This window comes from Thunnus thynnus, chromosome 19 (assembly GCF_963924715.1).
Source record: "Thunnus thynnus chromosome 19, fThuThy2.1, whole genome shotgun sequence".
Classification (NCBI taxonomy): Eukaryota; Metazoa; Chordata; class Actinopteri; order Scombriformes; family Scombridae; genus Thunnus; species Thunnus thynnus.
The window spans coordinates 5,866,934-6,011,112 of record NC_089535.1 but is presented as its reverse complement, the minus strand read 5'-3'; the positions used below and the strand labels follow the sequence as shown (position 1 = coordinate 6,011,112).

Here is a 144,179-nt window from a genome sequence, read left to right as displayed (position 1 = left end):
AGTGGGTCTTTAAAACTGTGATGGATCTTTATATCAGACAGTTCTGGCAAATATTGTACTGTTCATCTTTGTTTTCACTTCAAAATACATTTGGCTAACCATCACTTGACGTCTTTTCAAAAATTGTTCCCAAATTTCAATAATTATCTCGGTGAGTACAATGTTACTCGGCCAAAACTAAGAAAATAAGACCCAAGTTGTGATAATAAACTGTAATTTCCCTCTAAGAGTTGGTTGTTTACGGCTGGTGCAAAAATGCAGAAAAGGACAGAAAGATAGATGTTTGTGAAGAAAGTTCAATGGTGATCTATAAAGTATTCATTGAGCTGACTGTGCAGGATAAAAGAGGTGCGGAGTCATTTATTGTTCATTTGTTTGTTGTTCTTTCGGAAATTCATTCTGTGCCTGCGGCGACCATCAGACAAACGCAGCCATGTATCTGTCCACGTGTCATCCATCCGCTTTTTCTTATTTCAAGCTGAGCCGGGAAGCCATGTTGTCTCTGTGACTGCCATATCTGGCGTGCAATCAACACATCTGTGGGAGTGAAACAAACTATTTCTTCCCATGTTTTGTTGGTTATTTTGTATATTTAAAACACATGAAAAATGGTGGCATAATGTCATTCCTTCCACGCCTTTATTCTTTTCATTTTGGTCTTTTTTTTTTTTTTTTTTTTCTTCCTAGCAATAGACTCCTTTTTCAGCCTCACCTATTTCCTCATCAGATTCCCTCCCTCCATAATTACCACTTATTAATTTTAAATGAGAGCCCTAACACGTTGCATGGTTTTAATACAGCCTGTTAATATGAGAGGTAATTTATGGGGTGTGGGTGGGATGGAGGGATGATGGAATGAGTGTCGTCCATCACAGATATCATTAGAGACTGGGAGCTCTCGTTTACTCTCGGTCTATCGGAGAGAGAGAGAGTCACTTACTGAATCCTTCTCAACACAAGCTGAGTGTCAGGTAACAAATATCTAGACAACAAATCCTCCAAATGAAACAAATACAGAGTTTGATCATGTGTGCTCCAGAATGACACATAGGAGCGTTTTCTAATCTGGCGCCACTATCAGCTGGACATCATCAGTTGTGCTTTAAAAATAATGATGTTTTATGATGTGACAACGCTGTGATTAAGGTCTGGTTAGGTTTAACCACTAAAAACACTGAGGGGGAAAACATCATGGTTTGTGTTAAAATGATCACTTAGAAAAACATGTGGTGTGGGTTAAAGTTACCACTTCTTTAAAGTTAAGTGACCTTCGTCGTCATGGCTACAATAATAAACTGTCCCGACTCACGGTTGAAAATGTACAGAGCCGGGGAGAGGCCACGGAGAAAAGATTTGTCCTTTTGATTTAATGGAATTACCTTCTTTCCATTCTCTCATCCAGCGTACACCCTCACTGTGGATTTCATAAGGTTTTATTTTGATCTTAGAGATATGTGGATATACTTTAAGTACAACACTGTATTATCCCTGAGATCCCTTATATAACATTCATAAATGCCGTAATAAACTTTCATGCTTCTGCAGATGTCATCCAGTTCATAAAAACTCAGCTTCAGTGTTGCCATCGTGGAGCGCTTCCTGGCTGCCTCGGATCCAGCTTGGATCAGTAAATGATGTTAGAGGGGAAAAGTCTTCTTCTTTGCTTTCTTCGGAGCACAAATTAGTTTTATTTTTCTCTGTGGTCCCTCCCAGGCACTCACAGCGGTCTCCTGTGGCAACATATACAGTACCAGTCAAATGCTTGGACACTCATTCAAGGGTTTTTCTTTATTTTTACTATTCTCTACATGGTAGAACTAAATATCTTTCATATTGTAGATGCTGTTTGCCTTGATGACAGCTTTGTACACTGTTGGCAATGTCTTAACCAGCTTCATGTCACCTGGGATGGTTTTCAGTGAACAGGTGTGTCTTGTCAAAAGTTAATTGGTGGAAAGTGTTTGAAACCATCAGTTGTGTTGTGCTGAGGTAGTGTTGGTACACAGCAAATAGCCCCATTCAACCGCTGTAGTAATCCAAAGTATGACAAGAACCGCTGGACTAGGTAATGAAAAACGACAGTCCGTCACTTCTTTAAGACGTGATGGACGGTCAATCCGGGAAATTTCAAGAATTTTGACAGTAAAAAGTCAAAAATAAAGGAAAACGTTTGAATAAGAAGGTGTGTCCGGACGTCTGACTGGTGCTGTGTGTATACATCATCTGGACTGTGCCTCTTCTCAGGGTCATAATCACTACGGCCGATAGATGGCATCTGTCACTCAAACATAACTACATGCTGACGTTACGACCTTTTCTGTCGTTTTTCTCTGGAGGACAAGTCAGTTTGAGCTTTAAGATATATGAGAAGGAAAAGATGCTAAATGTAAAACTTTTATAAGTATATACAGTAACAGCATGTTCAAGTGTAAGAAGGAAACTGAAGCAACTATATTCCTCCGTCTCCACTCACACTCTTTCTCTCCTTCTCTTCCCCCGATTTCCTTTCTTCTCCTCTCCACTCCTGTCTTTGTGTTGTGTGCCCCATTTCAGAGGCTTTTCAGGGGCTGAAGTGGCGCTTGGCTATGCTGAAGTGTCTGCACTGCTGTGCCTGAGCCTGCAATTCACTGACTGTGTGTGTGTGTGTTGGTAGTGGGGGGGTTGTATGTGTGGGTGTGTGTGTGTGCCCGAGCCTGCAATTCACCAATTTCACTGCTAATTAGCCCACAAAGGCTACCGGCAGGGAGGAGCAGAGGAGGAGGAGGGAGAAGAGGGTGGAAAGGGGTGGCATACGCGGGAGGTCCAGGCCTGAGGGGGGGGCGCTGATGCTGGCACAGCTGAGACACATGGCACGGGACCAGACAGACGCCTTTATGTGTGTGTGTGTGTGTGTGTGTGTGTGTGTGTGTGTGTAGGATCTTTCTGGGTTGTGTAGCAGTGTGTCAGAGCATGTATCCCATGGACACTCTCTCTCGCTCTGGCGGCGGCTGGGTTGGTTGCAGCTGTAGTTCAGCGAGTCTTAACTCCTGAGGCTGGTCCTAGCATGCCCAGTAGTCCCACTACGCCTACTGGCATAGACTGCTGGTCCTCTGCCATCACTGCCTCTCCGTGTGTGTGTGTGTGTGCAAGAGAGAGAGAGAGACAGAGAGAAGTAGAGAGAACAAGGAGAGAGAGATTCACATCCCTCTTGCCAATTGTTTGACTGTGTATCAGACAGGGGCCTTCCAGGGAGGCAGGCTTCCTGGCATCCAGCCATCCAGAGTTGTGGAGTTTGTCCAATGTTTTGTTTTTATTTTTCTGTTTTTGTTATTTGTTTGTTTGTTTGTTTTAGAGTAGTAGTAGTAGAGTTCTGTTTATTTATATATTCAGTATATACATGTGATGGTTTATACAGTAGGTGTATATGTAGGCTATATTTACAGATGTATACACAAATACACACACACACACACACACACATATATATATATATATATATATATATATATATATATATATATATATATATATATATATATATGCATATATATATATGCATATATGTATGTGCACATGTACATGCATTTGCATATATGTAGAGTATATACAATATCATTGCATATACATATACTTTCATATACCGTACATACAGACAATTTCATAAGCAAATACTAAAAAGATGTTATATACTGTAAATATACACATACATATACGGTATACACACACATATACATATACTGTATATATAAATATATGTATGCATACGCAGATACACATGTACATGCATATATGTATGGAAGATGTTATTGCTTATACGCTGTACACATATTTTCATACATCACACATATGGACGATTTCAAAAGCATTTACCAAACATAAATAAATGCTAAAAAAAAAAGGTTATATACATGCAGTATACTGTGCATATGCATATAATTTTAGTCTTTTTTTTTTAAGTAAAATGACCTGTTTTCAGCCTCTCAAATGTGATGATTTCATGCTTTTCTTTGTCATACGTGACAGTAAACTGAATATCTTTGCATTTTGTACCGTTGATCGGACAAACGTAAATACGTCACTTTTGACTCTGGGACATTCTCATTTTTCACCATTTTCTGACATTTTATAGACCAACAAACAAACAATCAATATAATTTAAAAAATCCATGATGAAAATCATTTTTAGTTGCAGCGCTTACATCAATGCATATACATATACTGTATGTTCACACATATCATACATAGACGATTTCACAAGCAAATACTAAACAACAATAAATACTAAAAAGTTATATACATATACTGGAGCTTTACATGTACATATGTGGCATATACACACATATATACATATATAAATACATAATATACACAATCATACAGTATACAGTGCATATACAGATACACATGCATGTTTAAACAATGTCAACGCCCATACATAAACTGTACATATACAAATACTTTCATAATATATAATGCATGTACATGTGATGTAGCATATATGCACATAAACATATATATAAATACATGATATACACAATCATACAGTATACAGTGCATATACAGATACACATGCATGTCTGTATACAGTATATTCTATACATATATTGTATATACATCAATATATATCTTTATATGTACTGTGTACATAAATATTATGTGTAGACAATGTCAGTCAGTGCACAAAGGTATTCTGTATGTATGCTGTACATACAGGTCTACATACCATCATATGGTATGTACTGGTATGTACAATGTACTGAACACGTTGAATGAATGTGAGAAAGACAAACAAAGACAAAGAGAAAGAACCTTGACTCTAGAAATGTATCTCACTCTTTGATGTTTGTCTTTGAGGTTGAAAGAAAGAAGCGTACAGAAAAAAAAATACTGAGAATTAGATAGATAGATAGATAGATAGATAGATAGATAGATAGATAGATAGATAGTCAGCACACAGACACATTTGATTGAATCAAAGGAACTTTTGCTGATTGACAATATTCTCCAGATGCTCATTTAGCAGGCTGAAGTGGAGAAGGACTGGGCTCCTGGTGTGTGTGTGTGTGTGTGTGAGTGATGGCTTCCTTGCCCTGTCTCTTCTCCCGGCTCACCATTGATGGATTAAAGCTTTGGACAGGTTTCAGCCCTATTGATCTCACCTGCCATTGCTGCTCACATCAGGTTGGTGTGAGGGGGGATAAGACGGGATAGAGAGCATGTGTGTGTGTGTTTGTGTGTGTTTGTGGAGGGACGGGGGGGACGTCACACTTGGATAGTTGAACTTTTTAAGCAAACTCATGGTGATTAATCAGCATTTTTTGTCATCATTAACTGTTCAACTCAGAACCCTCTAAACAATGAAAATTAAACTAAAATAAGGGAAATTGACGCTAATCACTACAAGGTGTGTAGAGGGAGTGGGTGGAAGCTATTTACTAATTGAATGAGTCAACCTATTATTAGGCTAAATGTAAAACATCTTGTTTGCTAGTGTTTTAAACAAGCTTAGGAGGACTAAATATGAACCTAATGAGACTGTTTATCAGCATGATTATCTATTATGTTTTAATTTGAATGAAAAGACAAACAGAACGTTGCTATCTGCAATGCTGGTTTTACCTTGAATTAAGAAAAAAGAAACCTATAAAAGAAATGTCAACTGAATTTTCTCTTCCTTCACTTTTTTTTTTTGGCACACTTAAAGATAACCGAGCACATGTGAAAACACACCCGGGGCTGTGTTTTTGTCGCTGTAGATTCAGTATCGAGACTCATTTTCACGCGGTGGGCTATCACCATCCACCATGTCGCCTTATCTAACTAACTGATAAATAACACAGTCTGTCACAATGATAACAAGGTCACAAAAAAAACAAAACAAAATTCAATAGGCTGACCGACAGCAATGTTTTCCCCAAAGCGTTGAGCAGTCACATGCGATGCCTGCGCTGACCTCCATGCTAATGAACAAAACAGAGAGAGAGAGAGAGAAAATGAATATGAATGAAAAGCAAATCTATCAGAAACACGCCTCCTTTAAATAACCCCCTCCCTCATTCCCCTCCTCCACTCCTTTCCTTATGCTGCCACCCCCCCCACCCCCCTCTACCCCGTTATATTTTATTCTCCAACACGTGGTGAATTTAATAAATATATGCAAATGTGTGCTGTGGAACATGACGAGTGTAAATCAGGCGAGGATGTTCTTTGAGCGCTGCTGAGATTGAGGCTGAGAGCTGACCCCGGGTTAATCATTTTTCACTTCCCTATCGCATTCAATTCTGCTGCCTCTGTGTGTGCGTGTGTCTGTCCGTGTGCATGTATGTGTGTGTGTGTGTATGTGTGTGTACATACAGTATGTGTACTACAATGTGGCAAGCATATGTGCCCCGTGCTGGTGCAGGCAACACACGATTCATTATAAACTTTGTACACATGGTTAGGATAATATTTACTTTCAAATTTATGCAAAATGTAACGTCAGCGCTTTAAAAAAATAATATGAAGTTGGGTTTTTTTTTTAGCGGTTTATTTGCACGTTTTAATTGAAGTGACAGCAGGTCTCCTTTAGCTGCACTTTGACTGTGATTTTTAAAGGGTTTCAATGCTGCGATCAAAGGTTAGGAGATCCAACAGCGTGCTCTCTCTCTCTCTCTCTCCCGAAGGCTGAAGTAGAGGAGCGCTTTGGCGTTGCCTTTCTCTACAGGAAATGATCTCATCTTCATCCAGGTAGAGTCAGGATTCTGTGACATGTTGCACAGACTCTAATTGTCATACAGCTCCTAATGTTTATTCAGACCCTTCCTTCTTTTGTTTCCCCTGTGATTGTCGATTTTGAAGTAAACAACACAATGCTAACACGCTATCAGCGCTCTAAATGGACCAGGTGCGTAATGATGTCGGCTTCCTGCACCGATGCATAATTACTCGTCTTACGGTGCAAGCCAGCGAAATGTTCACACATCCGATTGCCAATTTAACAATGCAGCGTGTCTGTCACACGTCGAGATGGATTTGTCACTGCCATGTGTTCCAACGGGACATGCAGGTTAGAAATTTTAAGGGCAATTTTAAACCTGCGTTGATTAGTCCAGTTGAAACAGACTCTGGTCCGTTATCCTCTTTGGTGTGATTCGTTTGGGCAGGTATGAACACAGTTTAGAGGATGTAGATTCAGTAAAGTCTAGGGGTGTGCCTGAATACGAATACATTATTCGGCAAAGCACAAATAGTGGGTTTTATACAAATATTTGTTTCATACAGATATTTTAAAAATTATTTGTTTTGGGGAAGAAAAAAAAAACATGTAAAATACCAGTTTGCAGGTAGGTTACATCATTATCTCAGTCTCTCTGTAAATCCCAAGGGACTCTCCATAACCTGATGTCCCCCTTCTCCTTTCCACAAAGTTAGGTTGTAAAAAAATAGGCAATAAATGAAATGAGACTCCAGTTCAAGACCCGATGTGGGGACCTCCTTCGTAAGGTATTTAATTCATGAACACTTATTGTAACACTTTAATTTCCTAAAATTAAAAGCGTAATAAATTCAAAAACAGGATTTTTAAGCCAATTTCCACTTTTATTTGAATACAAATACAAATAATTTTGCTGCCTCAACAAATACAGATACAAATACAAATACTGGGCTCTCTGCACATCCCTAGTATAGTCACAATTAAGTTCTGGAGCAGTTGGTTTGTGGTTGGAACTTGATCCAACCTCAATCCGACCAGCTACAAAGCTTATTCTGCAAATTTAAGCCAAACAGCCGACCTGGACTAGCAACGAAGTACGCTGCCTTCTTGATATTTATACAGCTAGGACCTTCCTCAGGACCTTCTTCCTGTGTTTATGTTCTCGCTAGATACATCTTCTTTTTTGAAAAGAAACAGAGCCAAGGGAAAAACGCATTGAGTTTACCAGCTCATCCACTGATTCAGACCAGAGAAAACTAATTATAGGTTTGAAAACACACTAATGTTGCCAGTAGCAGCAGTACAGGAGTACAGCAGCTAAGCTAGTAGGCTAATCATTTATCTTTCTAAATGTAACAATGCTGAGTGTAAGCGGAGCTACGTGACCGTGAACTTTCAGGAGAAAAATTTACCCCTTGACTGTTATAATGTCATAATAATGTCATAATGTTGCTGCTGTGTGTCAGAGTGCACCAGGGTGATCAGTGTTTAGGTTCTGCTTGTGAGGAGGGCTGACAGCGTGGTCACCTGACTGAATGAGGAAGGTGACAAGAAGAAAGAAGGAACAATCTAACCTCTTCAACCCAAGCTTTCCCTTAAAGCCGCATTAACTGATTTTTGGGCACTTGCTGTGAACACAACACTGACATATAATTATCTACAGGTTGATATGGCAAAAAAGTTGCCTGTTTACACATCCAGCAGCAACTGCAGGGCACAGCTGCCTGTTTTGTCTGAAATAAAAGCCTGTGAGAGCAGTGAGTGAACCAAAACGGTAAAGTTGAGGGCCATAAAACCAAAACACTGATCTGAAATACCTGCAGCTCCACAGAGCTGAGGGGAACAGCAGAGGCAGGTGATAAGAATCTATGGGTTCACAGTGACCTCTTTCACATACACGGACTGCATTCATATAGCGCCTTTCCAGTCTTCCGATCACTCAAAGCGTTTTACACAACATGCCACATTCACCCATTCACACACACATAGTGCTGGCACAGCCTTCAAGTTCAGTATCTTGCTCAAGGACACTTGGACACGCAGGCTGGAGGAGCCGGGAACTGAACCGCTGATCTTCAGATTAGTGGACAACCTGCTCTACCTCCTGAGCCACAGTCACCCCAATGACATGTAGTCATTTGATCCATTGTTAATTTCCTCTTAAGTAGCTATACAGCAAGAATGGACAGACCAGTAACTGAACTGTAGATACGAATACTAAGTCTTCAAAACCAAACTAATGTTCCTTCTCTTGTAAGATCAAGTTCTTTGCTTCTGTGCTGCTGTCGTGTTCACTTATCACCTTGTTTTGTTCAGAGGAGACATAGTAAAACATTTATCTTTATTTATCATTAGAAACTGCTGAGTTTTAACATACATGTGATGAAGTTAATTAACAGGGAACAGTAATAATAAATCCTCGTGTTTGGCAAATCATTTTGGCTGTAATGAGAATATAATCAGAATTAATCTATATGATGCATTCACCTCATAAATCACAACACTTATAATTAATTAATAATTAAAAGTATCTGTATCTATATTTCTGGTATCAAATCTACTATAAAGTGTAAGTGTAAGTTTCCGAGTAATTCAGCTTCATATTTTTTTGGTATTTTTAAAACTTTGAGATCGTGACTGAGATAAATATATAAAGTTCTGTTGGTTTGAATCATGCAAACACAGTCTACATGCGTTTGTAATAATAAACTGAGCTCCGGTGGCATCAGAGAAGTTTAAAAACAGGCTGAGATTAGGTGTCAGTAGTCAGTTTAGAGGTTGCTGCCATTCTGGGTTTTTTTGCTGCTAATAAATTCCTCTCCTAACTTTTCAAGTCAGATGAATATATCATCTAATATCTAACAGATAGGAGCCTCACTGTTTTCTGATCTCTGTCTTTTACAAGCTTTTTTTTTTATAGACATGAAACTCCATTCAAAGAGAGGCTTCACAGGTTTTTGATTTGCTCCCATCTCCTGTGCTCAGTCTGAGCCCCAAAAGTCCAGTCCTCCTCCTCCTCTGTGATGTTTCAAACTGATCTGTTAACACAAAAAAATAGTACAAATCTACACTTGGACACATTTTTTATTCGGCATCACGTTATCTGTCGGTGGGTAACCTTTGGTGCCGTCTTGTAAGTATCGTAAACTCGTGAGATGCCGGAATACATTTGCACATAATCAGAATAATATACAGTCCAGACAAATGTTCCACTGTAAATCCTTATTTTGCATAGACAGCAACTAACATGACAGGACGGGAATAAACAATGAGCCGTTTCTGTTCATCCTTTATAAAAAAAAGACTAGAGACTAAATCGACTGGCTACTCGTTGTGTTTGATTTGTGTTGCATAAAGCTGAAAAACTGATGACAACAGCATCGTTTCATGGCGCCTCAAAAGTAGTACACACTGTCTAAATTACAAAAATGTCAAACACTCGTGCCACATATCACATGTGCGACATCGCGTGGTTGTTTAAAATGAACATATTTAAGATTGTGTAATAGCATTACTGCTTGCTGACGTGCAGAAACGTGTCTGCGGCCTCACAGCGTCTGCAGCTCACTTATTCTCTAACTGTGGTCCTTCGATATCACTGCTCAACATTTCATCACATCACTGTAGCACGACTGGAATAGTTGGAAGACGAGAGAAGACCCAGTTTAGAGGAGAAGTCTGGTGATATTTGATATTTTTTTATCGTCAATAAAACTCCTGTATCTAAAACTCTGTGCCATAGAGGTCCATTGTTGCCAAAAAAAATGGAAAATCAATGACATAATCCTTCATTATGGTGAACATGTGCACTAGTTTGTTTTGAATCAATCCTACATATATATTATTATATACATATACTGTATACTACTATATATTTGTTACGTCTTCAGTAGGAATAAATGGCTTCGGAGCTGAGTGCCACAGACATACAGTACCAATCAAAAGTTTAGACACACTTTCTTGCACAAGGGAATGGGAAGAGGTGTCAGACTTTTGACTGGTACTGTAGTAAGAAAGTCAGGAAGTATTGAGAGATGAACGAACACATTGTTGGTTTCGGTCTTTTCATGAGTTTACCTAAAGGATAAGGCTGGTGATTTTCTATATTTTTCTTATTGTCCACAAATCTCACGCGCAGAGCCGAACCAACAATGAACTGATACACTTACAAGTATTGTGTGTGTGAATACAAAGCCTTATACATCTTATTCCTCTGTGCCGTAGTCCTACGTTGTTGTACAAAAACTATTAAAAACACATTATTGAGTCACACGTCTGCACTGGGTGACATGTTCCTTCACCACAAAGAGTTTGGTCACATTAGTCTTTTTTTTTAGAAACAGCTCCAAAGACTAATAACAGTGATCACATGTTCAGTCTCAGGTGGGTCCGTGTAAGGTAGATGCTACTGAGCATGTGCAGGAACGTGGTTTTGTTTACAGTGTTTCACTAACTAGTAGCAGGTTGTGATTTATAGCACAACACATTAGCAAAGAACTGTAAATGGAGCTGTGTTCCCGCACATGCTCAGTGGCGTCTGCCCTACACAGAACTAAACACACAGTTATTAGTCTATGGAGCCGTTTTTAAACAAACTACTGTGGCCATAATGAAGGAACATGTCATCCAGTGCAGCTGTGTGGCTCAATGACGTATTTTTAATAGTTTTTTTGGCAACAACGGAGGTCTACGGCACAGAGGAATAAGATATATCAGGCTTTGGATACACACACAATACTTTTAAATAGGATCCGTTCGTTTGGCTCTGAACATTAGATCTGCTGACAATAACCCCCCCCCCCCCCCGCTTTATAGGCAGTATATAAACAGTTAATAAATTGTTTATAACACATTATAATGTAGTTATAAGCAGATAAAAATGCTTATTAATGTATTTCTCAACAACTATAACTCCTCTTGTGGACACTCATGAGTAGAAGCTGCTGTATTAACAGATAATGAATGACAACATAGTGAAATTGTAATAATATAAAATACGTCTTACTGCAAACACTTTAAAATGCCCTTATATCCGCTTATAATTACATTAAAGTGTGTTATGAAGCATTTAATATTTCTGCTTATAAATGTTAAAAAGGGGAGTTTAAAGTAATATTTATATCCTACGGAGTATATCATGTGACGAGCTTTATCTCTCCACTCACTACATATTTGAACAAAGTCGCCTTCATCATCTGAGCTACTATCAGTGAAGAAAGTAAACACTAATGTACTGAGCAGCGCAGTAATGTCATACCGCTAACACTTAGCAGCACAATTAAACCAAAGACTGTTTGTTTTCCGTGGCCCGGAACAAGCTCTAAAGCTTCTTAAGGTAAACATCACCAGTGAAAACACTTGAGAACACCCTTAAGAGCATCTGTCCGTTCAGAGCTGATTCATATATAGGAGCATTCCTGCCGTCTCCACATAAGGCACATTCCTGTCCTTTCGCTGATTGCCGGATGCGTCACCACGGCCGAAGGCTTTTCTCTGCTCTTTTCAAATGATTGCGCTTCTAATCAAACATAATTTACTCACTATCTCGGCCCTCTCCGCAGCCCCTCTCACCCGCGCTCGCTCACCCTCACCCATCCTCACCCCTTCCCCGGTAGCCACTAGCCCAGGGCCTGTTGCCAAGGCAACCGGCATCTCATTTCTAAAGTGTCAGTTTGCATTATTGTCTTCACGCTTTCCAGCAATAACCTCTCTCTCTCTCTATTTCTCTCTCTCTCCCTCTATCTTTCTCTCCTCCTCTCTCCTTCTGTCTGACTCTGGTCTGTTTGTCCCTCTTCCTTCACAAATAAACACAAATAGCCATAAATATATACATCTCTCTCTCTCTTTCTCTCTTTGGTTTCATTGTGTGCTGTGTCTCCCACTTCCTTCACAATTTCCCCTTCTCTCACACATGCATAATGCAAAGAAAAGCAAAACATCATGCATGAGTATGTAACTGTGTAAAACACATTACCTTTCCTGCTGAAGAAAGAAACATACTGAATATTATTAAAAATCACTTCTTTGTGCCATAATTCGTATTTAAGATGCAGCTGATGACTGAAGTGTGTTTTGTTGGAAAAAAAGGTGGAAAACCACATTTTAAATTTGAATAAAGCTATAAGATATTCTTACATTCGTCGTCTTAATGGTAATAATAGAAAACATACACACATTAAGAAGAAATGAACTGTGGTTTTAAAAGGTTTAATGCTTGTATAACTTCTGAATTTACAGATTCAACAGTTCCAGCTGTGAATGGTCAGCGTTCTTTTGATTTTATTTGATTACTTACAGGGACAGGAGGCCTTGAAAGATAATCAAAAACACCTTTCACTTCACTGTACTGTATATTGGAGCCTTGAACTAACTCTGTAAGCCGATTCTTAAATATGCTGCAAGCCAAAACAACAATTACTATCAAATTGGTAGTAACAGACAATCTCTTCTCAATTAGTTTTTGCATTAATTATTTCATACATGCTTTAAATGAGATAAAGATTTAGAGATAATTGAGTTACAAATGTTAGGTTTATAAGTGGGACAAAATATTAGTTATATATCACAATACGGCGCAGTCCAAAATAACAGAGTTGATTCAACACAGCTGTTATTTGGTCACAACAAAAACTGAAAACTGAAATTGAACTGTAATTTGAAATAATAACAGATACTCATTGTGAGTTAAAAATATTCATGTTCTTTCTGTTTTGGTTCACTCTCACTGCTCTCATTAGTGACATTTTTGGCTGCAGCAGGCAGCTGTTTTCAGAGAAAAAGCTTTAAACAGCCTCTGTGCACTACCTGCCCAACACCAAACAGCAAACACAGTTAGCTGTAGACTAGCTGGTGAACATAGTGGAGCATTTAGCAGCTAAAGAGCCAGATATTTCCCTTAGGAGTTGGTGGAGACCAAAATCAGAGCTAAAAGAGAGTGAATATTGGACTTTATATTCACCAGGTGGACAGAAACACGACTCTGAATGATCACGTGCTCCGTAACTGCTGGATGTGGAAATAAGCAACTGTTTGGGAACACTTATTGTTTTTTTAAGATAGAAGAAATATGTCAATGTTGTGTTTACAGCTTGTTGTGCTGCCCCAAAGTTGCCAGAAAATCAATTAATGGAAGTTTAAGCCTCAGTATTTCCCTTTTTTTTAATGCTGCCCCAAAAGAACATATTAAATAAGTAAGTAAGTAAATAAGCTTTACAACACACAGTTACAAAGCGCTAATACAGACACATACACATGCAAAATTGAACAAAGAGATTAATAAAATAGACAAATGCGGCACAGAGAGAAAAACTGGAATAAAACAGGAAATGGGAACAAGAAAGGAGGTCTATAGAAAGGCTTGCCGATATAAATGGGTTATTAGGCGTTGTTTAAAACAGTCCAAGGATCTAACAGATTGTGGAATGATTCCACAGAGTTGGGGCTAAGAATGCAAATGCGCGGTCACCTTTTGATCTGCGGTTTGTGCGGGGGATAGATAGAAGGCCGAGATTTGAGGATCGAAGAGGTCGTGAAGTGGAATGGGGAACAAGGAGCTCAGAAATGTAGCTGGGGGCGAGGTCATGGAGTGCTTTATATGTAATCAGCAGGATCTTGTAGTTTATTCTGAATTTTACCAGAAACCAAAGGAGGGACGCAAGAACAGGGTTAATGTGGGACCTACGGCTAGTTCTGGTTAGAAGTCTAGCTGCTGTATTTTAGCGTTTTGGAGAAGACTGACTGAGGCAGTGTAGAGGGAGTTACAGTAGTCTAACTGGGAGAAAATGAACATGTGGATTAATTGTTCAAGAACAGTAGGGGACAATATAGGTCTTAACTGAAGGAAACAAGACTGGACAAGCTTATCAACATGATGGTCGAATGTCATATAGTGCTCAAAGAAGTCAAACTCTTTTTTTGAGGACATATTTAATGATTTTGAATTTCAGGACAAAAGTTCAGGGTGTTCCCACAGTGTTTTTAGAGCCAACATCTAGTGAGGAACCCTGGAAGGAACCTTGTGGGAACTATAGATATATCTATGGTGGGAACTTCCAGCTTAAACAACTGTTGTTTCCACATCACAGACAAAACAGTTTGCTTGAGATTCCATTGTAAAGTTGTGTATATTTTCAAAACTCATCATGAGATTCTCATAAAGATCCGTTCATTCCTCCCATTAAATCTTTAGTAAATTGTGATTTTATCTCCCACATGATGGAGATCTTAATTGAAATCCTGCATAATTCACGTGGGACACTATTTGCTGTAGGCTTAGTAAGATTATTTTCGGTCACAATATGATAACTACACAAACTCTGAATATCGCACACAAAAATTTGCTACATTTGAAGGGGAAATACAGTTTATTCCAGTTAACTTAGAGAGACTCTTTGCTGGCCTACTTTAAACCTAATGTTCTGTTTGTTCCTAGAAAGCCTGGGACTTCTTTTACAGCTCAAAACACTACATAAAAGATTGTTTTATCAGCTTGATATATCATGATTTTAAATTATTTTATGAGAGTTATATTATATATATTATTATATTATATGAGACTTATAAATATGATTTTCAACTGATGACATGTTCCAGGAGCAACAACAGAAAATGATGTATTACTTCTGTTTGGGTTCTCAGAGAGCTCAAATGGCTAAATACAATGGACATCCATGCACTATATATGTGAGATAGGTGTGGATGGTCCCTTTTATTTAGCAATATCACTCCTAAATCCTAAATAAGTATGTACACACACACACACACACACACTTGCACACATATATGTGTGTGTGAGATTCCCTGTGTGTCAGGTCTAACAGTTAGAGGTATAATTCATTCTTTTTTTAAAATTCAAACTGATATATGTGGTCATGTATAGCCCACATAACATATCAAATGTGAAACATTTCCTCATTTGAAACGCTTTGTGGTAATTTTACATATAAATAGAAGATGTAAAAGATGAGATTAACACACAAAAAAAGAAACAATGAAATGGGCAGTTATTTCTTCAGTGCCTCATCGTATGAACACCACAGGATTGAGACTGTAACACACAAGTGTTAGCTTTAGCGTTAGCTTTTCAACTCGCTACTTCAGGCTGTGGCCGACAGTACACATGGCCATCATTTATTCGTGAAAAATTGATCTGGGGACAGTGACTTAGCTGGACGGCTAGCTAGTCTTGTTGTTAAACATAGTGTGAAATGATATTTACTGTTTGTCAACCGTGCACATTGTTACTGACTTTGAATCTTGCTAGCATAACGTTAGCTTTCTGGCTCATAGCTGAGCCAAAGGCTTCTATCAGCTGAGCAGACGAAAAGTATCTCCCGTCGCTAAGTTGTATCAAAGGTTCATCCTATTTACTGGAGTAGTGAACAACATTTCCATTGCTTAAGAGCTTTATGAGATGGTAATGATTGTTCCAGGTATTAGTCAAACCCTCAGGTGTTACCAAGGAAACTGAGTTATGGTTTGTGAAAAACTTTAGATTTTGATTGTAAAATGCATGAAAATATAAATGAATGGTCTTATTTGTTTTTCTTTGGCAAGTGACCATGGTATAAGCAGGGTAATGCCCTTCAGGAATTAAAGGACTCCATGTTCTGGCCTCCCCATTGTCCATTAATTTCTGATAATGGACACCTCATCAGGCATTATCCCTTCCCAATACTATCAACTATTCTCCCGTTGGCTCTTTTAAAGCTGCAGTGGCAGGTAAGTGTCTAGCTATAGTAGTTGAAGATTGTTGACCTCGTAGTGGAAGGAAAATATGCCAAAAACAAAAAGTTGCATTACTATCTGCTGTCCTTGTTGGAAAAAATACTTAAAACTGCATTAACTGATTTTTGGCTGCTTGAAGGCAAAAGAAACAAGCTGTGGAAACAACTCTGAGAAGGTCTCTTCACACTGTATGACTTTGGGCTGAAAAGATTTTTGATCAAGTTTAAGGGAAACAAAACCAGAAAATAGATTTGTGGAACAGCTGCACTCATATCATTTTTTCCATTTATATTGTAGCTCCACGATTCACCACACAAGACCAAGATTTTATTAGAGACATTTTGCGCAGCATGATATGCAATAAGCTTATACGATCGTTGTTGTCACACAGTCTAAAGTTGTCTTTAAGATGATGAGTTGAACTTGTTAGCAGACAGTTGCCTATTTACACATCCAGCTGCAACATTATCATTCATTTGGAGTCGTGTTTCTGAATTAAAAAATTAAAGCACAATATTCACTCACCTTTTAGCTCTGTTTTGGTCTCCAACAGCTCCTGAGGGAAATATCTGGTTCTTTAGCCGTTAAATGCTACATTAAGTTCACCAGCTATGACTTGACACATAAATAGACTTGTCTGTCTGTCTATCTGTGTTTGTCTTCTCTGTCGGGCTGGGCGGGTTGCATACAGGGCTTTTATTTTAGATCTTTCTCGCTGGTTGTGGGCTATAAAACCAATAGCAGACTTTTATATTTACAAAAGGAGTACCTTTCATGCACATAAGTGCTAGAATAAAACACTACATTAAGTGGCTCATTCCTCACTACTTTTAAAATGTTGACAATTTCAAACTGATGAATCACTGATGAGTTCAAAGCAGAAAAATGCCAAACATGTTGGTATGAGCCAAAGTAATACAGGGATTATGTGTAAGTATCACCGACCGTAATGAACAAGCGCTCCCCAGGTGGGTGCTTGAACGTAGCGAGGTGCTTCCACAAAATGAGCATCGGTTCATGAAACAGTCATGTAAAGTTGAGTGTTTTTGAAGGTCTTAAGTGAACATTACCTGTGATCTCATTCTCATTAGAAACTGAGAACACTGTGAAGTGTCAATAGTCTCCGCAGTCTGAAGATGTGTGTGAATGTGAGAACGCGTCTGATGTCGGAGAGCAGAAATCCGTTCCTACACTTGATGTCAGCTCCAAACATCAGACAGGAGATTTATATCGGATGTGTGAACCACGTAGCCACAGGTGAGAACACGGAGGAAACGTTTGTTGAGTATTGTTTAAGTGTTCACCAGCTGACTCTTAAAGCTGGAGTCACAGGTGAGTGTCTGAATATGGTGGTTGAATATATTGTTAGTGTTCACCTCTTAGTGGAAGTAAAATATGGAAGTAAAAGAAAAAAATAATGACACATTGTACTCGCCACTTGATATCTGAGACCAGTATTGTAAAGTAAATTTACTCAAGTATTGTACATAACTGCACATACTTTAACTTTATCTCTACTCCACTACATTTCACAGGAAAATATTGTACTTTTTACTGCAATATTTATTTATTTCACAGCCAGAGTTGCTAATTAGTTTTTAGATCAATATTTTATATGTAAACCATATGATCCGTTTATAAGTTTTGCATTGCTTTAGATTAGCTGTAAGTTTTTAAAATTAGCTCTACCTTGACAACATTAAAATTATGCTTACATGTACATATCAATGAATCAATAATAATATTCCAATAACATTTAAAGCATTTTTTATATGATGTTATTTTACTTTTGATACTTTAAGTACATTTTGTGGCTACTATGTGTGTACTTTTACATAAAGGGGGACGTAAGATGCTTTTTTTGTGATTTTCTGTCATTTATATACTGTAATAATGTCAGATGTTGATGTTAAACATAATCAAAGTTACAAAACTAGAGTTACAAACTAGAGTTTGACAGACGTGGTCATTTAGGCAGGATGGGTCTGACACAAAGATGCTATTGGATGCATTATGGTAAGTATGTAGGAGCTAGTGTTTTCAGAACTTGACCCTTATGAAAGTCTAAAGTCAAGTAATTTTATCAAACAACAATGCCAAACATTCTCTCTCTCTATTCGTTCCAGCTTCTCAGATGAAAGGATTTGCTGTTTTTCTCTGTTTAATGGTTGTAAATGGAAAATCTTTGAGTTTTAGACTGTTGATCAGAAAAAACTCTATTTGAAGATGTCATGTTGAGTCCAGAGAACTTGATGGTTATTTCTCACTATTTTCTGATTTCTACTCTTTAATCTTAATTTAACCAAGAAGTCTCTTGACAAACATTGTCTCTTTTACAAGGGAGACGTGGCCAAAACGGGCAGCTTACAATAGGTGTCACAAAGTTACATAAAAGCACATTAATTTACAACAGTCACATCCAATAAAACAAAACAAAACTTGACTATTTTCCTCATGAAACCTTTTTAATGTGATGCTTGAATGCCATGAAAATACAGTTTTACCAAGTTCAGATTAGACTCCAGGGACACTGAAGATGATCTGGTTTGAAACAGGAGAAACAGGAGAAAGCATTTAATAAAGGTAATGAGGAATTTTACCAATGATGGCTTTAAAAATAAAAGGTACATATGAATCAATATCAATATAAAACACAGAGATTAATGATAGACAGTAGAGCTGCAACTACCGATTATTTTCAATATTGATTTATCTGTTGATTATATTATCTTATTTATTGAACAGGAACAAAACCGATTAACCAATAATGAAAATACTTGTTAGTTGCAGCCCAAATAGTAGACTTTATATACAAAACACATAAAAAACATTGTATAAAATATGATATAATGTTACTAACTTAATTACCCAACTCCATATAAAGTAATTAAAACACTACCTACATGTGACATCTGTATTGATAATTCAATAATATACATAATAATTTACTTTTGATACTTTAAGTATATGTAAGATTTTGAATGGAGGACTTTTACTTGTAATGAGAGTATTTTTACTACTTTCTAAGGATCTGAATACAACTGTCTTAGACTAATCTTCTCCTGCGTACTGACAATGTGACATATTTAATGTTACAGTAAATAAATGGGAATCTGATAGTGGTGTCTCCATGTGATCGGCTTACTCTACTTCCTCTACGAGCTCTATTGCTCCGTCCAGGCCGGCCCTCAGTGCTGGGCTGAGTCGTCCGTGGCCTCCCAGGACTCGGAAGGTTAATATTTGAAGGAAGGATGGCCCATAAATATGAGCAAAGGGACTTTTAATTAAATAAGCACTTCTTAAATATTCTCCTGGGCCTGCTGCTTTTGTTTAAAGATGATTGATTGACTACTATCTCTCCAGGCAGGACCATTAGTTTCACCACTCCCCTCCCGCATACTCCATCCCTCCCCACCTTCTCTCTATTTTTCCAGCTCTGCCAACATCTCTCCTCCCTTTCTCTCTCAATTACCCTCCTTCTCTTACCTCTCCTTTTCCCTCACTCCTTTTTTTCCTCTCATTCATCCCACCTCCTCCCTCCCTTCTTTTCGCGTTCTCTGCATGCGTCTGCTGTCAGCTCCCCTTTCTCTTCTCTTTTCATCAGTCCACGTCCCTGAGACTCTCTCAGGAGGCCCATATTTCTCCAAACTCATGACAAGGTAATGAGGCCATGCTAAATCCTACCACGCCCTGGAGCTACATCAGAAGGTGGAGGGGCAGGTCGGCCCCTGCCTGGCCTGGCTGCCTCTACGTCTGTTTCAGCCACACTGTGAGGAGGCATCTGTCATCCAAACCCAGTATCAAGCTAAAGTGTGTAATACACTCGCCGATCCACTAGAGGATACCATTTATGTGTCACGTTTTGTCTCACCTAGTCGTGAAAGTACTCATGCACACCAAGCCTGGAAGAGCGCCGGGCTTTGAAGCCAATTTGACATAGTGGCCAAACTGTAGAATTACAATTTACAGGTCCAACAGGGGCCCAAACAGCATTTTTCCTGCACGCAGTCATGGGAAAAGCAGCAGCTTTAAAACGATGGATACATTTTTTATGAGTATCACAACCCCCATGAAATGACTCGTTTCACTATCAATATTTGCTCCATTTGGTCTGATAACATTTGGAAAGTCTAGAAGAGCCACACGATCGAATTATTTTAACCCCGTTCAAGTTAGCCGGAGCGCTAACTTGCTAGCTGATAGCTGTCTCGGCCAGCGGATGTCTTTGGCTTCATGCACCACTGAGCAACTTTCATAGGAATGAACAGGGCCTCCGACGCCGTATCCAGTTCTACATTCATGGCGTGTACGACTTTCAAAGAGCCTGTCAAGTGGCGCGGTTCAGATGATGGTGGCGGGTTGAGTGGATGGATAGATCCTAACTTGCAAAAAGTGGATTTAGAGGACCTTGCTGCAGGAAACCAACTGCGAATCGGGACAATTTTTTTAAAAACTGTAACTATGATTGTTGTGGTGTTATCTGTTGCCACGACAGCAAAGGTTGCCTAACTTTAAGGATGTAGCAACTTTAACCCACATGACATTTCAAGTGATCATTTTAACCCAAACCATGATCTTCCCCTAACCAAGTGGTTTTTGTGCCTAAACCTAACTGGACCTTAATCACAGCGTTGTCACACCATGAAACATAATTATTTTTTAGCAGTGATTTGTAACAGATGTTGTCCTACTAGTTACTGACGCCATATTAGAAAAACGTACACAAATTTATAGATTAAATTTCGTGACTAGTTCATGAACTGCTGTCGCCCCCTGCTGGTACTGCACCTTCATACACATGTATGTTTTTCACGCCAAGCCAAGGCAAAACGTGACACTGACACGGTATCCTGTAGTGGGTCAGCGGGTGTGTTACATGCTTTGGCGTGATACTGGTCATCCCCTGTACTCTAAATAAAACTTTCTGATCCGCAGAACGAAGCAACCAAAGACAAAAAAAAAAAACCCTCTCTACCTCTTTAACCATCCCGTTCCTCCCTTTCTCTTTATCTCCTTTTCTGCCGTTTCTCTTTCTCTCTCTCTCTCTCTCTCTCTCTCTCTCTCTCTCTCTCTCTGCCTTCCCTCCTTCCTCTGGAGCTGTGCTGTAGCAGCAGTCTGCCATGCTCTGCTGATTTCTAGCTGGAAGATGGGGATCGGCGGGGGAGCTCAGTCTGGCTGTGGGCAGCTGAGCCATGGACAACACACACACACACATATACACACACACACTCGCACGAGCACAAAGAAACAGGTAGAAACTCTTATGTGAGGCTCAGGTATGAGAGGAATAGTGGGCACCATGTCATGCTGCAATCATTACAACTTACAGTGTGTAGGTTCACCGCATGTTTGCTGTGTGTGCATGAAAAAACTCTTTATCTGTGTCTATAGGTGACACTACGTGCCTGCGGGAGGAAACACGGCACATCACAGCACTGAATGCTGTATAATTCTTTATGCCACATGATAGTTTTTAATAACTTTATGCATTTTTTTTAATCAAAGAAAGAGTCAATCAAGATGTCACAGTGTCCTTATATTTGTCACTCGAATTCATGATATTCTGAGCATTTTTCATTCAACAGAATTTCAAATTTATTACATATTTTCTATAAAAATCAAATACAACCACTAGCATTACAAGCAGACATTAATCATGCCAAATTGGAAACTGTGCATTGTGCAGAAATTAATTAGGATGAAATAGCCTAAAGTGTGTTTTTTTTAAATTTCTGACTATAGCTGCATTAACAAGAAAGTGTGGAGAACAGTAAAAAAAAACCCAAAAGAAAACAAATAATGAACTACAATTAACTATACAATAATAAATGCCACTCAATGCAAAGACAAAAATTGAAAATATAATAATTTTGAGTTAAAAAAACATATCAAGTAGGAAGAGAAAATCCTGCAGCAGCTCTGAAACTACACACTGCGCCTTCATTAGAGCGTATCGATCATGTGAACTGAACAACATGTTTACCAAACACTTTAATGATACTGCTGAAAACTGAAATGCAAATAGAAAGATTGACACGGATCGGTCCGTGTGTGGGATGGAGTGACACTCCACAGAGAGAGAGAGAGGGGGAGAGCGGGGATAGAGAGAGAGAGAGAGAGAGGAGAGGTGATGGTGTGATAATGGAGGCGGTGGAGAGAAAACACTCGGAGGGTGCACGGGAGGATATAGAGACGATGGTTGCACTCCAAGTATTGGAAAGAGAAGCAGGTAAAGTAGGCTGCAGGTGAACGGTAGAGGAGGAGGGGGGGGGGGATTGTGTGTGTGTGTGTGTGAGAGAGAGAGAGAGAGTGAGAGGGGGGGTGGGATGGGGTGGGCAGGCATATTAAAAATGCAGCAGTGGGGAGCAGGCCGGGGATTCACAGTAATTAGATGACAAAACGGCATCGGGCTGGAGATGAGAGAGAGGGGTCACACACAATGCCACTGCCGCCGGGTAATTTGTAAGTGTCAATCACTAGCCTGCCAGGGGAAAAGAGAGGGAGAGAGGGGAGTGGGAGGGTGAGGAGGGGGAGGGGGGGTTGGGGATAGTGTATAAAGGAGGAGGGGGGGGAGATAGAGGGAGTGAGACAGAATATGAGGGTGCTAGCGGGCTGCAGGAGACAGGAGAGAAGGAGGCTTTAACAAAATGGAAAGTCAGGGGAGACAGGAAGAGAAAGTGAAAATTTAAAGATAGAGAAAACAGCGTGAGAGCGGAGGAGGAGACGAGGAGAATAGGTGACATTTTTGTTTCTAATAGCTAAGATTTGGTTAAAATTAAAAAAAGAAGGGGAGGAGGCTGATCATAAGATGTGATCGGTTACAGACTATTTTCAGTATAAAATATGCAATTTTTTTGCAACAATATCAACATGAGCTGTGTGTTATTCTATACACTTACACACATAAGCACAATCAAACCAAGTATATACACTTTAAAGGGCCAGATCAACCAAATTACATAAAAAATAATTAAAATGAAGAATTCTCATTTACTGTTACTGGCCCTGCATGGTGTTATCTTCCTCCACCCCGATACACTGTAGAAGAATTGAATCTCATTTTTAGTGCACACAGCATTAAAAAAAACATTTTTAAAAATTCAACAGCAGCATCTCTCTCCTATAAACAGTGTCCCAGTTACTCTGAATAATCCACAGAACACACTGTCAGCACTTTTCATTTACTGCCTTTCTCTGGCGTAAAGTAGTTCCATTGAAAACTGTTCACACTGAGGTCTGTTCATTCTCTAGAGTAACCAGGATTTCTGGGGAAAAAAAAGTCAGTTGAATATGTGTTAATGACATTTTTTAATGCTTTAACCAGCAAACATAAGAGTCAGTTCAGCTCTCTTGATTGGAGTTGAGACAGAAACATAGAGAGATGTATATCCCATAAAACAAAAACTATCTGCATGGCTACATGGAAGTAAAGGTAAGTGAGAAAATGTGGTTTATTGGGGGGAGGGTCATTTGTGTGAACATTAAAGGGGACATATTATGCACCTTCCCAGGTCTATATTTATATTCTGGAGCTTTACTGGAATGTCTTTGCGTGATTTACAGCTCAAAAGTCTCCTTATTTATCTTCTACAGGCCCTTTATGCAGCCCCTCAGTTCAGCCTCTGTCTGAAACAGGCAGTTTTAGCTCCTGTCTCTTTAAGGCCCCGCCTCCTGAGGAGCCCACTCTGTTCTGATTGGCCAGCTTCTGGAAACTGTGTCTCGGCTGACTTCCAGTGGCTCTGAGAGCAACATTAACAAACTATGAAACAAACTATAGAAGTAGGATTTCACTACTTTTTCTTCTTCTTTACTCGAAATGTCACCTTCTCAAATATTGAAGCCCAAATCCCATCCACAATTTGTGAGTAAACAACACAAACAACACATGGAAAAACTTTAGCAACAAAGACCATGGAACGGACGGCCATTTATGGGCATATGACACAAGTTGACGTCAGCTCGTCGGCAAGGTAGAACAAAAACGAAGGGAAAGGAAGCATCGGAAGGCTGAAGCCCTGAATTTTGACTTGCAGGGAGCATTTCTACATACGTTAACTTAAAAGTTTAGGAACTTTGACCACGTTTAGCATAAATATCCAACATAATAACAGTTTACAAATAACAGAAAATCAGAAAAAGCACAACATATCCCCTTTAATGATATTTTAAAGAAGTAGTAGATAGAGCCAGGAGATATTAGACGATGACTTGCATCCCAGTCCCCGGGTTTAAAACCATAACCCTGCAATAGTCACATGGTTCATCCTACAGCCCACTGAGACACCAGAACGTCCCAACCTTCATTAATAAACTGTCAAGTCTCAAATTAATGGCAAACTTTTAAATTCAAGCGCAACGACAGCGACACGTTCGGATCTCTGAGGCACAAAAGGACAAAAGGAGCTGGATGAAAATGGCATTAACCTTAACAGGATCAGCAATGTATGTAAATATTCATCATGTTATAGGGTAATTGTGTGGCTTTTGCCATGTGGTTTGACAGACAGGTGAATCTGTGTGTGTGTGTGCATGTGTATGTCTGAGAGAGAGAGCCCTTTCATTCTTTTCAGAGTGGGTACAATGGGGGGTAGTTGTTGGCATATTTCCAGCACGGCAGTGTGTGTGTGTGTGTGTGAGGAGCCAACACAATGGGCAAGCAGCACAGCAGACTGATGGGGTGGACAGACAACACATGCACACATCGTGCACTAGACAGTATAACCCTGCGTGTGTGCATGCACACGCGCATGCATGCACGCATAAAAAAACCACAGCAGAAAAAAAAACATACATACATAATCTGTCTTTACACATGCAAAATACTCATGCTGGTATTGTGTCAGCGAGTCAGGGCAGTGACATGACATGACATAACACCGCTGACATATAACGGTTTCCTCAGGGGTTAGGGTTGGGGGGGATACTGTCTTGCATGACCACTGCTTTCTTTATCTGCACACACCTGGTGAAGCACGCCTGCATACGTGCATCCACACAGCGCTGCACAAGGTTAAAATACAGAGAAAGGAAACACGAAGAACAAAACTTTCAGAGATACCGTCCTTCTAAATCAACTAAACAATTAAAAACAAAAAAAAAGAGAATATTTCAAAAGAGAAAACTTATACATAGCTTCTAATTGCTGTTCTTCTGCTCCTGTTGATCTGCATCCCACAAGTAAACAAAAATGCGTCACAAAAATAAAAGAAAAACGATTCAAACTCAACAGGTTTGAAAACTGTAAACTGAAGGTGTGTTAATTAAATATGCATAATTAAAGGCAATTAAAATCTTCACAGTTGAAATAAACAGAATATAAAATTAATGAAATACAACTGAGACAAAGGTAGACTGGTAACCTCTGTCTCTGCCTTAATTAAAAAGGAATTTGGAGAATTGTAACACACATGCACACAAAACACCTCTGGAAGTGTCTTAATTGGGAAATGATTAAACTCCACTTTTCTTCCTTGTTTATTCTTTAGTCGACAATTAGCAGCTCGTAATCTACCGCACGGTGATTGTTACCTTTCCTCCTCCTGACAGCGCTCACACTTGTTCTTCTTAGAGTAACAATATACTTCAAATGGACTTTATCTAGTCTGACGCAAACTCCTCAAAATATCCATCGCCATGGATATTTGAGATACTGAGAAAACAGTCGCAGGAAACCAAAAAAAGACATTTCCCATATTTTATGTATTCTGGTCACTGTTACACTTTCCCATCCTAATTAACCTTTCTGTCAATTTTATTTGTTGTAAAAAAAAAATTAAAAATCAACTAAAAGAAAGTTTTAACTCCTTGAAAGTTCTTACAACCCCCCAAAATCACTAAATAATAATGATAATGAAGTAAAAATGTCAAGTCATGACCTTCATTGTCCTCAGTGGTGAGTACGACCCTGATCAGGCCTGCAGCTGAAGATTATTTTCATTATCAATTAACAACTAGAGCTGCAACGATCAGTCGATTAACAGAAAGTTCTTTGCCAACTATCTTGATAATTGATTGTTTTGGGTCATTTTGGTGGATATCTTCTGGTTTCTTTAGTCCTCTATAACAGTAAAATTAATATCTTTGGGTTATGGACTGTTGGTTGAGATAGAAGAAGGTATTTTAGGTTGCATCATGTGTCATTTTTCACCATTTTCTGACATTTTATAGCCCAAACAACTGATTGATTAATCGAGAAAATAACCGGCAGGTTAATCAATCGATTGATTAAAGAATGTCGATGTGAGAAAATAGTGAAACCACAAGCTCCGAGAGCTTTGGGAGCATCTTCACATCTCTTGTTTTGTCCAACAAATTACAATTATATAGAAGAGAGAAAAACAGAAATTGAAAAGAAAAGAAATTGTCACATTTGAGAAGCTGGGACAGGCTCGTTTTTGGCTTGATGATGGACATAAAAGATTGTTTGATTGTTGTCGAACTATTTGACCCACAGTTATGGGCTGCATTATTTCTCATAGATGAACTATTTTGTGCTAGAAAGTGGAAAAAAAGGTGCTTCCAATCAGGTACGAATGAAACAAACACATAATAGTTGATATAAGTCACCCAGTTAAAGATCCATGTGGCAGCTTTCATAATCCTACTAACAAGAGTTCACTGTTGACACAGCTTAGAGGCACCTTAACGCAGTAACGCTGAACTACAGTGAGCTCTGTGATTCCAGAAAACAATTAATATAAGACACAACTCGCGGGAAGCTGTGCAGAGTGTCTCTCCTTTTTGTGTATGAGTGTTTACATGTGTGTGTGTGGCTCTATGTGTGTGTGTGTAACCTGACAGCCTGCCACACAATAGGGGTCCAAGTGAGTGTGAACTCTATTCGTTCCCACAGCTGCCATTAACAGACGGAATGAACAGCCTCTCGCTAATAAAGTGAATAAATAAATAACGCTTAAGAGGCCGTGTTTACCTCTTCAGTCTCTGTCGATTAGTGCTACTTAACAAAAAAAAAAAAAAAAACAGGAGGAGCTTTTTGCTTTCTGATTCTTGATGTATGTGTGTGTGTTAACTCTTTGTCAGCACGGTTAATACATTACCTTGCTGTTCGGTGGATCGCTAGTCAGATTATAGTCTGATGTGAAACACAATTACTGCACTGGAGTAACTGACTGTAGGGTCAAAGCAGCAGCAAAGAAAGCGTGATAAGCCCTAATTAAAGGGTCAGTCCACCCGAATTATGGGGAGAAAAAATCACTTACCTCTCACGCACTTCTACTACAACTAAGTACTTAATTACTAAACCGCATTAGTGTGTTGTTCAAGCTGTATTTTGCAGTGTTGTTAAGCTAATATCTTGTTAGGTGTCTGTCAGTCAGTCAGAGCAGTTGATGGTTTAATTGTCAAGACTGATTAGAGAGCTGCTTTTGCTCACGTACACTAGTTTCACCGTACGTGCTGGCGTGATTTTTTGAGGCTTTTGCACAAGTGAAACAACAAGTCAATCAAGAGAAAATCATCTTTCAACTATTTTGATGATCAATTCTTTGTTGAAGTCATTTTTCAAGAAGAAACGTCTGACATCCCCCACAGATCCAGACTCTTAGTGATGAGGATTTGCTGCTGCTGTTTGTCTTATGTAATAGTACATTAACAGTAGTACTTTAACAATCGTACCAGTGTGGTATGAACAGTGTTAAAGTGTGTCTTATGACTTTGTGTTGCATGGCTTTTGTGTTTAATGTGTGCTATTACCATTTTACCAACTTTCGAACTATCTCTAATCACATTTTATGAAGACTGTCGGTTGTTAACATTCAACTTTATCTACGTCTTCTCGCTTGTAATGAACAGTATTGGTCATTTGGCTTCATATACCGAAAGGTGATTATCAGTTTATTACTGCGTCAATGTTTCGCTGCTTCCTGCTGCTCTGCTCTGATTTGGCCATGAGAAAGCTGATTTTGTTTCCTATTGTTGTCATTTCAGTGTCTTATTGTTCTATGTTTGTGTCTGCAGTTGAAAATTAGCCAGCTGGCTAACGCTGGCACGCTTACACACACACGTCAATAATGTGCCTCCTTGTAAACAAAGTGAACATTTTAGGGTTTGGACTGTTTGTCAGGATAGATTTTACACTATTCTATGGTGTTTTATAGACTAAGTAATTAATCAGTTAATTGAGATAATAATAGGCAGATGAAACAATAATGAAAATATGTGCATTTATGTGTTTTTGATACTTTATATCATGTGCAGCACCTTTGTAACGGTGAGTTTTCATGTTGCTGTTGGATTTTTGTCCGACCACCAGAGCTGCAACTAAAAATTACTTTCATTAAAGGTTTAAAGTAAATGAAATGATAAGAAATTATGACAAAAACGGCACTCATAATTTCTCAGAGCACACAGAGATGTCTTCGGTTTGCCTCGTCTAACAGTCCAAAACCAAAAGATGTTCAAGTTCTTGACCTAAATGACAAAGAAAAACTGCAGATCATCTCATTTGAGAAGCAAATATTTGGCATTCTCGCTTGAAAAAAAAGTGACAAAAATGATTAACTGATTATAAAAATAGTTGCCAATTCATTTTCTGTTGATCGACTCTTTGTTGCAGCTCTACTTACCGCTATAAATAGTTAGAAACAGCAGCAGCTCAACAGAGCCTTTAAAAAGAGGCTTCAGCCAAATAACAAAACATTACTTCGCTGTTCTCTGACGTTATCTAGCCTTGCTAAACAGTTTTGTATTTATTTATCCAGGTTTTGAGAATATCCTTCACTGAGGTCAATTTGTTTGTGCTTTTCACGTTCAGGGTCGTTGCCATGAAGGCACTGAGGTCATGGTGTCCTTTGTATTTCTTCTGCGGATTTGAGGGCTCCCAAAAAGTTTCTGCATCTAAAAACATACATATTTTTAGGCAGATTCCAGTACTTTTAGACTCTAAGTATTAAAATTTGACAACTTTTTGGCTAAAAACACAAGAAAATAAATAAATAAAGGGTAAAGAATTTCAGTATATTCAGATTTTTTCCCTTTGAAACAGCATTAGACCCGTATGTTGGGAAATTAAGTAACTTAAACTGCATCATACATCTTTTTATATTGCACTTAATTTACAGTTATGCCATTTCCTTATAATTTCCTAGGAAGTTTCCTTGTAAGAAGTATGAAATCTGGTACTGACAGCAAGGAAAACAGAGACTATTTGCTGTTTAAGTTTAAGTGTTTTAAGTTTAAGCTCGAAGAAAATAGAACTGAACACCTTACTGAATAAATAACATGAAAAAATCAAGTAATTAAAACATTTCAGAGACTTTCTTGGCCTCAGTATTTCTAAAATCCTGGCCCTGCTCATAGCATTTCAACTTATATTTTAAAAAATTAAACAGCAACATCTCTTTCCAGAAAAGACAAAGAGATGTTTTCCTTTTCATCGGGCCTTTTTCTTCAGTAGAAAGTTTCTCTCCCGATTCAAACTGTTTACAGCAGCGTCTGTTGGATTATCACCAATAACCGAGACCATTGTTTCTGGAGAGGATGTTTTCAAGGTGAGAAAGAGAAATTCCATTCAATTCTTATTATATTGAATCGGCAGCAGAAATCTCAGAGGCAGATATTTCAAAACCTGAGAAGATAAAAAAAAAATATATATATATATATATACACCATACATGGCTAGATAGCGCTATCGGTACGTGGGAAGATCTGTCTTTTTTGTCGGACCCCCTTTTAAACGATGTTAGTTTCTGCTTTTGGATGAAACAACAAACAAGAAATAAAGTAAGACGTTTATGGCGTTGAAGATGCTGATCCAGCTCCGAAGGGAAAGAAATGATGGAAGAAGGAGGATCAGCGGGGAGGGGGGGGAGGGGAGGGGGGATGTTGAGAAAGTGTGTAGCAGAGAGTATAGAGAGTGAACGGAGATAGAGACAGAGGATGGAGGGAGGTGGTGGAGGTGGAGGTGGTGGTGGTGGGTGGGGGGGTTGCAACAAGATGGAGAGAGACTGCCTGCACATACTGTCAAGGCAGTTAATATAAGGTGTGGAGATAAGGCCCCACAGACAAACATTGACCAAATCAGGCATTTCAGCAGCGCAGCCCGAACTGTCAGTCAGCCTGAGAGACAGACCAACAATCAGCACTCTACCTCTGATAAGGGCCTCTACTGGGCGCGTGCAGGAAATAGCCAATCTGCAGCCAGCCTGGCAAGGAGGGTGATGGGGAGGGGAAGGGGGAAGGAGGGCGGGTGTGATGATGGAGAGTGAAGGGGGTTATAGAGGAGGGAGTGAATGTAGAGAGACAACAAGTGAGGGGAAAGTGGCCTATAAATTCAGGGAGAAATGTGGACCAAGAGTTCACAGGAAAAGGATAATACCCGAGAGAAAGGAGAAGAGACAGCGAGAAGAGAAAGAAAACAGGATGATATTCCTACCCCACCCCTGCGCTCTCACAGAGAAAGAGATTCAGGAGGGAATATGAAGTGATGGGAGTAAAAAAAAAAAAAATAGAGAGAGGTGTTATATCAGCTCTTAAAATAGTGTCTCTCCCTAGTTTTTTGTCACCTGGGAACAGCTTGCACGGAGCGAGTGTGAGAACTTGGTTTAGACCAACACCTTACATTAATGATTTGCCAAAGGCTTTGACTAGCTCGTTCTTCAACGTTTGCCTTGCCTCGCACACAATAGCATCATTTCATCGTCTCTGTTGATTAATGGTGCATATAGTGTGTGCACACGCGCATGCATGCAACACAAAGTGTGTGTGTGTGTGTGTGTGTGTGTGTGTGTGTGTGTGTGTGTGTGTGTGTGTGTGCGGTACGCCTGAGTGAAGAATAACACTCCCTATTTAATAGAAGAGTCTGTGCCGGCTATGAAATTCCCTCATAACAATATAAACACATCCGAAAAAAAAAAAAAATGCTAGGAGCGGATGCCTTTGGAAATCTAAAAGTAAGGTAAAGAGAAGGCCGACAGCCGTGGAGCTCAGATCCACACTGACCCCTGTAGGTCACATGAGGAAGCTGCAGTCCGGGGCGGCAAGTTGGGAGAGGAAATAAATTCCCAGCCGTTTACCTTTGTCAAACACATTTAGGTTCCTCCAAGCAAAACAGTGGAGAGCGACCAACAGCTGGCGAGTATTTATTTTTGGAAGTGGAGTCAGAGGGGTGTCTGGGCTTCCTTGATCATGAACCAAACTGCCATTACCCATGACCACTGATAACAGTAGGAATCGTAAACAAGCTAATCACTGAGGGCCTATTTGTATTCTCATTTGTGTTTGCATGTGCTGATGTGCAAAAGGGGGGAGGGAGGAGGAGGAGGGGAGCAAAGAGCAGAAAAACAGGCGAGGGTGGTGGCGGCGGGCGGGCGGGTGGGAGGGTGCGGTGGAGGGTTTTTTTTAGGGGGGGGGGGGGGGGGAGGAGGAGGGACAGGGAACGAGAAGGTGGGGTGTGTGCGAAAGGGTTAAGTTCCCTCCCTGGTTGCATGCTGCTTTCCCTTGCTCTGTCAAGCCCCATTAAACCTGCTACACCACAGCAATATGGTGCCATCAATTACAGGCATGCTGCCATCAATGCAGAGCGCAGAGGAGAGGAGAGGAGAGGCAGGAACACATAAACAGGACAAACGGCCACATAAAAGACCCGCAGCTACATAAAGCCCCTGCAGCCCGCCTCATGGACACACACATACACACACACTTCTCTCTGCTGTATCACCTATGAGGTATACCATCATTCTGTCTGTGAATGAGTGGGTGCTTTGTTTCAAATACACAGAGGAGAAGGGGGAAAAAAAATACAAAATGCATGCACATTCACTTTCATTCATGATACCGAGCCGATTTGCTGAAAAACATTCGGGGCGCACGTGGCGACGACCTTAATTGCTGTGTGCTTCTACTGCCCCCGTGTGATGGAAGTAAAACAATTCATAACAATAGAAAGCTATGATAAGCATCCACTTCCAAACTTTTCCACACCGTATACCTGACCTACATTCCTTCTCACAGTCACATGACAGATTTTTTTTTTTTTTTTTTTTTAAATGGGGAAAAAAAAAAAAAAAAAAAAAAATCAATAAGACCACGACAGAGTAAGATCAATATCTGCAAGCATTCTTGAAAGTGACACTTGCAAAATCTATGATGCATCTCCGTCACAGAGTAACACGCATTCATCAAGGTTCTGTGCTGTATTGTATTATCAGCCATTCACCGCGCTCATTCAGCGCCGCACAATGAAGAAGGGCAAAACCGACACTATACAAACACAGAAGGAAGATAATCTGACTTTTACTGTTGTATGACTGTAAAGATTCGTGTGTGTGTGTGTGTGTGTGTGTGTAATATCGAATGAAACGGCTTGACTGAGATTCTTTGTGCGAGTCAGAAAATAACAGAAATATTTTTTAAAAGAAAAATACAAATATTAGGATGTTGACTTTGTTATCAAGCAGATCCAGTATCTGCCGTGATGTGACTGATCCACGTTAAATACCGTTTACTGTGTCACAGCAGGACAGCAGCTGAGTCAGAGCTGAAACGACTAGTTGATTAATCAGTCAGTCAATAGAAAGATAAATAATTGGCAATGATTTTAATAATCTATTGATCGTGTCTGTGATTTTTCAAGCACAAAAACACAAAAAATTCTCTGGTTCCAGCTTTTAAGATGGGAGGATTTTCTGTTTTATATCATTATAAACTGAATATTTTGGGGGTTTGGACTGTTGGTCGGATAAAACAAAGTATCTGAAGACTTATTATCTACGGCTCTGGGAAAGTTGGGACTTTTTGACATTTTTTTAGACTTAATTAATTGGTTAATTGAAAAAAATAATCAGTAGAGTAATCGATAATGAAAAAAATCGTTAGTTGCAGCCCTACTATCAGTTTTTAGATACATTTTAGCGTAAAATGATTCCAGTGACTTCTATGGAGTGAGGTGAACAAAGTTTAAACTGGGAAAACACACTGGAACCAGTTTCAGCAGAAACTCTGAGTTCAGAGCCAAGATATTGGAATCAATATCTGGAGAGAAAAAGTTGGATTAAAAAAATATGCAGCAAAAACCCCCCAAAAAACAGACAAATTTGTAAGTATGTCGATTTATTAAAGATGAATCGTTATATAAAAAGTTGCAGGTTGGACACAGACATTTAAATTCTTCAGTAGAAAATAAAAAAAAAATCTTTTCTGTCATTCTCAATTGTCTGAATATCACACGACAACTTACTAACAGTAACAACCGTCACAATGAGAATGAGGAGACACTTACTTACATTATGTTGGATATTTTAAAGGACAGGTTTACCCACATTACAAAAGAAATATTTCCTCACTTACACTTGCAGGTGTTTTATTTTATAAGGGTTTAAGATATCTGTTTCCTCTCTCAGCCTTCAGTGCAAACTGTAGATCGTTGCTGGAAAGACAAGTTGAATTTTTCACACTAAAACATTTGTAATTTAGGTGAACCGACCCTTTAAAAACAGGTAAGACATTAAAGCGTACACATAAATTAACAAAAACTACATATTTACAGACGGTCTCGCGCTGACTCGGGTCTTATGTGGAGTTGATCTGTGAGGAGGAACTGCTGCTGCCGGAGCTCTTGGTCTTCTGCCCTCTGGTGGCGCTGGACTGCCGCTGCACTCGCTGGCTGGAAGCTTCTCTGCTCTTGTCGGCGTGACTCCCTCCGGCTTTACTGCGCACTGCCGACACACACACACACACATAAGAAAACACACGTTAACGCGAAGACGTCAGAGTTATTATAATTAGTTGCTTCACATGTTCCAAGCAGCATGATAAAGATGGAAAAGGGCGATGCATGACGAGGAAAAGATCAAAAATGAAAAGTTGCATTTCACACAGAATAGAGAGAAAGTTCCTATTTCTTACCTTCTTTTAATTACAGTTAATAACAATGAACATTAACACTGCACACTTGATTATCACAAGAACCAGAAATGGATCAGAAAATACTTTTAGCAGCTTTGAATGGTGATGATTCTTTGTCTTTCCGAAGATTTAAAGCGTGACTGTCACTTCTAGAGGAAGACATAAATTCTTCCTCTTACAAATAAAACCTTTGATTCATAACATCATCAGATCAATAATCGATATTGCTGTGTAACTGATGTTATTCTGCCTATAGCAACGATTAGTTGATTAGTCGATTGATGAAAATTAATAAGCAACTATGTTGATAACAGAATAATCGTTTCAGTAATTTTTTCAAGCGAAACACCAAAGATTCTCTGGTTCCTGCTTCTTAATTGTGAAGATTTGCTGCTTTTCTTTGACATATTTAATACCTTAAGATTCTGGACTGTTGTTCGGACAAAACAAGCAAATTGAAGGCATGAACGTGAGCTCTATGCAGTGGTAGCAGCTAAACTTACACATCTACACATAATATGTAAAGTCAAGCAGGTTTGGTATCTTATTACCATTGAGAATAATGTTTTTCTATGTGAATAAAAGCTCCAATGCATGAAAATATTATAGCGTCATGTAATAAAAACTCAAACATTATTATTAAGAGCTGATGGGACACATGTTAGGGTTCAATCCTGTCTCACACAAACTCTGGACTGAAACAACCAATCATTAACGAGTACTAGTGAGAATCTTCAATTAAGATGCTGCCAGTTTTACCAGTATTCATGTTTTTAGTTATGTATGACAAAATGTTATCTGACATCATTGCTGAGTGGCTGCATGTATCAAATCATTTCAGTTGTTAGCTTAACTTTTTGTAAAAACTGCTCCCACACTTTTCTCTGCTTTATTTGTCAATGTTTCACTAAAAGCAAAGACTTTGACCAGTTAGCTTACCTTCCAGTTATGTTTTATACCGCAGCAGAACGAAAACACGACTATTAATCCTCAATACTGTATGTTAATGTGCAGCAATAAGATCCTGAAAATAGCACCTAAACAGTGCATATTATATTAGCTTTGTCAACTACTTCCCCAGCAGGTTATTACATCTAACGTGTCAAAACTCCTGCTTACATTGAAAATTAAACAGTAGAAATTACATTTTGCACGTTCACAGCTCACAATTGTCTGTTTTCTGTTCTGTCTGCGATGAGGAACCACGATAAACTATTTTAGGAATTTGTGAATCGATTCAGAATATTAGAAAATAATAAAAAAAATCAATTGTGCAGTGAACATGTCCACTTGATTATGACAACATTCAAGGGCAGGCTCCGTCTTTCTATGGTTCTACACGCATGCATGTACACACACACATGCATACACACACACACACACTACCAATCGGCATAATCGTGAAATGAGGAAAGCATGTCGTTTTAGCACAATCCCGCTCCGTCTTACGAGTAAACACACACACCATTATTATAAGAAAAGCAAGCTAGAGGACAGATGGAGGTGTAGGACAAAGTGCACCACAGGGAACCTTGAGAGTGAGGAGAGCTAGCGTCTTGGGGGCCGTAGACAACAATCTTAGTGTTGACCCTTGTAGCTCTGGGGCCAGACGCTGCAGGGGGAGCTGCGGGAAGCTTAGGGCTCTTTCCAGAAACCAAAGAGTCCTCTTCTTCAGGAAACAAGAGGCACAGAAAAGTAGATTTCAAGGAGGAGGGGAGGAGGGTGGAGGGGAGGGGGAGGTAGAAAAGAAATTAGAAAGCACCAGGACATGCACAGAGTGACGTTTTTTTTTTTTACTGTATATCCTTGCTCTTCAGTTCACCTCCATTTAAGCAGTAAAACCTGGCTACGGGGTGGAGTGAAGAAGGGATTTGGTTAGTGAGGTACCTCTGCTACAGTATGGACGCCGCTTAAATGGAGGAATGTTAAATATTTCGCATGCTCGAAAAAGAGGAAGTTAGAAGCCGAGGGCACGGGAAGAATAACCGGAGCGAAGTGAAAGGCGAAGTCAGTCAAAGAAAACGTTTCTGAAAGTTGTGGCCTTTTTCCACACTTTTGTTAAGTAAAAGCTGGGAGTTTGTGCTGCGCAGACCTTGAGCTCTTTACACTTTCCCTCAGGAGACACACACACATACATACACACACACACACTCTCTCCAGCACAAATCTAGTGGTGGTCTCATCAGATACGCACCTTCATAAAACAGTGTTTCTGTTTGACATGGTTTGTGTTATTTCAGCAGCACTTTAACTCTCAACAGTTAATGGTTTATAAGACTGTAATGTGGTTGTAAGCAGATACAAGTCCAGTATGATGGAAGTGATGATGGTCCAACTATCCAACTGAGGTAAATAACTGGATGCTGGTATATGAACAGATACTGAAAACAATTAGTCGATTAATCGATTAGTCGATCGACAGAAAAATAATATAATTATTTTGATAATCGATAATTTGTTTCAGTCGTTTAAAAAAAAAGTCCAAAATTACTATTTTCAGGTGTTTTATACGACAAATGATTCACATATTAATTGAGAATATAATCTGTAGATTAAATTCTAAATGAATGACAATGTAGTAAATAAATATTGTTGTAATAATGTAAAATATGTCTTCATAGTGTCTTTATATCTGCTTATAACTACATTATAATGTGTTAAAATCCCTTTATTACATCATAAGGAAATGTGTCTGCTTATAAAAGCTAAATAGGGGAACTTAAAGTTAAGTGTTACAGTTATTTCTACTGTTTCCCACGGCATTTGACCTTTGACCTTTGAGATAACAGGAGGAATATTCACTGGGGTGTTAAATAATAAAGGTTGAACATAGAGAGACGAGGTTCTCCAGGTAAGTAAAGTTCTTTTACCATATTAATGCAAATGTTACATGTCAAATAAAATAAAATACAATATAAAAGACACAAAAAAAACTTTAAAGTTACTACATCAACTATATTGGTGTTAATGCTGGATTTTGTTCTCATGCTTTTTGAAACTTATTTAATTCATTAGAGCCGCAACAATTAGTTGATTAATCAATTGGATTTTTTTTAAAGCAAAGATAAAGCAAAAAATAGCTGGTTTCAGCTGCTCAGATGTGAAAATGTAAAACTTTCCTTTGTTGTACATGATGCTTGACTGAATATCTTTGGGTTTTGGATGAAACAAGACATCATGTAGGGAACATTAACAGAACAATATGACGTGAACATGACATCTGACATGTCACAGCAGAGGAAGCACAGGTGTAATCAATAACATTAACGATGATGACGTTCCACTTGGTTTTCCTTGTTCTGTGCTCCAGTACCGAGCAGAATGTCTCATTGGGAACTGAGTTATCGTTAATGTTATTGATTCCACCTTTGCTTTCTTGAAATCTGTTGTACACAGATACAAAAAGTCTAAAGACACTTAACCCCCCCGAGCTTTAAAATGATCCAGAGATGATAAATCCTGCTTCTTTGTATCTCTCTTCAGATGTGATATTAGCAGGTTATGTGAAACAATCCAAAACCCAAAAGTATTCAATTTATATATATAAAAACACAGAAAAGCAGCAAATCTTTGCATTCGAGAAGCTGGAACCAGCAAATTTTGGGCATTTTTTGCCCATCAAAATTGTTGCAGATTTCTGTCAATTGACAAACTGATGAATCGTTGCAGCTCTGCAGTCATAGACCCCATAGCGCCTGTGACATCATAACATTGAGAGCTGTGATTTTTTTTCACGGGTTTCCACCTGGTTTCCACTTATAGATCTACAAAAAGGCTCCGCCGACGCGTCCTCGTCTTTATAATGTTATAGAAGCCATAAGATTGTGTTGTGACAGAGATCCTGAACCAGCGTGCATTGTGTGGCGAGTGACAAAGGCATTGTGAGACCAAGGTTTTTGCCAGTGAATAACAGAACCTTCCCATTTTCCGGGGGTCTGACTGACTGGGTTGCAGCGACTTTTCCACATAATTTTTGCTCATATAAGTTTGACGACTGTTGTTTGTTCTTATAATGTTGCTGTGTTGGTTGAAGTGTGGCGCATTTTCTCTTGTGTTGTGAAAGCTTAGTATTATCCAGTGAAGGTTCTGTTTTGTTGTCAGACTCAACAATGTTGAATGTTGAATGTTGACTCAAGAAGTAAACGGAGAGAAATGTTTTCAATCACATTCTTTATCAAACTGACCTTAACTTACTTCCTCTTCTTTCAGGTAGACTGAGATGTATTTCTCAATGAATGTTTTGATTGTGTGGCATAATTACTTATAAATTTCATTTACACCTGAGTAAAAATGTGATTATACGTTATGATCTGTTAACGCTAGGTTGTGGGTCACATTCTCATTATAAAATTGATTTTGAGTTACTTCCTCTTCTTTTAGAGTGTATTCTACATCTTACATTTGGCATTATTACAGTTATTCATTTCATATTATGTACAAATAAGTAAAAGAACAGGGAGAGAGAGGGAGAGCAGCTGTGGTCGAGCGAGCTAAAGAGTGAATGAAGAGATGGAGCGCTGGTAGTGAGAAAGCCAGTGAATCAGATCAATAAAATGTTATTTTCTGATTGTTTCACAGCGGTTACGTTCTAGAGCACAAATAAACACGCCCATATCCCCCCGCGCACACCTCCGCTCAACCCTGCAGCTCAACACCGCATCGCCTGATTTGGTCTGAATACAGCCTTACTTGAAGAGGAAGTTCTGTTTTTTAAAATGAAAACAACTTGTCAGTTTCCTTCTGTTTTTGAGATAGAGCTGTTTCTTCAGATCGAGTAGGAAAATGCTCATTTCAGCGAAGGGTTTCTCAGTGAACCGCAGCAACTTTCTAGAAATCTACCGGGGTCTACAGAGTTCACCGTTATTGTTCATGTCGCCATCTTCAGACACTAACCTCTGGCTTCTGTTGGCGCTGTGGTGATGCTAGTTGTGTGGGAGACGGTTGAAGACTCCCCGCCGCCGCTTTCGACAACCCTCTGGCCTGCACACATCGCCTTCAGAGTCTGGAAGACGGCTTGAGGAGCCACGTTCATCTTCAACAGGTCCACTATGATCCTGGGAGGACAATAAGAGGAGCGAGAGATCTTTAAAAATCAGAGTTTCCTTTACTACAGTCACGTGTCTGCTGGTTATCATTAGTTGGATCTTTTTATTTATTTATTTTTTATCGGTGCAATATAACATAACAAAAGACATGATGACATAAGACAAGACATTTGGACAGTGTCAGAACAGTTTAGGACATGCAGCTGCCTGTATCTTAACTAGACTGCAGTTCTTAAACAGCTTCACTGGCTCTCTTCTCATTATAGAACAGATTTCAAAAATGTACTTCTGGTCTACAAAGCACTAAATGACCTGGCTCCTGTAAAAAAAAAAAAAAATATATATATATATATATATATATGACATGCTTCCACTTTATCAACCATGCAGAGCTCTCAGGTCCCAGGACGGCCTTCTTCTCCAAGTTCCCAGAGTTAATTCCAAAACAGGCGACAGAGCATTTAGTGCTTAATCTGTTCACAAAGTATGAAACAAGCTGCCAGCTGATCTGTGATTTGCATGAACACTGTCCTGTTTTAAGAAGAAACTTATTTTTATTTTGTTTAGCTTTTAATAAGTCTGTGTGTGTATGTGTGCCTTTTGTGTGCGTGTGTATCTATGTCCTAACCAGATTTTTACTGTTTTATTGTTTGTATCACTCTGTAGAGGACTTTGAATTGCTTCTGTGTGATATTGTGCTCTACAAATATGATTGCAATTATACTCATCATCGCCATTTATTTATTAATTTGGATCCCCATTAGCCACTGCAAACTACTCTTCCTGGGATCCACACATTACTGGTTACACATTAGTAAAATGTGTAAAAAAAAAAAAAAAACAACAACAAACAAGCAAACTACAAATAGGGCCTGACCGATACTGGATTTTTGGGACTGATGCTGATACCGATATTAGAGACTAAAAAAAACTCTGATATCGATATATCGGCTGATAATCTTATATATACAGAATATTTACATAAACACATTTTTTGAGGTGATTCCTCAAACGTGCACTAAGACAGTAAAAACAAAAACACATGTATGCATATATTAAATTTGCATTAAGAAAAAGGACCAAATCTACATAAAATGCTGCCTATATAACGTTAAAAAATATATTGTTGCATATCAGACAACATATACACTGATACCGATATATCTGTGATAGGCCAATATCGGCCGATAATATCAGCTGACCAATATATCGGTCAGGCTCTAAATACAAATATAAAAAAAACAATGAATCAACAACAATAGAATTACTAATAATGATAATAACCACAATGACAAGTATCCATATTACATCTTAAATAGTCAGTAAAACATTTGATTCAGCCTAAAAATGATAGCAGCAGAAAATTAAATCCCACCATTGATAGCTGTCTTTATGCCGATCATAAATAACTATGATCAGCATAATAATAATAATGATTACACTTACTTGAAGACCTCCTGGTCCACAGTGATGCCTGCAGCCTGAGTGAGCTCAAACAGCTCACTTTCTTCAGCACTGAGGACCTTTTTCTTCTTTATAGCATATTTCTGCACGTTACCGGAGACCACCAGGGCTGGTGAGTCAGGGGCGGAGGGCAGAGTCTGTTGTGCTTGTTGAGACATCACTGATGGGAAGGATTAATAAAGACGAATAAGGAGAAAAATAAAACAAACAAACCAGTGAATCTGCAGAAATAAGGCTGTATAAGGTTCCAACAGTGAGCTGCCTCCCGCCGCTTAGAATGAAAATATGAGGTCATTTTTTTCGCTTCGTCTACAAATATTAGCGACAAACATGTGACCAACAGACTCAAAACTGGCGGACACACCAAACAACTGTTTAATTAAAGTGGAAAAAAATACCTACCGACCGTTATATTAGCGGTAATGAGCGCGTAGAGTGGCTACAGTTTACCACCACAACAGTCGCTCTCGCTTTAGGCAGGCGAGGCGCGCAAAAAATACGTCATCACCTTCAGACAAACCGTGCCGCCTTATGGGGCTTGTAGTCATCACGTATTTGTACACTCGAAACAGGATCAGAAACAGGTTTAATACCAAGAAGGTTTGCACCAGTGGTGGAAGAAAAACTCAGATCCTTTGTAATGAAATGAAATCATGAAAATATATCTGCATGTCTAAATGTATTCAAGTATTTATTGAAACTTCATATTTTAAAGAATTTTTAAAGCATACAAATGTAAATGTCCTTTGAAGGTTTTCTTTTTGTTGCATTTTGTTTCCTATCGTGACATTGCTTTCTGTTTTCTATATTCCAGTTATATATAAAATAAAAATTGAAATTCTAATAGGTGTTTTGAAATCAGTCTTGTCTTATCATTTAAAGTCAAACTCTAAATATTTAACTGGAGTTATGCTAATTTAGATTCACTCAGGCCAAGCTTGTTGTATAGAAAATACTAGGGAACTCTGTGTTCTTTTGCAACTGTGTGACAACCCAAAATGGGTGGTAGACATGTTAGGGTTAGGGGAAATATTTGTTTGCAATACTGCGTGTTATCACACTGATCATTTTTACCTTCAAAAGCTCCCTTGCTACAATATTATGACTTTATTGTTGTTTGAAAAACACTAACTCAAGTAAAGTACAAGTACCTTAAAATTGTACTTAAGTACAGTACCTGAGTAAACGTACTTAGTTACTTTTCACCACTGGTTATGATGTATTTATAAGATAAGGTAAATTGTTGTGCCTGTTGTTTTTGTACAAATTTGGCTAAGTAGAAAAAATATATATAAATATATATCGACTTTGTGGCACTACGCATGCGCCTCAGAGAAGGAAGTAGTTGAAACCGCAATGTTTCTTGTTAACGGTGATAAGCGGCGCCTTAAAATTGTGTTATGTTGTGAGTATCGTATCAAGACACTAAAACTTTTAGCACGATAATGAAATTCAGTCTATTGACGCGACAATGAAACGAAAGAGCGGCGTTGCTATCGTTTGCTAACAGGTCTGACAGAGCGAAACCGGAAGTGCGTGCGGGATTTCTCTCTCGCGCCTGCGCAGTCTTCTACGGCTCCGCTGTCGTCTGGAGAATGGCCGCAGGAATAAACAAGCAGGGCGCCGTAGCGACGATGGAGCCCTGTATCCGACACGGGAGAGGGGCCAGCGGAAACACGGTTAAGGTTGTAATATTGTCTCTAAAATCAACAGCTATACTTTGCTCCCGGTGATTGTCCTGTTTGGTTAGTTTGCACGAAGCATCGACAGCAGGCTTTGCCTTCGTGGCTTCTGATTTTGGTTGAAAGCTGCTGCGTTGGCGTCAGTGGCGGTGGATGCCAGTCATCTAGATCCGATAAGAGCTATGTTTAAAAGTTGATTATCGTGTGCTTATTTCTGTAAGCCCTTCGCTAGATATATGCAAAAATCGCACGGCTGGTGTTTACCTGCAGCGTGCTAACAGCGCCGGATGGTTCACCCTCGGTATTTGGCGTCTGCACAGGCTGTCGATGCCATTTAGGTTCAGTCTGCAGCTCCCTTCGCTTATAACATGATCATTTTCAAAAGTGGCTGCGCACTTTGCATGCACGTTTGAACCCACTTCTCTTCACTAATGTTAAATAAACATATTTCTTAAAAGAGCACAGTCAGGATCATAAACTAAGCAGTGTTAACCATCTGTGAGTCAAGGTCAGAATAACAATCTGTTTTGTTAGGATGCAGCATAGAAAGAATGTGTCTTGCTCCCACAACATAGAACAAAAGTAAGGCAACAATAAATAATGAGATAAACAAAATAATATTAAAATTAAATTAAACATTTAAAATTTATATACAGAATAGTATCATAATAGTTGTGAAACGGGATATAAAACTTGCAATGAAATATTGACTGTACAAAGCAAATATGGACAAAGAAATGAAGTGTGTGCAATATATGAAGGTGACAAGTGCAAAATTTAAATATGGCGTGTGCAATAACTAATTAGAATTATGTAACAGTGGAGGTTGAATGCATTATACAATGTTAAGTCCAGTTTGATGAAATATATGAAAGAGACCAGTGCAGGGATGTGAGATGTAAAGTCCAGGTTGACAATAGCTTTTTAGTAGGTTGCTGTGTCTGCTGCTGGTGGAGGTTTTTATGGATCTCGGTCTCTTTCCTGAGGGAAGAAGTTAAAAGAGTCTGTGTCCAGGATGGGATGGGTTGGAGCTGTGATAACGCTTGCACGCCTCAAGCCCTGAAGGAGTGCAGCTGGGTTTGCAGCCGATGGTGTCGTCAGCTGAGGGAATGATGTGCTGCAGCCTCTGAATGTCCTGTTTGGTTGCAAACACTGAAGGATGATGTGAGGATGGACTGGACGATGGTAGTGTAGAACTGGGTCGAGCATCTTCAGCTGCCTCAGGGGGAACATCCTCTGTTGGGTCTTCTCGGTTATGCGGTTTATGTTGATGTCCCGTTTAAGATCCTTGTAGATGATGGTGAAGAGGAACTTAAATGACTCACCTCTCCTGACGTCTGTTGTCAACTCCACTGTCTTAATGGTGTTTAGCTGCAGGCTGTTATGGTTGCACCAGGATGTTAGCCATGCCACTTCCTGTCTGTACGCAGACTCGCCCCCATCCTGAATCAGACCAGTGACGGCTGTGTCATCTGCAAACTTGAGGAGCTTTATGGAGGGAGCTTGTGGAGGTCATTCGTGTACAGACAGTAGAGGAGGAGGGAGAGCTCGCAGTCCTGTGGTGCTCCGGTGTTGATGGTCAGAGGGGTGGCGGTGTGCTTTCCCAGTGTCGCATGCTGCTCCCTGTCTGTCAGGAAGTTACCGATCCACAGACAGAGAGGCTCGAGAGCTCGATGTGGAGGAGCTCTGGCACAATCGTGTTAAATGCCAAGTTGAAGTCAACAAACAGGATCTTGGCACAGGATCCCCGGCTGTGCAGATGCTGGAGGATGAAGTGCAGGCCTACGTTGACTGTGTCATCCACAGACCTGCTAGCCCAGTATGCAAACTGCATGGGGTCCATCAGGAGGTCATTGGTTGATTTTACGTGGCACAGGATGAGTCTTTCAAAAACCTTCACCGCCACAGGGGTCAGAGCGGCGGGCCTGTAGTCGTTGAGCTCTGTAATCCTCTGCTTTTTGGGGTCAGGGACTGTGCTGGAGGATTTGAAGCAGGCAGGGACCGTGCAGAGTTGTAGTGACTGGTTGAAGATGTGACAGCTTAGGTCTCTGACCTGACTTAACAGCCAAGATATTAATGAATTCCCTCACAGTAAACTGTTTGAATAAAGCTGATTATCTCACACTGAGATACACAGTGACTCTTAATCTAATTGACCCTTCATTATTCTCTCTGGGCTCTTCCAGACCAGAAACCACACAGAGATGTGGTCTAGCAGTTAATCATGTTGTACATTCATTCACAGGTACTGGAGTGTGGTGTGTGCGAGGACGTCTTCTCTCTCCAAGGGGACAAGGTCCCTCGTCTTTTGCTCTGTGGTCACACGGTGTGCCACGACTGTCTTACCCGGTTGCCCCTACATGGCCGAGCGGTCCGCTGCCCCTTCGACAGACAGGTCACTGAGCTGGGTGAGTAAAGGGGCAACTGTTATTACGGTAGCATACAAAAATATTAATTTCCTGTCTTATTTGCATGGGGTTTTTTTTTTGCATTTTTAGACATCTTTCTTTATGAATGGGGTTATCTAAGCCAACTGTTTGGTTAAAAGTCAAGTCTGATTTTGATAAGCTTTGTTAAGTATAAATCAGACAAGCTATGAGCACGACAGTGATACAGCAGATAAACAGGCACATCTTACCATTATGACATTTCTTTTTAGGACTACAGACTGACGCATGTCTGTCTACGATGAACAAGTATTTGTAGCACATCCTCCAATGACTCATCATACCAAATATCTCAGGTCAAACTGACGAGGCAGAAAAATATCCTAGAACCAACAAAGAACTTTACAACAACATCCAGAGAACGTTGAGTGTCTCTTTCTTTGGATTCATGGCAGAGTAGCAAAAGCAGAAATTGCAGCTCCCCTATAAAAACATGAACACAAAGTTGATTAAAAGGCAGCTACAGTAGATGATCCTGGCTTGTTTAACAGTCGAGGCAGTTGGTATTTTTCTGCATCAGGAGCTGAATGATTTGTCATCACTAACTGAAGCATGAAGCTGTTTAAATTCCTCTCTGAATGAAGGAATTTCACAGAGAAATGTCAGGTAATCCTCACAAGGCAGAAACTTACTGTATTATCAGTGTATCGCAGGTTTGATGAGACTGTGTTGGAAAGGTATTGATTGTTCTTTTTTAGACTGTAGTGTGTGGTGTCATTGTATTGCATTGTGTGTTTCTTTTGTTCACAGTGAACAAATTAACAGCTCTGCATGGTAGAGAATAGCAAAATTATAAAATTCTTACAGAAAACATTCTTATGTTCCGTAATTGGTGATCCAGTCGACTCTGAGGAAGTGATTTTTCTTTTTATCTGGTAGTTTTCTGTTTTTTTTCTCTATTTTTCCCTGTCATTGTGTCTTAAAGTGTTATCTTTTCTATTTCAAATGTCTTTAGGAGACTCTGGAGTTTGGGGTCTAAAGAAAAACTTTGCTCTGCTTGAACTTTTGGAGCGACTCCAGAATGGAGCCACCAACCAGTCGGGAATGGCGGAGGATGCCCTGAAAGGCATGGGAGAAGTAAGGCGACTGCTTTTTAAGATCTAAAGGATGTATAACCCTCCTGCTTCCTGCACTTTTTTTATTCATATTTCCTCTTTTCAACTAGTGTATAATCCGGTGCGACGAGGACGAGAGCCACACAGCCTCCATGTACTGTACCGTGTGTGCCACCCACCTGTGCAGCGAGTGCTCCCAGCTCACCCACTCCACCCGCACGCTGGCCAAACACCGTCGGGTGCCGCTGGCTGACAAGCCTCATGAGAAGACCCTGTGCCCGCAACACCAGGTCCACGCCATCGAGTTCGTCTGCCTGGAGGAGGCCTGTCAGTCCGGGCCTCTCATGTGTTGCGTGTGTAAGGAGTACGGCAAGCACCAGGGACATAAGGTAGCTGGAAACAAAGTTATTGATATCAACTTCTAAAAAACAACAGAGACATGCTCATGTAATTCCCCAACTTCCTTTTCAGCATGCAGTTCTTGAGACCGAAGCTAATCAGATCCGTGCGTCTATTCTGGACATGGCCCACTGCATCCGCACCTTCACAGACGAAGTATCCGAGTACTCGAGGAAGCTGGTGGGCATCGTGCAGCAAATCGAAGGCGGAGAGCAGATAGTAGAGGACGGGGTTGGCATGGCGCACACTGAACATGTGAGATTTGTTTTAGATGAGACTTCTTCTCATCTAAAACATGAAGCTTTTCGTCAACAACTTCTCCTCTCCGTGTCTTCTCTCTCTCTCTCCGTCAGGTCCCCGGCACGGCGGAGAGCGCTCGCTCCTGCGTCCGAGCTTACTTCGCAGACCTCCACGAGACTCTGTGTCGGCAGGAGGAGATGGCGTTGAGCGTGGTGGACGCTCACGTCAGGGAGAGGCTGATCTGGCTGAGGCAGCAGCAGGAGGACATGACCATCCTGCTGTCTCAAGTCTCCACCGCCTGCCTGCACTGTGAGAAGACACTTCAACAGGTAGGAGATAAAAACGCACGCTAGCCATGTCCCGAATCCACACTACAGACTTAATTATAAGCAGGTTTTGAGTATTTATTGCGTCCCCTCTCCACTCAAAAATGTGTTTATTGTTACTGCACTTGGATATTTGAGCTTCACTGCGCAGAATGATGTATGTGCAGACTTTGAAACAAGTAGGCTGTTTACACATTTTGAGTTTATGGCATGATATCACAGCTAGTATGAAGACCATCGTGATCCAATATTCAACTTATACGAGTGTAATGTAGAGACTCGAAGCCTTATTATTCAAAGCAGAGTGTTTGATATATGTTTTAAACATATCCGGCGGGGATCTCTAACTGTTTTTCCTGCTGCAGGATGACTGCAGAGTCGTGTTGGCAAAGCAGGAGATCAACTGTTTGCTGGAGACGCTTCAGAAGCAGCAGCACCAGTTCACCGAGCTGGCAGATCACATTCAGCTGGACGCCGGCATCCCCGTCACCTTCACTAAAGTACACAATGTCCCTCATAGTCGTACCCAGAGATTTGCATTTATCAGCCAATAAACCCACGTTCAGTTCGAGTTTCCATTATGTAATAATCCCGTGAAAATGTGTTTCCAGGATAACCGGGTCCACATTGGCCCAAAGATGGAGATCCGAGTTGTGACTCTTGGGCTTGATGGAGCTGGAAAAACCACCATCCTCTTCAAGCTGAAGCAAGATGAGTTCATGCAGCCCATCCCAACTATTGGTGTGTTAACTTATCACATGATGACAAGTGATTTTCATCCACAAGAATACAAATCTCTTTAGTATAAATCTTTGTTTCAAACTTTTTTTTTTTTTTTTTCAAGGTTTCAATGTGGAGACGGTTGAATATAAGAATCTGAAATTCACTATCTGGGACGTGGGAGGAAAACATAAGCTCAGACCTCTTTGGAAACACTATTATCTCAACACCCAAGGTAAAGTCTGAGCTTTTCATGCTTTGAATATATTGTTTGAGATTGTTTAGATTTTGCATTGATATTTTAAACACACCGTGCAGCGTTTTAGCATTTAAAAAGATTCCTGTTGACTTTTGATATTTCGTTGCTGCTGCTTTGTACGGCGCAGTTATTTTAAATGTGCTGCAGAACAGGCAGTTTCACCTTGAACTTGCTGGTGAGATCATTTGTAGTCTAGTACGAGACTTCTGTTGCCATGAGAGAGTTACTGAGCTTACAAAGCACAAAAATACAACAGCAACTGTATTCAATTAGATAAATGTGCTGTTAATAACTGCAACACTGGAAAGATACAATATAAAGATGCAATATCACGTAATAACTTTGAAAAGTTTACTGACTGACACATTAACACCTTTCAGTGAATGATACTTTCAGGTTCCTTTTCATTATAGAGCCGCTATACTTACTGAGAACAACTTGTTTTGCTTTGAGCTCTCTGAGGCAAACATGTTGTGTATGATGCAACTCAGCTGCTGCAGCTTTAGTCATAATAAAAATCATCAGAGTCACTGTGTAAACACAGAAACATTTCCTGTTGACAGACAAACCTTCTCTAATGGTAACAAGGCAGTTCTGTTTTTTTTTTTGTTTGTTTTTCTCACACAAAAATATATTTTTCAGTAATTTTGTGAATTAGGTGAGGTGAATTAATAATTACAGTTTACAGCTTGTTTTTTTATTTTAAAATTCTCATTTGACACAATTTAACACAATTATTTGAAGATTTTGCAGCACTACAGTACACATCTATCACTGACTGGTGGCTTTACTGTACATGTTTTAAGGTATTTCAGAATCTACATGTGTTAATTTGGTGTTAATCACAGACTGTATATAGTCTATGGTGTTAGTGTATTGTTTATAAATGTATTACTTGTTAATTTATTGATAGAAATTAGATTGGTTTTACTTAATTTTATGGTTTTAGACAACTCTTTATGATTCTTATTAGCAATTCTAGTCATGTTTTTATGTATATTTATATACATATACATATTTTGTGGTATTTGCTTTATTTTGTTAGTCTGCAAGTCAAACCCCAAAGCACCAAAGAGATTTTTAATCTCAGTGGAGCTTTCGCCATTAAATACAGATTAAATATGATAGAATATATTAAAATAAAAAGACTCTACAGCCGTGCTAGCAGTGGTGAGGCTGTACTGAGGAAGCGCTTTGCATTGAGCTAAATGCTAACTTCAGCATGCTAACACGCTCTAAATGACAATGCTAACATGCTGATGATTAGCAGGTGTTATGTTTACCATGTTACCTTAGCCTGTTAGCATGCTAATTTGCTAAGTAGCACTAAGCATAAAGAACAGCTGAAGCTGATGGGAATGTCATTAGCTTTGCTTGTGTTTGGTTATAAAAGAAAGTATCGAACAAATGAAAAAGGGACCTTCAATATTTGTGGCAAATGTCACAGAAAACTATCAAATAGTTGTCAAGATATTTCATTTTTGAAGCACAAACGTCACCTCATGATGGCGCTAGAGGTAAAGTCACAGGATCACCAAACTCTGCAGGATTCATCCTCTGAGGACCATGAATAACCAAATTCTGTCACCATCCATAAAGCTACACCGCTAGCATGACTAAAGCTAAAGCTCTCTTCTCTAACTCTTCCTGCAGCGGTGGTGTTTGTGATTGACAGCTGCCACAGGGACAGACTCATGGAGGCGCACAGCGAGCTGGCAAAACTACTGACGGAGAAGGAGCTGAGAGATGCCTTGTTGCTCATCTTTGCAAACAAACAGGTACTAGAATAATGTCCTATAACTGCAATGAGTGGTCGATTATTTGATTGACAGAAAATTAATCAACTATTTTCATAATGAAATAATAGTTTTTTGTAATTTTTTCAAGCAAATATGGCAAAAAATTGTTGGATTTAGCTTCTCAAATGTCAGGATTTAAAGGTCAGGTTCACAATTTTCCAAATCTGTCTTAAAACAACAGTCAGGAGCACAAATTAAACATTAAAACAGCCTTTTCTTGCTATAATCATTCCTCCTGTTCATACTGACCATTAGAAAATCCCCTGAAATCCCCTATAATGCATTTACAAAAATGTATTGAAAAGCTTCAGTGTTAATACATTAACGCGTTGTTACTATACTTCCACCTGCAGCTCAACAGGGAAACACTGTACGAGGAAACACAAAGAGGAAATTTGATGCTAAAAAGACTGTAAATGTGGCAGATATCCACTTGATATGACTAACTCAGACTGCTGAAGCCTCATATAAACTTCACATCAACTTTAAATGTATTTTTGCACAAAATGACACAGGAATTTTCACTATTTTCTGACATTTTATAGACAAAATGATAAATCGACGAATCAAGAAAATAATTGTCAGACTAATCATTAGTTCCAGCCCTAAACTGCAGACTCACACACACAATATCACATCATCTCACTCTGAATTCCTGTAAAATATAAACTCGTTTTAGCTCAGACACAGATGAGCATCAGTTTGCATGTTTTGTTTTTTTTTTGCTGTGCAGGACGTCCCCGGTGTCGTGTCTGTGGAGGAGATGACGGAGCTGCTGAGTCTACACAAGCTGTGCTGCGGGAGGAGCTGGCACATTCAGGGCTGTGACGCCCGCAGCGGTATGGGCCTCCACGAGGGGCTGGACTGGCTCTCCAGACAGCTGGTGGCTGCCGGCGTCCTGGACGTAGCCTAAATATCTCTCCCCCACCCGGCTACACCATCGCTATTTTGGTTCACATTGACTCTCTGTCCCCCTAGCGGCTGACCTGAACCCCGGCCTCTGAGTCTTGTTCATCTGCTGTGACTTCCAAACTTTCCAGACTGCGGCTTTAAGCCAGCTCTCCTCATTTTTCCTTCCTTCTTTGTGCACCATTGTGGGCGAAAAGCAAAGAAACAAAGGTATAAATACTTCCTCTAGCTTCACTAAGTGAGAACATGGAAACTTAAAAAAAAAACAACCTTTTTGAGTCTGTCGTAACAGTCACATTAACCTCCTAAGAAATAAACTCTTCACCTTAAACTTCAGTTAAGACTACATGCTCCCATGCTGCTTCACTCCTACAGCAGCTTACACTGTCTAACATGTCGCTTACTTTAGTTTTTCTTTGTTTTAACCCTTTCAGGAGATAAGCTGTGTATCTGGCACCTGTAGCTAGTTGATTTAGGTGCAGTCACATGTTAAAACTGCTCCCTGACAAGAGTGAACTCTTATCTTGGACCTTCTATCTCACCTGCTACTCAATCATAACCACCACCGTATGTGACTAATCTTAACTGAATACAAGGTAGTCTTTATGTAATAACAGCATCATTTATTTACCCTTTTGTTGATTCAGTAGACTCGGGACGACACATCTGATAATCCAGAGAAATAACTACAGTTTCCTTTTTTTTTTAGCTAAATCCAGTATATTTACAGCTAAGTGAGACCGGAACAGAAACTATACAGTTACAAGGAACCCAGACAGATTCTCTCACTTTGCCTTGACATGTAATGTAAGCAATAGCAGTCGATGTTTCATGTGATCTTTTAAAAGTTACATGTGCAAGTTTTTTCCCTTTTTATTTTTATGTGTTTAAAAAAAAAAACAACCTATTTAATGCCACAGCTGGTCTTGAAATGGCGCACCGGTTTAAAGGTTATTTTGGTTTGAATGTGTTTTCTGTTACAGAACAAAGTGTTTACTGAATTTATTTATGAGCGGGAACGTGGACGTTACCTTTTTTTGATACGAGGCTGAGAAATTCGGAGAGTTTTGATGCGTGTGTGTGGAGTGTCTTGCACGCAGAATTCATCAAACGCCCTCGTCTGCTGCCTCACTACCAGTTTTCATTTGGAAGCAAATGAACTGAATCTGCTGTTTCTTAGTATTAACCTCACTGCAAAAAAAATAAATAAATAAATATTTAAAAAAAAATAAATCTTGTGACAATATTCCTATTTAAAACATCTCACAAGTCCTGTTTATCTTGTCTGGAGCGCTTATGAGATGGTACACCTTTAATCCACAGCCTTCAGTAATGATGTAATGTGAAACTTTAGTGAAACATTAAACCTAACACTGACACTCTTCATATGGAGGAACCATCGTTTTGATTTCTTTATTCATTGCTATGTAATGTTTACTACTTGTATCTATGTATAAAAAATACAAATTTAAAAAAAAAAAAAAAAAAAATGCACGTGTGAAAAGCCTTTCCGTATAGTTTGTGAGAACATTTCCATCCGTTTTTTGAAAACGTAGAAGCACAAAGCTCCTCAAAACCTTTGTTACCAGTGGACTTGATAATGGCTTTTGTAAATTATTCATAATGTGATGCTGTAAAATAAACTAATTGACCTTATTTGTCTTGTTTGTAGCGTTTTTTTTTAAAGTTATCAACAACATAACATTGGATTTCTCTGTCGCTCAAATCTTTCTTTAATATCTTCAGGTAGAAAAAAAAATTCATCACTGTACAGGACATGATAAAAGACAAACAGATCACTTTATGGTGATGTTGATGATGCTGATGTCTTCGTACGGTTTGTCAGTCTTGGGGTTAACTTTGACGTTGGAGATCCTCTGGACGACCTCCATGCCTTTCGCGCACCTTCCGAATACGGTGTGTTTGTTGTCGAGCCAAGGCTGGAGGAGAGTAAATAAATAAATAAATAAAACAGCACAGAAATTAAAATCATAAAAAGATGTTTCAAGCATGAGTCATGTTGTGTTGGCGTTGAAATATGACAGGACTATTAAAGAGAGATCTGCTGAGTTATGTAATGTGGAACTTAGTGTTTTTCCTGTTTTACCAGATTTGCAACATGCAAGCTGCGACTTCATTTCCCTTCGATTGTGTCATATTTAACTTGTCAAAACAGACGCTATGAGTGAGCGTGCAGAATGAGAGGACTGTATGACTTGCAAATTTATCTACAAATGACAAATCATTTGAGAACTGCGTGTCAGCAGTGATCACAGCTGTTTTTGTGAAATAGGCCACTGCTGCACGAGAGAGAGGCTTCAGTAAAAAAAATAAGAGGGAAGTGCTTTCTGATCTCTTACAGAAAAAACAGTTAAACAGTTAAATCTGAGCTCTTCACTGTGTTTCATGGTTTACTGAAAAGATTAGGAGGCATAAGAGATGATAATTTTGTGACCAATGTATTATAAAAAGGTATTAATAAATCAGAACAGGGGGTGCATTTAGTTTCTCTGTGTGCATACAGTATGTAAACCTGCATGCACTGCTGTTTTTTGGCCACTTGGGGGCAGAAGCGAGCTGTAAACACAACACTGACGTCACCTTTTCCGTTTAATATGATGAATTTGTTAGCAAACAGCAGCTTATTTACACATCCAGATTTAGAGCGACATTATCATTCATTTGGAGTTGTTTTTTCTGTCCACCTGGTGAATTCAAGTCCAATAATCACCTTCCTTTTAGCTCTATTTTTGCTCTCTAACGACTCCTGAGGGAAATGTCTGGCTCTTTAGCTGCTAAATGCTCCACTATGTTCACCAGCTAGATGATATATTTGTCTGGGTGCTGTTTGGCTTTGGGCAGGTGAGTTAATCAGACCTTTAATGTGAAAACAGCAGCCTGTTGTGGCTGTAAATGACGCTATGAGAGCAGTGAGAGAAATGTTGCCAGGTCAGATTGGCGTTGTGACTATTTTAACTTATTCAGACGTGAGAGTGACACGTAAAATTCCCAGCACATTAATGAAGCTCGTGTCTGAAAGGAAAATTGGGGAAAATCTAATTAAAACAACTTACAGTGGGCACAACAGTCATAAAAAACTGCGAGCCGTTGGTTCCGGCGCCGGCGTTCGCCATACTGAGCGTGTACGGACGGTCGTGTCTCAGCGTGGCGTGGAACTCGTCCTCAAACTCTCCTCCCCAGATGCTCTCTCCTCCCATGCCTGTGCCTGTAGGATCTCCTGTCTGAATCATAAAACCCTGAACACAACGGACACAAAGATTAGCTTAGCAACGAGTCATCTGATTATTTATCGACAGGATACACTTCAATATGCAGATGAGAAGATTTACCTTAATGACTCTGTGGAATATGTGGCCGTTGTAGTAGCCGTTCCTGCTGTGAACGCAGAAGTTCTCCACTGTTTTTGGGCATCTGGAAAAACAAAAAGAGCAAAGAGCTGTTTAGTCTTTGTAAAGTGTAAAGGGTTCTTCCAATCAAAACCGTGGTGTTCACGCTGGAAACTTACTCTACAGGGAAGAGCTTGATGTGGATATCTCCCATGGTGGTGTGGATGATTGCGCTGTCAGACACTCTCTTGGGTCCCTCGGCCTGCGTGGCGGCCATCACCTCCTCCTTCGATGGCTTCTCGTTAAAGATATCTCTGTCCGAGTCTGCGCTCTTCGTATCCTCCGGTTCCCTCTTCGAGAACTACAGAAAGAAAAAAAAAGCCTTAAAAGACAGAAGTAGAGCAAATGCAGCGACGTCCTCTTGAACCGAACGTCGGGTTGTTGTCTCACCATGTAGAAGCGGTTCTTCTTAAACGCCGTGCAGAATATGGTGGGGTCCGCCTCTACGTTCTGTAAGGCGGGGTTGTCGGATGCCTTCATCTCCACAGTGGGTGCCACTTGCATGGCCTTCGCGACTCCCTGGAACAGACCCAGCTGGACCACACGGATGTTCTCCAGCTTCCCGAGGATCCGCACACATCTGGGAAAGAAGAGCCGGAAAAGTTTTAATTTATATTTCATGTCCCAATGATGCACTGACAGTTTGGGAATCCTGCGGAGAGTTTTTATTGTCTGACAGGAACTTGCAGAGTTTCACAAAAGAATACAACAGCTCAAATGAACTGCGTCCAACAATTTCTGTAATTATCTGAAATGGACAATCCAACATTCACGCCCACTTCACACATTGGGTTTGAGCTTCTCTCAAGTTCTCTATTTTGTAAGTTATACAAATATTTCTGTCATCTTTTGTGTGAAATATCGAGTGCAAGACTATGAATTCCAGGAGAGACTGTCTGAAAATGTGAATTATTATCCCCATATTTAAACAATCTTGCTCCTCTCTACGACAGCCTGATTTTCACCCGCATTCAAGTGTGTCGGTTTGGAACAATTTTGCTTTCAAACATGGGCAGATGACACATCATACAAACTAATTCTTTTTAACATAACTTGGCCCTAAGTTGCATACTGGACCACAAAAAAAAAAAGAAGGCCTTCTAGTCCCCGTCCACTCAAAAATATGTTTTTCTCCTTGTTCCTTCAGTTGGATGTTGTTCTCTTCTCAGTGCAGAATGATGCATGTGCAGATTTTGTTTTCACATTAATCTGCTGATAGATTAAAGTTTCTCTGAGCTCACCTTAAATCTCAGTTTAAGATGTGGACGTATGAGCATGATTTTTGGTATAAAACTGTATTAGACACACAGTCGAACACCCTCATCTGCACATACATCATTCTATACAATGAGGCTCAAACATCTAAGTGAAGAAACAAAAAGCAAAACATATTTCAGGAGGGTTTGAATAAAGTTTAAGTTTGCCATTTCACACAGAAAATGTCATATATTTAATGAGTGTGACTGTTTAAACTGTCATCTACTAATTAAACTGATCATGAGACGAGATGTATCACGATCTGGATCAGCTCAGTTAGACTAAATCTGGGAAACACCTTCATCTAACATACCTGTTGGTCTCTACATTGATGACCTTGATGCCCAGCATGGTCCCATACAGGACAAAATGTCCAGTCTCATCAAAGATGATGTTAGTCAAACGGATACCGTCCACCTTCTCCAGTTCTCTCTCCACAGCCATCCGCCTCCCAAACTCCATGTCGGGCAGCTGCTGCCTCATCTGCTGCAACTCTGTGAACATCTAACACACGAAGCGGGTGCGATGAGCGTGTGAATCAGCGATATCAGTAAAGATCAAGGCTGCAAGACGTGTGAGAACTTACTGTTAACGATTCATCGAACACCCTCATCAGTTTTCCCGTTAAGAAGCGGAAGATCCTGACTTTCCTGTCGGAGGCGATGGTAGCCATTTTCTTCCCATCTGGTGAAAACGCCAGGCTGGTAGGATAGGTTTTGTGTTTTGCAAATTCATACAAGTCTGTGTCTGTTTTGTATTCCCATTGCACTTGTTTTGGGAATCTGAATTCACTTGGGAGGCCAGTCCAGTATTCCAGCATTCCCGCTTTGTCAGCGGAGACGATGACTCTGAATTTGGGATTCAGGCGGATTTGGGACAGCGGCGAGGAGTGCATCTTGTCGAAGACGTGGAGGGGCTCGTTGCTCCCTCGTCCATCGTAGACGAAGATCTTCCCTGTGGATTTTTCTGAGCAGGCCACTGTGGAAATAGCATCGCCGGGATTGTAGATCCACTCGCTCTGACCCGGGTGGAAGCTACACAGAGAAATCATGTTACAGTATGAAAGAGAATGAAACTGTACAAACGTTTCTGTCCTTCATTTTTAATTATTTAGACTCACCCCAACTTCAGCATATTGATCATGTCAAAGTTGACGACATCAAATACTTTCATGGCTTGATCATCACCAACAGAACACAAAAGGGCCCCTTCAGCGCTGACGGCAATGCTTTCTATCACACCTGCAGAAAATGTAAGAACGTCAGTACTCATTGTACCATAAAAACATATTATAATGAGTATAGAATCCAATGTACAAACACAAAATTAAATGCAGGGATATCATTCCTTCTTGTTCCTTTCCATGTAATATAAATAATTTAATATATTTTTAAGTGATAACTTTTAAGAGATAAATTCAACGCGTACCGAGGTGACTTCGAAAGTGTTTGACAAACTCTATTCCCTCATCCTCCTTCTTCTTCCAAAACTTGACATGTCCGTCTTGGCTGGCTGTAAGAATGAAGTCTGTCCTGAAAAGGGCAATAGAAACAAAGCCAGAGGTAAAAGAAGAAATAAAGTAATTCTATTTGCTTCATTGTGTTAAGATGCATTTGTCAAGTCCGCCTTAAAGCAATGTTCAGGTGACCAAATGCAATGTGCAAAATGTATTTAAAATGTATCTGAAGCTTATATGAGGCTTCAGCAGTCTGAGTTAGTCATATCAAGTGGATATCTGACACATTTACCGTCTTTTTAGCATCAAATTCCCTCTTTGTGTTTCCTTAAACAGTTTCCCTGTTGAGCTGTGGTGGAATATAGTAACAAAAACAGGGACTTTGGCACTAAAAAGACTATAACGTTGAAAGATATCTACTTGGTTTGACTCATTTAGACCCTGTAGCTTCATATTAGCTTCAAATTAACTTTTAAAAACATTTTTGGACATTGTAAGTGCATTATGAAGGGATCTTTTAATGGTCAGTATGAAAAGTACGAATGATTGTGGCAAGAAAACCCTATCTATATGTTCATTTGGGCACCTGACTGTTGTTTAAGTACACTTAGCTGTCCTACAGGGAGTCACATTACACTTTACATTATCACTTACTTTGAACAAACTAAATGTGTGATAACATCTCTGTGCATGTAGCTCCGTTCATACATGGCAGCTGAAGGGAGGTTGTCCAGATAAACACGTTCAAACTCCAAAACTGAGAAACAAAACAAAAACATACACTTAGCGGGAACTTTGGTTAGCATTAGTTAGCATTGTTTAGCAAGAAGAGTCGTACATAAACGAAATGTGTCGAAATTAATAACTACCAGACACCAACCTTTCCTCTTCTTGGTCTTTGTAGCCTCGCTTGGCATGGGTCCGACCCATTCATCCTCTTCTCCGTTTCCATCTTCAGCCTGGTCATCCTCTGCTTTTCGCTTTAGCTCCACATTGTTTTCAGCCGCCGCCATTTTTTCACCGAACTTCCGTGTTGTCCTTTCTCGTTTACGGCACTTCCGATCGGCGCCCGGACGTTTGAAATGTTTTTTTTTTTTTTTCGGGTTGAGAGAGTCAATTTAAACGCAATTCTTCAACTATTATTATTTTGAGACGTTAGTTGATATAATTCTAACATATTATTTATTTTAGGGCATTAAACGAGCTGGCGAATAGTTATAAACACAGCCGCAAGAACTTTCACCACTTAAAATTTTCTTTTTTCCGCCTGCAGGATAATTATAAGTCTCTACATTGTGACAGCAGATTAGTTTACGTTTTTGATAACGTCCGTATGATGTTTAAACCATTGAGGTTGAATTATTCACCCCAAGTTATCTGTAATGGATGAAACATAGATTTTTGTTTTTGACGGTTGGTTATCTTGGGACACTCGGGTCAAACCAAAAGTCAACTTTAGGGGAGTCTACGATTTTGATGGATATTGCTGTCTTCACCAGCACACTTTCACGTTGAATAAATTATTACATAAATTTAATTTCATCACCAAGTAATTGTTTTAGATGATAATCTTCGAATAAATAAGAAAAATTGTTTTTTTTAATAAAATAGTTTTTATTGAGAACCCCCCAGCGTACTCGGAAGTAAACAATAAGCCCATGCAGCATCAATATGGCTGTGGACAGAAAAGTATGAAATTTATCACAAGATAACAAACATTATCTACCGTTATATATTTTTTTAAGGACTGTAAGTGGCAGAAAGTGTGAAAACCACAATTGTCTCGCATTGACGACAAACACACAACTTTGGCGGCAGAATGAGTAATATTTACATTCAAGAACCACCATCAAATGGAAAGGTGAGCGCGACTTTTTGCAATTTTTAACTGACACGTTATCATTTTTATGCGTATTTCCAACAATAGCTTTCAATAAAATACGTTATTTGTAGAGGTTATAACATTAAATGTTGTTTAGCTACCTTGCTACGTTTCGCTGAACACTATTGTAGTGCAGCAAATGTGGTATTTCACAGTTATAAAAGTTTAAATTACACCAAGTTTACTGAAACCTTTAAAGGATAAGCTCACAAATTTTCAAGTCTGTCTTAGTCAGGTGTCCAAATGAACAGTGAAACTTGTTTTTTTCTTGCTGTAATCATTCCTCCTGTTCATACTGACCATTAGAAGATCCCTTCATAATGCACTTACAATCTAAGTGGTGGAGGACAAAATCCACAGTCCTCTTTCTGTGCAAAAAATGTATTTAAAAGTTTATCTGAAGCTAATATGAAGCTTCATTGTCCAAATGAGTCAAATCAAGTAGATATCTTTCAACGTTACAGTCTTTTTAGTGCCAAAGTCCCTCTTTTTGTTACTATACTTCCACCTGCAGCTCAACAGGGAAACACTGTCCGAGGAAACATAAAGAGGGAATTGATGCTGAAAAGACTGTAAATGTGTCAGATATCCACTTGATATGACTAACTCAGACTGCTGAAACCTAATATAAGGTTCACATCAACTTTTAAATGCATTTTTGCACAAACTGTGGATTTTGGCCTCAATCACTTCCATTTAAAGCACATTTGAAAGGGACCTTTTAATAGCCAGTATGAACAGGAGTAACTATTACAGTGAGGAAAACCTCTTTCACTGTTCATATAGACACCTGACTGTTGTTTTAAGACACACTTGAAAGAAAAAAATGTAAATCTCTCCTTTAAGCTGCAGCTGTTTGTGTCTAATCAATTGTTTGACAACATTAAACTTGCTTTGCTGGCAAGAGGCAATTATGGAAAAAAGAGGTTGTATAATTTCTTATTTTCATGACCCGCCCTATAATCCTCTCTTAGGTCCTGTTGAAGACCTCAGCAGGAGACATCGATATTGAGTTGTGGTCCAAGGAGGCTCCAAAAGCATGTAGGAACTTTGTGCAACTGTGCATGGAAGGTAAAAGTTAAATCACTTCTTGTTGGAAATACTTTTTTTAACACACTGCAGATCATCTAAAAACAAACCTACTGAAGAAAAGTCACTACAGCAGAATCAGTCACCCAAACCTAGTCTATTAATCCTGAGAGGACTGCTTTTCTGCTTTCAAAATACATGCAAAAAAAGAACATTTCTGCCTATTTATTTAGATTTATAGCTCTTCATATTAATTGTCAAAGAGCTACATCAGGAATTTTATTAAACCTAAATAAATTATATTGGAAAGTTTATTCTCCATATATGGTGACTTTTATGCTTTCCTGCAGTCAAATTGCACATTTTCCAAGTTCAGCTGACATTCTGTGTACTTTAAGACTCTCTAGGTTACCCCAGTATAACAGTTGAATATTTTAGTTTCTATTTTCCCTATAATTACGACTAAATTACATTTTTTTTCCAGGAAATATGTTGGAAATTATTAGGAAATTATACAGAAATTACAAGCCTGTAGAATAAAGCAACACCTGTCTTATTGTCTTTTATTTTTCTGTCCTTTAGGCTACTATGACGGCACAATATTCCACAGAGTGGTGCGTGACTTCATTATTCAGGGTGGAGATCCCACTGGAACAGGGACAGGTGGAGAGTCCATCTACGGCCGGACATTCAAGGTCAGACTGCTTCTCCTTTTATAATTCTACATAATAAATGTTCAGCTGACATTGAAATAATCTTTTTTTAGAAACTTACAGTGGAATACCTGCGTCTTTTTTTTCACTTCCATAGGATGAATTTCACTCCAGATTGCGTTTCAATCGGAGAGGTTTGGTCGCCATGGCAAATGCTGGACCACATGATAACGGCAGTCAGTTTTTCTTCACTTTGGGACGGGCGGATGAGCTCAACAACAAACACACCATATTTGGAAAGGTAAATCTGAAGAACTGAACCTTAATATTTCATGTGTTGGATCAGATATCTGACGTATGTGTGAAATACCTCCTACATGGATGGAGCCAGATCAGCGTGGTTTGCTGATTTGCATGTGTAGAAGAGTAGTGAAGGTGATCATTTGTGCTTTTTTTTTCAATTCCCAATGCAGGTCACCGGAGACACAGTTTATAATATGCTCAGATTAGCAGAAGTTGAATGTGACGACGATGAAAGACCTCTGAACCCCCACAAGATAAAAACTGCTGAGGTACTTTCTTGTTTTTTTTAACTTACTCGTCAACTTTTAAGTATTTAGTGTTTGCAATATAAATACTGACGTTAAGACGTTTTGTCTCTTTTAGGTGCTGCATTCTCCTTTTGATGACATTATACCTCGTGAAATAAAGAAAGCCAAAAAGGACAAAGATAAAGAGGAGGGAAAGAAATCACAGTCAAAAGCCACAAAGTGAGTGTTCAGATTTTTATCTGTCTTTGTGATGATTCTTTGTCTCTCTTGTTTTCTTCTGCCTCATCTTTTTACTGCTTCATTTCCCCCACAAGTATGTGGATCTCAGAAACCTTATAACCATCAACAACCTCTCTTAGCGGCCACATGCGGTATAACAACAAGCAACAGTGTCTTTTGGACAAAATGTTGTTATACCCCTGGCACTTGGCACATGGCTGAATTTATTTTTAGTGTTGCTGTTATTGTTGCTTTAGTGCCAATGTTTTTCTTTGTAGGAACTTCAGTCTGTTATCATTTGGAGAGGAAGCCGAAGAGGAAGAAGAGATGGTGAATCAAGTCAGCCAGGTACTGAATTACAAAACTAGTCTTGTCTGACAAACTATTAAAACCGACCTCCTCTGCTCTTCGCCCTCACAACAGTCAGTCACACCTCACAACTATGGGGAGAATCTGAGTATCATTACTGAGTGACTGTAAAGGAAGGTTTGGAAATGCGATGCTGCAGTCTAGACCTTCTTTATGACATGAAATATCTAAAAATCTCTGTCTGTCTTGTTTAACTTATTTAAACATATTTGGGGGTTTTTTTTTTCTTGGATTTGGTGCAGACCATGAGGCATTAAAAGTCAGTGCAGTCAAAGCAAACAGGCTTTTATTTAGTTGTAATAAAAGTTAGATGAAATTCTGGCATCGCTTTACCGTTTTCCACCAAGTCATAAGATGCTATATAAAGTTAAATCTGAGATATTGGCAAGTGATGGTGATGGGTTACAACCAGAGTCCAAAATTAACACCTGCCAAGTGCCAAATACGGGCAGATTTTCTGTTTGGTGAGTAAATCTTGGAAGGCCGTCCGCCACACTGGTGGGTAAATGTTTGTACCAAAATAGTCATGTCATAAAATATCTGGCATGACGGTTCGGAAGAAATTACTCATGTTGGTCTCCGTACAGTGTAGACAAGCAAGCACCATATGTGTTTTTTACACACGTCTTAACGGTGTTGTGAAACTGTAGGAGCCCTCGAGAAGGTCTGACACCGTGTCTGCACAGAAAGCGTAAAGCGAGCAGCACATTTAGCCGATCAACAGCAGCAGCGGGGAGCGCTCCATCTGTGTGTGTGTGTGTGTGTCTACACCGGAGGCGTTCAGGTACGGCGGTGAGCGTAGGTCACCCGTGTTTTGGAAGCGCTCAGAGCCAAGTCACAATGACTGTAGTTACGCATGTAAAACTCTGTACAACACTTTGGTGAACGACCAAAGTGTTTTTAAATGTGCTCTACAAATAAACTTGATTTGATTAACCACTGATCAATATATGAAAATAATTTCTGGCCTCTTTTTTAAGTTTGTATTCAACATAATACCTTATTATCTCAATGAAATGTACTGAAATGAATGTATATGTGACACAAAAAGGCAATTTATTTTTTTGGCCATTAAAAAAATATGCTTGTCTGGTGGATTTTTTTATCTACTGGTCCTCCTGGTAGGTGAAATTTGGACACTGGTTATACCTACAAGTCTGAAAATCTTGTATGCAAGAAGAAACATGAAACAGCTCCATTTAATGGTTCTAGTTGGGCATTTACACCGTATATGCTGCACTTATGGTACAGCATACACAGTGTCAGTGTTTGTTGGTTAATTAAAGATATGTGCAAAATTGCTGATTTTTTTTTTATATATGGTTTTCTATTAAAAAGAAATGGATTCATTAGAAATTTAAAACCAAAATCAGTTGCTCATCGTTGTTTGTTTCTTCAGACACTAAAGGGAAAAAGCAAAAGCAGTCACGACCTTCTTAAAGATGATCCCAGACTGAGCTCCGTTCCAGCAGTTGATAAGTACACTGACTGAATTAATTCATAATTATATAATAAGTGCTTCTTCATACATCCTTGATTTGTCCTTTTCCAACATTAACCTGTATTCCTTCTACCTTTTTATAAGAAAAAAAAAGAAGGAGACATCTGGAGATGCAGATGAGGTAAGTCAGAGAAAATGTGCAGATGAAGAACTGCACTTTTCACGGCGTTTGCTCTCAGACGAAGTTCCCAGAGCCTCTTGTCTCTGATTGTAAATGTCAACGTGTTCTTCCAGACGGACGACGAGGCCGACGATGACGTCGAAGATGACATGGACGCAGATGAAGAGTACGACTCGGATAAGAAAGAGAAGATGAGGGAGCTCATCAGTAAAAAGCTAAAGAAGGAAAAAGGCACGGAGAGAGCGACAGAGGCCAGTGAGGAGGAACGAGGGAAAAAGAAAAGCCGCAGGTACGACCGCATGTTTCGTGGTCTGACAAAGTCTCTTTATATCCAACAGATGGCAGGTTTGTTTAATAAATAGTCTACCTGCTCGTTGATTTAGTCACTAACAGCTTTAGCAGTGTCATAAAATGTTGATGTTCCACTTGTAATACAGTGTAACATCCTTGTGGGGGCGCTGTTGATCTGCATAGTACAGAGAAGAAGCACTTTAAATAAACCTCTCCTGTTTTATTAATACAATGAGATGAACAGACCATCCAAACTTTTTCTGACAAGCACAAAGTACATTTACTAAGCCCAAAGAAAGAAGACTTTTTATTTACAACACTCGGTTAGAGCTGCAACTAATGAGTATTATCGTCGTCAATTAATCTGCTGTTTATTTTCTTGCTGAATTGATTAATCGTTTAGTCTATAAAATGTCAAGAAATAGTGGAAAAAAGCACAAGGTGACATCTGTAAATGTCTTTTGTGTGACCAACTAACCGTTTAAAAGCCCAAAATATTCCATTTACTATCATATATAACGAAGAAAAGCAGCAGATCATCACATTTTAGCGCCTGGAACCAGTAAATATTTAGCATTTTTGCTTGAAAAATCACTTTTTTTATGAATCAATTATCAAAATAATTGCCGCCAGTTAATTTTCTGTTGAATGACTGATTATTTCAGCTCTATGCTGAGTTGATCCTGGAATTTCAAGACCACAAGAACAGACCCAGAAGAGATGAGAACTGCTAATATGATGTACAGTCACCCCTAGGGCCCAGACGCACTAAAAACAGTCATTAACGTATATTAATTACTGCTTTTCTGCAGCAGAAAATCCTCTCAAAACAGTTTTGTTTGCTGGTTTCTCTGATGAGGTTGTATTGGTTGAATTTCCAAAGAAGTTTGACGCATAAATTGTTGTATATTTTACCCTCAAAATTACCGGAAAGTGTTATTCAAAACATATGCGTCACACAAATCTAGCATATTTTACGGTTTACTAACAACAAAAATAGTCGGCTTTAGAAATCTTTGTGACAGATTAAAGGATCTTGATGACACATGTTGGTTGGCTAAATAGGAGCATATTGGAAAAACTGAGGTGCACAATGATTTGTGGTGAAAATATGTCTTTATCAGCCATAAGTTCATTTAGCATATCAATATGATTTCTGATACATTTCTATGAATAAGATGAATACAAAAATATAAATGTTAAGTCATGTGTGAAGATGTTTTTAATCCTTCTGTCTGTCAGCAGCAGACATGTGTGTGCTGTCAAGTTAATGTGCTACTCAACAATTTAGCGTTACACTTCCATAAAGTTTCAGGACTCACAAGAGACAGATTTTTAAAAAGAAAAGGTAAAAATCGAAGCAGCCGAGGCAGAGATATCCTGACTTTTAGGTCCTCTGGATCCCACAATTCCCATAATGCAACTCAGTTTGCATCTTTAGGGTTAATTTCTCAGACTTTACAAAGCTCCTGCAGAGCCCACAGAAGATATTATACAACCGTTTTCACACACTGAGTCGTACTTCGCTTGGCGAGTAAACTAAACTTCATGTGTAAAATCGGTGGGGTGACCCTTTAACCCTTACATACTGTTCATGTCAAATTTGACCCATTTTTACATTTGAGAAAAGACTAAACAAGATTCTTTTCACCTTAAATTCCTAAAGTGACTCAAAAATGGAAATATTTAAACTTCTTTACATTTTTTGTGCAGTTGATACTTATTTTTGTACATACAGTAGAGGGTGTGCTGGGTTAAATTTGATCAGTATTTATGAAAAACTTCAAAAATGTTGTTGCATTCTTCACATTCAATAACATTCATTGAAATCATTATGGCTGTAATGTTCTCCTGTTTTAGGTAACATAGGACGGTAATATGATGTGATTGTGAAGTTTTTCCATAAACAAATAGTGTAAAACCTAAAGAATATACCCTATCTGCTCTCTGAAAGGTTAATTAAGGTTTAATAATGAGGTATTCATGAATGAAAAATAGATTTGTAGTTCAGAAGTTTGATATAGAGACTAATTATGAGAAGATATTGTGAGGAGTCAGAATATTAACAGTATTTAAGGGTAATGAATGACCCCAAAAAAAGTCCTCATATCCAATTTTCCTACAACTACCCAAAAGTTATAAGCATTTAATGATATTTCAAACTATTTCATAACTGTAATGTGAATGTTTTATTGATATTGAAAAAGAATAATTTCACTAATATGATGCTCTTGTATGTATCTCCATCGTCTCCTCGGTTCCCGTCTGTCGAAGCCTAGCGTCATTGTCATCCACATATCTTCCAGCTCTGTTTCTACAGTCATCCACTCGCTTCACATGTGCACACACACACACCCAAACTAAACACACACACACACACACACACACACACACATACTGTATCTCAGTTGTAGCTCACTGGACCAACATCAGTGGACGTTCTCTGTGAAACAGGAATGTTGGCACGCAACGCAAATTACTTGCTGCGCTGCTGAAGTAGAAGCAAACAGCACATGTGTCTGAGCCAACAGTGTGAGTGAAATGAAGGCGAGAGTCGAAGGCAAGAGTGGCGAAGCGTTCTGCACGGGCCTAAAACCGAGACCGGAACCTGGCCCGTACCTGCGCCTTTCATATCCGAACCTGACACGAGACCCGAAGCCATAGTTTTGGTATCATTAATGTTATTTCTCCTTCAAAGACAAAGTTATATGATTAGTTTGACGTGACAGCTCACCAGAACAAAACATACAGTGTTATAACCTCTACCAGATGATTAGTTGTATGTAACACTGCAGCATCTCAAAATAATAAATTATCTGCCAATTGAAGATCAACTCAGCCTTTTCTGAATATCGACCAGATGAACACTGATAAACATCTTTCCTGAACAGCTGAACAGTTACCGGCGATTGCGATGCTATTTAAGAGTTGTGGAGGAAGATTGGAGGTTTTTATCCGTTAATCACATCAAGGTCAGAATGTTTCCACAACACAGCAGCTTTCCCTGAATCATTTGGGATTTTAAGAAGCTCCTCTTCTGCAAGTTTTTTGCTTTATTTCATCCATTAGCGACTGCTAGCTCACCAGGCTAATGCTAATGCATTGGCTACGCTCTGTTTATCTTCCCGCTTCCCATGACACGTCGACGCAGACGATTGCCAGAGAGTCTGTGAGAGAAATAGAGAGAGAGAGAGATTTTTTCTTGTTAAATAACATTTGAAAATACTTAAGCCCGACTCGAGCCTGAGGCTTTACGCAAAAAAAAAAAAAAAAAGTCACGACCTGTTGTGGGGACTCAGTGGGTCGGGTCAGGATACCGAACTCTACTGTATGTGTGAGACAACATAAGACTGAAAATGACCTGAGGAGAAAGGAGAGAGTGATTTATCTCTCATCTCTCTTTGATGCTGCTGGTTGCATAACCGGCCAGTTATCTCTCCTCCATATCCTCCTAACAGGTAGCCCTCAACACACATAATCAACATACCCTTCTCTCATTAGCGCTAATGGGATAAGGAGCAGGGATAAGGAGCCGGCCCCCAGTTAGTTGTGTGTGTGTGTGTGTGCCCTGACTGACAGCCAGCCCAATGCAGGCAGACTGTAGTATATTAAACACAAGCGCAGATTGTTTTGCTACAAGAACTGTAACCCAACACAGTGGTTTGTCTTGGCAGGGAATCAAAGAGCAGGCTGGTAGGTACAGTGTTAGTCTGGGACAAAGGGGGCATTGTTGCAGGGTGAGCTCTGCTCTCCCACCGTTGCTTTGCTTTGGGCTTTCAGCTACTCTGTGCGCAAGGAGGAACACCAACCGCTATCTAGTCACCTGGGGAAAAAAAAAAAAAAGAGAGAGAGAGGATGTTAAAGCAGCCTCTTTTCTCAGTTCTGTCTGATGGACTTTACTTATGCAAGACTTTTAGATTTTTCATTTCATTCCTTTTACACTCATGTACTGTATGTGATGTGTGTGAAGGACAGTGCTCCGCTGTCTGCAGTGCACTCAGGCCTCAGTTGGGGGAAAATTTATAATGTTGACTGTGTCTTTTCTTCTCAAAGTCAAGGCTGCTGAGACAACCTTGAAATTAGGAGTCTCCCTGAAACCAAAATAGTTTTTACATCAGGTCAAAACTATCTTACACTGCTATCCAGCAGCCAGATGATATTCCACTGCAGTATTCCATGATTGCAAAATGCTTGGACTTGTTCATATTCACGAGGAAGTTGCCAAATAATGGTGTACTGTACCTGCACCAAGAAAATGTTTGACTTTAAAGCTTTAAAGTCACAATCGATCAAGAGAATCTGTCAAAACAGATCCTCTTTTCACTAAGTTTGTCTCAACTTACTGTGATGTTTGATGTTGTTGGTAATTCTTGTTAAGCTTGTATGCTCACAGTTTGACACTTCTTTTATGTTACTATTGATCAAGTCTGGTTTGCTGTGTTTGAAGTAGGCCTCTTTAGGGGGGTTGCTTTATAAAAGACACTACTGAATGAAGTCCCAAAAGCAGTGTATGTGGTAGTCGCCACTTTTGTTAAACCCGACGGGGCATGACTGGGGAAGCAAAACGCTTCCATATGGCTGTGGGACACAGTGTGAGCTGCTTCTGCCAGCAGGGCCTGGCTCCCTCTGCTGTCTCTGGTAATCGCTTTTCAGTTACTGCAGGCTGAAGATAATGACAGAACTGCACTTCCTGTTGTTTATATCACTTGTTAAATGTTGTGTGTACACAGCATATGGCAGCAGACATGAATTATACAGGTGGAATTACTTTTATAGAGTCTTTAAAAACCAAGGTGTTTGATAGCACCTTGATTATCACATCATCCACATGAACTCCCTTTACAGTATGTCATGAAATGAATAAGAAAATAACCGTGGCGAAGGGTTTTGGGTCTGTGTGTGTAAGGCTGATTAATGGGGATATTTTCCAATACCAATAAAAATCACTATATGGAAAATGTATGCAAAGGCCCTAAAGATATAATGAAAACAATCAAAGCAATGATGGTCCATAGCTTTGCATCACATGAGACAAAAACTTTTAATAACTGATGATTATTTCCATTATGGATTAATCTGCCAATTGTTTTCCCAAAGAATCTTTTTGTGTGTAAAAGGTCAAGAAGTCTCATTTCTCAGAGCCCACATTGACCTTTTCATCGTCATGTATTAAATTGCTTATTATGTCCAAACAAACAGTCACAAACTTAAAGATTAGATATCATATTAGACTAAGAAAACCTTAGAAGTAAGTCTCGTTTGGTCTCACCAAGAGTCCAAAAAACCAAAGAGATTCAGTTTACATTGATATGAAACAGATAAAAGATATTAATCCTCATATTGGAGAGGCTGCAACCAGAGAATGTTTTGTGTTTTTGCTTTAAACAAATGGTTGCAGCTCTAGTCTTAATCTTATTTTTCTGGAGTTGGTCCTCTGCAGCCTTGGTCACATATGTCTTTCCGACTATCATACGTCTTTTTAGTTTTCATAGCACTTTAAGAAAGCATTCTTTTAGCCTTGTGGATAGTGTAACTCGTACTTAAATGGGACATCAGACATTAATTATCCTGACCAAGTGGCCATACCCCATACCCCCGTGTCACTGTGTATTAATTGGCTGCACCTGTCTCTTGTCATCGGTCATAACCCAACGCGTTCTCAGGGAAAGGTTGCAGAGATCAAGAAAGCATTCGGCACTGTTTTTGTGCAGAAAACTGCTTGAGATAATCCAGTTCTTGGCAGCGGGATTGTGTATGTTTTGGAACTGCCAGGTTTACACATCTCTGGCCCACTGTAGCATGTCTGCCCCATATGGGGCACTTGCTCACTGGAAACTGTTCCAGACAGCAATGCATGTCTAGGACGGGGGAGGGTTAGACTCTTTGAAAATGAATTTTAAAAAAGCAGAACGCCGCTTGGACTGTGATCAATGTCAACATTTCAGTGTCCTCGTTTACTGTGTCTTTTACTCTCAAGCAAGAAAAATATTTACAAAGAATAGAAAATTCACAACTAAATATAACTGCTACAAACAAGAAGAGATGCACTTGTTGTTCTAAAAGATTAATTACGTTCTTGCGTCATAACTAAGAGAATTCCAAACAATCTAGTAAATAATTGCGAGGCAGATGAGCCATTCTAAAAGAGGAACCTTGGTCCACTGCGTGGGTAATGTATTGGTCTAGATCACTCTGCAAAGTCATGCAAATTCCTGTGTTGAGGTTGGATTCCTCCACTCCAGCTCACAGTTCTCCTTGGCTTTTGACCAAGCCATGGAGTGCCCCCTGAGGGGAGTTCACCCAGCCATCTTGTTATTCTAGCACATTCATCCACATCACTTGCTCAGTCATTAGAGTGGTTTGAGTCCACCGTGGCAGGGAGAAGCTGCTGTTGCCATCCTTGTGGTGAACTAACTCAGAGTAAGACTATAGTGTTAAATTTTACTTTTTAATATACATTTGACTCATTGCAATCATACTCCGGCTATATTTGAACTCGCAACAGTTTGATTTTATCAATAATTACATTTCTTACGGTCACTTGAAAGCTGGAAAATAAGAATGCAGAGAAATCCAAAAAAGGCAAGTACGCCTGCTTGTACATTTTGGAAAACGATTGAATTTTTGATGAACCATACAGTCATCGCTGTACTATTTTAAGGTTGTCGAATTCCTGTGTCAGCCTCAGTCTCCTGCCAGACACCGGAGTATTAAATGCAAGGTTCTGAATCATGAGAGTTCCTGGTCTACTGCCAATCACTTCATATGCTTTCTTTATGAAAAGTTAATCATCCACAGCTCTTTGGGTTTTTTGAATTTTCTGAAAGAGTGACAGTAGCTGGCAGGCCCCAAGTAAAAGCGAGCCATAGGGACTGGTGGGGAGTCACTAAAAAGGATTCATAATGTATCTATCTGTGCCCATTATAGTTTATTTTTATGACTTCTAATGACAACATGAGTGTTTTTTCTATTGCTGCTTGGCCTTCAATATTTTAAACGACCATCGCAGCCTCGTCTTCTGTTGGCAGGTGGAGAGACCTATTGAAGGTAGGGATGGATGGTCTCTTCTGTAGTTGTTGCAGAAAAGAGGCAGATGGTAGGACACACTCCATGAACTCCTCCAAATCCACCTCTTTCATCCTTCAGCTGTTCACCTGCACTGAATAAAATCTCAGTGTTTATTGAACCTTAGTCATGAATGCTTACTGCACCTGGACTACGTTACACTGGCTATTAGTAGCTCCATTACCATTATAAAGTTTGTGTGTAAAGTCCTCCCCAGGATCTTCGTAACCACTCGCTAGTTTGAAACTAGTAATTTTCTAAATCAGGTTACACCATTAAAACTTGAGGAATGTCTTAGCTAGTAAACTATGTAAACAGGAAGTCACTGTTGTGTCACATGCTGTAACGTTCAAAAATAACAGTTTTTAGGGCCAATCTGTCTCTCATTCTCTCATTATTTTTCTCTCTCTCTATATGTATCCTATCTATCTATCTATATACTGTTAATATATATTTTTATATGTATAACATTGCCTTACTTATATATGCACATGTGGAGAAAAATGCTTCTCAGACTAGGTAATATTCAGGCAATTTAAAGAGAGTGGAAAATGTCCAGTTATGCTAATCTAACCGGTGCTATTAGCTAGTCATTAAGTCTGTCTTTATTAGCAGCACAACTTCTAATTTTAAGTATTAATATTGTTTTACTCTTGTGTAATGTAATTTAAAATCTTCAGATCCCATGTGTTGACCATATCTCATATTACTTTCACTCTTCAGTCTAAACAGATCATATAGGCTATTACACAGATAACATTAGTTTTGTCAGTTAGCTCAATTAGCTAAGCAACATTTATACCTGACAGTTAGTAGGTGTTAGTAGTATAGCGTAATATTTAGTGACATTATAAGTTTCCAGAATGGGGAACTCATTGGTGCAGTCTGTTGATTTTTAAATATAACTCACTTCTTGGTAGCATAAATCAAGCTTTGTGATTTGAAAATGAGCATTAGCATCAGACTTATATCTGACAACATTTAGAGCAGCAACTACTGTAACAATTTTTTTTCATTATCGATTAATCTAATGACCATTTTCTCAATTCATCAACTAATCATTTGGTCTATAAATGTCAGGAAATAGTGAAAAATCTTGCAGTCAAGGTGCTTTTTTCAAACACTTCAGAACACAGATATCCAGTTTACAATAATAAAAACAGAACAAAGCGACAAAAACTTACATCTGAGGAACAAGAGAATAAATTCAGTTTTTACTTGAAAAATTACTTAAATGATTGATTGATTATCTGAGTATCTGCCAGATAATTTTCTGTTCATCAACTCATCAATTTATCAACTAATCATTTCAACTCTAACAACATAAGGCCAAAGCGGACATATGAGCACATTCTGAACAGTCAAATTCTGGTCTTTGAACTAGACCCAATGTTAGGTTAGTACACATATATTAGCATTGGCATATATGTAGGTCTGATAAGTAACAAGAATTTGCAACACAGAGGTGCCAAAGATATGTTTGAGGAAATTTAGAAACAGTGTCACCATTACAGTTTTTCCACCAGAAGGTACTGACAACCATTACATAACTTCATCACAATTCTTTAATAACCACATTTAAGGGATCCTTATCAAAAATGTTCATTTTTAGAAAGTGATTATTGGCCAGCATATTGTAAAATCTCAAATATTGATATTGATATCGGCCTCAAAAATCCAGTATTGCTCAGGCTGTACTTTGAATAATTGTTACTGTCGGAAAAAATGTAAATATATTCTCTGGATTTAGATCAACAGAATGTGATCCATCCAGCCAAGTGAAAAATCGGTTCTTCTTCTGGTTGTAGAAACAAAATAATTTGTAGTGTTGTGATGTGAGGGTCTTGAGAGGAATTTGCTGAGCCCCAAGGTGTGTCACAACAGGTGTTGTTGGGGCTTTTCCTGTCCTTTCTGGCCTCTTTCTCTTTATTGGCACCGGGGCTGTGGAGCCGATTGTTTGGCTGTTGCCTTGGATACGTCTCTTGTTTTCCGAATGGCAGCATGTCAAGGCAGGCAGAAATGATCACTCAGTCCAAAGTGTTCCTCACTGTAGAATATATATGTATAAAACCTCAGCTCTCAGTCCTAGAGAAGAGGCTGGACTGTGTTTATTTAACAGCAGAGCCACGACTCATACTTTACTTTACTAAAATAAACTTGAGTCATGTCAGGAAAGGCCCCTCTGAAGTGGACAAGTAGAGGACAAAATGATCAAACAGTGATCGTTATTTTTGTTGAGACTGTCAAGGTGTTGTTTTTGAGGTCATAGTTTGTGGTGTTCTTAAGCAACTGTCCAACTCGGTGTCTACTTGTGACCCCTGTTTATCTTACCTAAAGCAGTTTTGGGCCCCCCATTTGGCACGTTTTCCCCTTGTCACAATATATAATTTCACAGCATCTATTAGAGATACAACAGTAATTCTGGCAGCAGGTATCTGGTCTAATTGTACATCTGTAAGTTTCTTTCCTTGAAAGTTCCCTTGAAAGAGAACTCCACTGATCGGTTCATCAGGAGTGCTAAACATCCTGTGAAAACAGTTGAGTTGAGAAATGAAGATATCATCAGAGTTATCCCTGTTTGGGCTTGGAGATTTTTACCAATCAGTCTGCTGTCTAAACTGTGGAGTTTTAAAGACATGGCCTTTACAAGGGAGGGAGGGTCTAACAAAAAGATGCTATCAGTTTTGATCCGTGGTGTACGAAGGACTAAAAGTGAGGATGTCTTGGCCTGTTGGTAAAGGTTACTTTGACCATTCTTTATAGCCATGATAGCGGCTGTCAGTCAGTCCTAGCTGAAATATCTCAACAACTACTGGATGGATTGCCATGAGATTGTGTACAGATATTCATCTGAGGATAAATCCTACTGACTTTGTTGACGCCTTTACTTTTCCTCTAAACCCACCATCAAGTGGATATTTTTGTTTTTTAGCGACATGTATTGAAAACTATTGGATGCATTGATATGAAACATTTTTCACTTCTCCTGAGAAATAAGTCAACATCTACTTTGCAGACATTCATGGTTCCCAGATGATGAATCTGAATGACTTTGGTGATCCCCTGATATTTTCCTTAGCATCACCATCGGTTGACAGTAGTTGCTTTGAGTGAAATGTCTCGACAACTCTTGGATGGATTGAAGACTTTTGGTACAGACATTCATGCCCCCGATAGAATGAATTGTAATAACTCTGGTGATGCCTTTACCTTTCCTCTAGCACCATCATTACAACAAAATTTCAATGTTAGCAGCAGTGTTAGCATGCAAAACTACAGTAACTTCAACATGCTAAACTCAGATAATAACATTAGCATGTTAGCATGCGGACATTAGCATTTAGCTGAAAACACAGCCTCACAGACCTCCTAACATGGCTATAGACTCTTAGTGGTAGCCAGTCATATTTAACTGTGTCTCATATGAGTCCCCTAAACCTTATAGCAGTGCAATACTAAATTGCTGGAAGACCCCTTTAAAAAAATGGCAATTTGTAAGACCTTTTAAATTTTACAACTACAGCTAATTGGTTTTCACCTTAATGACAAATCTGTGTAGCTGCTGTTTCCATTGTCATTCATAGAGGTAGACAAAATAACACACAATAATTTTTTTTTAAAGGACCTGAAAGCAGTTACAAAGGTGGCTACAGGAAAAAGTTGTATTGAGTTCACAAAAAAGTCTCAAAAATCAGGATGACATTCCTATGAGAGTAAAACTACCGTAGTACCAAGTTAGTAATTAAATGCAGAGCATCACTGACTGGCAAACTTCCTGTTCACATTATTTTGCCCATACATTTAAAAACAGCATAATTTTACAAAATGTACCTCTTTAATCACCATGCAAGATGTGAAAAATTGTAATTGACAGCTGTAGTCTTTGAACAGTTGTTATTTTGCTCACCTTTGGTTTGTCACATCTGAGTCACATTACCCTACTGTATGTAAAATGCGTGTCTCAGAAAAGAGGTTTGTTGTCCTTGCTCCTAGAGAGCTGAGCAGGCGACGTTCTCACACAGGCCAAGTCTGACTCTGCCAACCAGTACTGCTCTTGGCAACTTAGTCTGGATTCAGCTTTTTTTTTCTTGAGGAAAATAGAGGACTAACAACTGTATGTCTGACTGATTCCTCATGTGTATCATCAGCAGCAGCAGGGAGGCTAACAAGGAAGAGACATGACATCAAGTCAGCCACAGCTGTTAATATTTGCCAGGGCACTTACGGTTAAAATATCACTCAGTTTGATGCCTCGGTGCTTTGCCACAGACAATGTTAGTGAATTAAACAAAGGTAACATGAGTGTTGGAAAGCTACAAACAGAAGAATGAAAGTTCCAGATAAAGGGAAAGATAATGATATAAATGAATGTCAGTCCAGAGAAGCAGATGTAAGAAACAAAGGCAGCCATTGTTTGGTCTGGAGATGCCTCACATGTTTCTAGGCCAGGGGCCCAGACTGTGCAGCTTACCTGTGCTTTGTGGCTCCGCAAGAGAATGGGACAAAAACAGAGCTGTCAGGCAGTACAAAAATATTATCATTTCCTAACATAACATATCTGCTCTGCAACTGGCAGTAGTCTCAATCGTGTGAAAGGGAACAATAATCAGCATTACTGGCCTCGGTTCAGACTTATAGCATTTAGCCTTGCATGAGCTGGGCTTTGGGCCACTTGCCAAAAGGGACGGTACCATGAGTCAAAAAAGCAAGGATGTGCCTTGGCCTGCCTCTGTCATCCAGTTAAAGGTTTTATAAGGGTAGCTGGACATGAACACCGCCTGTAATACTTAATGTAATGCCACTTAAGGGAAGGAAGTATAAAGTTTTTAATTACTTCTGCCACTAATAGCATTTGTCAGTTATGTATTTCATGTATCACAGGACATTTATGTAGTTTATTGCACATAATAATATCACATGGCCTCCATCCAAAGTGTTGTGCATGTGTTTTTCCTTATCCGAATCAAGGGTAACCTAAGGATAAGGGTTGTTCTATGCTGTTCAGATTGTAAATCTCCTTTAGGCAAATTTGTGGTTTGTGATATTGGGCTATATAGATAAAACCAACTTGACTAATGCAAAGGTGCAGACCGAAGTCACATGAATTGGACCCATTAGATTTTAGGCATGAATCTTGCCTGTACTGACTTGGGATTTGACTTTGGACAGGTTGGTCTTGACTTGGAACTTGTCTTGAGACTTGCCTGTATTGACCTGGGACTTGAGTTTTGGCTTGTTCGTCTTGACTTTGGACTTGGTTTGGGACTTGTTGGTTTTGACTTGAGACTTCAATTTGGACTTGTTGGTCTTGACTTTGGACTTGATTTGGGACTTGTTGATCTTGACTTCAGACTTTACTTGACTTGGCGCTTGTTGGTCTTGACTTTGGACTTGATTTGGGACTTGCCTCTCCTTTGGTCTTGTCTTGGGAGTTGTTGGTCTTTACTTGGGACTTGTCTGTATTGATTTTGGTCTTGACTTCAGACTTGTTGGTCTTAATGTGGGAGTTGACTTGGAACTTATCTCTGGACTTCATAGCCAAGACTTTAGACTGACTTGTGACTTGCAAAACAATGACTTTGTTCCACCTCAGTGTTAATGTACAACCAATTAAAATCATTCATATACAGGAAATGTTTAACCAGTTTAAAAGCCTCACACAAAAGCATACAGTGGATTGTGCAATACAGATTATTATCATTATTATTAATATTGATAATATTAATATTAATATTATCATTATATGCATTCTGTCACATAAATGTATTTTAAAAATATTTTGCACCATGTCTTTAAGCGATAGTAACATCTGGAGTAATTGTATTCATTACCACTGCTGAGTGACAGCATTTTAATGGTTTAGAAATTACATCTTTCAGTCATTTTGGTTTCTCTAACACTTTAATGAGTACTTCTACAATGACAATTACTCATCTCAAAACAAGAAACACATTGACATTTTTCCCATGCGTCTGCTAAACTTTAATACCCCATGTAGTGCTTCATAGCGCTTTCCAGGAGCCTGGAGCGGGGAACAATTATTTTATTAAGGCTCCATCAAATTTATTGGAGTAACACAAGCTTTTAACGTACATTCTTCATTCTGACACTTGCAGAGAGTGTTTTATGTTGGTTTTATGTGGCCACATTATTGGCCATGAATAAAACATTTTGAGAAGCTTAATGTTTCAGAACAATTCATGTTTTTCAGTAACAATCAGAGTGCTGATGTTACAAAAATTAGTTTAAACTGTTAAAGGGTTCGAACTTTTGTCTTTGAACCTGTTGCTCTGTTATTGTTCCTGTCTGCTGTCTGCAGGTGCAGATATGTTGAGTTTAATTTCTTAAAAATCATTTCTCCCGTCACAGCGATGAATTACGGAAAGAGGCGCGGCAGTTGAAGAAGGAACTACAAGCCATAAAGCAAAGGAAAGAAGAAAGTTCGAAACCTGCAGTAGAAGAAGTCAAAGAGGGTATGTGGGCAGCTTTTATTCCCCTACAGCTACAGTTATTTATAATATACTATATTTATAGCATACTGTGCATGTGTCTTACCACAATTAGGTACCTTTTTGTTGACGTTTGAAAATGTATTCTTTCACCACACAGCTCTAAGTGTGAACAAAGTCTCTAAGAGGGTGGTCCGTGCTACATTCTCTACTAATGGACACTAAGACAGGCAACCCTCTGATTTTGTCAATTAGTTGCAGACGTCTATTTTTCCCCCCCCAAAGGGTCTGCATTTTTGTGTTAAAGCTTGCAGAAAATTGCGTGGGTGAAAATTGTTGAGTGGCCGCCATAGTTGCACATCAAACCCTTTTTTGTGTTTGTTAGTTGTAGCTTTGTGATTCTGTGAAAAAAAAAAAAATTCTGCCCCCAGATCTCCTCGGGTCTTCACCACACAGCAGTCTGTCATAATGTGCTGTCAATCTTTGGGATTGTTGCTGATGCTGAAACACATTTTTGAAAATTACAAAAACCGCCTCAGCACAGGGGTTAGCTTGAGGTTGTGCATATATCGTTGTGCAACAGAAGAAAATAGTTCACGGGGGGTTCTGCAGGGACCAGTCTTATTGTGGGATTGCCACCAGCCAAAATTTACTGAAGACCATGATGGGATTTTGTTGCTCAAACACTGATGGTTTTATGTTTTTTAACACAGACACTGAGTTCATTCTTGACTTGTTGCTGATTTATTCAAGATTTTAGGTGAAAGAGCACAAAATACAATCATTACATTGTACTTTAAAGGAAAGGTTCACAATTTTTAAAGTCTGTCCTAAATCAACAGCCATATGAACACTGAGACATGTTTTTCTTGCCATACTAATTTTTCTTGTTCATACTGATGGAAACTTCGGGATTTTTCAACCTGGACCCTATTTTCCCATCATTTTGTGTCTTATTGGCCTTTTCCATACACATGTGCTGACTCGGTTTGACTCAGTTTGACTCGGTTTGACTCCAGCATAGCAGGGATTTGCATCCCCATTACAACAGGGCTACCCGCTTGAAGGTGTGTCTTTAACTGATGACGCGCTTGTCTTGAGTCAAAAAGCAGCGGGCTGTATACATCACAGCTGTCACTAGTGGTCAAACTCGCGGCTGTAAAACGATGGATAAACACATTTAATTTCCTATATATTCTTCACAATAAAAGTCGTCCATTAGTTTGTCATTGGAAAGCTTTTAATATGAAGAAGCAGCAGCAGGAAATGTTTTCATCAGCGGTAACTTAACACAGCTCTGAGACGGCTGAAAGCGATCAGGAATGAAATAGTAAAATAAAGCAGATATCTGAAAGTACAAACAGAAACACAGGAGAGACACTAAACTTCAAACCACAGAGATTCAGTTAGAAACTACAAAAGTCCAGAGAGCTGAACACAGAGACCTTTTCTCTCTGGTCTCCAGCACAGACATAAGTTGAGTCACCGCAACCCGCTTGGAGGCAGGTCAGACACGTTTTGCGTCACTTGGCACAACTCGGCGCGTTTAAACTGGTAATGGAAATGCAAATCAGCATGGCAAAATGCCAATGGGAAAATCCTGACTAAAAGTGACTAATGGGGACAACAATTTTTCAAACTTGTCCAGTATTGAGCGAGAGCTCTTTAGCTGGCAGCCGCAAAACGGGCTGCAATGTAATCAGACAAATAACAAACAGACCGGATCAAGTGAAAGTTAAAGAAAAACATTTCATTTCTCTGTATGGTTCTTTCCATAATGTTGTCAATCACTTATATTAACAATCTGAGCCTGTCAGTGGCAAAAACAAGCACTTTTAATGGACATACATTGACGCAATTGCCTCGTCGGATTACATTGCAGCCCGTTTTGCTGCTGCTGGCTGCAGCAAAACGGTTGTTCAATACTGGACCAGTTTCAAAAATTGTTGTCCCCATTAGTCACTTAGACACAAATGATGGGAAAACAGAGTACAGGTTGAAAAATTCTGAACTTTCCCATTAAGAGATCCCATCATAATGTGCTTTCAATGTAAGTGATGGGGCTAAAATCCACAAGCCTTATTTAAAAGTTTATTTGAAGATAATATGAAGCTTCAGCTGTCTAAATTAGTCAAATCAATTCAATATCTTTCAAAGTTACTGCCTTTTTAGTGCCAAATTCCCACTTTTTGTTACAATCCTCCCACTGCAGCTGAACAGGAAAACGCTGTCCATCGAGACACAAAGAGGGAATTTTTTTACTGGATTTTGTCCCCCATCGCTTACATTTTAAGCATATTTGGAAAGGATCTCCTAATGATCAGTATGAACAAGAGGAATGATTACAGTAAGCAAAACTTGTTTCTATGTTCATTTGGGCACCGGATTGTTGTTTTAAGACAGACTTGAAAAAATTGTGAACCCATCCTTTAATGCTAAGCTTGACTAAGATTCTGTTCTTTCTCTGACTTAATGTGTTGCTCTTAGTGATATCTACACAGAGTTAAGCTGTTTCTATAAACATCCTTTTCAGAAAGAGGCCTTCTCTATATACTCAAGTGTTGAGGCAGTAACAGACCCGCATTGTTATACTGAGTGGCAACTAGCTTAAGCTCCTCCATTATCTTACAAGGTATTTAAACTCTGCCAGGGACCTTTGTTTTGTGCTCTCTGGCAGCTTAGCCGGAGGCAGGAGTTTCTTTTAAGAGTTCCTCATTACATTTCTGTGTTGGAAGCAAAAGTTAATTCCATTAGATGGAATTCTTAGATGTCATGGGCCAATGGCCACTGCAGGGGAGACGGATGTCTGCTCAAATGCTGTAAATCTTGAAACTCAGCTCGGCCACAGAAGAACACTGTGGTGAGGGCTTGTTTTATCTCATCCCACTGGAGAAGCTGTGTAGCAGTTAGAGCTGCACACACACACACACACACACACACACACACACACACATTAAGGCTCACATTGACACTGCCATCGTTTAAAGCTTAAATCATTCTCCTTATTCTCCTCTGACCTCTTTGTGAAGGTCAAACTCTGGTCTCATTTCACTCGCATGCCTCTCAAACTGGTCAGTCTAGGTTCAGTGGGGATACATTTGATGTAGGTTTGAACTAAAAGGCTGCAACTAATAATTGTTTTTTATCGTGAATTCATCTGCTGATTATTTTCATGGCTAATTGATTGATCCTTTGGTCTATTAAACATTAAAAAATAGTAAAAGAAAATCACAATCATAATCTCCTAGAGCCCGAAGGTGATGTCTCCAAAGTGCTTGTTTTGTGCGACCAACAGTTCCAAATAGTCCCAAAACACATTCAGTTTACTAAGACAAAGAAAATCAGCAAATCTTAACAACTAAGAAGCAATTCAGCTTGAAAATATATCATAAAATAATGCATTAATTATCGATTAATTTTTTTTTTTAGCTCGGAAAGATGTCATAGAAGATTCTTAAACCTTCACCAAATGCTATTAACACCAGTATAACACCAGTATCACCTGTATTGTGCAGTGGTTCTTATTAAGTCCACCACCTGAACTCTGACCCAACTTGTACCAAACTAAACTGAATTTCAAATACAATGCGCAAAGTTAACAGGGGTAATGATATTTGGTTTCTAAATTGAGGTTAGACTCAAAGACGATGTTTGAAATGAAGGAAAAAATTAAGTTTTTATTAATGTGTATCATGCATACAACATGCAGGGTATCCAAGGAATCTTAAAAAGTCTTAAAAAGCCTTAAGTTTGATTTTTAGGCCATAAAATGTCTTAATAAGTGCTATTTTTAATAATGAAAGGTCTCAAATTTTGAGATGATGTCACATCAACCCACATGCCCATTTGGACTTATTCTTGACTTGTGTTCAGTCTTACACTGGGGGGGGGGGGGGAGGGGGGTGACAGTCCTGTCAGTATTTAGGTCCATTAGGGCTGCGCGATAATACTGTATTGCATATTTGTTCATCGTTTTACTATTTTGTCGTCCAAATTAGGCGAATTTTTGGCAAATAGTAATTAAAAGCGTCCAAAATTAGTTATTTAAGGTCTTGTTTGAGACATGTGAAGGGGTCTGGGGTCCCCCAGGCGTCCTTGGAAGGGTTCCAGGGGGTCCCCAGCGAAAAAGAGAATGATTTATTTTCACTATAATTCCATCAGTAAGTAACTGTTTTGGTCATGGGTTTCATACTCTTTCTGTTATAAAACATCTAAAAGCAGATGTGGGACCCTGGGACAAAATCTTATCAAATGGGGGGGGGGGGGTCCCTGGTCTAATTTGTGTCAGTTTAGGGGTCCTTGATGTGAAATAGTTTGAGAACCACTGCACCAGAATATTTCAGTTTTTTTTGAGCCATTTCATAAAAAATAAAAAAAATTGACACTCTTAAATCATCATAAGGAAGTGAGTCTCACTTTCCACTTCTCCCAAATCACACAGCTCACACATTCTTTTTCTCCCGAATATTTTTGATTCTGCCAACCTCAATAGCCCGAGAAAGGACGCCAGCTTTGAACTGCATAAGCTGCCGTTTAGATAAGCCAGGTGTAACGTGATTCAGGGCCATACTTTTGTTTAATATGCATACACCGGTATGTCCTTAAGAAGATATTTTTTCAAACCATTTTTTTTCCTTAGACTTGAATAATATCACGTCCAGATCAAAAGTAAATGGTTATGTACAGTAGCCCCTAAGGACAAAACGCATACAAAAGAAAAAAAAGCACAAGCATTAAGGGAATGTGCTCTGAATCCAACAAATTCTACAAATTAAATTGTATATAAATGTAAAAGCATAAAGAAATTACCTCCAAATCCACAAATGCATCAAACACTAAAACACATACAAGTATATAGCACAGTAGTATCATTCCCTTAATGTTTGTGTTTTTACTTTTTGCATGTGTTTTAGTAGATTTTTGATTCTCTTAATATTTCTGTTTTCGGATGCAAGTGTTTTACAATTTGTAGCATTTTTTTTGGATTCAGAGCACATTCTCTTAATGTTCATGCTTTTACTTTTGCATGTGTTTTGTCCTTACGGGCCACCGTAGTTATAAGTTTCTTGACCATCCCATCCAAAGTTGTGCATAAAGTCACTAAATGTCCGTTTCTCATCCTCCTCCACCACCATATAGCTTACATGTGCATGACATTACACTTTTTTTGAATTATTTTTTCAACCGTCATCACCTCAGTTTTCATCACATAAATTATAGCATGTTCCTCTAGTCTGGTTTTCTCTTTCTTGGCATAACCGCCGGGTACCGGGAGCCAAAAATAAGAGAGCCATTCTGAAACCACTGTCCATTCAATACCCACCCTAAATGATGTGGCAACAGTCTTTTTTATCCCACTTAGATATTATACAGGTTATGCCTGCGTACTCTGGGTGTTTTATTACACTGGTGCCTTGTCAGTCATGTCGTTGACTTAGAAAGAAATGTTGTAACAGAGTGATATATGAAACACCAATTACCTGTGATCGAGTTGAGCGTGTTATTTTGTCTTCTCAATACATCACTTTTTAACCAGGTTAGTCATTTTCTCAGGACACTTCGGTACTTGTGTGATATTTTCATATGTAAACAGTTTTTCTCTCTCGTTGCATAACGGTTGACGGATAGTCGGCGTTGACCTCGACGTACTAACTGACAAAATCATTTTTGATGTGTTTTTGATTGATGATCAGCGGCGATGTTACCTCACAGTTCAGCGCTACTTTGACTTTTCTTTTAAAAGCTGTTGATTGTTTAACAGAGAGAAAAAGAGGGGGGGGTGGGGGATCTTTTATCCTATAGAGGAGGCGTCGTGTCGTCCACAACAGCCCTCGGTTGCTACAACATCAGCGACTTTGATTTGTTGCTCTCTTGAGCCCAGGTGACAGGAGAGGGGAGGAATGTAGTTAGAAAGGCCATCAAACTCAAAGATAGTAGTTAGCGACAACAGCTGGAGAAGGTGATGTGTGTTCCTCGTGTAGGACCTCGGGGCATCATCAGTCAGCATCCAGCGTGTCACAGGCTGCAGCGGGGAGAGGTGACTGTGGGGGGGGGGGGGGGGGGGGGGGATGGAGGGAGATCTCTTGTTGGTCTCGTAAATCAAGAGAAAAGGGTTTTGCCCCCTCCAGCAGCAGAGCAGACTTCCATATTGACACCAGGGTGAGTGGGAGGAGGGAGGGAGAGAGAGAGGGGGGAAATTGCGGCACTTAGATTTCCAGGGCTGTGTTTGGAAATCCCAGTGATTGCTCAGTATTTGGAGGATTCACAGTGTAAAATCTTTGAGAAAGGTGAGTAATTGTCGGTTTCCTGTCAGGCTGAAAGCCTTTCGGTTATCTTCATCCTGAGTATTCTTCCCTAAAATAAAGCCTTTTGTCCTCAACAAGAAATGTAACTGCTGTTAAATAACTTATTACATAAGTGAAATATCCTCCACCAGGGGAGGGGCTATACATCTCATTAAAATACTTTAATGTTTTAATTTCTTTATTTGTGTTGATGAAAAAGGCTTTTTTAACTATTTAACTTTACTCACTTATGAGGAAAAACAATGATTACTCCCTCTGTTGTTGTAGTAATTAAGTGTAGCCAAAGTTTCTTAATTTAAAGGAACAGTTTGTCATTTTCATCTGTCCACTAAATACAAGGCTACAGGCAGCAACAGGTCTGCTCCGACCGTCTCCGTCCAAAAGTTTCCCACACATAAGTCCCCCCCCCCCCCGCCCATAAAACCACAACTTGTCGTTTTTGCACTTTTGTTCGGATTAAAGATCATAATCATAAACTGCATAAAAAGACGGACGTAGCGAGGTGTGACGTCACCTGTTTGAAGCCCAGATTTTGCAGCTTACGGTTAGTGGAGCCAGGAACTTCCAAATAAGGAGTGCGGGTTGTTTCCTTTATCGTTCTGGAAACACGCCCTGAACAGTAGCTTACCGGGAACACCGAGCAGCGCACACGTTAACTATCATTAGCTACTTTAGCTAAATTGTGCTAACAGGGCAGGTATCACAAGCAAACTGTCAATAACAGCTGTTCGTCAACGCCCACATAGCAGACATCATAACATGAAACATGGCCTATCCAAGTTTCCTTCTTTTTTTATTTATTAATTACTGAAAATGACATTTTCCCCCCTAATAACAAGTTTTTCTGAGGTAGAGTGTATAGCTGGTCGTGCAGGACGGGTAACTTTGGGTTAGTTTAGGTTTGTTACGTCTCACCGACAGCCTTTTCTGTGTCTTAACTTCATGTGTTTTATGTTTTTGCACTTATTTTAGTAGATCTTGAGAACTTTATCTTTTCACAGTCAAGTCCTGTGAGACTTCATCAGTCACGATAAAGGGCATTTACAAACAAATACTCTCTCTACAGCTTTGACTAAAATGACAAGTGGTCGACTTTGACGTTTTCTCTGTTACATCATTTATTTCATGCAGCTGAACGTGTCAGAGCATCCAGTCAGAAGTGGCACAGCTCGGCCAGTGAAGTGATGCCATCTCGGCGCTGGCGTTTTGCGCGTGTGTGTGTGTGTGTGTGTGTGTGTGTGTGTGTGACATCACATTTTGTTGTGGAAATAGCTCTCCACCAGCCAGCAGACTGTGCTCACTGTCTGCCACTCTCTCACTGTCTGCCACCAGCCCGTCCGTCTGAGCTGGGAGATTTACAGAAGCACATTAACTGCATGAGACACCAATGTCAGCATGCTGATTGTCCATCCTTTGATTCATGATGGGAGACTATTTCACACATACTGCAGAGGAGGACAGTTTAGTGGAAAATTATTCCCAGAATTCACTCTCTCTGCCTGTATTTAATAATTATTTGTAGCAGCAATCCGCTGTAGTGTACTTCACTTCACTTTTCCATTTTAGGCCCTCATGTTCCTATTAGAGCTGCAACTGTAGATTAATTTAGCTTATAGATGCAAGAAAATAATGAAAATTGCACACTGCAGTTTCCCGGTAGAGCTGCAGTTGAGAAAATAATTGTTAGTTGCAGCCCGAGCCCAGAGTGACCTTAATTGTCCGTCCAGTTGTCCAAAAGTCAAAGAAATTCAGTTTACAGCAATATGTAACAGAGAAAAGCAGAAAGATTTTTGCTTAAAAAATGGCTTAAATGATTGATTTATTATCAAAATAGTTGCCATTTAATTCTCAGTCGATCAACAAATCAATTGATCAACTAACTGTTGCAGCTCCACTTCCTTTAGCAGACATAACTGTCAAAAAGAAAAGCTTTTTTCTCTTATTTATAAATGTATAAAATGTGTGAAAACAATTCATAAAAACCACAAATCAACTAAAATGTGTAAGATGACCTCTTAATATTAATAATATTTCAGTAGTTTAGTGACTTTCACTGCTGTTTTTTCTAACCTAGTGACTGGTGTGTTTCTCTGTCTCTGTCTTTGTCTTTCCCCGCCTGGGAGCGGTCAGTTACGTAAGGTCGGGGTATGAGCCAGCAGCCGTAATGTAGGTCATCTCTGAGAAAGATAAAGTGAGAGGTTACTAGGTTGCGGCCTCACTCCACTACATCTTCGCGAAGGTTTGGCAGTAGTACGGATGCACGCAGAGCGTGTCAATCTGAGATGAGAGGACGGTGCCCTGCGTCGCCTCGTCTCCTAACCTCTCTTATTATCATGTTCTCAGATCATGTACGGCGGCAACTGTCACAGCGTGACAAGCTTTACTTCCTTTTATCTTTTCTCTCTGATCATGTTCTGCTCATTTTTTTTAGCTCATCTGTCAAGCCCCGGAGAACACGTCAATCTGTGGTATTTCTTCACTCCAAATGTTGTTGACTTGTAGCGTCCCTGTTCTAATTCAGTGTTTCGTCAGATAGTGAGCTGTTGGTGTTGCTTAGTCATTGCAGTTGTTGCATTTTTTAAATTTAGTAGGTAACAAAAAAAATCTGAAAACATGAGAAAGTAATTATGAAAATTGCATCTCTGAAACGTATACAGTCACTAAAATACGACTAAATCACTAAAATATGTGAGGATCTTTTCAATATCTTTCCATAGGAAGTGTGTGTTTTTGTCAAAATGTTGTCTGAGGAGCTTAACAAAGCTGAATTATAATATATCTCGCTTTAATGTTATAGTGAAATAATGTATAAAGGCTGCTTTAATCTTTCTTTACCTTTTAATGGTAAAACAGAGAATCTCATTATGTTTGGACGTTATGTCTCTTGTCCTGTCAGCTCCGGGGGGGTAAACGCATGAGAAGACGAAACAGCAGCTGTGAAACACTCTTATGATAATTTTGTTTGAATGAATCTAGCACTCATATCTCATCATTCCAGCATTTCCTGTTTGTTTTTTCTTTTCCGTCTCTTGTTTAAATTTAAGTCAGACTGACTGTTGCAGTTGTTGACTGACTAATTTGTGTGCATTTGATGGCAGAAGTAATGAAGCCTCACAGCTATCTTTGATTATTGTGTAGCAGGAAATTTGCCCATTTAAAACAACTTTTACATGTGCAAAGATAAATGTTGTTATAATTATATATCCTCGTCTCTCCAGAGGATAAAAAGCCGACCAACGAGGCCGTGGCAGAGTATCTGGAGGGACGAAAGAAGTACGAAGAGATGAGGAAACAAAAAAAAAAGAAAGGTTCGACCAGAGAAGAGCAGGTAAAAGACTTTAATATTTAGTGACATGAACTTCAAATCATTTCAACAGACAGATGGGGGATTCTTTTCAAAGTAACAACGCTGCCACATGTACTTTATTTTAACAACGTCTGATCTTTTTATCTGGTAGACGCTGGCCCTCCTCAACAGCTTCAAGTCCAAGCTGTCGTCGGCCATCACTGAAGGTCCGGAGGAGGACGTAGAGGAGCTGGCGGAGGACGACGACAAAGGATGGTCAGTGAGCCTGATACCAGGCCGTAAGACGTGTCAGAGCTCAGGTCATTTTAAAGTCAGTGGTTTCTTGAAAAGTAGACTCATCTGGGGGGGAAAACCCTGTGAGAGTAGAGAAGTAAGGATTTATTTTATCTACTCCAGTCAAGAGAACATTTCATGAATGCACAACAAAAAAATAAAATAAAATAAATACAGGCAAACACGAAGAATCAAATTTATTGTTCAGATATTAATGTGATGATAATTTGCCTCCTTTGATGCCAAATGTTCAACCACTGTGTGTGTTTCACATCCCTGCTGGGCTGTCTCATATTTAAACAGGGTTGAGGATGTGGCTTACAAGCTGTACATGATACAGTAGGTATAGTGACAACATTTATGTGTGAAATTAATCAGAATCTAATCTAATCTCATTTTAATTGTAGTTTTTCCCACTTTGTTTTAGGCTAAACAGTTTTAATTTGATAAGTGCTTTTTACTATTGGCTTTATTGTACTTTGTTCATGCTCATAATTAAGAAACTGCTGTTGCAGTTGTTTCAAATTAAGGAACCACAGTTTCTTTTGACTATTAAAAGTGCAAATACATTTTAAAAATACTAAAATTTTGGGTCCAAGATAGTGGGTGCTGGTGAGTTCTGACATACCTGCTTCATAAACTTTTCCATCACAGCAGCAATCACCCCATAGCCACACGATCATTCAGCATGTTGAACAGCACATTCAACAGTCCATTGATGGAAATCACAACAAGTCTCTCTCTGCTGTAAAAAATGATGACAACCAGTCCTTGAGTCTCCTCGTAGAGCAGCTGTGCATCAAACTGAGAAACCAAATCACAGAGAGACAAAAAGGTTTGCCGAAGTGAATCAAGAATAGCTCCACTGACTCGATCCATAGTTTCCATAAGTTCCTGGATCCGACCTTACAGTGAAGAATCAGTAAAGTGACCGAATCTCAGCTTTGTTAGAATGCAAGCCTTGCCCTGCGCCCAAGTTAAATAATCTCTGAAGAACCCACGTGTGCAGGAAATGCTTACACCAAAACTCTTTGGTCACAATGATATCTCACGTACGGTAAAATGTGACCCTTGCATACGGGAGCAAAATTATGCATAATGAGATGAGTAACATCCTAAGTGTTGACAAAGAGGCAAGTATGTGGGCAGAGGGGGTCAAATTGGCACAGAAGAGAGGAAAAGGAAAGATTCGGGTCCTTTCCTGGAAAGGAGGTGTGATAGGGGTGTTGTCCCTTCATTGGTGGAGGTTTGTGTTTGGTCGCAGGCCAAAGATGAACACCGGATGTGTGTGTGGCCAAAGGAAAGTTTTTTACCATATATACTGGCACAAGATGACATTATTTATTTTTGTGGGGATTTCTGACATCACCAGCCCAGCCCAAACAAGATCCATAAAAACTGTGATGTTGTGATTGCAGGTAGTGTTTTTTTTCCCATAGATATGTATTCTGAAAGGAAGTTGGTCCAATGGATAATATTTATTGACGTTTTTAATTTCCAGTTTAAGAGAATTGTTTTCTAGGTGACACTTAGAGAAACAAGCAAGCTATTCTTGTGTATGTTTGTTTTGTTTATTTCAGATGTGTCTCCTAGTAACAGAGCTGTGGGGTTTGGGGGATCCTGCAGTATGAGGTGGTGGACAGTTTTTATTCAAAAAGAGTGAACTGGTTTGCAGGCCCAGAGTGCATGAAAACCTCTGTTGTGTCTATTGTGCATTGTAAGCAGGAGTCTGTGTTTGCCAGTCCCATTTTGTACATTTTATATTGAGTGATATGTATCCTTTGGATGATTTTGTATTGGATTAGCTGTAGGTTTGTATTGGGCGTCAGAGCAAAACATTTTTGCTCTGACGCCCAAAATTGTTATTTTTTCTAGTTGAGGGAGAGGGAGAGATGATACGTCAGTGTCCCACCTGGCTGCTGGGAAGTCAGGGTTGTACCAAATGATAATACTGTACAGTAAGTGAACACATCAGTAGTTGCCCATGAAAAGTGAACATACCAATGTTCAAACTCACAAGCTTGCCTAGACAGGAGATATATTTCCTGTCGGAAGAGGTTTCCAGAGGTTTGTTTTTTGTGTACATTACCAAATTTGGTTGGGTTGCGACATGAAAGTTTTTGAGGAGAATTAGAAATGCACTCGGCACTAGCCCCTTACTATGTGAGGGCTTTTTGTCCCAGCACATCGGTGTCCCAGCTAGCTGCTGGGAAGTCAGGGTTGTACCAAATAGGACTGTACTTACACAGTGTTGGAGTAGAATTAAAAAATCTTGATGACCTTTCCACCAGGAAGTAATGGCTTTAATAAAATTCATAAATTGAATCATTTATATGTTGTCACTGTTTGGATGCTTTCAATTGTTTGTTCATCTGAATTCTGTATTTGCAAACAAAATGAAAAATGAAATTATATACAAGTGACTTTTGTACCTGGACAGGGTGAAAGGTACATTTACTTTGTCCAAAGGACAAGTGCCTCAAAAAGTTAATGTCGAGCCCTGATTAAAGATTGTTGTTTGAATTTATTTGCCAGTTGATGAAGAAAGTCAGACGTGGCTGACCATCCTTACTGCAGAGTACCTTTACTTCAGTTTAGGCCTGAGAAAGGTACACGTAGGTTTAACTGGAGCCAACATCATCCTCATCACCAGTAGTATTTGAGGTTCTGTGTATCATTTGGCGTGGAAGCACACTCACCATCCTTTCTGCTTTGGATCCTGTCACTTGAGTTAATATTTGCCAAACCAGGTCTTGTCAGGCTTTGAAGGCGTTAAAGATAATAGTGTACCAGCAGCAACATGCACCTGACTTTTATAACTGGAAAAACTAACTGGGTTCTGTAAATGTTCATTTTTACAGAACTATCAACCAAAAACTGTTATCAGGTTTGTAATACAGTTGCAGAATCATGCTTCATTTTATATCTATAATACATTGTTGTTATGATGTTGGGGAGTTCGGTTGGATGCGGGTCACATCCATTATCTGAATTTTCCCCAGAGTTTTACCGATTGGCTCGGCAGGTGTCGTCTATCAAGACCTGAAATATTCTCAAAGGCTGCACTTCTCCTTCACTCTACAGAACATTTTAGCGTCTTTCAGCTAATTGTTTTGGTTTCACTGTTTGGTTCCATCTCTCATGAACTTTGTTTTCAGTGTAAAATCTCTGGTAAAGCCACTGCACACTACCTACTCAGCACCAAAAAGACAGTTAGAGCTTAGCCAGTGAACCCAGTGGAGCATTTAGCCGGTCCAGTATAGAGCTAAAAGGAGAGTAAATATCATCAGGTGTCCAGAGGCACGACTCTCTAACGTTGCTTCATGTCTACCAGATGTGTAAATAGACAGTTGTTTTCTAACATTTGCCGTGATAACTTCATTAGATGATGCCTCCATGTCACCACAACGAATCAATGAATGAAGCTTTAAACCTCATCTTGTTTTTTTTTCACTTCTCATAGCAACTGATACAGTGGCAAAAAAAATGTTGCTTCATGTAGAAATATTGAGCTAGAAAGCAAGTGCTTTAGCCCACGCCTGGCTAAGTAACAGGAAGTGATCATAACCCCAAATTAAAATTATTTATTGTAGAAAAACAGGTGTTTTCGGTGCTTACTAACAGTCCCGGCTTCACAGTAATACTGCAGCTGTTAGTAGGAAATCATGACAGAAACCACACAATCTACGCTTTAATGAACTTGACACCGAGTTGAACCTCACACAGATAAATAAACTACTGAGTTTGTGCATTTTGCTGCTTTCAGTTGCGTCTGTATAACTCGTGATAGATAGGTAAATGAATGTAGACTGTCAGGTTAGATATATGCACACAAGTGTCTGTTAATACTTTAGTATAGTTTAGTATTTGTTACTGTGTCTGTAATTATTGTAATTTTATACCAGCCTACATTGGTGGGACATTTTTGCCAGTATTTTTAAGATAAACTCACAGCATATAAACGACGGTGTCCCCTGGAGAAAGACTACACTAGATTACCAAAGACAGAATGAAATAGCTGCGGTGTGTGTGTGAGCAGCCTCGCTCAGCTCTAAATCACTGCCACTATTCACGGTGGCAGCAAATGTTAGCAGCAGCACTGAGAAACACACCAGAGTCCTCAGTCCTCCCGGAGAGTTTAAGAAGTAGTTTGGCAAACACACTGTTTTGTGGACAGTGACGTTCAAGCATGACAAGTTGGCACGAGAAGGCCTTTTTCATTAGCTTCTGCCGGATTTGCATCGTGATTTTCCTATTGATACCCTCACGGTGAACACTGGAGTGTAAGAAATTGTAAAAGGAAGTGTAAAAAAGAAAGTAACATGGTTGAATACTGCAGAAATTTTCTCCTCGTACCGGGAATGATAAACCTGACCTTTGTCGGATCCGAAGCTCGCTTCAGATCCTGATAAATGTGTGTGAAAGTTCAAGTTTTGTGCATGTGCGTGTGTCATGTCGGGATCTCAACCCGCAGCCACCAGATTGGCCATCAGGAAATCAGCCCTGACGCTGTGTTTTCCTCTCATATTCTGTTTTTCACCAAAGATCTCAAAGTCTAACTACACAGAGTAGGGGTTTGAAATGAATACCATGTGTTTGAATTTGAGCAAAGTGTCTGTGTGTGTGAGAGATTTAGAATAACAAAATCTGTAGTTGCTATTAGTCTCGAGAAGCCCCCTTGAAGTGCAGTCTGTCTGTGTGTGTGTGTGTCTGCGTGTGTGTGTGGGGGCCCTAATGAATTTGAGAGAAGCCTTGGCTGGCGTTTGGAGCCTCTCCCAGCTGTAGACACCTCACTGCGCCGCCCCCGCCAGGTATGGCGAGGAGGGAGGGACAGGGGCAGTAGCATAGCAGTCCTAGAAAAACACCAGTGGGAAGTCTGTGCCACTCTAGGAGCACTGCGAACAGAATGTGGGTTACAACAGGTCAGACATTGGAAGTCAAGTCTGGGCCAGAGGAGGTAAACTATTCCATCTGTGTCTGTGTCTACAAATTCTGACTCTCCCACTTCTCCCTCCTCCCTCCCTCCTCCTCCTCCTCTCGGTCTCCGCTAACACACACACGATCTCCACATTCTCAATGCAAAGAGTCCGTCGTCGCTCTCACCGTCACTCCTGTACTCCTTAATTCCCACCCCCTACTTGAGTAAAAAAAAAAAAAAAAGAAAAATAAATCGAGGAAAGTCTTCCGTAGCCTCTCGCATCACGGCAGCACAGAGTGGTTTTGATAACGCTGGGTTTCCACATCACGTCTCGGAGCTGTAGCGACTCTGAGGCTGTACGGCCGGCGGGGCTGTCATCACTGAGACTGCTAGACAAATTATCAGAGGCGGCCCGCTCACACAGCAGGAGTCCTCAGGGTCTGCCAGAGTCTAGCCATGACATTCTAGATGAGCTGTCACAACTCCTGCCGATTTCAAATGAACACACAGGAGAGACTGCAGGGCGCACACACACACACACGCAGAGTGATGCAGTAACACACCCAAACTGTGCACTCAGCCAGCCAGATGAAGGGGCAGACTCATACAGCATGCTAAACATAGTAGACAAGGCATTAAACACAAAATATTTTTAAAATTGTTGTTACAACCCAGAAAAAGGTCTTGGGATAAGAGATGCAACATGACGCTGGTGTAATCAGCGCTGACAACCTTAAACACCAAACTGAAATACCAAGTATGCAACCAAACTCACAACGTGACTAAATAACTGAGGCGAGCAACAAAGGAAAAGAGCTGGGAGGGGAGCCAACACAAAGAAACAAATAAAAGTTTACTTCCTATACACAGTGATACAGCAGTTTTGATTCTCTGCTTATGCCGACGCAGTGTCGATTCCTTTATCCCTCGACTTTTTCTGGGTTGTAACATAAATGGGGGCTCGATCTATTTATTCCTGTGATCTAAAAGTCATGAGCCTATTTTTTTAAGGGGCCGATTGGTCTAAATCTCCCTGATTGATAATTGAAAGATGGTATGAATGATGTAAAACAACAGTTTTTATATCTATATTATGTAGAAATAAATGTAGACATTTAGAAATAAAATCATCCATAAGGTTAAAACAATTAAAATAAGCTTCAAAATCCAGCAGTAACACAACAGAGCAAAGGAGCAGACACTTACCACATGCTAAACACAGTAGACAACAGTAGACAAGCACAAAATATTTTAAAATCTACATTATATATATAGAGTTTATTCATTTAATACAACCTGTTTGAAACGCACTGGGGCACATGAGCACAGTCTGCTGACTCAGATAAATACAGCCGATAAGAAACACCTTTTATCATCAACTTTAAACAGAAAGTTCAAACATTGTGACACAAGACTGGTATGAATGAGCTCATTTTTACTAGATGTAGATATAAGAATGTTAGCTTAGTCTTACCTCGACAGAGATATAGTTATCCAAGTTAGTCACTTCTCAAACAGAAGTGAACTACAGTAAATACAGCTGCTATCTCTGACAATGTTCTCACTGTGCAAAGGTTGTCTGGTGGCCAAAGGGGTCTAAGATGCTGACTATGTAATCACAACGTACCTGGTTTGAGTCCAAGTGGGGACATTTTTTGGATGTCTCTCCCCTCATTTCCTGTCTCACCTTTACTGTCTTCTTCCTAGTAAAGGTTTGGTTCGGTCTCACTATTCTCATCAACCTTGCTTCCAGCCTCTGCAGGCAGCTGTTTTCAGTGAAAAAGCTTTGATGAAGTTCACTGTACACTTCCTGTCAAGCACCAAATGTCAGACAGACAAAGTTAGCAACTAGCTAGTGAACATAATGGAGCCTTTAGCAGCTAAAGAGGCAGATATTTTCGTCAGGAGGTGGTGGAGACCAAAACAGAGCTAAAAGAGAGTGAATATTGGATCATTTGTTGGGTGGCCATTAACGGGAAATGAATAAATGTTAATGTTGCTCCAAGTTTTCTGTGTGTGTAAACAGACTGTTTGCTAACTCAACAACCACAACAACTTTATAAGGTTATAATATGTCATTACTGTGTTTACTGCTTGTTCTGCTGCCCCCAAGTGGTCAGAAAACCCAAACTACAAAACATTAATGCAGCTTTAATGCTGACAGGAGCAATAAAGTACATAATTTTCCTGAATTAGTACTACTCAAAATCATGTTTACCAATAATTTGATGCTAATTAGTAGTGCGAGTCGCTTTGTAGTCACCATTTTCATAAGTGAGTGAACAGTGGTCATCAGTCACAAATTTAAAAATCCCCTCCAGGCATGTTTTGAGATGTTTTTTCCTTATTCCTCTTACTTCATTAAAAAATTCCAGAATCTATAAATATGCAAATATATATAATTTCAGAAGTTTAACAGCTGGACACAAGATGTCTCCTCTTTCACTGTGATGTCCGTTCTCAGTGTTTGTGAGCTGGATCCTTCAAGTTTCCACATCACACTTGTATAAGTTGAATATTGGACCAGGATTGGCTTCCAAACTAGTTGTGATGTCACAAATCCTGCTCACAGGCCCGTTTACGAGATGTGATTTTCAATGAGCTCAGAGAAACTTTCCCCCCTTTTCAGCAGATGAATGTGAAAACAAACTCTGCACATACGTCATTCTGCACAGAGAAGCTCAAACATGTAACTGTAGGAACAAGAAGAAAAACACATTTTTGACTGGACGGGGACTTTAAGTTTAGTATTGTTACAAAGGAAAAGGTCTCACACACTGGAAACACACGAAAACTGAATTTTAGTGTCTGAGATCTCTAGAATTTGAAATAAAGTTGACACCTCTCTGCAAAAGGTGATTTGTTTGTAAAGGTCTAGTGTGGAGTTCAAGAGGTTTACATAGAAACTGTATTAGGCATTAAATAATGAACTTTAATTACAAGTATGGTAAATAGAGCTTTATGTTAGCTTTTAGCATCAGCTTTGCAACCCATATTCTGTCAGTGCTTGTAATGGTTTGTTTTCACCTCTTTGTGTTTGTGATTCATTTACATATTATTTTAGTGCTTTCTGTTTCATGAAAGCACTTTTTTGTGTCTTGAAAATATAAGTAAAATAATAGAAATGGTTTGTCAATTTCTGTATTTTTCACCTTTATTTTGATAATCATATTATAATCTAACTGCTCAAAGCAAGAAGAGTTTAAAGTTCCTCCGGTTTAAAGTCCTACAGAGCAGTGATTTAGTGGATCGTCTGCTGCTCCTCTTTGAACTCTCTCCACCTCTCTCCTGTCTGATTTAGGATGGGCCATGTTCTGCAGTTTGATGAGCAAACCAGAAAAGTCAAGGATGCCAACATGCAGGACGAGGACACTTTCGAGATCTACGACCCACGCAACCCCGTCAACAAACGGAGGAGAGAGGAGAGCAAGAAGATCATGAAGGAGAAGAAGGCCAAGAGGTGAGGTCGCCAGGTCGAAGGTCGAGTCCTGCCCGAGCCATGTGACCGAGGAGCTGGTCATACAGCAATCCCGCCTGTCCACTTTTCCACCTACTTCAAACCTGCTTTGTTGAACAATCTCCTGGCTCGAACATCTGGATTGAGGATGCTGACCTGAGCGCATATCATCCCTTTAATCTGTGACGGAAAGGCTTCTTCAGTTGGAACAGCTGTAACCAGACGACGCTCAGCTACTCATCATGATTAAGACTGTGGTAAAATAACGATTTAAGGTCGTGATCTGATTAGTTGTAATGTTGTTAAGTGTTTTTTTTTTTATGCCAGCGGTTTCTGTTGTCTAGAGCGTAAATGTGAGCGTTAGACTTTGCCAAGAAAATAAATTACATTTGTTAACAAGCTGTAATGACTATTTGATTCTGTTCTATTTCATCTCAAATAAATGTCGAGCGACAACTAACGATTATTTTCATTGTTGATTTAATCTGTTGATTATTTTCTCATATAATCGATTAGTAATTTGGTTTATAAAATGTCAGAAAATGGTGAAAAATGTCAATCACTGTTTCCCAAAGCCCAAAATGCAACCTCAAATGTCTTGTTTTATCACAACCAACAGTCCACAACCCAAAAATATTCAGTTTACTGTCATAGAAGATTACTAGAAGAAACTAGAAAATATTCACTTTTAAGAAGCTGGAACCAGAGAATTCTAGCTTTTTTTCTTAAAAAAAAGCCTCAAAACAATCAATCAATTATCAAAATAATTGGAGATTCAGTTGACTAATCATTGCAGCTCTAAATAAATGCGTATATGTGTACATAATAAACATTTTTTACTCTATAGTGAACGGTAAATTGACATTTCAGACATCATTTTGCACCATTAATGACAGGCATTGTGCCCACAGTTGTCTATAATACTTTTGCAGTGTGGAAACATTTGTCAGATAACAACATAACTTCTTAAATATAACTTTACAGTGCAAACAAAGAACTTTCCTCTCTCAGGCTCTGCACATAAAATCTGCCACAAAAATGTTCCCTTCATAACTCAAGTTTTTGATAAACATCTAATCAGAATAAGTCATCAGAAATGAACAAATGTTGCCCTCAAATAATCCTATAATGAGCAATAAAACATGAAATTCAATCTCACGTAAATCAGATAACAAACAAAGCCTTTTTTTTTTTCAGGTAGACCATTAAAAGACACATTCACAATTTTTCTGTTTTAAAGCAGTCAGTTCCTCATATGAACACTGAAAGGTTTTTTTTTTTTGCTTTAATCACTTCTGATGTTTATACTGATCCATTAAAAGATCCATTCCTGAAGTGCTTCCAGTGGAAGTGATGAAGGACAAATCGCAGTCTTCGTTTCATGCAAAAAGGTTCTCAAAAGTGTTTCAGAAGCTAGTTAATCAAATCATGTGAATATATTCGAAAGTTACTGTCTTTTTAGCACAAAATTCTCTCCATTGCAGCTCAACAGAGAAACACAAAGAGGGAATTTCCACTTAGGAAGATATCCACTCTGACTAACTCTGACTGTTGAAGCTTCTTAAGAGTGTTTTTTTGCACAGATGGAGGACTTTGTGGACTTTGTCCCCCATCACTTACACTGAAAACTCATTAGTAAGGATCTTTTAAAGGCCAGTATGAACAGGAGGAATGATTACAACAAACAAAACCTCTATCAGTGTTCGTATGAGCACCTGAATATTGTTGTAAAACAGACATGGAAAACCCTGAACCCGTCCTTTAAAACTATCACTACAGCTAATGGAAATGTACTTGGATGTAACTAAACTGTGCAAACAGAAATCTTTGACTTTTGGTTAAAAATTTTACTACTCATACTGTAGTTGTTTTTCATGAGACAATTTGTTGGTAATTTAGGTTTTGGCATCAGCGAACCATATTTCCTTTCACATAAGGACCACTCTGACTGTCATGAACATTATACTGTTGTAAAAGAATAAATAAACAAATGAATCATACAAAATAAATATTTGACCTCACTAATCCAGGGATGTAAAATCAGATGTCCCAGTTATTAGATATAGTGCAATTTTCACATCTATTAAAGGTGAAGCTTTGCAATGTTAGAATTTTAAGGGGGGGGGGGTAGTGAACATGCCTTAGACACTTGTGGGAATAGATTTGTGGGAATTTTTGAGGGCACTATGTAGTGCATAAATTTTACACTCAGATGTCAGACACCGGGGTGTCTGGTGGTTAAGACAAATACCTCGTAGCCGCTGATTAAATTACAGCCTTTATTGCTTGTCATACCCGTCTCTCTCTCTCTCTCCTTACACTTCCTGTCTGTGTCTCTTCTGTCACTGTCAAATAAAGACAAAATGTAAAAAAAAAACAGTTGTTGGACAATGAAATAAAAAGTCAGAAAGTAAATAATAAAGCGTGCACATTCATGAGAAGCAGTGTGTTGCAGAGGCAGCAGTGATACTGTATAACTACAAACAACTGGAACCATTAAAACAGCATAGTGGTAAAACACTAATTATAGATAATAGGAGGTTAATGAATAGCCTGGTGCATCCTCTCATCTCTGATCCAACTAAGCAGATATGAGGAAGCCTCACTTCACAATAGTTAGTTTCTCCAGAATAAAGGATTAGTCTGTTATTTTGGGAAATTCGCTTATTTGCTTTCTTGCTTAGTTAGACATTAAATATGAAGCTACAGCAAGGAGACGGTTAGCTTAGCTAGCTGTCAGTTAGCTTAGCTAGATGACAGTTAGCTTAGCTAGCTCTCTCCCCCTGCTTCCAGTCTTTGTGCTAAGCTAAGCAAACTGTGCCCTTGCCAAGCAAATAAGTGCATTTCTCTTCATGTTAAAATATTTCTTCTACTCTCACATTGAACTGAAGCCATAACAGTCTGTGCTTGCTGCTGAAATACAAAAATCTGACAGCTAACTGATGTTTGATTAAAGGGGATGTATCACACACATTTCCAGGTTTATATTTATACTCTTGGGATCTACTGGAATATCTTTGCATGATTTACAGTTTTAAAAACTCCTTATTTATCTTATACTGGCCCTTTATGCAGCCCCTCAGTTCAGCCTCTGTCTCAAACAGGCTGTTTTAGCTCCTGTCTCTTTAAGGCCCCGCCTCCTGATGAGCCCACTCTGTTCACACTCTGTAAACAAACAATAGTAGTAGAGTTTCACTTCTTTTTCCCGTTCTTTTCTTGAAATATAAACTTCTCAAATACATCTGCACATGTTCAAGCCCGAATATGTGAGTGGACAATGCAAACAATCTTTGCAAAAACCTTAGCAACAGAGGCTACAGGACGGATGGACGTTTGTGGGCACGTGCGAACAATCTGATGTCATCACAAGGAGGAAGTAGAGCTAACTTTGCAAATGAAGTGTTCAGAGCACATTGTAGCCCTGACTTTTGACTTGCAGGCAGCATTTTTTACATATATTCACCTCAAGTTTTGGAAGTGTGACCATGTTCAACACTGACATTATAAGAAAAAAGCCTGTTACATCCCCTTTAAGTATTCCAGCTTGAAATAAGTAAGAAATAGTGACTGTATTGTGATTCCAATGAATAAGGTGCTTTATAGAAGATGTGCCTTCAGAATGAATCCTTCAATAGTGAACTTAAAGCTCCTCAATGGGATTTTTAGTTAAGGCCGGTTTGGTAACAATATCTTCATACTTGGCAAGAAAGCGAATGAGCAAATATCCCAAAATGTTGAACTGTTCCTTTAATGCTGAGGCGAAAACCAGAGATGGTTTAACCACCCATCTGCATTTTTTAAGCAGTATCTGCCACACTGTCCTGCTCAGGTCCCCACTGGAGCAGTCAGAGCTTGTAAAAAGGAACTGTTTAAACCAAAGACTTTACCTCACTTTGGTGGTTTTGGAGTAACTGATCTGCCACTGCCATGTGTGTGACCAGGAGCTGCATTTGGCCAGCACACTATTTTTTACTGCACTTCTGGGATTATGCTTACATTTTCATATGGAACAGGAAGGAGAGTTAATGTTACATTATGAGCCCCGGCTCGGCCCGAGCTGCCGCAAATCTAAAACAGGTGATCCGGTGATCTAACTGCACTATGTGTGCTCCTGCATGGGTCCGGGGTCAGGTTGAAATGTGCCACTGAGAGAAATTCTGAAATTCATCTTGTCAAATATTTATTTTCATGAAGATGCAAAGAGATGATTTAACTGTTATGAGGACATTTAATTCATATTTAAAGGGGAGACCAGAGAGAAGGACAGGACAGTGTACTTCCTCTTCAGCACCACCAGGAGAATACTTAACGCTCCCCGGTGTCACTGTGCCCAGCTCGAAGCAGGAAATACCACTCTTTGCTGCTGGTCATGTGACTGCCAGGGATGAGATGGAATGGTAATAGTATTATCATGCTATTCTACAACCACTATCTCCCTCTGCCCTTGTGGCTAAGAGCTAAATATAGCCAGCTAATCCTTTCCATCTCTTAGAAATTCAACTAACACTTCTTTTGTGACAAGGATTGTTTGGGGGTTTTTTTGACTCTCCTCTTTCTCTCCATATGTCCTCTTCTTGATAGATGACCAAACAGGAGTTTACACAAAAGCACATATATTTACATTTAACATTTAACCCTTCATTTGCCAGTGGTGGAAAGTAACTAAGTACATTTACTCAATTATTATATAATTTTAAGAGTACTTGAGTATTCCCATTTTATGCTACTTTATACTTCCACTCCACTAAATTTCAGAGGGAAATATTGTACTTTCTACTCCACTACATTTATTTGACAGCTTTAGTTACTTTTCAGATGAAGATTTGACACAATGGATAATATAACAAGCTTTTAAAATACAACACATTGTTAAAGATGAAACCAGTGGTTTCCAACCTTTTTGGCTTTTGACGTCTTACAAAAAGCAGTGTGTAGTCGGGGTCACATTTCACATGTCTATGAGTTGTTAACAGTTCCACCAAATAGTGATTTTTCCCTCTAAACTTCTCACATGCTTTCATTTCAATAAATGTTCAAATGATCCAAATTTAAATTACTTTTACTGCAATACTTTAACTACATCAAGCTCATAATACTTATGTGCTTTTACTGCAATACTTTTACTACATCAAGCTCATAATACTTATGTACTTTTACTGCAATACTTTTACTACATCAAGCTCATAATACTTATGTATTTTTACTGCAATACTTTTACTACATCAAGCTCATAATACTTATGTACTTTTACTGCAATACTTTTACTACATCAAGCTCATAATACTTATGTATTTTTACTGCAATACTTTTACTACATCAAGCTCATAATACTTATGTACTTTTACTTAAGTGGGATTTTTCATTGAGGACTTTTACTTGTATTGGACTATTTTTACATTGCTGTATTGGTAGTTTTACTCTGGTAAAGGATCTAAAGCCGCTGTCATTTGCACAGTTAAAGGTCTAAACGTTCTTTGGTTGCTGTGAGTTATATGTAGGATAGGTATGTATGTGAGCAGCAGAGATGACACGTTGTGGAATGGCTGTCCACGTGCCTGACCCCTGAACTGTGGCCATGAGTCCTGCTTCCGCGGCTAATTCCCCGGGGTGTGATGGACAGAGTATGCGGAAGAAGAGAGAGAGCTCAGTGCGTTTGCTCACAGGAATGATATTGATTAGTTCGCGAGATCAAAGAGAAGATGGTTTGGACAGGCACGGCAGATTTTCATGCTTAATGGTCGGTCATTCACGGACGTCCAAGGACAGAGCAGAGAGTTCATTTGTCTCTCTGTTGCAGGTGTCCTCCCTCGATGCCTACCAGCTTTTTTTTTTTTTTTGTCTCCACTAGTGGAGAGACTGTTAACATTGACTGTTAAACTGAATCAGGGCCCCCATCTCCTCGATAAATATCCTCATGTCACTGATCATATTTCACAGCTACTTTATAAGATTTATTTTTCATTTAGGCCAAGTCTTTCTCTTGCACATTACACCACTACCTCTCTTTTTCCCCCCTCTATGAGCAATATTCTGCTTCTTGTATTACTCAGGGGCTAAATTAGCATGTTCTGATGTTGCTAAGATGATACAGTAATACAAAGCAGTCTTTTGTTGCTCTTCCCTTTGTGGATCATAGTTAAGACTACTGAGGCACACCTTGAAAATTACATGTCAGTGCAGAGGTGCATGTCAGGAGACAAAGAGATGCCAGCCAGTGCTGTGTAATTCAGAGACTGCCCGGTTGTTGGGATATTAACAATAACATTCATTCCTCCACATCTTGCCAAACATGAGGTCCAAGCAAGGCCTGCCCATGAAATTTCCAATACCACAGCAATTGGACGAGTCTGATCAGGAATGAATACTATTTCTCAGAGATGGAGCACACTGGAGGAAACTAGTGTAAACAATAAATTAAGCCCAGGACTACAACTAAGACCAAGGTTAAACTCAAAAAAGCAAACCTCAGGAATACTTTACTTGAAACTGTAAGAATATTTAGCATTGAGTTACATGGAAGGCGGTTGTTATCTAACCTCCTAGTTGGACTTTATAAAATATTTCCATTTATATTTTAAGGTCTGGGTGAATTTATTCCATATTGTTAGAGGTTACTAGAGAAAGAGGGGTATTATAGGTATTGTATTGAATTTTGGTGAAAGCCCACAAATGTATGGCTAGTTGGGGCCATAATGTGGTTTGGCTCTTTGCTTTAGTGTAGAAGATAATGCAAACCAGTCGCAAGTCAGCTTTCCATCCAAATGTTGCACACATTTTAACAGAATTTCTAGAAAATCTGCAAAAGAAAATCCTATTTGATGCATGTTTCTTTCCTCTACTGTTATACAAAAGAGTTGAATCATCAAGATCAACAGTTGGTGGCGCTAATTCTCCAGCCAGGTGTTATTAAACCATTGCAGAAGAAGAGGACACAAGGAGATGATGTCATTAGGAGAGCAGCAGTCAAAGCTCAAACAAAGGAAAACTGTGGAAAACATGATGAAATCTTGACATTTCAGTTGCAAATGTGGCTTCAACAAACTGTAGACTCCTGTGAAAGCAAAGGGCATGTATTTAGTCATTATTTCTCCCCCTCTCTGCCTTCCGCTGCTGTCCTGCCTGCATCTGAGGTATGTAACCTCAGAGCCCCAGGTAAAGAAGATAAAAGGCATTCATAAGAGGGAAACAAGTGGCTAGCTATCCACCATTGGATAGCTAAAAACAAACAAACTGAAGGCACACATTTATTTTGTTTGTAGGCAGGTTTTGCTCCACGGCCATGTTCACTGAAGTGTGTTTGTACTTCTCTTCATGTTGTTGATACAGCTGTCCATTTTGTTACCTTCTTTAAATACTTTTTTGACATTTTGTAATCACAAGTAGAATTACCCCAAATACCCTAAAAAACGTACAATAATCAGTATTTTTGACATTAACATTGAATCAAATGCAAATGTGAAAGGGTCACTCTAAGGGTCACTAAATTGTGAAGAATAATCACTAAATTCTGCAGCTCAATGGACATTTTTGAGCCCCTTTTAGCTCATTGTCTTGGGGTTAGTTTACCCCACATTTACTGTATCATAGACTTATAGACTATATGTAAAGATGGTCGAAGTGAGGTGTGACATCACCCATTGGTTTGCATTGGAGCTAGTTTGAATCCCAGAGTTGCTGCTTATAGTTGGCGCCATCTTTTCTGTTTGGAGCCAGGAGTTTCCAAATAAGTAGTGGGGTGGTGTTGCCTTTCATGCTCTGGAAACACGTCCCACTACCTCAAACCGAAGCAAATATCAGCTTACTTGGGCTAACATTAGCTACATTAGCTAAGTTGTGCTAACAGGGCAGGTATCAGAATCAAGAAACATTAAACTTACCGAAATATTGCAACAATAGTCTGACTCAGTGCGAGTCGGAGCCGGGGATAGTAGCAGGCGAGCCAACTGTCAGTCACAGCTGTCACACAACGCTGAAATGGCAGACATCAAAGCTACTATAAGTCTTCAAATCTTATTAAAGGAGCAATAATTTCCGATTGAAACAATGACTCATTGAAAAAAATGAGTGACTCAGTATTTCTAGAGAGAAGCCTCACCAAACCTTGGCCACTGCGGAGTCAGATCGTAAAAATACTCATGTGTTGTTCTGGAGGGCAAATACAAACTAACTACAAACTATTTTTATTGTTTTATTTGGAGGACTTGCATAGCTTGTTGTAAAAGCACCAAAAAAAAACCCTCTGACAAACCCACCGTATGCTACCTGCCTCACACCAAACGACAGACAAACAAATTTAATGTATAGCTGGTGAAGAAAGTTGAACATCTATGTGAATTCTAATGTTTCTACATGTCTGTTGTATTTGTAAGCAGGGTATTATTTGCTAACACGTCAGCCACAACTTAAAAAATCTATGACGTGTTGGTTGTGTATCTGTCAGATTTTTTTGATGTTTTTCTGCCCCCTAGTGGTCAAAAGTCAAATACAATTTTAAGGAAACTATGGATGGATGGTGAGCCAGTTTGATGGCCTTTGCTTTCCATTCTTATCTTGTTTTTTGATGTAAAAATAAACAGATTTGTATTGAATTCCCATGATATTGAGAGTTGGCACACAAGAGGAAAAAAGTTTTTGTTTTTTTTTTACTTCAATTTGACTTTAAAGCAGAGTAGTATCACTTTTGCATAGCAGAAATAAAGGACTTCTCTTTAGAGAACAACTGATTGATTAATCTCTAGGCAATTGATCAAATTGCTTACATGCAGATCATTTTGTCTCTACAGCCACATTTTTTATTGTAATGAGAGAGCTGAGAGATTGCATTAAGGACAACCAACACACACCATGAAATAGATGACTTATTCCTCCATATAACACTGTTTTAACTCAGAACATAATTACGATTACAAGCTACTACAAGAATAGATCTTGGCTTCACATTACAGTGGACCATCAAGGTTGCTGTCAAACCCTAAACCTGACTCTCTTGGATGTCCTCAGTATGTCCGTGTATTATGCAAAGATTCACCTTTTCCTTGTCGAGAGTGAAGGACATGTAGACTATGAAACGGAGACAGAAACAGCATTACAATGTAACTGAACAGAGTAATAACCATGAGCCTTGTAGCTTTCTGTACTGTGAGTAGTCACAGCCCCATTATCATTTGTCCTCATTAACTTGCTGTCATTTATTAGTTGTGGGCAGTTGGAGCAGAAGAGGCTAAATCACTACATAATTCATTCTTGATGGATTTAATAATGTTCCTTAGAGAAGATGTCCATAAGTATGCTGTACATAGAGTATGCTGTGCAAGAGCACCATCTGCCCAAATGATGACACACACATACACACAATATTATTCAGCCTCACCCAACCAAGCAAAAGCTCTTGGCTTTCCTCCATTGGCCTAAGTGATTGGCTATTGATCCTTTATACACTTAATCCACTTACCTGCTGTCTTTCTTGCTGACAGAGGACAGTATACGAACAGAGAGGCATCCCTTAAAGGTGACCCAGCTACCTGCTGAACCACAACATGAAGAGTTAAGGCCTCAGTATGCTTCAAGCAAAGTGCTTGTCGAATCAGTGCTTGAAACCCCGTCCCCCCACAATTTTCTGACATGGAAACTGGGGGCACTGCGTCCAACAATTTCGGTAACTTTCTGAAACCAACAATCTAACAGTCAGCCCCACTTCACGCAGAGATTGGCTTGTTGGCAGCACAACTACTTCCATAACTTTTTATGTGCACAAATAAGTGCATCAACATGAATGCCTTCGAGGGGACACTTTCTGAAAGTGTGCACTATTATCCTAATTTGGATGATTATCGCATCTTGCGATGACAGCAGGCTTTTCTCCCCGCCTTCAAATGTGGCCATTCCAAACATCCTTTAGATGTGGTCAGACAACTCTTTGTTCAAACTATGGTGTTTCAAGCAAACTCTGGCCTTTACAGATTGAAGACTGATCAGTGACCCTGACATTTGTTTTGGAGAACAAGATCCCCAGACATGAACCATGGACGTTGCGCCCCCTGGCAATATTGCTTAATTAATTTTAAAATACAATGTTGTGAAAAGTACTAAGAAAGATGGAATGTAATGCGATTATGCCATGCGCTTGCATAGAGTGCACTTTTGGTAAATTTTAAACACAATTTTGCACTGTTGACCAAACTGTTGGCAGTGCTGACTGAGAGCTTAGGAAACCAAGAGAACTGAAGAATCAGCAGAAAGCTGTCATTATCTATCATATAGGAGACTTTTAATGGGCTACCTGCAAGGATAGGATCACGTGACCAATGGGGGTAGCCAGGCTAGCACTTCTGCTTGCAAGCTAGCATCCACCAGCATTTTTACTACTGACTGATCACTGTGTGAGCCCTTAGCAGCAATGTTATACTCAAAATCTGATAAACTAAACTTAATGTTTGCATGCAAATTCATCATGAATATTTCAAATTTCGGAGGCAGGTTGGCTACTTAGAGAGTTCAGTTTGTTTCTCTCATGGCTAACTTTTTTACATTTAAAATTATTTTTGCACTTATCCAATCACAATTTTTCAAAACTAAACAGAGATGAAAGAATAAAGAGAAGCAACAGGTTGGTGAACAGCTTTAATGTATTTTCCTCTTTGCTGTAGAGAGTTTTACTAATTTTGCAATGATTGATGTAATTTGTTCTTCTCTACTGTTAACCTTATTTTTCAGGAGGCTTCAACTAGTCAACCTAACAAGGCCACCAAAGACTAGCCTACTGACGGCTTTGGTTGTCTCTATCAGTCACGTGACCCCTGCTTTGCAGGTCATAGCTGTCATTTGTGAGTCTCCTCTCTTACATAATCCAATTTCATACATCCCTGTTTTTCCAAATGAGAAGCAATGCCACTCTTCTGTTTACATTTTGCCATTAATAAAACTAGCTAGACTGCTCCAAACCCACTGCACAACCGGCAAGAAGTCACTATATAACCAAGCTTCCAGCACCACCTGTTTTGCATGGAAGTGCAAATGAATTTGGCTGTACCGCTTTCTGGTGTAATCAAGCACCTGTTAAAATGCACAGTTCAGTATATATCCGTTGGTATGGTTCACAGCTGATTAGGTAAGTGCAGAACTCTAGATGAGGAGGAAAACAGCTTTGAAAGTGGCAGTGGTGCACAGCTGAAGTATTTCTCTTCACATCTTTGAAAGTGTGAAGGAAAAAAACACATCCTCCTGGTATATGTGATGGCGTGGCTGTTGCCCTCTCCTCTGCAGCCAGTGCCCTTCAGAGCTTTGATCTCGTCCACGGCAGTTCAATCTGGGCCTCAGCTGTGGGAAAGAGCAGCAGGGCTTAACAGGACAGAGCCCAAACAGACCCCAGTAGATAGCAGGTGCTGGAGCCGTGACCTTCCCATCCCAGGCCAGCATTCCGGCCTGTCAGACCCCCTGGGACCATGCGTGCACTGTCTCCAGCCACACCATCTGGAGCCGTTTGCCCTGCTGCACTGTGTTCAAGCAGGAGAGTGTCCGAAACGCTTCAAGCACTCATCGATGACACTGCAGTACCACAGCATCTTTGATTAAAAGAGATAAACTCTTACAGAGCTATGTTGTTTGTCGCTATGCTAATCCTCACACCTTCCAGTTGGAGAATGAATACCCAAACAGCTACTGTCTTAAAGTTTAAAGCCACGGTATGTCCTCCAGCACCCCAGCCAAGAATAAAACCACAGATCTTTGGAATTTCAAACTCCAAATATGAGGCAGATAATTGCCACTCAAGAGACTTAATTGTATACATCCTAGCATGCTTTTTGAGTAATTTTAACATGTGTTTAGCATGCTGGCTTTTGTGCATCTTAATGATTGTTAATAGCTTATCCTGGGCCTATCTTGCACAGGTTCTGTCATGCAGCTTGTGATAGATATCAACTTGCTGATAAGCAACAGCGATGGCTTCTCTCAGTGTCAGTAGTTTCCTTTTGAAGAGTAGATGGAGAAATCTGGTCCCCATCCTCTACACACCTCTTATCATGAGCAGGCTGGGATTATAATGGGGAAATCACCTTGTCACTTATTCAGTGAAATACACATGGTACATGTCAGGGAGACTCATATCGTCCCATGACTAATAAAGTCAACATACTGGAATAAGATAGTTAAAGGGGACATGCTTTTTGTGATTTTCTGTTATTTTTATACTGTTATGATGTCAGATGTTAAACATGATCAAGTTCCAAAACTTGAGGTGAACGTATGTAAAAATGCTCCCTGCAAGTCAAAACCCAGGGCTTCAGCAAAGTCATCTATGCCTCCCATCAAACTGACATGAGATTGTTCATGCATGCCCACAAATGGCCATCCATTCAGTAGCCTTTGTTGCTTAGGTTGTTCCATGGGTTGTTCACATTGTCTACTCCCATATTTCAGATCAGATTTCGGCTCCAACATGGATGCATTTGTATGTATTAAGTTTCCATTTCAAGTAAATAATGTGAAAAAGAAGTGAAATCCTGCTACTATTCTTTGTTTATGTAGCCTCCAGAAGCTAACCAATCAGAACAGAGTGGGCTCATTGGAAGGGGGGCCTTAAAGAGTAAAGAGTTAAAACAGCCTGTTTCAGACAGATGCTGACCTGAAGGGCTGCATAAAGGCCAAGTATAAGATAAAAAGGAGTTTTTTGAACTGTGAAACATGCAAAGATATTCCAGTAGAGCCCAAGAATATAAATATAGACCTGGAAATGTATGTGATACGTCCCCTTTAAACAGTACTTTTCTGTAGTGTTCATTTTCTTGTGTGCTGACAGTGCCTCAGAGATAAAACCATGGAAATACTTGGCAATACAGAGATAAATACTGATCCAATACCAGAACTGAATCCTAGTTTTATTGCCTCATCATCTGGAGACCACTTGGCCATGTGTACACACACAGTATCCAGTGGATAGCTTACATTTCTCAAGAAAAACTTTGTGTTTGTATATTCAATTTATAATGAGGTATCGTCGACATATGTGCGCACAAAATCGTGTGCAAATGTTTCATGTGAAGCACGTTTACAGCCATCTCAGAGTTGTCAGGTCATGCTGCAGATACGAAATCCCTCAGCCTGAACTCCATCACCTTCCTTTTTTTCTCCTTCTCCTTGTCACCCTCAGCTCTGCAGGTTAGGACTAATGTAATCACAGACCCCTGCAGACGGGCCAGTGCGGGAGACAGAAGCTGGGCCAGACGTACAGGTATTCTAAACTGGTTACATTAGACCAAACAGGCCATCTGTCTCCCTCTGTAATTGGACACTGTGGATTAGAAGGAGACGGCGGCGTTTCCCAGCCAAGTGGGCTAGTTACTGTTTATTTGGAATTAATTACCAAGGAGAGTGGAAACCTCGCAGCTCCCTCGGAGTGAATCCAGACACTTGAGGCCGGGATGAGAAGAAGGAGAGTTCCACACCAATGCTGTGGCAACAGAGCTGGGACAGTTCAGAAAGGTGTTTGACAGCTGACGTGCATTATGTTTGTATCTCAAAGGATGATGGAGCTGGCGTATCGGGAGTTAGGTAGGTAAGAACAAAAGCTTTTACAAACCTTACCCTCCTTCTCCGATTCGGTCACCCTAAACTGAGGCAGCGAATGAATGGATTTCTTCAGTGGTGGTAACGGGTATCCTGGTGTGATGCCATTAGCTGTTCTCATGCTGTGGGAGCTTTCCAAGAGTTGAGTGAAAGGACAAGAGTATATATCTCTTAAAGCCTGTGAGAACAGAGCATCCACCCTGGCACCAACACTTATTATTTGATACTCGGTGTATGTTGAGCTTTTTCCTCTTTGACTAAAAGCGTGGGAGGGGAGGAATGAATGCACTAACACTGCGTCTCTTTAAAAGCTGCTCTTTTTATTGTATCTACTTTAAAAAAAATGTTGGTGAAGGGCTGTATCACTGCATTTTTTTCACTATGCTAAATTTCAATTTGCATGCAGTGAAATAAATGTACAAGTGAGACAACGCAATAAATTAGCATATAATTTACATTTGAAAAAAAAATTAGTAACAGTGTACCAACATTAATACTGAATATAAAATATATGCAACTAATCACATGATGCTTTACATTTCTCTTGCACTTTAGGTACAGGTATAAGCAATGTGACATTCAAACATCCAAGTTCACAGCAATGAGTACCAGTTTGATTGATTTCACTTCTTCTCAGTTTCTTTTTTTCTGGAGGCTCCGTATCCGACAGCCAGTAGCGTTAGTCCGAGCTGTTTGGATTCAAATGCTTCTCAGCATCCACTGTCCTTTCCCAACTGCCTCATTCAAGGTTTTGTAACCAATAAAATCTGCCCGACATTGTCATACTGAAGGTGGCTACAAAAAAGTAGCAGCAGCAAAATAGAAATTAGTTGTTAACAGCTCCGATGAGATCCTTGCACACTCCTGCATTGTCTCTCAGATTTCAAGGACTCCTAATGGACCTCCATAACAAATGTGTGTGATGGAGACGTTTCATAGGTGTTTCCCTTTCACAACCCCCTACACCAGCAGAAATGTCACCTGGGTAAAGGGATCAGTTATAACTGGGTGAGTGTCCTTTTGTTGGTAGCACAAACAAAAAATACACGGTTAAAAAAAATTCCCAGTGTGAGGTATAAACAGATACAAACAAAACAATAACATGACCAGCATTTACCAACAGAGATATTGACAAGGATATTATTTCATATTGTTTGGATCCAGCCTCACTTTTAAGCACTCTGGAGAGGGTTGAATGGAAGCACCCACTTGATAGCACCAGAAGCCTGGGAAGGCCGTAACCCTCGGAGCAGAGCGGGAGGAAAAGAAGAGGTAAACACAGTACTCCATGGAAATTTAAAAAAATAAAAATAAAAGAAGGGAAAAGCACCATTGAGTTGGCTGTTTTTGTCTTTTCACTGTTGTTCTCCGTCAGCGATGGGAGTAGAGGAGGGACAGAGGACATGAGAGGAAAGGGAAAGAGGACAAGGGGGAAACTTTATCTGGGGAGGTGTGTCTACATCCTCCCCTCCCCAGGGGAGGGACCACATTAGCGTGGTCTGCCAACATATCCACAATGGATGTGAAGGGTGTGTATATTTACTTAAAGGAATACTTCAACGTGTTGGAAAATACGCCTATTGGCTTATTTGCCGAGCGTTAGAATAGAAAATCGATACCACTTTCAAGTCTGTACGCTACATGTGAGGCTTCAGCCAGGAGATGGTTAGCTTAGCTTAGCATAAAGACTGGAAACAGAGGGATACAGCTAGCTTGGCCCAGTCCAAAGTTTAAATTAAGTCTGCCTACCAGCACATCAAAAGCTCACAAATGAACATTTTATCTTGTTTGTTTAATCCATGCAAGAACAGAAGTATAGACTTGATAAGATGGGTTTTTTGGGGGAGTTATGTGTCTGACTGTCTCTTAGCCAGGTGCGGTGACTTTAAACAAATGTACGATTGAAACTATCATTATTTTTAATTCGACAATTAGTTTGGTCTATGAAATGTCAGAAAATAGTGTTTCTAACACTAAAGGTGACATCCTCAAATGTCTTCTTTTGTCCTGACCAACAGTCAACATCCCCAAGATACTCAAATAGTCTCAATTGAGATGCTGGAATTAGAGAATTACGACACTTTTTCTTTTAAAAAATGACTCAAGATTAATATTTGATTATCAAAATAGTTGGCGATTAATTTTCTGTCGATTGACTAATCAATAAATCGACTAATCAAATGAGATATAATGTGTTAATTAGTAAGCTTTTAAACTTTGGACAGAGCCAAGCTAGCTGTTTCCAGTCTTTATGCTAAGCTATATTAACAATCTCCAGGAAGTATAATTATATTTAGCGTACAAACATGAGACTCTCATTTAACTCTCAACAAGAAAGCGAATAAGCGTATTTCCCAAAATGTTAAGCAGTTCTTTTAAGTCTTAGCTTGCTGCTGACATACAAAAATATGACAGCTAAGTGACATTTGATTAAATAATCCAGCTTGAAGAGAGTAAGAAATAGTGACTGTGTGTTGTGATTCCAATGAACAAGCTGCTTTATAGAATATGCTCCTTCAAAATGAAACCTTCAATCGTGAACGGAAAGCTCCTCAATAGGATGTTTAGTAAAGGCCAGTTTGGTAACAGTGTTTCATGTGGCCCAGGCACCGTCTGACAATATCTTCATACTACTTTGGACTAATGGTCAGAGCTGACTGACACTGGGTGAGCTTTTATTTGAGTGTTATTAACTAAGGCACCCGTCTGGGGAAAGAAAAAAAAAATTAAAGTGTTTTAAAAATCCTCCTATAACCACGTGTTATTTTCTGGTCCTGGATTAACATCATATATAATATACAAATCCTTACAGTATATAAGGGTTTAGCGTATGTTACAGTATGTAATATTTTCAATCACATTACATTCCCTTCCAAGACAGTAGGTTACTATCTGACACAAACATGATCAGAGGACAATGTCTTGACTCTGTTTGGAATTGTACAATAAATATACAGTACATTGATGGGGTTGTATATGAGCGGTAATTGGCAAAGTATTTACACAAAAAAGTGCACCGAAGCCAAACGTCTGCCTGCTAAAATAGCACCATCACAGTCGTCCCAAAAAGACAGGAGCCCGACACCTCAAACTCCCATCCCCCCTCTCGTAGTGAGGAGTCCTCCCCCTCCGTCTGTCCATCTCCGGGGTACATCCTCTGTGAGCGATGTGTCCAGCACTTTGGATTCATAAAACAACAAAACAACGGAGGAAGACTAACAATGATATCAATAATTATTATTATAATAAAAATAACATCACCAACAAATAATCTTCCAAGTTCCACTTCACAGAAGTGAAAATTAAAAAAAAAAAAAAAAAAAAAAAAAAAAATTAAAAGTTTGTGTCAGCGTTATGGGCTGAGCAGTGGTTTGGATTCCACCATGATGGAGGGCAGGAGGATCAGGTGTGATAAACAGGGAAATCCTTTCTTCTCTCCCGCTCTTTTCGCCAGCGCAGATCCCCTTTCTTCCACTGGTCCAGAGTTAAGTTTTTTTCAGTCTTTTTTTTTTCTTCTTCTTCTTCTCCTCTCCCTTTTCAGTGCCGTATCAGCCTCCCTCCATCTTTCTTGTCTTTTGTTCTCTCTCTCTCTCTCTCTCTCTCTCTCTCTCTTTCTCTCTCTCTCGCTTCGTTTCGCTCTTGTGCTCCAAGGGTCAGTGCCCCTGGCAAGTCTTGCAGCACATCTGTCTGAAGTACGCACGACTGCAGAACTTGAACTTCAGTACCAGCGGGCAGTAAGCCACTTTGTTTACATCTTTGCATTCTGGAAAGAGAAAGAAACGAGCTGGGTTAGAGACAGATGTTCTGAAATAAAGGGGGTGAAGAATTTTAATACATTTTAAATAAGATTCCTGAATAACTTTTTAATGTTTTATGAGGGTTTTTTTTCATGAGTATGACTCTCTTCTTGAGTCACAACACTAAGCAACTGATTTTCCAAAAAAAAACAAAAAAAACAATAATTACCTGGCAATCTCTGAAAAAAGCCAGAAGGTCGTTTAACAACACTTCACGCTGTTCTGAAGGTATTTCCAGACTCCTCTAATCATCTAGATGTAAAAATATTCAGTCTAATGCACGATAAAAAAAAAAGAGATTTTAAACCGTTTCCAAAGTTACGCCTCTATTTCCCAATCCAAACAAAGATGGTAGCCAGAAATGATATACAGTATGTCTCTAACGTGAACCAAAATGAAAAGATCTCTAAATATTAAATATATCATCATACTAAACCTTAGTATTATACAAAAGCATCATACTAAAGTTGACAGCTGTTGGCCTCTAATCAACAGCTTAGTCTTTAGGGTATGGCGGCGACCCAAAACCTCATCACTATAAACAAATGACTCTACATAAATACATAAAAAAGATGATGAAGGTTGGCGCGCTGCAGCTCCATTAGATGCAGTTTATTGATATTGAGATATCAATAAACCAGATCTAATGGAGCTGCAGTGCGCCAACCTTCATTTTTCTTGGTTACATTCTTTAAGTGAATCAGCACCTGTTTGAAGTTTATGGGACGTCTACTATACGTTCAGATGTGCATAAATACAATCAACCCAACTGAGATGCTGCATATTCTTCATCTTTTACTGTTAATATTGTTGCTTTGTAGGGTTTGACACATTACTGTTTTACAGTTTTTTATCCTGTTTTGTTGTTTTGCATTAAAAAAAAACAACTGATGTTTCCTTTTAGGGCTGCAACTCCCAATTATTTTCATTATTGATTGATCTGCAGATTGTTTTCTTGATCAATCGATTAAAAAATGGTTTAAAAACTGCAATTTACCATTATGAATTTCAATTTGCTTGTTTTGTCCGACCAACAGTCCAGAATCTTTAGTATTTTTGGTATTTTCGCTTCAAAAATTAATTAATCGAATATCAAAATAGTTGTAGAAGATTAGCCGACTAATTGATTAATCGACTAATTATTGCAGCTCTGGTTTCTTTCCAATATTTTATATTTGCATACAAAGTAATATGTTAATATGTTTACTGCGTTTTACCAAAAGAGCAAAGGCATTTGTCACTTCCTGCTACCTGGGTTATGAAATACTGTTGCAATTTGGGAAATGGGTCAAACATCTTTTTTTTTCATGGTGCAGCAGACGAATATTTTTTCTTCATTCACTTGGTTTGGAGAGTCCTTTAGGATTCTGGAAATACCTTCAGAAAAGTGTTGAGTGTTCTGGGATTTTCAGAGACGGCTTAGCGTTGTGACTCGAATGTAACGGTAATACATGAATGGCACAAACCGAGGCTGACATGCCACATGAAAGCTGGTGCATCTCCCTCAGGCCTCAACAGAATAAAACTGCAACTATACTTGGACGCAGAGGCTACGACTGAGACAGATCCTGGCCTCATTCACTAACTGGGCTGTCTGCCATCCCTACAATGCACACGCACACACTCACACACACACACACACACACACACACACACACACACACACAGCTTGCTGGATGCCGGACAGCCAGTGCTCTAAATGCCTTATCACGATCAGAGTGTCTTCCCTTATTAGGCTTCGGCCCCTGCCTCTGCAGAGCCAAATGAAACGAGACATTGCCTCACTGCTGTCCGTAAAGGAACAATTAGCCTACAGCTAATCCCATTAGCCAGCCTGTAAACTCTGCTCACGTTTTCCATTCAGGCTAATCGAAAGGCCCTTCTCTGTGCATCTGAATAGCCATCCATCATGTGTAAGTGTATATGGAGGGTTGAGCTGCTTCGCTTTGACCAGGAGCCAACCTCACTGGAAAGATTAATGTAGCTGGCAAAGTGTAGAGGAGTGTGTCATCCAAGCGTGTTAAGGTCATAGTAGAACAGTGAAGATGATGATAGAGACAGTTTATAACCTTTTGTGTGAAAGCTATGCACGTACAGCACAATAGGTATTCACATAAACCATCCTGAAGGCTTTTGCAGTTTTTTAAAATAGAAACCTGCATCTGCCCAGTCGACCACACATTCTCTTCATGATGAAAACTGCGAGCAGACAACTCGTCACACACGAGGGTCGAGCCAATGCTATTAAAAACGTGATGGCAGACTCAGATGTGGGCACGTTTGGTCGTCTTACCGTCGCCGTTGGATATGGGGGTGGCGTCGCACTTGCTCTCGCACTGCTGCATGGTGGTGGGTCGGAGGGACTCTGCGCACTCGTTAGACGGCTGCCCGGTGTAGGACAGACACTGCACCGTCCTCATCTGCTGGCCCAGGCCGCACTGCGCCGAACACTGTAAGAGAAAACATCAGAGCAGGACTTATTGCCTCTACAGGGAGCCAAAGAAGAGAGGTTTCTTTAACTTAATGAGGTGAATGAGGACCATCTTTCTTCTTTGACCCTGAGTGCTGGGCAACCAGACACGCACTCAGCCGTTCTGAGTAATCCCCGCACATACACGGCACAACTTGATCCAATCAACCAATCATCAGGGGCACAGAGAGGCAGGCGAGCAGACAGAGCCAGCCGCAGTCACCTTCCTTTTTTTTTTTTTTTTCTGATTCAACTGGCTGCCTGTCAGTGACTGTGTTTCCCAACGCAGAGTATCCAGGTCAACTGTAGCTCACGAGGTATTTGTGCACATTTTTGTGCATGTGTAAGGAGAGAAAGAGAAACAGACAGACAGAAAATTGCCTCCTCTTGTTTGTGCGGAGGAATTCCACTTTAATTCTTCTCAGACTCAGAGCTGAGCTGCGACCAGTACGCACGCGGGAAAGGAGACTGGGCTGAATCAGGTCTTGCTTCTGCCAAAATGTGTCTCTTGGATGGATGCTCTTACAGCCTGGCTCATACTGTTATATACAAACATTAAATAAACTGATACAGCTGCAACTCCAGAAGCAAAGCAGCAAAAGCATCCAGCAGAATATGCTGACCACAGGTGCAATGAGGACTTGTCTGTCGACTTAAGACGTTTCGATCATTATCTAATAAATAAATAACTCATTAATTCTTGCACTATGATTCGTGATCCGAGTCCTGTGCTCGACTTATCAAACTGCAAGTGATTAGTTGGTTAGATGTGGTAAATTGGACTTGTGCAATATTAAATTACATCCACTGTTTCCTTAATTTGAAACCAATTTTCTTTCTTCACGCATTCAACAAATGTTTTCACACCAACAGGCCAAAGTTAGACTCAGTATCATCCAACTCGAGTCAAGCCCATATGCTCTGGATGTGGAATCAATTGTAGAAGAAGCTCAAGATCCAACATGAAAGTCCATCTCTTTGACTGACGCTGACCAGACTGCAGTTCTTGGACTCGTCTTGACATTCAGAAGATATGTGAGAGGGTTCAGAAGGTCACGTCGGGCTAAAAAAGTGACCCCTACTTAGGCCTTTTAAAAAAGCATCTTAAAACTTATTTGTTTTCTTTGGCTTTCTGTTGATTTCATAGCTTTCCTCTTGAGTGTTGTACACTTAAATATTTGTTTTTACTTCCTTCTTCTGTGTACTTTATTGCCCTCTTTCTTCTTCCCGTAAAACCCTTTCTAACTTTTGAAAAGTACTTTCTGTAGGGGTTTTCTGGACTTTGCATTCAGGTATATTGAACACCTGTGTATCTACTTTTGATCATTATTACCAAAAACAACATTCAAGTGCGGCTCTTTTCCTGTTTCTGCATCTTAGCTGCAAAATGAATTGGCTTTACAGTTTGCAATATCACAAGTCTGATGTATCCGTTAGCATATGGTCCATATTGGCTTAATTTTTTAAGAGAATAAGCAAAAAAAGTCAATGAAAAATTAATATATTCAATGGACCATAGCCCTAACCCTAAGGGAGAAAACATTTGTTGACACATGAAAAAGCTAAAATGTGCACCTGCATGTCTTTGACTGACTTCTATCAATGTGCCAGTTGTAATAAAAACTGAGATTAGTTGTATCTTTGGCTATTAAACTCTTCTGTAGAAGAAAAAAAAAGAAGAAAGCCTTCGAAAACAATTGCAGTAGATGCCAACAGATATTTCTATAATTACTCAACGCGTTCAAGCCGACGTTGGAAGTGCTGAGAAACAACACACCTGTCAGCCATCGCTATGTGTGAGCGGTTTATGATATGAATCCAGGCATCAGCGACTAGCTGCCCCCACTGACGAGAGACCTACCAGGCTTTCTGTCACCTTCAACGATCCTCTCTGGCTGCCTCAGATCAGTGAGCCCGCATGTCATCCCTTCCTAATTAGAGAGTCTTTATTAGGGCTCGCTGCCGGCCATGACAGATGGTGTACGTCAATGGTGCGACTTAAGTGGGATTTGAACCGGTGACCTTTTGGCCCCGGGAGACCAGGCGCTCGGTAGCTGGCAACAATCTCTCCTTTCTGGCGCTTCGAGAGGCGGCCAGCGAGGGATCGGAGCAGCGAGGGCGAAGCTTGTAATTACAGCCAAAGAAAGAAGAGGTGGAGACAGAGGGGAGAGGGTTGTACACACACCTCTGCAGCGCCTGAGAAAGTGCTGTGTAAGAGCAGACTCCAGCTGTTGCTCTGCGAGGTATTAACCTCGACTCGGCTCTTTGATGCACCACGCTGAGGTTATCAGTCAGGTCTGCTTTGTTTACGACCGTTATTGGCACTGATTGAATTGTAAAGGTACATTATTGATGTTTTTTGTGTGAACGCACATGTTGGCCGTTATGAGGAGAAGCCTGCGACCTAGACTCCCTGACTCTTGACCTCTGACCTCTGACCTGAACGACACAGAGCTGAAACCAATGACATCACCTCCACTGGAACATCAGTGACCCCCACAACCGTCCTCTAAACATAAGACCACACTGTTTAAAATTCCACTTTTACACTAAATTATTAACAAACCCTGCAAAATAACAAGCCATACTTTTTGTAGATACAACTCTCTCTGACGCACGTTTTTTGGCGTGCGCTCACCAACATGAGTCAGCTGTGTTGTAAAGTGTTCAACAGCTTCGCTGAGCGCACTAAGTCATGTCAGGGTGAGCCCAAGAATGCTACTCCTCGGTCTTCCTCTAAATCGTGTTCCTGGAAGTGATAGAGAAGCCTGGTCTGAGGCAAGAGATAAACTTCAAACAGCCAGGGGGGATATTACTGCCACTGATCACACACTCCAGGCCTGTTGGAGCACTTGGACTCGCGCACACACACACGTCACAGGCCTGCTTAGAACCCAGTGCGTGTCATCCAGGTGTAAATTACATTAACCATTCACCAACACATGGAATATATCTGTGCATCTTTTGTCTTTGAAACATTCACACTATCCTTTTAAAAGATTAACCAGGACACTGAAATAGTGCCCAAGCTAAAAAAAAAAAAAAAACACAGACTTTTAGGTCTTAGATCAGGCAGTGATGTGAGGCAGAGGCGGTCCTACCTGTCCCCATTCGCCAGGGATCCAGCGTGGAGGAGGACAGCGTCCTAGACTGCAGCGGATTCGGACTGGTGGCTTGTTGTGGCTCGGGCAGTGGGCGGGCGGGAAGGTCTTGGTCAGGTCGCTGCTCTTACACAAGGCAATGCGGTGCTTGAAGCCGGGGCCACATTTAGGTGTGCACTAAAGAGGAAAGAGAAGGTGTAAGAGGAAGATCTTGACAGCACAATGAAGCCAAAGAGAACAGTTAAGTCTCAGAATATCGTCTTACCTCCGACCAGTCCAGAGTGACCCACTTTGGCGGACAGGACTGATTGTTGCACGACTCTCGTTCGATAGGTCGGTGAGTCAGACAGTGGGTGTCCTCCAGTGTCTCCTCCTCAGCAGGGCCGATCTTCCTGATACACAGGACCGTCCTCGTCCTGATCCCGCCATCGCACGTCTTACCGCACTCCGACCAGTCGCCAATAAACCACCTGGAGGAGAGAAACAAAACAGTTTTGCACATAAGGAGCAAAGCTATGAGCGAGCTCTGTGATTTTTGGCAGTGATGTTACTCCCTGTGGTTACTTAATTACTATGAGACTACTGGTAATCTCAGTTAGTGTGTAAAATCACATTATGGTTCTGTACATTCAAGGCAGGATTACCAAAATGCCAAAGCAGCAACTCTCCACCCAAGTTCACTTTGTGTCAATTGGTTTGTGGTTATTTCATTAATTGCACATTTGTTTGGGAATATGCACCACTAAAGCACAATATAAACTGAAATGGAAAGAGCCTTGAGAAGGTGAAAAAGTGGGTCCTGTATTAATCTTTCATAGCAGGGCACTGTGTCAAAGTCTAGTTTTAAAACCTTTATCATTCCAGTTTTTGCCTCGGCAGCCTCCTAGCATGTTAACTTGGCCACAACTTTCTTTTTTCTTCTTTCTTTTTTCAAAATTTTAAATACACCCACCACCCCTTAAAAAGAACAGCAGACACACGCACACATATAAAAAAAAAAACTAAACAAAACAATGCTCACAAAAACTAAATATTGCTTTCCTCAGCAATAATTCATATCAAGCAAGTTATCTAAGGTATCCAGTAGAACATAAAAAGATAAATATATATTAGAAAGCAAACTCTCAAAACACCTATTTGTTTTCTTTGCAAAAGTTACATGAGAAGAACAATACCACTGTCATGTCTGTGCAGTAAGTACAGAGCTGGAGTCAAGAGACGGTTAGCTTAACTTAACTGGAAGCAGAAGGAAACAGCTCGCCTGGTTCAAATTTTAGAAATCCGCCAAACAGTTCCCCTAAATCTCACTAATTAACACATTTTATCTCTATTAGTTTAATATGTACACAAACTGTAATGTAAAAACGGCAGTTTGTGGTTTTATAGTGAGTTATATGGGGTAACTTGTGTGTTTGTTGGCTAGGCTAGGCTATCTAGTGTAAACTAGGCTAATCGCCTCCTGGCTTCAGACTTCATACTTGGCTTACAGATATAAGATTGATATCAATCTTTTTACCAAATTTTCTGGAGGAAAGCAAATATGCTTATTTCCCAAAGTGTCAAACTATTTCCTTAATGGCATTAAAACATTGTCTACAACTATTTTTGCGTTGCTAAAGTAACATCCAAACTTATCTACGTAAACAAAAATGTGGAAATAATACCAACACCCGAACCATTTTAAGATTCATTAAAATATAAATGATGCAGATAAACTCTTTTGACATAGCAGACGTTAACCGCTGTGTTGTTAAATGTGTGTTAGTGTCCAGTGCTGTGCCGTGCCATGCCGGGCCATTTGAGTTTATGACCTCCAGAAAATTAGACCGTCGACTGTTCAACCCTTCTGTCTACGGATTGAAGAATTAATATCATAAAAATGCCCAGACAACAGCCCTCCAAACACATCCAGTCTGTGAGATATTACATCATCTGAAGGAATGTATACAGAATTAACGACGTGTTCAAACATCTGTGTTAGCTTTCATTACTCGAGCTCATAAAACCCTGGCTATTCTAAAACAATTGTGTTTACATGGTCTCCTTAAGTCGGCCTCTCCTGAGGCTGCAGAAGGCGCGTTTGCCCTCCTAACAGACACAAACGTCATGTGCAGCGCTGTAACTCAAAACACACGCATGCACTGCAACAACCTTCAAGTACTAATAATGAGATGACTAATAAATGAGATACCACAAGTCTGCAATCCACTGAATACAGATGTGAAAATAAATAACCTAAGGCTGTAGTGTGAATGTATGAAAACAAATGGCCACTTATACAGTAGATTTATGATATTATCAGTTTTTTTGGCTGAAACACACCAACACACTCTCTCACATGCAAATAATTGTCAAATAGTCTGAAACTAATTAACCCGATTCATTTAATCCCTCTTTTTCCAGACATGATTGGAGAGTCTGGGGATGCTTCCAGCTACAGCATAGAGTTTACGGACATTTGGCCACCAAACACAAGTTCGTATTCCACCTGTATACGTGTATATTACCCCTCGAGGATCGGCAAAGAAGCCAAAACAATCAAACACAGGTGGTCATTTTCAAGGCTCTTATTTTTGGCACGAGGCAACCCCTGAAAATAGTTAACATATGAAGTTATAAATCACTGCCATTTTATTTTATTATTTTCTTCCAAACACATTTTACAACTAGGGCTCACTGAAACCGAATTAATATGAGTCGGTTTCATTTTTATGGAAGGTTTTTATTTTAAAAGCATTAAATTAAAGCTGCTATACTCAAGATTTTTATATTAACAGTGGATCAGATGACTTTGTGTTATGTGAAAGGTGTTGCTCATAGTGACGAACCCACAGAGAATTATCAACTGACTCTGCAGTTCACCTCTGCTCTCAGGAGCGTTTTAGTGGCTTTCGGCTAATTGTTTTGGTTTTATGACCCCGACTTTACTGTTTTGGTTCACCAGCGTAGCGCAGACACAGCCGGCCGCTGTTTTCAGTAAAAAAAACACTAAAAACTTCCTACTCCACCTGCTCAGCACCAAACAGCAAGTTAGCAACTAGCAGGTGAGCACAGTTGAGCATTTAGCAACTAAAGAGCCAGGCATTTCCCTCAGGAGTTGGAGACCAAAACAGAGCAAAAAGAAGAGCGAATATTGGATTTTAATTCATCAGGTGGCCAAAAATATAGCTCCAAATGATTGATAATGTTGCTCTGCTCTCTAACAACTTTGCCTATCAATTTAAACAGTAATAATATCACTGTGTGTTGTGTTTACAGCTTGTTCCTGCTGCAAACATGTGTCCAAAAATATCAGTTAATGCAGGTTTAAGATGAAGGTAAACACTCTCAACATTTTTTTACACTTTCTTTGACAAAAACAAGCTAAACAAAGCAAGCTAAATTAAGCTGAAGAGCAGGACTTAGTGGTAAAACTTTAACCGATTAATCATTTAGTGCATTCATCAAGCTAATAGCCAAACATCCTCTTCTTCAAAGTTTATAGTAAAAGTTATTTTCTGCACTTCTCTGTTTTGTATCATTGTAAAATGTATATATTTGAGTTTTGGACTGTTGGTCGGACAAAACAAGCGATCTGAAAACATCACCTTGGGCTCCAGGAACCTGTGATTGGCATTTCCTCTATCAACCGATCAAATGAATAATCGAGCCTCAGTGTTACGTACTCTGGAGGACATGGCTCAGTGTTGCAGTCTCTCTGGTTCTCTGGAGGTTTTCCGTCTGGGTCGCAGTAGCTGTTCTGGACCACCGAGTTGTCATCTAGCCTCTTACACACCACCTCCTGCTTCTGGGAACCTGTAGTGGAAAAAGGGGGTGATCAATAAGGCATCGCAGGGCGCAGCTGATCTCGCACATGAATCCCCTTCAGAAACATGGAGTCCGGCTGCCGTGTCGAGTGCTGTGTTTAAGCGGAGATGGTATCGCTTTCAGTCTGTAGTAAATCCAGACATGTAAATTCCTGATTCTTTGCAGGATATCTTGGCAAATCACTTTTACAGAGCAGAGCGCTCTTTATTTTGGCTTCTAATGGAGAGAGTGAGGGCTACCGTATCGGTGTCACACCTCCTACTGTGTGTGTGTGCGCGTGTGCGTGTGTACCATACCAACTCAGAAAGGGTCTGTTTGGACCCTCGTGGGACGTATCCCGCAGCAGACTTGTCTGGCAGATGTAATGAGATATGGATGTGTGTGTGTATATGCGTGAAGTATAGAAAATCTACCCATCTGTGCTGAGAGTGAAATACAGTTTGGAGGAATAGTGCGAACCATGGGGTTAAAGAGTTTCAGTTGTAAGGTTGTCAAAAGGTGTTTTTCATGGGATTTTATTGCTGTAGTGATATATTAAACAACACTTCATGATTAGCTGAGCTAGCTATATCGAATGGGTGAATGATTAAGTAACATTTTTCGGATTTAAAGCTCCGTGTGGTCCGAGGCACACAGTAGACACAAATTAGATCATTTGGATCAACAATGCGACGGCATGTTTACGACACTGGAAGGCCATGTGTGTTTCCCCGTCTGAAGGCATAGCAGCAAACTTCTGCTCTGGACTTGGAAATCCTTCCTCAGAAAAACCCACATGCTTATTCAGTCATGCTTTTACAAAATATTACAAACCCGTCCAGGCCGCGCTTGACAACTGGGAAGAAACACTATTTATTGTTACATGAAACCCATTGCTTTTGGGCTAAAAGGTTTGGTTTAGTCATTCTTGAGGCCATGGTCAACATTTCACTGCGGTTTCAGATTTTGAATGTTTGACTTTGTAGGACAAGCGCTCTGGAAGAGTGGTCGTATCTGTGTGCAACGCTGGTAAACCAGAAGCTATGCAGAGCAGCTCATTCACAGAAATTACACCATATTCATTACTCCGGCTAAAATATGGAAAATATACATATTGAATTTATTAGAGGCTGAATCTCCAGCTATAAAGTAATGATTTTGGAAACCCATTGCAAATTATGATACTGGGTTTCTGCACACTGCTCTTCAGCATTTGTGGAATTATTGGTTGGGGAAGATTTACTGAATGACACACACACACAAGATACGAGACATTAAATATTTGAGAAGGTTAGAAATATTCAAAAAGAATTTAAACACCCACAGCGTGTTATGGTATTCAATACCAAAATGCTTGGAGTGCTCTTTTTCAAAAGGCAACTGGCCACCATAACGCAGGAGAAGGTCGACAGCAGAGAAGACAATATTCTTCTCTCATAGAAAAATAAACTTTAATAATAAGAATGTGAAATTCAGATTTTTTTTTTTTTTTGGAAACTCAGTGTTTACAGAGAAAATAAAAGACATACTGTATGTCATGTGACAGGCAGCTAACCCAACGCTTAAAATAAAGTTGATTTAAAACTATGTAACCAGAGCAAAAATGCTGATATAGGAGTGTTTCTATATTTGGCCCTCGACACCTGACAGAGGTTTAGTTTTTGACATATTTTCTCAAGTAGAAAAAACACACCTGCATAAACATTTTAACCTTTGTGTCAGAAGTTAAACTGAAGTCAAAGAACACCCTGACGCTCTTCCACACTGGTTTCACATTGGAAAAGCTGCAGCCGTATATCTGTGACCATGAAAAGTCCAGACTGACAGCGGTGCTAAAATTGTACATAAAGATTCCTCCAGAAGATTTACCTCCAGCGCAGGTAGCCGAGCATTCAGACCAGGGCAGGTGGTGCCAGGAGAAGCCCACCTCATTGTCACCGCTTCCTGTGCGCTGGATAGGCACGTTGAACTTGTAGCGTATTCCCAGGTTCTGTTCCTGAAGGAGAACCTGCAGAGGCAGCAGCAAACAACAGGTGGGGACAGTTAGCCAGCAGCTGAAGCTAATTTAAGTAGCATTTCTGAGTTCAGTATAAAAACAAACCTAAGAGTATGAGAAAAAAAAAATCTTCATATAGAGTTGATTCTTGCTCTTAAACTGGTATTGTGCTTAAAATATGCTTACAAAGTTGTTATGACAAACAAATAGCAGCTTATTTACACATAAATCAGACACGGAGCAAAATTAGATTCATGTGGAATCATGTTAATGTTCATTTAATGCATCCAAGTCCAACATTCTCTCTGCTTTTAGCTCCGTTTTTGGTATCCACCAACTCCCAAGGAAAATATTTGGCTTTTTAGCTACAAAATACCTCACAATGTTCACCAGCTAGATGCTAACTGTGTCTGTCTGCAGTTTGTTGATGGGCAGATGGCGTACTGTAGCTTTTAAGAGAGTGAGAGCGAGTGAACTAAAACAGTAAAGTTGCGGGCCATGAAACCAAACCAAAAAGATGCTAAAACGCTCCATAGCGCCGCAGAGTTGGGTGATAATTCTTACATGACACATACTGTATTCATTTGATCCTTTGTTTATATAAAAATATTGATTATGGCAGCTTTAAATGCAGTTTGAACCGTCTGGATCAGTGAGGCCCTGGAGGGTTTATATTAGTCTGCTGGATGCAGAGACCGAGGGAGTCAGCCACAGCTTTGCAAGCCACAAAGAAATGGCTAGTGGTCGAGTGGCCAGTTGCTTGTCTATTCCAGTGGTGCTGTGTGGTCTGGTATTTTAAGCATTCATGTCGAGGCAGAAACCACAGAGTATTACTACAAGAAAATGCTCAGTTGCCTCACATCAGCACACAACCACGCACAGCCACACACACACATGCACAAAGAAAATTGTCATGAAACCCATTAAAAAAAAAATCTAAGTGCATTCACACTAACGCACAAAACATGCAAGCACAGACTCTCAGTGACACTGTTTGCACTCTGCCAAAATTTTTTTTTTTTTTTATCATCCGCATATAAATAGCTCAAACCACTGGCTGAGGGTCACCTAAGGTTTGCAGCCAGATGTTGAGTTTAAGAGGACAGGACCAGCCAGTTATTTCAAGTGTCCGGAAGTGTCCTGTTTATATCTTGTATCGACAACATTAGGTGGACAGACATGAAACTCCCCTGGTTGAATCATCAGTACAAAAGAAGAACATCTGCTTTAGAAAATATCTGGTTCTTTCATTTAAAAAAAAAAAAAAAAAAAAAAAAGTCAAAAGTACAAGACAAAAGTACAAGAAGTACAACTCCCAAGGAGCATTTCGGTAAGAAACATTCAGTTATTGATGTTTTTCTGTTACTGCGTGTGCCTTGAAAATGGTGAGTTGAGGATACAGATTACACTTTGTAGAGACATTTAACTGTTTAAGTCATTTACTTTTAAAATTCTAGGTCCATTTTTTGATCAGTTCTGCAATTATAATCAAGTGGTTACCAACTACAGTCGTTGAAGCGTTCTGAGTTTGCAGTTAGTGCTCTCTAATACGTTACCCTTCATAAAGTGTGTATAAATTGTAAATAATGGGTTTGTTAAAATGTGAAAAACATTTATTAACGCTTTATAGATTAGTTATAAATCAATAACTACAATTTTTGGGTTGCCAGGTTGTGAGAAATGTGTGTTTCCAGCAAGACATTTGCTTTTGCTTTTTAGCTCTTTAACTGGTCATGATGACCCTCCAATGGCCCGTTTGACCTCTGATCTTCTGCAAAGCTGCAGAACGTCTGAACCAAAATCCACTTTTATTAACAACTAATTCACATTCTACAACATTCTTCTAACTACAAACTTTATGGCTTCCTCAAGTATTTATTAATACGTTTTAAACATTTATAGCTGCATTATTACCAAATGGAAATACCATCAAATGGGTTTTTCACAACCTGGCGACCCAACCATTGCTCCTAATAATATAATATCTGATCTATGAAGCATTAACAAATGATTTATTAACCACTGATAATGCTAAAGTTGGAGGTCTTAAAGTAGTAAAGAAATTGCTAAAGCTCTGATTCATGACTCTAAATAATTTCTTCTCCATAGCAACAACAGAAAAGTCTCATGGGTATTACCTCTGTACCAAAATGACAGAGAAAGAGATGATTTCTTAGACCCCGATCAGGCAGAGCGCTTTTCACAGGTTGCAAAACGTGAGGCGCCCTTTTTTGTTGAAGCCTGCAATTTATAAAAAAAGAGCAGCTTGCTGCCTTTTTTTTTTTCTTGTTGTTCTTGCTAGGCAACAACTGAATCACCTGTCCTTAGCCTAACTGTTACTTTGCTGTGAAGTAAACTCATTCCAGGCCTGTTGTTTTCTGTTCGGATCACAGTAACTACGGCTAGTGAAGTCATATAGCTCCAGGTATCCGGCAACAGCCACCACTAGTTTGTCCTCCGTGACTGTTATCTCCGCTTGTTGTCATCACCACCGCACAAGGCTAATGACGTCAGGTGCTTTTCCACTCTGAGTTGGAAGTTTTTTCAACTCGAGGCGTTCGGGGCACTCCTGCAAAAACGCGACACGCATATAGAGCAGAAAAACACGAAGCGCTCAACAACGCAAAAGCAAAAAGCTTCACTCTCATTGAAAACAATTACAAAAAGCCGCCTCAGGCTGCTTAAAAGCATTCTGTCTGATCGGGGCCTTAGAAACAAAGTGCATTGATAGAAAATTAACAGCTATTTTGATCATTGATTCATGGTTTAAGTAATTTTTAAAGCAAAAATGGCAAAAAAATCACTGATTCCAGCCTCATAATGTTCATATTTTCTGGTTTTCTTAGTGTGCTGTGATGATGAACTGAACATCTTTGAGTTTTAGACTTTTGGTCTGACAAAACAAGACATTTTAAGATGACACTATGTTGCTCCGGGAAGTCACTTAAACTATTAATTGAGAAAATAATTGGTAGATTAATCGATAATGACAATAATAATTAGTCGCGGCCCTTAACAACATGAACCTATATTATCATTAAATGATGCAGGAGACTCTTGGCTAAATTACAGTAAAAGAAGAAGTGTTGTGTTACCATGACAACCAGGTTTTCGGTGGTAGCTCCTAGGGCCTCTAAAGACTCCGGTTCATCAGAGGGTCTCTTGTAGTGGAAGGCCGTGCCTGCGATGTCAAACTTCCTGGGCCAGTCGATGGTCCACGCTCCGTTGATGTAATAATCATCCCCTTCAGATTTCAAAGCTGAGTAACAACAGAAAAAGACGAAACACTTTGAGAAAGCTGAAATCAAAAGCAGACAGGAACGGTAGCCGAGGCAACAGGTGGAGACAATCATTTGCTGTGATGTCACTGCCGTTGTTCATCTTCATCATCGCTGACAACTCTCTATCCCTCGACAGACACACACACGTGCCTGTGCACACACACACACTCTGCGGATGAGGACATTCACGTGCAGCGACACGTACATACGTCTAATTTAGGAAGAGAAAGAAAACACACTTCAGGTGAAAGCCTGGACGAATCTCATGAATACCATTCTGTCTGGTTGTCAAAACAAAAGTTGGTCTCCAAGCACAACAGATCTGAAAATATCCACTTTCTCTGCGCTGAAATGAGGCCAAATTGAGGAGAAACGATCCAACCGCTCGCTATTCTGTCTCTCTGGCCCGCGCCTGCAGATTCCCCTCTGCAGCATTTACGCAGATTAGATGAACAATAGTTTACTCCTCTTTAACATAAGACAATCCCCCTTCTCCATAAATTCATTCTCAGCACATCTGGCACTGATTGTGAGCATTGTGATCTTGTTATTTTGAACTGTGTGTTTATACGTCTTACGAATACAAGTATTCCAGTCTCACTTGGTTTTTTTGCTTTAATAAAACATTAAAAAAATGCAAACTTTGCTGACCTAAATAGCAAGGACTCAGACAATGCTACAAAAGAAAAATATTGTCTTTATCGCCGGGGTCACACATGAAGTTCATAACAAAGTTACAAATTGCTTGGAGGGGAAATCAGGTCCACACAATAGCCGAAATTGCACTCTTTAAACTTTGATATATAGACATCATATCCCCCATAATCCTGGTGGACCAGGCAGCTGTCACCACGGCCCTATAAATCTGACGCAGCTCTCTGGTTCAAAGTGTAACTTAAGCCCTCCATCAACACCATCCGCTATAAATTCAACACGCTGTCACATGTCTTTCTCTTGTTAATGAAAAGACACAGAATGGGCTTAATTGAATCCCGTTGTTTGATTGTTTTGGTTCTGATGCTGCCAGTGCAACTTGCAAATAGTTTTTGTTTAGTCTGGAACGGAGCGGATGAGTCTGGTGCCAAGATGGCCAAAACACGTGCAAAGATTCAAGTACGTCTTTTTGTTCTGTTTGTTTTTTTTTTTCACAGACGCTGTTTTATAGCTTCACATTAAGCAACAGGAGATAAAACAAAAGGCATATTCTAATTTGCTCTTGACAAAGACACAAGGAAATCCCTGGAAATGTGGTTGACACAGAACAGAACAGATAATATGAAACAGCTTAATGTTTCAAATTGCCAATTCATCACACTGTGGTGAATTTTGATGGACTGATAAGAAAACAAGTCTCCACAAGAGACTCCAGCCATGCCAGCAGCTCTGTGAGGCACAGAGGGGCTTCTGAGCTCAATGCAAATGTCAGCAATGACAATGCTAACATGCTGATGTGTAGCAGGTTTAATGTTTACAATGTTCACCATCTTAGTTTAGCATGTTAGCATACTAATATTTGCTCATTAGCCTGATGGGAGTGTCATTAGTTTTGTAAGTATTTGGTCATAAACCAAAGTATGGGACAAATTGGACAAAAGTGAAATTCTGGCCTGATGTTGTTGACACTAAATGAAAACTTAAGGGATTATCAAAGTTATATGACACTTCAATCTGAGGGGAAACCGAATTCCATGGCAGCATTTCAGACATTTCACTTAAAACCACAAATGTCAACCTCATGGTGGTGCTAGACGAAAGTCATTAGGATTCATCTTCTGAGAACCACGAGTGTGTTGTGTGCCAATACATTTGGTAGATGTTGAGATATTTCTCTGGATAAGTCACACATTCTCCTGCTTTTGGTGCTAGATGGAAAGTCAAGTGATCGCCAAAGTCATTAGGATTTATCCTCTGGGGACAACAAATGTCTGTAAAAAGCGTCATGGCAATCCATCCAACAATTGCGAGGCAGCTGCATTCCCAAGATCACGAGATCACGCAAGAGTCTATCTTGTCAGGCTTCAAGTTATACGCTTGTGTCCGAACCCCCGGTGGTTCGGACCAATCAGCGTCCTATGAGGATTCTCTCGTGATCTCGTGAGTCCAACTGCCTTGCAAAGTAAGACGGTGACAGACAGATGGTTCATCCAATCACCTGCCAAGTATTTTTTGAAAGTGCCCGCCCTTTTCCAAACAGTTTCCATGGACGACTTTTCAGATGGTAAAAACCAAGGTAACGCTTTATTTTACAGGTCCTTTACTGTTATTCTAATTTGCTGGAAAGTGAGTCATTTGCAGGTATTTAACAATTTATTTTTTGGACATTTTACAGAAAGGGGGTTGTAATTATAAGAAAAACTGAAATAAATGTTAAGTTGGTTTAGCTGGTAAGTGCCCGCTCATATTTGGGTTCATATGTGGTTTTTAATTTGCAAAAATCCTCCATAAATTACTTTCTTATCAACTCTTTTACACAGAAAATACATAGTTTTCAGTGTATAGTTTTGTGTGTCAATCAAATGATTATTACATTACGTTGTTTCTTAAAGATGCTGTGAAAAATTATGGTAACACTTTATTTTACAGATGCCTTACTTTCTTTCTATAATGTAATATGTAATGTAAATGTCCTATAAGTAGCTGCTGTGTAACCGTTAATTCTTCAAACATTTCTTTGAAAGGGTTATGTAATTTGGAGGTATATGGGAATTTGGGAAATCGGTTCATCATAGAGTTTATTAGAAACAACTGATATGCTAATATATTGTTTTACACAAAACTACACAATGAAAACTAAATATTTTATGTCATCTTTTTGTTAAGACTCTAATTATTCAGATTTTTTGCAAATTAACAACTATGTATTTACCAACTTAACTATTTTTTCTTATAATTTGTACGAAATTGAACCACCCTTTCTGTAAAATGTCCCAAAAATGAACTGTTAAATGTTTGCAAATTACATAGAAAATTTCCAAGAAATTACTTTAAAATTAAAGGACCTGTTAAAATAAACAAAACCTCATGGTGGCGCTGGACAAAAAGTCAAACAATCACTAAAATTAGTAGGTTTCACTTCTAGGGAACTTCTTGCTAGTGTAGCTAAAAAAAATAAAGCTCAAAAAAGTGTAAATTAGTCTAATTATGAGTGTGACTCGATCATCTCAAGGCCACGGCTTACCGATGTAATTCTTCGACATGGCAATTTCTTTGATCTCGATGTGAACCGAGCCTTTTGGGATCTGAACCACCTCCATGTAGCCTGGAAGAGAAGGATATGCATCATCGCGGTGGTGTTTCTCCCACTCAATGTGACGACGTTTTTTTTTACAACATGGAAAAGACAGAAAGCTACATACAGTATCATATTACGTAGGGAAGGAACACATATATAATAAATTCCAAATCACCCAAAAAGGACAAAGCAATCCTACAGGAGGACAATACAATCCCCTCCTTTTTTTTTTTTTTACAGTCACACACAGACATGCACACACAGTATTTTTAGATGGTTTACTAGCCATACCATAGAAGGAGAAATATGTTTTCTGTCTCTCTCCAGCTCTCTATAGACGACCTCAGGCTACAGCCAACACCGAGCCCCTATCTCTACTCCTGATTTCCTTACTCCATGATGTAATTAACGGGAAAAAAACATTAGGTTTTTGTTCTATGTACATGATTCTAGTCGGCTAAAAAACATATGCTCTGCCGGTGGGTGACAAAGGCGAAAAAAAAAAAAGGCACAAGATTATCTTCCTGGCTTCAGGGATGTGTTGGCCTTCGGACAAACGATGACTTACTCTGTTTTCAGCTTTCTTCGCAGTCATCTCCGGTGAGTTAAAATTTGTCACATGTGGTCATCAAACCAAAACACACGATCTTTGCTCCCCCTTTTTTTTTTTTCATACTGAATGAATAAAAGAAGCCTAGAAGCTGCTCTATATGAATGGAGATGTAATGGAAATCTGAGGTGCTTGTGGTCATGTTTTTACCTCCTCTGGGTAGAGACTCGTTGAAGAGTCCCTCCGTGGCCTCGCAGGTGCTGCCGTCCCCTCCGCACACACGGCATCGATCTTCTTTGGCGTCGGACCCCAGGATGTTGTCACAGCCCACGTGCTTTAAGGCCGACAAACAAAGTCAGGAGAGTGAGTGAGTGTGAGGATTTAACATTTTAGTTATTTAGCACCGTTTCACTAAGAAAATAAGAGATTATAACAAATCTTCTGAGGTCAAAGGTCAGAGCGCAGGCTTTAAAGGTCTGTAAAGGGGACATATCATGCGCGTTTCCGGGTCTATATTTATATTCTGGGGCTCTACTGGAATATCTTTACATGATTTACAGTTTGAAAAACAAAAACTCCAGTTTTTATCTTTACGCAGCCCCCTCAGTTCAGCCTCTGTCTGAAACAGGCTCCTGTCTCTTTAAGGCCCCCCCCTCCTGATGAGCCCACTCTGTTCTGATCGGTCAGCTTCAGAGGCTACGTAAACAAACAGCAGTAGTAGGATTTTACTTCTTTTTCCCCCTTCTTTACATGAAATATAAACTTCTCTAGTACATGTTCGAGCCTGAATCTGATCCGAAATATGCAAGTGGAAAACGTGAACAACTTGTGGAACAACTTTAGCAACAAAGACTACGAAATGGACAACCGCTTGTGGGCATCCATGAACAATCTGACATCATCACAAGGAGGAAGTAACTTTACAAATGTTCAGAGCAGGCCAAAGCCCTGACTTTTGACTTGAAGGCAGAGTTGGGTTTTTTTTTACAGAAATTAACCTCAAGTTTTGGAACTTTTGACCATGTTAAACATCTGACATCATCCCAGCATAAAAATAACAGAAAATCACATAAAGCATGATACGTCCCCTTTAAAAAGAAACAGGACTGACTGGCACTGTTGGGGGGGGGGATTTGGGGGGGATTTGTCTTGTTTGTTTATAGAGACCAGAATACAATGCCCTCCTTTATTATTTATACAGCCGTCAGACAATCCCGTACAAGCACAGGCCTCTCTACTGTTGGCCTTCAGCGGAGCTACTACTGTATTCACTAAAGGGTAATTTGTGTGGATTCAAACCAGCAGGATTGGAAAGAATAACTTTAAAGTAAATTTACTCAAGTACTTAACTCACTAATTAGCATTTTAAAGTACTTGGAGGGTGGAATAATATTCTTGACCTTGGAAACAGTTGTTTTTTAACATTAATCTCCAACAACAGATGGAGTTTTATTAACTAAACTGCATAATTTCCATTTTGTGAGACTTTATACTTTCAGTCCACTATTTCATAGGAAAATATATATTAAAAGGATATATTTAAAGTATATATTAAGTATATAGAACATATACGGATAAGTGACAAGACTGTGTTTTGTTTAACAACAATAAAGTTAAATTATTTGCCTTATTCTCTCCCTATATTATAGACACTCAATTGCATTGTGGGATTGTTATCAGTACATCACCTTTTTTTTTTCTTCAGTCGTGTGAATTATTAGGCCTCTATTTCGTGCATAAATGTCACAATCTGCATTTGTACGCTTAAATAAAACGTCGGACCAGTAAATGTGTTGCACTGTCTCCGAACTGTCTCGTAACAGCTCTATCGACCGTGTGCTTTAATACTGTGTGACAATACAACCGGGAGGATTATCGTCGTCACAGACACTTCCACTCCTCCTTTGGATCTCCCGAGGTTCTTTTCTACTCTCTATCACTATCTCTCCGCTCTCTGTTTTTCGTTATCTCTCTCTCTCCGGCACATGTGCACAGCATAGCAGTTTTGAGTGTTTCTGAGAGCTTTCCAAGCAGACAGTGTTCCAGAGATTTATCACAGTGTGGCAGTGAACCCAGAGAGCCAGCCTCTGAAATAAAAAGACATGCTGGATTCAGACTGGAAATAAACCTGTAATGCTCCTTTGGTAGGGAATATTCCACCTCTTAGAAATCTCCTTCCCATTAAAAACACACATCATGTTGTTTTTTTATATTAGAATCAGAGTAATGTCGTGGGCACGGACGCTGCTTTTTCATGCCAAACAGGAATCAAATCGTACGGTCAGGTGGAAGTCAAAGCAAATACTTAAAGCGAGGAACCAAGTTATTTCAGCTGCATTTCAGAACACACACACACACACACACACACACACACACACACACACACACACACACTGTACAAAATGATTTATGCTCATGAAAACAAAGACAGCACCAGATGCCAACTCCTTTCAATAAAATGTTATTTTGCCTTGTTATTAAATCAGCCTTCTCAAATATATACAGTATAAAATCATTATTGAGTCAAAACAATGATTTTTTTTGTGTTTTATTTATCTCAAAACAATTGCGGTCGAGGCTGCGGAGGCCCGATAAGAGTCAAAAAAAAAAAGAAAAAAAAAAAAGAGCAATGCCAGTCATTCGATCACAATCAGCCACAATCAGACCCTCAAAGGGCTTGATTGTTCTTCGCTGGAGAATGGTGTGGTTTTGTGCTTTGGCAGTCGGTGTTTACGCAATCAGTATGTTGCAAACTGTGCTGTCAAAGATAAAAAAACACTGGCACCGAGGCTGAAGGAAACTCTTGCACAGTCAGCGAATAAATGTGGAGCGTAACGTGTAACTTAACTGCAGTTTGAAGGCTGAGACGATATCAGAGGTTACCAGTCACAAACGATCACAAGAGCCCCGGCTGACGATCACTGTGATGTGTCATTTTATTATTTTAAAGAATTATAACGAGTGAATTTTATTGATTGCTTTGATTTCACATGTAAATTGGTCATAATATTGGAGTCAGTTTGGCACAGTGCCAACTATTGCATCGATATGTCATCTCAAATTCTGCAAAATTTGCCTTCATTGAGCAGGCTTGATCTCATATTTATGCCTTTTATTTATTCTTTATATGTTATGTATTTATTTATATTTTTATATATAATTAATTCCTTTAACAGGGCTGATCAGTTCCTGTATGAAAAGCTACAAATATCAAATTAAGGTTTTTCTAGTAGTTTAAGAGAAAAAACCATCTAACTCACTCTGTTTTTTGCCAGAGCTTTCATCCACATCTCACAGTCTTCACATGACCCAGCTATGAACTTTGGTCACATGATAACAGGTGTTAACTCCATCATAACTCCGCCCACTGAGGATGACTGTGAGATGCAGTTGAAAGTTCTAAACAAAAAGATAGTAAGTGAATTTGAGATTTTCATTCATTTTTCGAGTTATATTTTGACAGGCTGGTGATTAAACTACAGCTGATTACAACTTTCAGCCTTGTAACGTTTATGGTCACATTTCACTCATCAAAGTTATTGTTGAAATCAGGAAATGTGGCAAATACGGAAAAAAAAAGTCCAAATAGGCAAAAAACACAAGCTGTCAGACAATCCGACAGTCAGTTTAGATCATTTTTTGCCATTTTTTTTAGCTTTGATGGTTTGAAAGTGTAGAGAGACTAGAAAAACGGGTAGAGAGGTGGGGATATGACATGCACCAAAGATCCGTGGCCGGAATTAAACTGTGGATGTTGCAGTTATGTGATGTTTTAACCAGGAGGCTACCGGGACGCCCCACAAGTCAAATAGTTTAACCAGATGATCTAAAACCACTTTATTTGGAAGGAAAACCAAAAGTGGGCGCACCCACAATGTTGCTAATAATTCCTCATTGCACAGAAAAAATGTGCACAATTTTGGCAAGTGCGGTTAGTTCAAGTCGAACCAGAGAGTCGGTTTTATAAACTTAACAGTCTTATTGTCTGACTGCTGGTGCTCATTGCCCCCGTTTAACCTATTTTTAGCGATTTCACCATTACGATATGAATAAAAATTGTAATATACTGTTGTAGTTTGCCTTTAAGAGCTCAATCAAAGAGAAATCTGTAAAGCTTTTAAATCTGAATAATGCAGATTTATGCTTTTAAATGTATGACTGAGCGGGACTCCCTTACCTTACACTCTCCATTGATGCAAATGTCCAGAGAGTCAGCTTGACATCGGGTGCCATCTATGACGGCGGGAGAGCGCTCCGTGTAGAAGTTATAGCCCTCCGCCAAACAGTTCAGCGCACAGGGTTTAACACCACCTGGGTTTCAACAGAAAACACACACAGACACGGAGCAGACGCCGTTATACAAAGTTCAGCTCTGACAGGACAACAGAGATAAATTATAAACAACACATAGAGACCAGCAAACACCCGGCGTTGTTGTTGCAGGATTCGCAGCCAGCTCTGGGATCTCCTTTTGAGTTGTTGACAATAATATCACGCGGAGGAAAGTCAGTGGTGCTCTGATCTAAAACCTCCAGCCTGACGTCACCGTAACACTGACACCAGCGGAGACGGCGCCTGCCTGCCAACAACAATTTACACTGACATCCACACGCAGGTTATCTGCTGTTTTTACATGACGGCTCCCAGCCCGCCGAGTGCTGTAAATCAGGAGGTGATGGATTTGACAAAACAGACCCTTGTGATAAAAGAGATCAAACTTAAGCTCTTCCATCTCCAAAAAGAAAATAAAAGCTGTGTTTACATGCCTCGAACTTTTATCTTTGAGCTATTTGTGTTTTCAGTTAAGTGGATATTTTCCATGATCTGCGGACATCAAGGAGAGAGCTCGAAGGGGGGGTGGGGGTGGGTGGGGGTGGGGGGGGGGGGGGGGGGGAATGACACAAGGCCTGCACTCCTAAACTCCTGCCAATAACTGTGATAGTACAATAGCACTTCCAGCTCGGTCAGATAGTGGTGATCCAGAATAGACCAAAGTATGAGCCCCCAGTCCTCCTTCTGGGAGACTCTCTCGACATGAGATGTGTCAGGATGTCTGTCAAAAAACGTAAAACAATCGAACACGGCGCAGTGTGCAGGAATCTGAAGAATTCTCGACCCATGGAGGAGTCCTTTCCCCGCTGTTGGTGTTAACTGGGTACACAAAACAGGCCGGCCTGCAGTCATTTGTGACGCTAAAAGGATCACAGGAAGGTTTTTACAGCTCAGTGCTTGAATAAAGTAGAGATTGGATGTTTGAAATAGTCTGGGACTGGATGTAACTGCTTTTTTGTCATTTCCGAATTTAGCCTATTTATAAAGAAAGTGTTTACTAAGACTGGGCAGACGTGGTACAGATTAAGCCAGATTTTAACCTCAAACCGGTCGCCTCCTTCTGTTAATTTGGGCTGAATTTCTGCCAAATCAGTTGAAATTTGAAGTGCAGTTTGAGGGGGTTCACAACACCCGATTAATGGCTTGAACAATGAACGATCTGGCACACTCGTATCACTACTAAATCTGCCTAAATCTAAATGGGTTGCAACACACAAACTAGTTCTTACATACTGTAGAGATTACTAATGACCTTATATTTACACCCACTAGCGGCCACGTGGAACTGTTGAGTAGGTAACTGAACCACGGGTGTATTAAGGGGAAGTGGATACCATCGATCAAAGATGGCGCCCTTTCACTCCTATGAACGTTGCTTCACATCCCGGAGCGCTTCCTGAAGGCTTAAACTGACAAAACTAAACGTTAGCTTGCTAATATCTGACCTGTAAAAGACTGAAGAGTAAAAGAGGTCACCTGACACTCAATCACAATCTTATTTAATAATGATGTAAACTGCAAATATTTTAAATTACATTTTATAAAGATAAAACAATATATCTCAAACCACAAATGTTACATTATACCTCAAATGTTATGTTAAAAACACCAGACTGCTAATGTCAGTTAGCTTCAGTTAGATTAGCATATACGGATATTTCTTACTTATTCTAAACTGCAGGAATATCAACTCTGAAACACATATTTCTCCAAGTATTCACGTAAAACTAATACCTACATTTACAAAGAATAAGTAGTTCATTTTAATATATAGATTTATCCTTTTAAACTGTTGTTTTTAGCAGTGTTGATACAGCTCAGGATGCTACAATGACATCCCATTTACACAGTTAACTCCCTTTTTTGTGCTAGTTTTCACATTACTAGCTAAGACATTCCTCAAGTGTTAATGGTGCAGCCTGATTTAGAGAATCACTAGTTGCAGACTAGCAGTAGTTACTGAGAACATAAATGGATTTACAAATAGCTGGTGTCCTGAACTCACCACCAGTGTAAGGCTTCCAGTTGTAGTACTTCCCACGGAAAGGCATGTTGTCAAAGTCGGCGCACTGCTTCTCTCGGAAATCACGAGATCCTGCGGGACAGGGCTGCAACAAAAGAAAACGAAATACTTTACAATTTGAGACACTCAGGACCACACCAGTGTTTTTGCATGTCTTACACACTTACAAAAGATCACAAATCAATGATAACAATTGCGAAAACACTTTGCTGCTGCTCCAAGCATCAACTGGCTTTCATTTATATCCATCCAATATGAACATCAATTAACAGACTATTGAGACTTGTTTGTCTTAAACTCCATGAGTTATGCAGACATGAAAGAAGGAGTCAGTTAGCTTAGCTGTTGGTTTGTCTCTCTTTACTCCTTTATATTTCAGTCACCCTTTTCCTTTTGTTGCATGCTTTACTAATCATTGATAATCAAACACAAACTTTGAAGAGTCCATAATGTTCAATGTTTGTGATACAGATGTCACGGTGCCTGGCAACGGCACTGTTATCTTTTGTTGTTATTGACAAAAAAAGATTTTCTCATAAAATTTAAGTACTAAAACACAGAAACTCGCTTGGGATGTATAATCCATCACAGTGGATAGTAAGCCTGCATTATTGTTGCAGAGTAAAGACATGCAGACTTTTCAAATCAATTTGCATTGTAAAGCAACAATGTTGTAACTTTGAGGAAAAAAATGCAGACTATAATGGATTAGACAACTTAAACAAGGTTTAAGAGTCCACTAATTGATTTTATATCACATGGAAATGAATGGAAACCAATGGATGCCCAAAACAACAGGAAAAAATCAATCCAAAAATCTAAAAATAAAAAAAATATATACATGATTTGTAGTTATGGAGCTTAAAGGATAGGTTCACCAATTTCAAGTGTGTCTTAAAACAACAGTCAGATGTCCATATGAACAGTGAAAGAGGTTTCCCTCGCTGTAATCATCATAGTTCATACTGGCTATTAAAAGATCCCCTTCAAATGAGCTTTCAATGATAATGGGATGATGGGGGCCAAAATCCACAGTGTGTCCACATAGTCATTTTGTGCAAAAATGCATTTAAAAGTTGATGTGAGGTTAATATGAGGCTTCAGCAGTCTGAGTTAGTCATATCAAGTGGATATCTGCCACATTTACAGTCTTTTTAGCATCAAATTCCCTCTTTGTGTTTCCTTGGACAGTGTTTCCCTGTTGAGCTGCGGTGGAAGTAAAGTAACAAAAAGAGGGACTTTGGCACTAAAAAGACTGTAATGTTGAAAGATATCAACTTGATTTGACTCATTGCTGAAGCTTCATATTAGTTTCAGATAAACTTTTAAATACATTTTTCTACTGACTGTGGATTTTGTCCCCCATCACTTGGTCAGTATGAACAGGAGGAACGATTACAGCAAGAAAAACATGTTTCAATGCTGATTTGGACTCCTGACTGTTGTTTTAAAACAGACTTGAAAAATTGCAAACCTGTCCTTTAAACCTGCGAGCACATTGGTATTCTACGGTCCTTTTATATCTTGAGATCACTGATGCAGGGTAGCATGTTGTTACTATTTGAGTAAGTGAATTATCTGCTAAGATCATTTCTTTTTTCTGAGAAGTTTTTATTTGCATAGACAACATCGTTATTAAAAACTGGACAAACTCTGTACGAGATGTCACATTTTATTTCCACACACTAAAACAGACTTATTTCTTGGAATTCCTAATTGAGAACAGTGTGTTTTGCGTTTGGAGCGATCGCTGTTTTCTTGTGTGGATTTATGATGGATAATGAAGCACTTCTTTGGCTGGGTAATTAGAAACATAAACACAGCCAGAGGAGGTATAAAGCCCAGCTCCACGCAGGCTGGTGCTGACCTGGTTCTGATTCTGGATAGACTTATCTGGGATGGCACTTCGCTGCGTGGATGTTGCTCCAGTAAGAGGAGAAAAAAGGTGGAAAGAAATACTTTATTGGTGTGAAAAGGTCCTTAGAAACTCCCAAAACACTCTCCCCCGGGACAAATAAAAGCTCTTGAGTCAAAGCTGTATTTCACATGCTGAAAGTGTTCCATGTCGGAGCTGGCCATGGGGAGGCTGAGCCACTTTCATGACCACTCAAGTGTTTTTTCCAATATGGCAGCTTTAAACCTGCACATCAAACATGCAGATTGAGTCCGAAGAGACAGAATAATATTATTACAAGTGTGTGTCGAAATGACAGCGCAGGGCCAAATGAGATTTACATGTGCTAACACGTGTTTGAAAGTGAAAAAACGGGGCTGCAAGTAAGGATTATTTTCCTTATTGATTAATCAGCTGAATTTTTTAACTAATGGATTAATCATTCAGTCTATAAATTGTCCCAAAAAAAAAGAAGAAAAATTCACAAAAAATTACATTTTCCAGACGTCAAAGCGATCTTAAAATGCTTATTTTTTTCCAAACAACAGTCCAAGTTGGAACAAGCGAATATTTGTTGTTTTCTTCATAAATAAATCAATCAAGTTATCAGAACTACACACTATATTCATGTCACAACACCAATCTGACGTCATCAGACTCCAAATTGTGTTAAAGGGAAATGTTCAAGACATCACTTGAGTAATCTCGGTTTGAAGTTGGAGACAACAACTGATACAAACTGGGGACTGAAGTTTGAAAGACATAGGTATTTACTGTACCATGCAAGGAGGGTTTAATGAAAGATGCCAACCAGTTGCATTATGGGAATTGAAGGATCCTGGATTTTTGAAACTTAAACCAAACTAGTGACTCAAAGTCTGAATACTTCAGCCTCTACTCCTTCACTCCTTCTTTTGAACTTTCATTTTTCATCCACGCCAGCAGTCGTGTGGCTTTAGGGATGCCAATGTCATTTGGTCGGTCTGCCACTTTGGTACAGACTAAAATCTCAACACCTCCTAACTTAATTGGCACAAAATCTTGCACAGATTTTAATAATGTCAAAATGATGACGCCTACAGACTTTGGTGACCCACTGACTTTTCCTCTAGCGTCACAGTTGACATTTGTGGTTTTGAGTGAAATGTCATGATGAGTGAATGATGAATTGCCATAAACTTTTGTACAAACATTCTTGTTCCCCTCAGGATGAACTGTAATAACTTTAATGATCCCTTAACTTTTCATCTAGTGTGATCATCAAGTCTAAATTTCAATGTGACTAATACTTTTCTCTCTGATCTGGTTTGTGGTCATCCACACCAGACGTATTGATTTCTCCTTGGGGGAATGGATGTAACAGAGCTGTTTGATTAACTGATTATCTACTGCAGGTATCTAGAGCTTGCTAACCTGTGTGTAAGCCATTGCAATGGTTTCCAACAGCTAATGCTAGCTTGGAGCCTCGGTACAAGAGAACTAGTATATCAGAAGTGTGTTCACATATTGATTGACAGCTGTGAGATCCCACCTCTGACTTTGGCCCTCTCTGATTGGTTTAAAGGGTGAGACTTACTTCAAAACTACTGCTGCCAGGCTGCTAAATGAGCCCGAGCCATAGAACCTCTTCACATTAAACTGCATGCTAACATTTGCCAAACTAAACTAATGCTAAACTAAGATTGCAACCATGGTAAACATTACACCTGCTAAACATCAGCATGTTAGCGTTGTCAGTGTGAGCGTGTTAGCATGCTGATGTTAGCTCAGTAAGTACAGCCTCACAGAGCCGCTAATGTGGCTACAGACTTGTAAATCTGTCTCTCACGAGTCCCCAAGCATAACATTAAATTGCCGGAGTGCCCCTTTAACGTCGACCATAATTTGCATATCTGACAGTTTCTGAGCCTGATGGTCTTACATCCAATCAGAAGATGATTCCTTCTTCAATAGCTCTGGCATGACACATTATACTGGAAACAGTCTTATAATATAAAGTAACCTCCCACAGGACAAATGTAGTAGCAACAGGAAGGGAGGGAGGCACTGTTAATAACTATCTGACCGCTAATCAATGTAAAAATAGCCGGGATATAAACATCAATTTATGCATGTAAGTGTGTCAGGATTTGACATCTGGTGCATACACACACATTTTCCCTGGACAAGGTGTGGTCACAGTGTGATGAAATAGCGGTTAGGGATGTTGTTTGTTTTCCAAAGAAAACACTCAGTGCTTGCTCTCAGCTGTTATTTTTAAGACTTGCGGTTGAATGTCCACCAGGGCCCTAACTATTTCAATTTTCACCTTATGAAAAAAAGGCCACCTACACATAGTTGAACTGAGATCTCAACGTGCAGCCATGTTAAATATTTATTTAAAGCATTGCTCCAGACCTAAAAAAAAAAAATTATGTGAATTGCTTTCCATGCAATACACTGTGAAACTGTCATCAACACTGACTCAAGTGAAATGTCACAAACAATAAATGAACTATAAAGTGACAAAGAGTCGAATAAACCCAAAGTTACCAAAGGGAATATTGAATCACTGCCTGTGCGTTTTTTATCATCGTCTGTCCTGCGTTCCAGGAAGAAAACGTGTCAGAAAGCTTAAAGGCGATGTGATGCTGCTGCTAGCTGACGTGCTCCTTGTAAAGAGCCGTTCCTGGGATAACAGGAGAAATGCGGAGCAGCAAAGAGGAGGATTAGCATTCCCACGTCAGAATGCTATCTCACAACTATCTCAGTCCCTTTACAAACCAGAGCAGAGCATCCATCAAGAGGATAGTTTAGTTTCAAGTCCAACTGAAATCACATTGAAGAATGCCTCTTTGCACTCAAAATGTCAACATGTATTTAAATGCATTGTTAATAGTGTTGTATTTTTAGAATGAAGAAAAATGTTCCTTTTTGTCTCAGCCAGCTCAGGGGAGCGTGTCGGTGTCTGTGTTTGATTGGCAGCAGCTGGCAGGCTACAAGTGTTACACTGAACAGAACAGATATTAAGTAAACAAACTGCTGTAGCTACAAGTCACGGACAGACAGCGTGTCGCTAACAGGGATGTTGAGGAGCAACAACCAAACCAGCATCATGTCCAAAGTGACATTTTCAGGTATTCAGGTTTATGTAGCAGTAAAATCCTATATGGATCAAAGCGCAGACTTTAAGGGATGCATGTTAGCATTTCTGCTGTCATGTTTCCTATGTTCCTTAAGTGTTAAGTAAATAAATAAATCTGGTTTCATGTAAAGATTGACACCTTTCTATAAAGGGACATGTGAGTTATAGCAGGAAGTATAGTGACTGTCTTATTTTACAAACTGCATTTGTTGCACTTTCATGGACTTTACTTCCTCTTTTTGTAATGGATGTTTCCTGCTAAGGTGCAGAGAGCATTTATGCAAGAGAAACCTTGTGAATGCTTTGTTTGCATGCTCACAGCTAAGTTTGCTGTTGCTGCTGGTTGGGAAATGAATTGCTCAAAGACAGTCCCAGGAAGTGTGGTCCTAGCTAAGAGCTACCTAAGCTAATTAGCTAGCCTGCTAACTGACATTAGCCCTGCGCTTTTCCGTGGAGAATGTTTGTTTAGCGGCTCGTTCAACGAGCTAAGGTGCAGGACAAATCATGTGTTCATGTTTGTTAGTTAGAGAAGAAGGAGAATTTAGCAAGAAGAGCTAACTTAGATTGTTGTTCAGAGTCTGTGGTTCTCGTGTTGTGTAGCAGGATGCTATCAGGCTCAGTGTGACTGTCTGCTCTGCCTATAATTGAATGCTGACATTACTGCTTTATCAAAGATTTTAGTTGCTTTATCAAAATAGGACTCAAGCTACGAAAACAGATGATGGAACAGTATTTAAGAGAAATAATGCAAAACTAGAGTTTTTCCATTTTGGTGTCTGACTTTTTTCTCAAAGGAGAACACAGCACAAGTGATTTATAGCACAAATATGTATGCTGGAGACAAAAAAAAAGCAGTGTAATTTAAGTTGGACTTGTTCTAAATACCAAACTAAAGCAAAAAAAATGAAGAAACTCACGTCGGTGTTACAGGATCTGTAGCGTTTCCTCTCTCCGAGACAGTACTTGCCTCCTCCAGAAGGGCTAAGAGACACCGGAGAAAAGAATAAGAATGAGTGGAGACTTCCCACACATCACATCAAGCACCATCAATTACAATAACAAATCCTTCAGATAATCTTTGCAATGTAGTGAGTACATTAAGAAGGGTTTGGTGAAACAGGTCTCAAAAAGTCTCTGCCAGAAGACGAAGTGTGTTTGTGTGGCTGTGTGCGTGTGCCAATGAGTCATTCATGCTCTTAGAGCTTTTTAAGTGTGACATGACATTTAGATTTGGGACAAAGACAAACGTCTGTAACCTCAGAACAATCTTTTTTTTTTCCTTGTCTACTCTTCACTGCACATCTACTACATCTCTAAAGGATTTGTTTTTCTACTCTTATCACCTTTTCCATTCTTCTCACCTTCATTAGCCTCCCTTTCTACCATGACTGTTACCATAACTGTTTCCACTTCATCGCAAAAAAAAAAAACTGCGAGACAGGCTCTGTAATAAATGTGAAGAGGCTGTGCTGCCTGTGTTTTCTCTGCCTCCCTCCTCTCCGCACTGATGCCTGAGACTGAGAGGCAGCATCACCTTACACAGGTGTTCTACATTATGCTGTTGCCTTCTCCTCTTCCCCCCTCTTCCCTCCTTTCCCCCTCCCCCTTTTTTCCCTTCCCTCTGGTTCACCCTGGCTCTTTCTCATGTCTTCCCATGACGTGTTTGACGTAATATCTAGCTTCCAAAATAAAGGAATGCAAAGATGGCAGACAGATAAAGATCCCAGAAGTTTACTTGCCAGCCAAAGATGCACAGGACGATGATTTGTCCAACGAGGACACATGAGAAGGCTTTAAAAAAAGGTTAAGCAGCGTTATTTTCTACAGTAGAAAGTGAGATGAAACAGCTGGGAGACGAGCGCTAGTGGTTTTAACTGGCTGCACATGCAACATCGGTGCATTTAAAACTGC

The 144,179-nt window shown here is 39.6% G+C and overlaps 5 protein-coding genes across 8 annotated transcripts in view; 2 read left to right on the top strand and 3 right to left on the bottom strand.

The window, feature by feature from the left end:
- Positions 1–33,452: 33,452 nt before the first annotated feature.
- On the bottom strand, positions 33,453–43,024 carry mzt2b (mitotic spindle organizing protein 2B). Of its 4 annotated transcripts, none has more exons than XM_067574873.1 (5): positions 42,720–43,024; positions 40,756–40,933; positions 39,158–39,318; positions 35,796–35,933; positions 33,453–34,074 (listed from the first exon to the last, which is right to left on the bottom strand). In XM_067574873.1, the coding sequence occupies exons 2-5, from the start codon at positions 40,929–40,931 to the stop codon at positions 33,929–33,931; spliced, it is 621 nt and encodes a 206-aa protein (XP_067430974.1). In that variant the 5' UTR covers positions 40,932–40,933; positions 42,720–43,024; the 3' UTR covers positions 33,453–33,928. The 4 variants fall into 4 exon arrangements, with proteins under 4 accessions (XP_067430974.1, XP_067430972.1, XP_067430973.1 ...); XM_067574871.1 differs by lacking the exon at positions 42,720–43,024 and adding an exon at positions 41,176–41,312; XM_067574872.1 differs by lacking the exon at positions 42,720–43,024 and adding an exon at positions 41,180–41,287.
- Positions 42,326–52,265, top strand: trim23 (tripartite motif containing 23). Its single transcript, XM_067574868.1, has 11 exons — positions 42,326–42,458; positions 44,701–44,863; positions 45,858–45,979; positions 46,068–46,346; positions 46,429–46,611; positions 46,710–46,925; positions 47,288–47,422; positions 47,534–47,663; positions 47,767–47,877; positions 49,555–49,679; positions 50,434–52,265. Exons 1-11 carry the CDS (start codon positions 42,369–42,371, stop codon positions 50,611–50,613), a joined length of 1,734 nt encoding a protein of 577 aa, XP_067430969.1. The 5' UTR covers positions 42,326–42,368; the 3' UTR covers positions 50,614–52,265.
- Positions 51,686–58,115, bottom strand: ppwd1 (peptidylprolyl isomerase domain and WD repeat containing 1). Its single transcript, XM_067574867.1, has 11 exons — positions 57,610–58,115; positions 57,384–57,486; positions 56,702–56,805; positions 56,394–56,514; positions 55,860–56,307; positions 55,587–55,777; positions 54,407–54,596; positions 54,136–54,317; positions 53,960–54,041; positions 53,684–53,866; positions 51,686–52,549 (listed from the first exon to the last, which is right to left on the bottom strand). Exons 1-11 carry the CDS (start codon positions 57,740–57,742, stop codon positions 52,406–52,408), a joined length of 1,881 nt encoding a protein of 626 aa, XP_067430968.1. The 5' UTR covers positions 57,743–58,115; the 3' UTR covers positions 51,686–52,405.
- A 252-nt stretch (positions 58,116–58,367) lies between these two features.
- Positions 58,368–95,580, top strand: cwc27 (CWC27 spliceosome associated cyclophilin). The gene is made up of 14 exons (XM_067574870.1): positions 58,368–58,590; positions 59,586–59,682; positions 60,223–60,335; positions 60,451–60,594; positions 60,767–60,865; positions 60,960–61,063; positions 61,342–61,411; positions 62,832–62,911; positions 63,018–63,054; positions 63,168–63,343; positions 76,780–76,883; positions 86,383–86,492; positions 86,623–86,726; positions 94,964–95,580. Exons 1-14 carry the CDS (start codon positions 58,549–58,551, stop codon positions 95,124–95,126), a joined length of 1,443 nt encoding a protein of 480 aa, XP_067430971.1. The 5' UTR covers positions 58,368–58,548; the 3' UTR covers positions 95,127–95,580.
- A 13,535-nt stretch (positions 95,581–109,115) lies between these two features.
- adamts6 (ADAM metallopeptidase with thrombospondin type 1 motif, 6) overlaps positions 109,116–144,179 on the bottom strand; it is a 71,694-nt gene continuing 36,630 nt past the window's right edge. The window contains exons 14-25 of the mRNA XM_067574232.1: positions 143,186–143,249; positions 137,233–137,335; positions 135,073–135,206; positions 131,106–131,229; positions 130,292–130,372; positions 126,928–127,091; positions 123,706–123,844; positions 121,716–121,845; positions 118,316–118,520; positions 118,051–118,227; positions 114,773–114,929; positions 109,116–112,445 (exon numbers count right to left, since the gene is read on the bottom strand). Of these exons, the coding sequence (XP_067430333.1) occupies positions 112,336–112,445; positions 114,773–114,929; positions 118,051–118,227; positions 118,316–118,520; positions 121,716–121,845; positions 123,706–123,844; positions 126,928–127,091; positions 130,292–130,372; positions 131,106–131,229; positions 135,073–135,206; positions 137,233–137,335; positions 143,186–143,249 (1,588 nt within the window). The 3' untranslated portion in view covers positions 109,116–112,335. The remainder of the gene's footprint in view (positions 112,446–114,772; positions 114,930–118,050; positions 118,228–118,315; positions 118,521–121,715; positions 121,846–123,705; positions 123,845–126,927; positions 127,092–130,291; positions 130,373–131,105; positions 131,230–135,072; positions 135,207–137,232; positions 137,336–143,185; positions 143,250–144,179) is intronic.

Excerpts from the sequence above, each read along its gene's own strand:
- ppwd1 (XM_067574867.1), bottom strand. The coding sequence starts at position 57,742 with ATGGCGGCGGCTGAAAACAATGTGGAGCTAAAGCGAAAAGCAGAGGAT. Across the intron at positions 57,487-57,609 it reads AAAGACCAAGAAGAGGAAAG|TTTTGGAGTTTGAACGTGTT; the intron begins GTTGGTGTCTGG and ends TTTGTTTCTCAG. Across the intron at positions 52,550-53,683 it reads TTATGACTGTTGTGCCCACT|CCTTGGCTCGACAACAAACA; the intron begins GTAAGTTGTTTT and ends ACTCTCCTCCAG.
- cwc27 (XM_067574870.1), top strand. The coding sequence starts at position 58,549 with ATGAGTAATATTTACATTCAAGAACCACCATCAAATGGAAAG. Across the intron at positions 61,064-61,341 it reads TCACAGTCAAAAGCCACAAA|GAACTTCAGTCTGTTATCAT; the intron begins GTGAGTGTTCAG and ends TTTTCTTTGTAG. Across the intron at positions 61,412-62,831 it reads TGGTGAATCAAGTCAGCCAG|ACACTAAAGGGAAAAAGCAA; the intron begins GTACTGAATTAC and ends TTGTTTCTTCAG.
- trim23 (XM_067574868.1), top strand. The coding sequence starts at position 42,369 with ATGGCCGCAGGAATAAACAAGCAGGGCGCCGTAGCGACGATGGAGCCC. Across the intron at positions 46,926-47,287 it reads GTGAGAAGACACTTCAACAG|GATGACTGCAGAGTCGTGTT; the intron begins GTAGGAGATAAA and ends TTCCTGCTGCAG. Across the intron at positions 47,878-49,554 it reads CTATTATCTCAACACCCAAG|CGGTGGTGTTTGTGATTGAC; the intron begins GTAAAGTCTGAG and ends CTCTTCCTGCAG.
- mzt2b (XM_067574873.1), bottom strand. The coding sequence starts at position 40,931 with ATGTCTCAACAAGCACAACAGACTCTGCCCTCCGCCCCTGACTCACCA. Across the intron at positions 39,319-40,755 it reads GTGGACCAGGAGGTCTTCAA|GATCATAGTGGACCTGTTGA; the intron begins GTAAGTGTAATC and ends TTGTCCTCCCAG. Across the intron at positions 34,075-35,795 it reads TAGCTCTCCTCACTCTCAAG|TGCGCAGTAAAGCCGGAGGG; the intron begins GTTCCCTGTGGT and ends GTGTGTCGGCAG.